A 144,179-nucleotide genomic window follows, 5' to 3' on the forward strand; every position below is an offset into this window, starting at 1 on the left:
CATTTCAAGTTAATTGCCGATTCCATCACTTCCTCGTTCAGAACCCTAGGCATCTGATCCACTCCTAACACACGATGGAAATATGCAATTACTTCTGATTTGACTGCCTCGTGTCCTTCGACAGCCTCTCCATCCTCCCTTGTAAGTGATAGAAGCTTATTTCTATTGTCTTCCATTTACTGATTTGTGAAAGTAGCTAGTATTCTGATCCCCCAAGCTAAGCCATTGTATCCTTGCCTTCTGTTTGAAAAAACTCTCTTCAGCCCTGACGGTAGAAGCGTATTTATGAACAGCATCCCTTTCTCGCATGCACAAAATTGGATTCTCATGCGCTGTATGCAGAGCCTGTTGAGCCTTATCCATTTCGTTTTTTGCATCTTTAACTCTATCTGAAATGTTGGAGAAGTGAGCCATATTGAAAAGTTTCAATTCCTGCTTTAGCTTTCTTAGTTTGCAACACAGCTGATACGTTGGACAACCCCCCGAATTCTGATCCCATACCTTCTTCACCAAGGGCATGAACTCGTCATGATCCATCCACATATCGAAGAATCTGAATGGTTTCTTTATGTTCTGATCATTGCCAATAACCTTTACCACCATAGGAAAATGGTCTGATATACCCGAAGGCAAAAATCTCGCTTCCAATAATAGGAAGTTCAGATTCCACTTCTCATTGACAAGCACTCTATCTAGTTTCCGCATAATCAGATTCTCAGGACATTGGTTCGACCAAGTATAATGCATACCTGAATACCGAAGATCATCTACTTTCGCTTCTTGAATACATGTATCCAATCTGTCCATAGAACCAGCCCACGTAGTAGACCCTCCTAACCTGTCCGACTGGTTGCGGATAGCATTAAAGTCACCCATAAGAATCCACGGGGTTGACTCCCATCCATCACTACGACTAACTATATCAGATCATAATGCCTCACGTAAGGAAGCATTATTGTCTCCATAAATAATTGAAGTATTGAAACTGATATTGGTAGCTAATATAGTGACAGAAACATGAATAGCCTGGTCTGACATTCCAAAAACATCCACCTTCACCGTATCAGCATTCCAACAAACCCAAATACGCCCACGACAAGAGAAATCATAATTATACAAGAAGGACCAAGAACGCAGAAGAAATTGAGAAACATTATCTTTATTCTTGTCTTTAACTCGAGTTTCAACCAGACCAAAAAGAGTTATCCTCTCTTGATGGATGAGCCGACGCAATTCTGAATGCTTTATAGGATCATTCAAACCTCTAATATTCCAACATCCAATAATCATAGGAAAATAGAGAGGAGTACAAACAGCAACACAAAGATTACCTTGACGTGCCTCCTGGAGAGGAGCCAGATTTCTTATTCTTCTTTGAAGAGGCTTTTGAACCCCTTTTCTTTTTCTCTAGAGAGTCTCTAGCCTTAATAGCTAACTGATTAACAGTTTCCCTTTCGGTGGAATTCAGGGTTTGAGGGGTTGTCAAGATCGTTGACGTTAACTCCTTATCGGTTTGTTCCCCATCTGTATCACCTCCCATTGCGTCCATATCTTGATCTAAAGCAGTACTTGCAGCCCCTTGCTCCTGTTTCATGTCTTCTCGAAAACTCTTCAAGACAAGAGGAGAGGAAGGATTTTCATCTTCATGACAAGCAGCATTGCGCACATCTGATGTCGCATGATCAATCATATTACAATCAGACATATGTATACCAGATGTTGAACAACCATTCTCATTACAATTACCCACTTTAGATGCCAAGGGAGCATTCTCCCCACTCACAGAACCCTTGTTTCGTTTACCAACTACCTGCCACTGAAACTGATTCTGCTTGTTATCCGCAGATTTAGAGTTCATAGCTCCTAGATTCCTCTTACCCTTTGCCACCACTTTAAGATTATCAATGTTATTAGTAGCACATAGCGCTGTGGTGTGTCCAAAGACATTGCAGTTACTGCACTTCGACGGTATCCATTCGTACTCAGCTGAAATTGTTATGAATAACCCATTTGGACAGCGAAGATCATATTCCTTAACCAACGTCTTCGAAGCATCTATCTCAACGCAAACTCTTGCGTAACTAAGCCTTTTACGCAACAATGTCGTATGATCCGCATGAAGGGGGACTCCAATAGCACTCGCTACACAGCTCAACCCCTTAATAGTCCAATACTCGAGAGGGACATTATACAGCCGAACCCATACCGGAACTCTGGCTAAATCATCTTTCAAAAATTGCATGTTCGGTTGCCAACGTTTAAGCACCAAAGGCCTGTTTGCCATGTGCTATGGGGCTCTTTCCAGCACATTAGTGGCATGATCGACATAATCAAAATTGAAGATGAAGAAACCATTATCCGAAGACAAAACTTATGATAGGTGTTATTGGGAAAATTAAGCACTAAACTATTGTTTTCAACTACTTGTCATCTCCAAACAGATGGACAAACTGACTTCGTGGCGTTATCCTTATACTTCTTGTTCACAAATCAATATTTTTTGGTTGCGGGTTTGTTTCCAATAGTGCTGGTGTCTAGATACGAGTTATCTTTGTGTCACACTCCTATAAAAATTGATTTACTTGGCTTTCCAAGAATTGGTGTCTTAGCGTGTGGGTTGCTTGACCATATGATCAAGAGGTTTGCATCACCTCGCCTTCCAAATAGCACACCTTTGAGCCCTATCTCATCCCTTTTAAGTGCGCTTTTGAGCTCTCGCCTTGTAGATTACGCATATTTGATGCGAACCTCGTGATCACATGGTCACGCAACCCACACGCAAAGACACCAATTCCTGGAAAGCCAAGTAAATCAGGTTTGATAGGAGTGTGACACAAAGATAACTTGTACCTAGGCACCGACACTATTGGAAATGGAGACCCCCACCCAACGAATATTGATTCGCGAACGAGAAGTATAAGGATGACACCACGAAGACAGTTGTTCTTCGATAAGTTGTTTTTCAGTTCTTTAGAGAACCATGGAAGGGAGATTATCGCACCAACACACACACACACACACACACACACACAAAGTGCGGCAAACAAGAAGTTTTATTAATTTGAATTGTCTAACTTACATGTCTGGCTATGCCTTTATTTATACTAACTCTAGATTTAAATAAACCCTAATGGACCCCCCTTAGGTGGACTTATATTAAGCCCACTTACAATTGACCCAAGTAAGTAATAATAAACCAAAGACTAAGAAGAAAATAATAAAAATCTGAAAATTACCATCCTAAATATGCCAGAATCAGATTTGTCACCATTAAGAAGTCCCAAATAGACTAGAAAATCTGATCTGAAGGTAGAATTTATTCTGAAGTCTTCTTTCCTTTTTGTAGCTAGGAATCCTTGTAAGAAAAGGATTCTGAAATAATTATGAATCCTTGCCACACTTGGAAACTATGTTGCAGCCCATTAAAGATCTTTGTAGAATTAGTAGATTTCCAAAATAAGCTGCCATATTCTTTTAGGAAAAGAATCCTAGCCAAATAGGAAGTCCACAAGTCAAAAGGAAATAAATAACAAAATTCGTATAGACTCTGTTGACCCATGTTTCGGTGCCTTCCCGAACTGCGATTGACCTGAAAGTTTAAACCAAGGTAGGAAAACATGTCAGAAGACTCCACGTAAACTTTCAGCTTGATCCAACGGTCAGATTGAGAATTATGATTGTTGCCGTAAAACTGGATAGTTGCACATTTTACTTCAAAATCTGAATTTGACCTTTCCTGGATCGTATCAATATTTGAACCCTATCTCATCCTTTTTAGTGTGCATTTGAGCCCTATCTCTTTTACAAAGTGCTTTTATCAGCATTGTTTCTTCTAAGTGCGCTTTTGAGCCCCCGCCTTCCAGATTGCATGCCTTTGAACCCTATCTCTTTTACATAGTGCTTTTAGCTTCTTTTTTTTTCTTTTGAGTGCGCATTTAAGCCATCGCCTTCTAGATAGCGTGCCTTTAAGCCTTATCTTATCATCTTTTGTGTATGTCTTTAAGCCCTCGTCCTCTAGATAACGCGTTTTTGAGCCTTATCTCTTTTACATGGTGCTTTTGGCACTATTTTCTTATGTGAGTGTCTTTGAGCCCTAGTGATGTGCATCATGGGAATTATAATAATCCATCTTGTAAAGCTAAATCTAATATGCAAGAGGATTCAGATGTTCCAATGACAAGAGCGAGAGCGAAACAACTACAAAGGGCCTTAACGAGTCAAATTGGAATGATTGAAGCTGCTTCGGAGTTAAAAATTAGCAATCAATTTGAAATTGGTTTAAAGATGTTTATTTGCCTACAATTGGAACTTGGAGATGGGAAAAGCCCTTAATGGTTCTTTTGATGCTGGGCTACTTGAATTTGGGTTGATATGCAAATAAGTGAAGGAATTGATGCTGTTTATGGTCAGAACAGCAAATGAATTTGAACCCGAATTTGAAGTCATCCATTGCATGTGAAAACAAGACTAATCTAGGTGGATTTTAAGTTCAGAACGTGTTCTTTCTAGATTGTCCAACCATGATTGCATTGGACTTTTGTGTAAGAAGATATGGTTGTTTTAAATTTGGTTTGTTTATGTTAGAAAGGTCAAAAAACGTGTGCTAGTTAATTTGTCTAGGTTAGTTTGTCAAAGTCTGTTTTTTGGGCTTGACTTCTGCCATGTTGAATTTTTCCTAACTTTGGAGGGATGTTGCAATTATAAATATAGTATTAAAATATGTAATAAAGGACTTTTGGCCAAGATTTGAAACTTAATTCACAGAATTAAGAGTTGTTCTTCCAAATTGATTTTGTGAAGAACCCTACCTGACTTATCACTCTGCAATCACAAAGAGTGTGGCGTCGAAATCCTAGATTGATCTTTGTGGCGTCCAGATTAACTTATCAAAGTATCATTCTAGTCTATCCTCCATCTTATTTACCTTGAAATCACTATAATCCAGCCTAAACACCAAAAGAAAGACAACACAACCAGACCCATCCTTCATCCATTTTCGTCAGATTCATTTTCGTTAGATTCACTATAATCCATTTTCGAATCGTTCACGGCACATCACCTAGGCTTCTAGATAGCGCACCTTTTAGCCCCATCTCTTTTACATAGTTCTTTTGTCACTATTTTCTTTCGAGAGCACCTTTAAGCCCTTGCCTTTCAAATAGCGTGCCTTTAAGCCCTATCTCTTTTACATTGTGCTTTTGGCACTATTTTCTTCTAAAAACACCTTTGAGCCATCGCCTTTCAGATAACATGTCTTTAGCCCTATCTCATTTCTTTTGAGAGCACATTTTAGATAGTACGCTTTCTAACCCATATCTCTTTTGAATAGTGCTTTTGATACTATCTGTAACATCCTCATATCCGGGATAAAACAACAATCTCATGTCAACCGAAAAACAGAGTAATTAATTATATATATATATATATATATATATATATTAAAGTCTATCGAAATTTCAACAGAGTCTCCCCTATACCGGAAGGTCCCAAGTTATCGACATATAACCTGTTTACACTTCTAATAACCCACTTCTCCTAACTCAATCACGATACAATCATCCTAGGTCTCAATCCCACAATCAACATCATTCATATCAACCATAATATTTATGATATACATTAATTAACAAATATCATTATGGATGGATAGAAGACATAAATACACATACATGGAACATGGTTATATGAACTACAGAGTTAAGTTCATCCAATCAAGTTTAAACATTAATTATACAAATTAAGTCATATAAATGTTTACATGTTTACAAAATGTAAGGTCATCCAACCTAGACTACATAACAAAAGGTGAATAAAAGCTAACATCTACTCCTAGCGTGCATATGATGGTCCTGAAATAAAATACATATTATTGAAATATGAATATCATGATAAGTATAGTAACACAAATTTTCAATAATTTAAAATGGTAGATGCATATTCTTATTCTATTCCTTTTCCCTTTTCGTTTCCGTGATCCCCTTACCCGGGACCCTAACATGCACTAAATGTATGTTAGCCGAAACACATATTACACTTCTCATAATTTCTTTGTCAGTGGTACTCTCATCACTTGGCAATTCCCATAAGGGTCGTTCACCTTGAACACACATACATTCGGGATACTATCCGAAATAACAACATCATTACACCAACTTCCATCATTTCACATAATATCCAACATTTGCAAATTCACATCTCACATTATTAACATATTAAATTCTTAAATTTAACTAGAAAGCTTAGGTGAAGATCACCTACCTGTAGTAGAAGCTCTACTCGTGCTCCCTTGCTGCTGCACCACGCCTGTGGTCTCTCCTGCAATCACAGGCTTATCTCATAAATTTTTCTCATTCAAGGATACGTTTTATAATAACCATATCAACAACTAATAGGTCTTTCTTTCAATCATTTCTTTCTTTATATTTTACATTTTTCTCATTACACCCATTAATATCGTCATTCTTTATCCAACCATAGTTATCATTTCTTTCTTTATATTTGAACTGTTACTGTTTAAATCTTGAATTGTTACTATCCAACTGTTACTGTATAGACCTTGAATTGTTACTATCCAGACCTTGAATTGTTATTGTCCAGACCTTGGACTGTTACTATCCAACCGTTACTGTCTAGACCTTGGATTGTTATTGTCCAACCATTACTATCTTGAACTGTTACCGTCTAGACATTGAACTATTACTGTCCAACCATTAGTGTCTAGATCTTGGACCATTACCGCTTGAATTGTTACTGTCTAGACATTAGACTGTTACTGTCCAACTGTTACTGTCTAGACCTTGGACTGTTACTGTCTTGAACTGTTACTATCTAGACATTGGATTGTTACTGTTTAGACACTAGACTGTTACTATTCAACCGTAATGTCTTAAACTGTTACTGTCCAGCCGTTACTGTCTTGACCTTGGACTATTACTGTCCACCGTTACTATCTTTAACTGTTACTGTCTAGACATTTGACTGTTACTGTCCAAGCGCTATTATTTGCAGAGGTCGCATTTCGATCGCTTCTCAAAATTTTAACTATATCCAGAGTTCTAGGACTCTGTTTCAAGTGAGGTTGGTCACATTGGAAATCTAAGACACGGGGCTACAAGTCCCTTGCAAAAAGGAGAACCTAGTTCTACCCCCAAGACAGTCAAAATTGCTCATCAACGAATCAGACCCACTGCCCTACAGGGTCTGTCATGACCCAGTTTCAGTTGGTGACCCATAACTGGAGTTTTATAGCTCCAAATTGAGCAAGAACAATTTTCATAGTTAGTCAACATTCAAAACTACAATTTCTACGCAGGAACCTGATCCTAATTCCTTAATTCTCCTACCCAAAATCTCTCTGAAAGTCAGGAGACAAAACTGTTCAGATTCGTCAACGTTTTCCATTTACATACAACATCCACAAACAATCTATTATAATAAGGAAATTCCATAAGGAAAAACCACGATTTCCTCCTTCTTTTTCTTTATATGGCTGACCATCCTTAACTTAATTACCCATACCTTTTCTTTGACAAATCATCATAATTTCGCATTCCTAATTATATACAACACATGAATTTACTTAATTTTAACAACTAATACTTTTCCCCCCAAATCAAGTAATCTATAATTCAACATCAAGGCATCAATTCATAATCGAATTTGAAATGACTTATAAGACCATGTTTAGAACACCTTACCCGATAAGAATCAAGTTTCGATCTTCAACCAGTCAAAGATTTTCAACTCTCTCTCTTTTTTTTCTCTAATGACAGTCGGCCCTCCCTCTTCTCTTCTTGTTCAAATTTTATTGTTAATCGCTTGCCCACAAGTGTTTATTATACCTATAAACCCTTAATCTTTGATGGGTTCTTGAAATTTTAGTGTTTCTCTCTTGATTGGCAAGAATGGATACAAAAACTCCCTCTTTCTTTCCTTATGGTTGCTACAGATTTTTGGTGAGGAGAGAAGTATTTATGCTCTATAATTTTTCTTATTTGAACTTAGGCCCTATTTCCTTTAAGTGTATTATTTTTGCCCCCCCCCCCCACATCTTTTTCTTCTTATAAATAAGTTATATGTCTTTTCATTTCTTATAATTCCACCCCATAACTTTTAGTTTAGTTTATTTTCTTCAATTTAATCCAACCCTCAACATTTCCGGGTTAATTTATAATGTCTCGAATTATTTCGCCCAGAAATTTATATCCAAAAATTTTTGAATACCTGTTTTTATTTAACCCTATGCATGAATTTCTTCACTTTTATTTCTCATTTAGTTAGTTTGCAATTTACGCAGCCTTTATTTTCCCGGGGTTTACACTATTAGTTTCTAAGTATGCCTTTGAACCCTCGCTTTTCAAATAGTGTGTTGGTTAACCCTTATCTCCTTTGAATAATGCTTTTGACACTATTAGTTTTTTTAGTATGCTTTTGATCCATTGCCTTTTAGCTAATGCGCTTTCTAGTCCCTATCTACTTTGAATAGTGCTTTTGATACTATTTGTTTCTAGGTGCGTCTTTGAGCTTTTGCTTTTCAGATAAGGCGTTGTTGCCCTATCTCCTTTGAATAATGTTTTGACACTATCAGATTTCGAGTGTTCCTTTGAGCCCTAGCCTTTCAAATAATGCTTTTTAGCCCTTATCTCATTTGACTTATGCTTTTAACACTATTAGTTTTTAAGTGCGCTTATGAGCCCTTTTTTTTTAGATAGTACGTTATTTAGCCCCTATCTCATTTGAATAAAGCTTTTGACATTATCACCTTTCATATGCGCTTTGTAAAGCTCTTGTTTTTAACACATTTTGTTAGATTTGTCTTTCTTGAAGATATTTTTGAATATCTCATCACTTTGAGAGGGACTAATCACTTCTTGTTTTAGTGAACCTGCATGCCCCTTTTGAAGTTTTTATTCTAAATATCTTTCGCATCCCTTTATCTTTTTTTCTTTACAAGCTTACTATATATACTCTCTTATGAAACTTTCTGTCGTAAGCATTGTAAAGAGGGGGGGAACTATCATAATCCGATTTATTTTACCTCATTTTATTAACAATTTTCAAAAACAATCCAAAAAATAGCAAAAAAACAATAAAAAAAAATCCAAAACAATATATTTTTGACATATTTTCAGCATTTTTAACGTGTTTCCAAAAGAATTCAAAAAAAAAAATTTCAATGCATTCAACTATTAACGCATTGATGTTGACATTACCTTTTCCAAAAAATAAAAATGCGTTCCACTATGCTCATTTCAAAATCATTATTTATTTTTCTCATCTAGTCAACATTGACGTTGTTTTTGTCAAAAAAATATCAAAATTAAAAATTAAAAAAAAATCAAAATATATGGACAAGGGGACTAAAAATGCAAAGGAAAAAAAATAAATGACCAAAGTAATTTTGAGTTGTTTGTTTAAGGACTTGAGGGGAAAAGAACAATATTTTTTTCTATAAATAAATAATTATATACACACCAAAAAAAAAAGAGAAATTGAAGGAGTCATTAATAAAAACAAAAAAAAACAAAAGAAATTAGTTTGAGAGGGCACACACAAAAATATCCTGACCCACACCCATAGAAAAAATAGTGTCCTCCACACTAGTTAAGCCTTTTGTTTTCTTCTCCGTTTCTTACACCAGCGAAACATCCATAACTGAACCATTCACTTCCCACCATAAAAAAATAGCCATGCACTGCCAGCTAGCTCCACCTCACTGGCAGCCATGGAAAGCAGCAGCTAAAGTAAACTCGGTCTTCTCTCTAGCAAAAAACTGTGACCCTCTTCAGCTCTCTTTCTCTTTCAAAGCAAATGTTTAGAAAAAGAACAACTCCGCAGCCATGGAAACCACCTTTCCAGTATCAGCAGCAAGCCATGGCCATTTCATCCTCCTTCATTGTCTCTCTCATTTTCTCAAGTAACAGTGGTCGCGTTGCAGCCTTAAGCAGCATGGTTTCAGTCATGAGCATCGGCCGCATCTCCTCTGTTACAGCCATGAGCAGCCATTGACTTAACTGTGACCAGTAGCAGAAGTTATAAGCCTCAACAACCTTGCTTCCTTATTTCTTCTCCCTTGAAGCATCTGCAGTAGCAGACATCTCTAGCCAGGGGAAGCGACAGCGCCAGTGACATCTACGACTTCTTTTCTGGTCACGACAGCCACAACAACCAAGCAATAATCTCGTCCTCTCGTTTGCACCAACACCGTGAGCACCACCTGTCAACAATGATATTTTCTTCCACAGCTTCCAACCTCTCCACACTGCAGCAAACACCTTCCCCAAGCTAGGTAAGCCTTCTTCTCCCATCTTCATTTTAATTACCCCTCTTGTACAAAAATATACGAATTATAATTCATGTATGGTTGTTGTTGCAAACTTGATCACTAGACAAGGCCAGAGATCGAGAGTTATGTGAGTTGGACCGAGCTCAACTCGTATGATCGGGCTAGGTCCAACCCTCTTTCATTTTATTTTATATAAAAAAAAGAGAATAAATTGTTGGGCTGTTTGTTGGCCCAACCAAACTGGTTTGAACTTGGGCTTCTAGCTTAACAAGCCAAGCTTTTAGACTAAGGGTATGTTTGTCAAACACATCTTAGTTGCCTTTTCTTTATTTTTCTTTGTCTTTATTTTAGTGTCTAGCCAAACATATCTTTAAAAAAATTTGAAAAAAAATCATGGATTATTTTTAAATTATTTATGGGTCCCTCGTATATTTTTCCAACTATTTAACTAAATATCAAAGCAATAATAAACTTATATTGTAAGATACTAACCCAATATTAAAAATATCCGCTTTTCTCTAAAATTTCAACAAATTCCAGAAATTCTAAAAAGTTTTCGTATTTCAAATATATATTTTGTTTTTCTTGCATTCTACTAAATTCTAAAAAAATTCTCATGCATATTTTATATATAAAAAAATGAATAAATGAGTATCATAACCAGTTTATGATTATCTATTAGAATTTAGCTAAAATTTCAAAAACACCACAAAAATTAATTTGTTTAATTAATATTTGTGTTATGAATTTTACAACATAATCCATACTCTCAGTATTAAATTAAATGAATTAATAGCAATAAATGTTAGGATTTAGATGTAGACTTTAATATTTAGGGTTATAAAATTACATTATAAAATATACCTTCAAGTATTAAAGAGTAAAAAATAGAACATAAATGCAATGTTAATTTTAGGGCTTTAGAACAGTTAGGATTTAACCTGATAAAGTACAGATTTCCTCATGAATGGAGATCTACTGATACGATCCAGGAAAGGTCAAATTCGGATTTTGACGTAAAAAGTGCACCTATCCAGTTTTACGGCAACAGTCATAATTCTCAATCCGACCGTTGGATCAAGCTGAAATTTTACGTGGAGTCTCTTGACATATTTTCCTACCTTGTTTTAAACTTTCAAGTCAATCAGAGTTCGGGAAGGCATCGAAACATAGGTCAACAGAGGCTGTACGAATTTTGTTATTTACTTCCGTTTGACTTGTGGACTTCCTATTTGGCTAGGATTCTTTTCCTAAAAGGATGTGGCAGCTTATTTTGGGAATCTCCTAATTCTCCAAAGATCTTTAATGGGCTGCAACATAGTTTCCATGTGTGGCAAGGATTCATAAATGTTTAGAATCTTTTTCTTACAAGGATTCCTTATTCATCCTAGCTACAAAAATGAAAGAAAACTTCAGAATAAATTCTACCTTCAGATCAGATTTCCTAGTCTATTTGAGACTTCTTAATGGTGACAAATCTGATTCTAGCATATTTAGGATGATAATTTTCGGATTTTTATTATTTTCTTCTTAGTCTTTGGGTTATTATTACTTATTTGGGTCAATTGTAAATGGGTTTAATATAAGTCCACCTAAGTGGGGTCCATGAGGGTTTATTTAAGTCTAGAGTTAGTATAAATAAAGGCATAACCAGACATGTAAGTTAGACAATTCAGATTAATAAAGCTTCTTGTTTGCCGCACTTTGTGTGTGTGTGTTGGTGAGATAATCTCCTTTCCATGGTTCTCTAAAGAACTGAAAAAGGACTTATCGAAGAACAACTGTCTTCGTGGCGTCATCCTTATACTTCTCGTTCGCGAATCAATATTCGTTGGGTGGGGGTTTTCCGTTTTCCAATAGTGCTGGTGCCTAGGTACAAGTTATCTTTGTGTCACACTCCTATCAAACTTGATTTACTTGGCTTTTTGGGAATTGGTGTCTTTGTGTGTGGGTTGCGTGACCATGTGATCACGAGGTTCGCATCATCTACCTTGAATCTAGAAAAGACCAATCAACAATGCAGTTTCCCATAAGTACGGTGCACTGGGGTGATACATCTTCTCCTTGCATAACCAACGCCCTTTCCCAGACTTTCACAAACCATTTGGTTTCCTAATGCGGACCTTTTGATCATGTGGTCAAGCAACCCACAACGAAGATGATACAACTCCCCAAAACCTAAGAAATCAGGTTTGATAGAAGTGTGACACAATGAAAACATTCATAGGGTGATGCATCAACAACAGATTTTTAAGTGTTTTAATCTTAGAGTTTTGGTTTCGAACCAAAACCTTTTTTTGACAAAATCATGTTGATTTAATGATAATCGAAGCAAATGGACCCCTGATTCTTAATCTATGCGTGATTTCGAACAATACGTTGCCTTTTGTTGTTTGACGTATGGTCTGGTTTGATGTGTATGTTATTGTTTTTAAATTTGAATATTCTTCATTGTTCTTTGTTTTTCTTGGTGTTTGATATGCTTTTGTAAGAAAATTTTATGTTTTTTGTGTTTTTTAGTTTTGATTTTATTTTGGTTTAAATCTCTATTTTTGGTTTGGTTTAGGGTTAAACCTTGGTTTTTTGTTCGGTCCATGGTTGATTCAATGTTTTTTAATCAATCTAGTCGGGTTAAAATCAGGTCATTTGGTAAAGGCTTGTTTGCTTTGCTAATATTTTTGTGAAAGGGTTCTGGACTAAGGGGTTATTTGGAAAACACAACCTTAGACCTATTTTGACTGTTTGGTTTTTGAATAAAATGAGTTTTGCCAAACATGACCTAAAAAAATTAAAAACAAAATTTGAGGACCAATCTAAAATTATTTGTGGGTAACTTGCACATTTTTTTCAACAATTTTATTTAATATTGGGACTATATACTTACATTATAAGATGCAGGCCTAGTATTTAAAACCTGCTTTTACCAAAATTTCAAAAAAACAAAAATAAAAAGAATTGAAAAAATCTTCTCATTTCAAAAAAATATATATATATATATATATATATATATATATATATATATATATATATATATATATAAACGAGTTTTGTTTGGTGTGCATACAACCAAGTCTCTCAAATAATAATAATAAAATCATATTTAAAAAAAAATAAAAATACATAGTAAGTTTTAGCACTTTTTTATATACATAAAAAATATCTTTGCATGTATTTTTGGATTTAATAACCAGTTTATTAAATACTTGAGAACTTGACCAATATTTTAATAATCCCCTTAAAAATTTTAATTCCTGAGAATTAATGGTCAATATTTTGATATAAAATGTTAAACTTACAAGTATGATTATATTTAAATACCAGAAGTTGGTCAAAAAATTCTTAAAAGTTTTCTGAATATTCACCAATTCTAATTGGGAGTATTTTGCACCACAATACATGAGTTGTGGATAACTCAAAGCCTTCCATTATAGTTGAACCTTGTCAGGAACTTACATGGAGTTTGCCTATAAGAATTTATCTGGGCATACGAGCGTTAATAAATTCAAAATGCTAGATTTTTTTTTAAGAGTAATTGTTTTGAGCCATAGACTGACCATCAGTTAGGAACCCATCAAAAGCTAGATTTTTTCATAAGATTAATTTTTTGAGCCATATACTGACCATCGGTTAGGAACCCATCAAAACCTTTAAACCACATGAAGACCATATAATACAACTTACCTCAGGTAAAGTACGCTAGAGGTACTAAAACCTTATCTAGCCACAACTAGTCCCTTACCCTAGAATTTCTAATAAGACCAGTATACCCGGGTCTCCTAGCAACCCAGAACCAAATAACTAGGTGCAGACTCCTTGACACCTACGACAGCACTCACATCGCGCGCTCACGTGTAACAGAATGACAACTCCACTAAAGACCTTTTATTTTGACCGTTTTGGAATAGACTTTGTGTGTTTTATGTTGTTTATTTGAATTGATGTGTTTAAACTTTTACATTTGGCTTTTGTTTTTCACTTTAGCATGTTTTATCTTGCTCATGCATAAATCTTAGATGTGGATGAATGTCTTCATGCTTCACTAGTTTATTTCATGATATATCGCTTTGGAATGCACACTTATAGAAATTTTAGGTTAGGTGGGGAAGTAGCAGCTTACTCTATGAGTTTCAATCAAGATTTAAGTTCGTGAAACCATCCAACTCTTTGCTAAGTGCTTGGACTAGCAGTGATTGTTATACGTACCCTCTCACTACCTACTAAGCCCCTATACCTTTATGAGGGTAATCATTGGGATAACAAGAGACCCTTTTGAGACTAGATAATACCTACCTTAATATCTCACATAAAAAGACATAGAACCTGCTTATAAGAAGTATGTTCCACAAATAAACATTGTTGCATTAACATATGCTTAACCTTAAAAAGCATCTTAAATTGCAGGACTTAATAATAACAAGGGCACCATTAAAGAGATGACCTATGTTGAATATGGGTTGAATTTTGAATCCTTACAGATGTTATAAAGGGTTTGGTTGAGACTGGATGATAATAGTAAATTGTCACCCATTATAAATGTGAGTTGCTCTAGAAACAACTTGAAGAAGCTCATCTTACACATGAAAAGTATCCACAAGAATGAGTTCTTAAAGAAATATGGGAGGTAAGTGGAAATCACGAAAGTGTCCATGCAAAATTCAGCAATTAAGGCCTTAATGTATTTTTGGGACCCCATGTACCAGTGCTTCACTTTTGGGAATGTAGACATGTGTCCTACTTTGAAAGAATATGGTTTACTGACTGAATTCCCTCGAAATCTGTACAAAGTCTACTTCCACCAAAGGCATGACAAAATGCTAATCGAATTGGTTGAATTGATCAAAGTTCCATATTTTCATAAGATATTGAAGAAAAGTGTTACTAGCCTAAAGTGGAAGATGATCAAAGAGGTATTTGAAAGAAGGAAAGAATGATCAGGTTAGTGTTATTTCCAAACCTCACTAGAATAATCAGTTTAGAGGTGGTTGCAGCTTTTATTGCATATGAAAATGCTCAAATAAATTCTACTAGCAGAAACTATCCTAACACTCAACCATTGTAAGAGAGGGTTAGTAAGGGATGAATGAGATGTGTGAACAATTGTTGTATATACGACTAATTACTCATATAGAAACTGAAAGGCTGATAGTTAACAACTTTTAATGGTTTAGTCAAGGACCATTGAGATAGTTAAATAAGAGGAATGAAAGGACCTGAGCTAGGAAAACTGAAAAGTAAAATTGCAAGGAATATTGCAAGGAAAAGTGAAGTGGAAAGCCTTATGGATGAGAGCAACAAATTGCTTGATGAGTTATGGGCAAAGACGATGGGTGCCTCTGATAGGAGTGGCCAAATATGTTAGTTATGCAGGTGCTTAGGTTGTGAGGTAACTTGGGGGTGTATAACATATGCCAAGGATGACCGGGTTATCCCAATTCTCTAGGTTATTCAAGGATCAATTTACTTTGGAAGTTATGAAAAACATCAAGCAAGACTAAAAGCTTCTGATATTGGTCAATAAGGAATTAGATGGTCTGAAAGATCCGGTTACTAGTGATAAGTATCCAATATGGAGAAATCTATCATTAGTCACCATCCCCATGACTTTTGAATTTGAAATCGAGAATTGACAACTAGAAAGAAAGAGAATTAACAACGAGAAAGAGTTGAGGGGACAACTAGAAAGACTCTAAATAGAGATGTGCATCGGAAAAGCCCTATGATATGATGCGGATCAGCCCAACACCAAGCTTAATCATGCCAAAGACCCATTTGAGGTACCAAGTAGGCTAATTACAAGAGCTAGGGCAAAAAAGCTTAAAGAGACATTGAATGGGCTTGTTCAGAACATATGGAGCAAGATGGACCTAGAATAGCTTGAGACGTCTAGGGAGCATGAAGGACAACCTCTAATTCATTTAATCCAAGTCCAAGAAGAGCTTAATTCGTGTGGATCAAAAGGTTGCTAGATCTGATTTCCTAAGCTAGGAAGGAAACTAAATTGGTAGGAATAAAAGAGAGATTTTCTTCATTAATTGTCCATGCAAATTAAGAAAACCAAGCACAACAAGGCAAGAAGACTTCAGAATTAATTTCACATTCAGATCAGATTTCCTAATCTATTTGGGACTTCTCAAGGGTGACAAATCTGATTCTAGCATATCTAGGATATTAATTTTGGATTTTTATTATTTTCTTCTTATTCTTTGGTTTATTATTACTTATTTGGGTCATTTGTAAGTGGGCCTCATATAAGTCCATATAAGGAGGGGTCCATTACGGTTTATTTCAGTTTAGATTTAGTATAAATAAAGCCATAACCAAATGTGTGAAAGCTACAAAGTTTTCATATTAATAAAGATCTTGTCCCACAACTTTGTTGTGTGAGTGGCAAGATATTTTTCCTTTCTTGGTTCTCTAAAGAACTGAAACGACTTATCGAAGAACAACTGACTTCGTGGCATCATCCTTATACTTCTCATCCTTAACATCATGATATCCCTCGAGTAGCAAATCCTCATTGAAGAGAAATTGAGAAATTTTGCAGAGCAAGAGCTGGAGGAAAAAATGACAAGAAAATCATGTCCTTAGAGAAGCAACTAGAAGGAGAAAAGGCAGCTAGAAACCAAACGATGAATATCACAAAGAGAAAAGACTTATATCTAAAGCTACAAGGTCTGAATCAAGGTTTTAAGTCAGTAGATGAATATCACAAAGAGATGGAAATAACAATGATTTGGGCTAATGTTGTTGAGGATAGAGAAGCCATCATGGCTAGATTTCTTAATGGGTTGAATTGGGAAATTGCCAATGTTGTTTAACTATAACACTATGTGGAGCTAAAGGACATGGTTTACATGGCTACAACTTAAAAGGAAGGGACATGTTCAACCTGCGTTTAATTCGGGTTCTTCATCATCTTGGAAGTTGAATTTAAGAAGGGTATTGTCCAGCCGAGGTCATTTGTTCCTTCCAAAGTCGAACCACCAAAGGCTTTGTTGATGTCCATACTGGTAAAATCTAAAACTCAACCTAAACGTATTCATGATATTAAATGTTTCAGGTGTCAGGGACATGGAAATTATGCTTCGGAGTGTCCAAACAAGAGAATTATGATGATTAGAGATAATGGTGATATCGAATCTAAAAGTGACAGATCCAATTATGAAGGCATGCCACCATTAGAGGATAATGATGGGCGAACACTTCAAGTTCAGATCAAAGAAGATGAAACTAATCAACAAAGGGAGAACATTTTCCATACGCGTTTCTATGTACAAAACAAGGTGTGTAGTTTAAATATAGATAGTGGAAGCTGTGTTAATGTTTTTAGTACCACCCTTGTTAATAAACTGATTTTGTGTATAGTATGTTAAACCATATAGATTGCAGTGGCTGAATAATAGTGGTGAAGTGAAAGTGACTAAACATGTGTGGTTCCATTTTCAATTGGAAAGTATGTTGATAAAGTTATGTGCGATGTGGTACTAATGCAAGCAAGTCACATCTTGTTGGGGAGACCATGACAATATAGGAAGACAATTCATGATGGGGTTAAAAATAGGTATACCATTGTAAAAGATGGTAAAACCATCACTGTTGTACCTCTTACACAAATTTTCCAAAAATCAAATTTTTCCTAGTTTATTTAAGACTTCTTAAGGGTGACAAATCTGATTCTAGCATATTTAGCATGATAATTTTCAGATTTTTATTATTTTCTTCTTAGTTTTTGGGTTATTATTACTTATTTGGGTCCATTGTAAGTGGGCTTTATATAAGTCCACCTAAGGGTAGTCCATTAGGGTTTTTTTAAGTCTAGAGTCAGTATAAATAAAGGCATAACCAAACATGTAAGGGTTACGCAATTCAGATTAATTAAACTTTTTGTTTGTCGCACTTGTTGTGTGTTGGTGGGATAATCTCCCTTCATTGGTTCTCTAAAGAACTGAAAATGACTTATCGAAGAACAACTGGCTTCGTGGCGTCATCCTTATACTTCTCATTCGTGAATCAATATTCGTTGGGTGGGGGTTTTCCGTTTCCAATAGTGTTTGTGCCTAGATACAAGTTATCTTAGTGTCACACTCCTATCAAACCTGATTTATTTGGCTTTCTGGGAATTGGTGCCTTTGCGTATGGGTTTTGTGACCACATGATCACGGGGTTTGCATCATCATAAGAACCTCAATCTAACCAAATGCATCCCTAGGTAAAAACCCATCATGAAAAACCCAAGGTTGAACTATCTACTGAATCGTATCAACAATAAATCTCAAACACACAACTAAATGCTTACTATATAAGAATCCAAGCCTCAACCTGAACCGTATTAGGATTGCTAGACTGGGATTTAAGGTTAGCCAAGTTAAAGACAAAGATTTTGGTTCTAGTTAAAAGGGATCACCAGATTGGGGTCTTAGATTGATCGAGCTGAAGACAAATTTTGGTTATGGTTAAATGGAATCTCCAGATTGGGATCGTAGGTAAGATAAAGAGTTTGGTTTCTAGTTCAAAGGAATCATCAAATTAGAATTTCAGGGTAGCCGAGCTGTGAAACCAAAGTTCTAATCTAAGATACAGGAGTTTAGGTCGACTGAATTGAAAACAAAAATCACCATGAAAGATTTCATTTCTGATTAGGATAACATTCTCCACAACTTAAATACTCACAAAAGGAGAAGGCTACAAAGGCATCTCTACACTCAAGATTTGAAAGTAACTTGCATGGACTTGCTCGAGTAAATTGGGAGGATGAACCAGCAAAAGAGACCACCTCAAAAATTATAACCCTCTGCAATGAAAAAGAGATTGTGAAGAAATGGGGGACCTATATTTTAAAAGGCATGCATTGTATATGGTTTAACCTCAACTTTGTCAATCAAGAGGAAAGGAGGTCAAATCTGCATGAGTGAATGAATGTCAAGAAATGACAAAGAAATATCATCCATATGGTGTGGATAACTAAGGTCATAAGATAAGGTACTCGTTTTAAGAGTGTTAGCAAGTATTTTGTTTTGAATTTTTTTATAGGAAAGTTTTGAAGAATGTTGATGACGATCTTAGTTTGAATTTCAAAATAGGCAGGTAACCCTTGAAAATAAACCACTTTCATGGAAACATAGACACTTGCTAAAGTTCTTTTTGAAATTTAAAAAAAGTAGGCCGCCCATGAAAATAGATTAGTTTTTTATTTTAAAAATGGACTCGTCGTCCGTGAAAATAAACTAATTTTAGGGGAGTATGAACGTTTGCTAAAGTTCCTTTTGGAATTTGAAAATGGCATGTCGCCTGTGAAAATAGACCAATTTCAAGGAAACATGGACGCTTGCTGAAATTCTTTTTGAAGTTTGAAAATGGTAGGGCGCCCATGAAAATAGACCAAATTTTGAATTTTAAAATGGATTAAAATCAAAATTTGACCTTGCCTGGATCGGGCTGAAATTTTACGTGGAGTCTCTTGATATATTTTCCTACCTTGGGTTAAAATTTCAAGTAAATCGGAGTTCGGAAAGGCACCATTAACAATGACAGTGGGGCCGCAAGGCTAAGGTGGGCTGATTATGAGAATTTTAAGGAAGACGTTGATGATTTTGGTGATGGTGGTCTTAAGGATGAGACCATAGGCCATTGGGAAGTTTTTCTATAGCCTAGAAACCGAAGGGATTTCATGTATTTTGATGAGGTGTTATAACAAAAGAAAATGCAGATTCAAAAGGAGAGGTGGTATCAAAGGGCGAGAAATAAAGAGATTAGTGTTCTAAAAAAAGAATCCAAGAGTCCAGGGAAGATGAAGCAAGAACTTGATGTGTTAACAACAACAGTCAATGCCCAACAAACTTTAGAAAGAGAGGAGAAAAAATGCTGCAATGATGATATACAAAATAGAACGGTTGCTACTTTCATCCAAAATTGTTGGCAAGAATAGAACTCCAAAGGCTTTAAAAAGAGGCTAAGGAATTATCCATTCAACTTGTTGGTGATTCGAGGACGAATCATCTTGAAGAGACAGGGAATGATATGATCCAGGCTAGGTCAAATTCAGATTTTGATGTAAAATGTACAACTATCTAATTTTACGGCAACAATCATAATTCTCAATCCAACCGTTGGATCGAGCTGAAAGTTTACGTGGAGTCTCCTGACATATAGTCCTATAAAGGCTACAATTTCAGTTGGATCGAAGTTTGGGAAGGCACCGCAATACTGGCCAACAAAGGCTGTATGAATTTTGTTATTTACTTCCTTTTGACTTGTGGACTTCCTATTTGACTAGGATTCTTTTCCTAAAAGGGCAGCTTGTTTTGAGAATCTTTGAGTTCTGCAAAGATCATTAATGGGCTGCAACATAGTTTCCAAGTGTGACAAGGATTCATAAATGTTTCAGAATCCTTTTCTTACAAGGATTCCTTATTCATCATAGCTACAACAAGGAAAGAAGACTTCAAAATAGTAATTTTTGGGACTATTTGGGACTTCTTAATGGTGACAAATCTGATTCTAGAATATTTAGAATAGTAATTTTTGGATTTTTTTTATTTTCTTCTTAGTCTTTGGGTTATTATTACTTATTTGGGTCAATTATAAGTGGGCCTCATATAAGTCCACCTAAGGGGGGTCCATTAGGGTTTATTTATTTAAGTCTAGAGTTAGTATAAATAAAGGCATAACCAGACATGTAAGCTAGACAATTCAGATTGATAAAACTTCTTGTTTGCCGCACTTCGTGTGTGTGTGTGTGTGTTGGTGAGATAATCTCTCTTCCATGGTTCTCTAAAGAACTGAAAATGACTTATCGAAGAACAACAGGCTTCGTGGCGTCATCCTTATACTTCTCATTCGCGAATCAATATTCGTTGGGTGGGTGATGCAGATCAGTCCAACACCAAGCGTAATCATGCCAACGACCCATTGGAGGTGCCAATTGGACCAATCACAAGAGCTAGGGCAAAGAAGCTTATAGAAGCATTGAATGAGCTTGTTCAGAACATATGAAGCAAAATGGACCTAGAAGGGCTTGGGAAATTTATGGAGCATGAAGGACAGCCTTTAATTCATCTAGTTCAGGTCCAAGAAGAGCCTAATTCGTGTGGAACAAGGGGTTGATGTGTCCGGCCCAATACTAGCCTTGTTAGGCTTGTTATTTTTCCTAATGCTACAAGGATAAAAAAATCAGCAATTTATTCTCCTAATTAAGTAAGGAAGTTGGCCATATCTTATTCCTAAAGAGGGGAGGACTATTTAATGTTTTTCCTAACTTAGGAAGGAAAGTAATTAAATCAGCAACAAAAGAGAAAATTTATTTTCTTATTTGTCCAAGCTAATCAAGGACATCAAAGGGGGCAACAACACAAATTTTTCAAAATCAGATTTTTCCTAGTTTATTTAAGACTTCTTAAGGGTGAAAAATTAAATGTATCTTATGGTATCAGACTTGTTATTATAAAACATGCTTAAGTTAAGGAGTTATTGATACTTCAAGTGCAAAATGATGATATAAAACCTTGATAAAAATGCTCTTTTAAGTACTAATCACCCCCCCAACTAGATTATTACTAGTCCCTAGTAATCAAAGCGTTAAAATAGAAAAATAATTTGCAAATTCCACAAAGCAAGGCATTCATCATTCAACTTCCATTAATCTATCCAGATAAACAAACTCTCATTAAATTTATATATCTGCTCAATACCTCTTAAACAAGATATTAATAAACCTTCCTTTTGTGCTTAATATATCAACACATAGTTATGGAGCTTCACTTGGAAGAAAACAAAATTTTTGTTCTAATGTTTAAGGTTAACTTCCTTGGGCGATTATTATCTTTTTCTTCTTTCTTTCTTTTTTTTTCTTTTTTTTAATATATACATATAACTTAAAACACAATACATCTTTAACCCATGTAATGAGCTTTCGGCTAATGACTCCCAGACCAGTTGGTCTTAGGGCATTAGGTGTTAAGACACCCCTACGAGCTTAGTAACTCGGGTTGCAGATATTGATACGTAGATAGTGCAATGTTTGATTCCCTTAATCTTTTCTCCTCAACCCATGTAACAAGCGTTGGGCCAATAGCTCCCAAGTCAGTTGACTTTAGGGTATTAGGTGTTAAAACACCCCTTCGGGCTTAATTGCTTAGGTTAGGGAGGATACGAAACCAAACTTATCTATGTTTTTATTATCATCATTTTTTTGTTTGTTTTTTTTTTTGCAAATTATATACTATTCCTTTCCCTTAGTTGTTACCTTTAACAAAAGAACATAAATAATGTAATAATCCAATGTGCAACCCACAATCATATGTTAAAGTGTGTGTGTGAAAATGAAGGTTTAAGAATACTTGTTAAATGAGTATATTAGCAGAATCAAGTGATAATAATGCGAGAGTTTGTAAACCTGAATATTTCAAGAAGTGTTATGATAGACCTTGATAAGAATGTTTACGAAGATGCGTCTCAAGAGTCAATAAAATTCCTCCTTACTCTGCCATCCTAATAACAGTTTTGTCAAATGGTTTTAATAATAGTAAAAACAGTTAGTAAGTTAATTTTTTTTATGTCAACTACTACCCTCTCCCCCCAACTAGAATGAGACATTGTCCTCAATGTCAACTAGAACGAGACATCACCTAAAACAGCGAACACTGACAAACCTGAAACACACTTAAACAAATATATGAAACATTTATGAATCCTTGCCACACATGGAAACTATGTTGCAGCCCATTAAAGATCTTTGGATGAAAAACTTAATTTTAGATATTTGATTATGTTGAATGCTTGAGATAACCATGCTTGTTTAAAAAAAAAAAACTTGTATTCATATGTGAATGAGACTTGTTTAGGATCAACATTACATTTTTGGATTCATTATTGTGTTGAACATTGCATGCTTTAATTTGGGATAGATAATATATTATAAAGCAAGATATAGCATACTTTTTTCTTAAGATTATTGAAGTACATCTTTCCTTGTAAAAGTTGTGTGAGTTGTGTGATTATGCATGAAAGATGAGTGTGATGCTTTACTTGTGATCATCCATTTTGATCTAGTCCTAAACAAGGTTTAAATAAATAGAGTAATCATTATTACACAAATGTGTACAAAGTTCTATCTACTCCAATGTTTTGAGTTGCTCAGTAACTAGGGGTATTCATCACAAATGTTTATCTTTACGTCAAACGGCAGCTTGAAATATGAGTATGCAAAGCACTTTAAGTTTGTGACTTTGTGAGTAACCGGGTGCATTCATCACAAATGTTTGTATTCGCGTCAAAAGGGAAGTGACCACTTAAAGAAAAAGAATAAATAATATCATAAAAAAAAAGAGAAAAAAAAAATATATATATATATACTTCTCTAGTTTGCTACATTGTTTGTAGTAGTGAGAAGGGAAGATTACAAGTTGAGTTTTCGCGTGAATCAATTATGTTGGTTGCATGATAAATACGATTGAATTTGGAATTTTGTATGGATGTTTGATTTAGAGAATGTGAGTGTGCTTATTTTTCTTTATTTGCTATTGTGTACACTAAGTTAAAGATACCAATGTTTGCATGATAGGTCCTTTAAGTGTGATGAGTCGAGCCTAATTATGTTATTATTATTCTTTTTATTTTAAAGGTTTAATGTTTTGTTTTGCTTGAGGACTAGCAAAATCTAAGTTGGGGGGTGTGATTATGCATCAAAAGTATCATTAAGTCTCTTATTTTACATATGTATTTATTGTTTTTATTTGGGTTTTTTATAATAATTGATGTGCTTTTTAGTAATGAAGTTTCTTTTAATGTTTCAATAGGTTTTTGGAGTTTAAATGAATTATTTCAGAAAATTCAACGTCAGAATTCAGAACAAAGAATTGAAGAGAAATTTAGTTGAAGATTGAAGCAAATCTTGGTTCAAATAAGTACTCCAAATTTGCCCCAAAAATCAATTTTATTCCAATTCTAGAAAAGAATATCATATGATCTATTTCAAGCCCAAACTTGCCTTATGTTGTGTGCAAACTTCAACCATCAAACACTCAAGGTTTTAATGTCAATCTTAACCCAAATAATAGGTACATTTGTATCCTTATTTGATGCTTAAATTCAGCCCTAAATCAGCCCCAAATCAGCCTCCAAATCAGCCCAAGCACAATCCATGATCTTACATGTCCACAGAACAAATAACATTTGATTTATTTTGGGTAATTCATTGACCCAAGAGGGCAAGCACATGAATGGAAAGCTGGAGGGGACATTGTCACATTATTTTGGGTAAAAAAGAAGTAAGAGACAGCTTACAAAGGAGGAAGAAAAACATGCACCAAAGTGTTCTCCAAGCTGGCCTGATTTGATTTTCCAGAACACCTTTTGGTGTTTTGCCCATAACTTTTGACTCAGATATCCAAATGAGCTGTTCTTTAATGATCTGGAAAGATAACAGAATGGCCTATAAATATGTCTCTAATAGCCATCTCCAAGAGAGGCTTATAGGAGGGTCGAATTGCTGTCCAAAGTTAGAGTCAGATTTGTGTCCGAATATTTACTGAAATTGTGTTGTGTTCTTCTTTATAGATTTCGGTTCTTTAGCTTGTAAAACTTATTATTTTAGTGTGATTCAAGTTATTTCATGTTTATTGAAGTGTTCTTATATATAATCATGGTTGGCTAATCTCTTTCTTGGATCCAAATCAAGGATGATGGTGATTGAGGTGAGTTCTTTAAGATATGAATGAATCTTAATGTTTAGCTTCTTATTTTCTTCATGAATGTTTTATTATTGCAAAGAAATTTTAGAAATCATTTAGGTAATGTTATAATCTTGAATTTTTATGCACAAACCTTAGTTTTGGTATAGAGATTGCTTGATTCAATGTCTTACTTAATATGAAAGTACTTGTTCATTCTTAAGCAATAATCAATCTTCATCTTTTTAAACTTCATTGTAATATCTTCCGATCTAATATCACCATCGTTGATATTAGGTTGAGTTATCTTATATATGTTGAAGGAATCACCAATACATCACCATTAAAATTGATTTGGACCAAGACTTACCTTTTCTTGTTATTTAAAATCTATTTACACTTTTTCATCTTTGAAAACAAATCCATCAATCATTTTCAACCAAGTTATTGTTAATTTAATTTCTCTTGAGTTTTTTTGTTACCTAACTTAATTTCCAGATCTAGCTCTCTGTGGATATGACCTCGATCTTACCGAGTTAATTGTTACATCGCACACTCGTGCACTTGCGAGTTAAAACAAGCCGAACATAAAAAGCGGTCAAGCAGTAATAGTAGTGATGATGGTGGTGGAGGTAAAAATAATTGTAATAATAATAATAATAATAACAACAATAATATTACTTATTATTAATGGTAAATATTTATAGCTATAATAATGATAATAATAATGATAGTAGTAACAATAATAGTAATAATAATAATAATTTATTATTTAATATTAGATTTGCTAGAAATTAAATAATTGGTGTAAATATTTCCACATCATCTTTGAATACAAAAAGAAGGATGGCCATAAAGATTTTGGTGTTCTTTTCGTTTCTTTCTTTTATTGTAATCTTGTACACGAGCTTTTCAGAAGGAAATTTTTACATACCACTGCAACGGTAAAAATTAGCTGAAGGAGAACCAGACAAGACTGCTAGTTTCTAAGAGGACTGTCAAGGGCAGTCACGTAATTTGTGCAAATTAAGACCATTGGTGTCTATCACACACCACATACGTCGAGATTGCATATTCATGAAAATAAATGTATTGATTCGTCATTTCCCATTATCCTCTCCCCGTCCCAGAGACTACTTTGTCCAAGTGGAGTTGTGAAAATGTAGCGAAAGATCAACTCATTGAAGTTATGTTCAAAAAACTTTCCCTGACAATACTTGTCTAATGATAAGGTTACACGTGCATAATGCACTAATAGCATTATTATCCATGTCAAGTTGCCTCGTCAAAACTATTTTTTTAATATAAAAACCCAAAACTTCAATGAGTTGTAGTATGAATAGAAAATAATCTTTAAACAACAAATATATATATATATATATATATATATATATATATATATATATATATATATATATATATATATATATAGCATCATGCTATAAGCTCATAAATTTTACGTCCACTTCCTAAAGTTGTAGTTCAACTAATACAATATTATCTTTTCTGGTTGACATACTTCACACTGAAATATAAAAGTATGCCTACAAGGCAAATATATATAGATTTTGGAGTAGCCTATAAAACATTTAATTGTAAACTAAACAATATTCTTACATTAATGATGAAATAAGTTCGACTCACAAAAAACTAGAAAAAGAAAAATTCAGAAGGTGAATTTTACATGGATAGAGAGTGTTTGAAGCATAGTTTTGAAATCCAGACCGGCCCGGCGGATCAACCCGGGACCCGGCCAACCCGGGCTTGGAACTGATCCGGGTCTAAGTAAAAACTCGTCGGGGAGTTGGCCCGGTGAAACCCGGTCGACCCGGAACCCAGACGACCCGGGTAAACTCGGCTGAGACCCGACCCTTTTTTAAAAAATATACATAAATGTGAAACTACGTCGCTTGCTGTTGCTTCTTGTACTCTCATCCAACACTTTCTTATCAACGAAGGATTCCTTGTCCTCTCTTCAAGCTCAACTAGAAGAGTTAGAAGACACTCAAGAAGCGGACAAATTTTCCAGTAGAGATGAGTGGATTCATTCTTTATTTACATAAGTAATTATAGCACTTCATCCTCAAACACACATTCTGAATATAAGAACAACACTGCATTTTCTCATGATTGTGTTCCTTAAGGGCTATGTTACGGTCGCTCAGCCGTTAGGTTCTCTAGTTAACAAATTGGATCAAAGACTAGTGGAACAGAGTATTCAGGTGGTTGTACCTTTGAAGAAGCAATGGATATAATCTTTGGTAAAGATTTAAGTTCTTCTGACTATGTTCCTGCTGGGAGATCTGGTACAGGCTATTGGAGTGAGACAGGTAACGTATGCCTTGGTGCTGCAAACAGTGGTTTGCTTAAAATTTATTCCATTGTTAGGTTGACATGGATCAGGAAAGGTTTACTTATGCGGAGAGCCAGAGACATAAACTGCCTAGTAAAGGGTGGTTGGCTGAATATATGGCAGAATTAGGCATAGACCTGTATTGAAGAACCATGATAGCAGTCAAGTCCAGTGGTAAGATGCCATCTAGTCTTCTAGGGGAGGCCTTGAAAATTTACGCAACTCGATGGCAACCTAACATATCAAGAGAAAAAAAATGTTAATTAGTCTCATAGATGGAAAGATGCCATCTCTCTTTAGTTTTTTTTTTTATTCTTTGCCTCTTTTTTTTGGTTTAACCCGGGTTGACCCGGATCAACCCATCTGACCCGTGCCCTAATTATTAGACCAGGTCAACTACCGGGTTGGGTTTCAAAACTATAGTTTGAAGTGAAAATAGGTTCTCAGTCCAATCCACAATTTCACCGATCAAGATCTGTCGTACACTGAGGTCTATAGGAATTGATGTTTCTTGTTAATGGATTTAGTGCTCGTTTAGTAACATGGTTGCGGGTGAGGTTCACCCGCAGCCTCGCTAATAAACGTTTGGTTAAGAAAATAAAAGTGTTTTCAACACGTAGGACCCACATGGCACCGCAGGTTTCGGAGAAGCAGCATTTTGTAGAGTCTGGGAGAAACCTCAACAGTGGAGCATGGCTCCACTGTAGCAGTGTTCACTAAAGTGAACAATTTTTTTTTATATTTCGAAAACCAGTGCGAGTGAATTAATTCACTCGCACTGTTCACATGAAAAGTTTAGTTTTTTTTTCTTCTAAAAAACTAGTGCAGTTAAGTGATTTCACTCGCACTATTCACGTGAACGTGAACAATATTATTTTTTTGTTTTTTTAAAAAATTAGTTTAAGGTGAATTAAATTTACTCGTATTGTAATCTCAATTTTATTCCTGATAATATTTTACCTAATTTTATTGCACGCTCAAAAAATCATGAAAACTGTAGTTCTTATCGAATGAATTTTGTACGTAATGAAATTGTAAATTTTTTTAAAAAAAATTGAGTTTTACTCCAAAAAATAGTATTTAATATTTTTTAATAACACTACATAATTTAGAAGGATATCGCATGATGACGTAGTATTTGTGGAATTTGATCGCAATTCCAATTATGTTCTTGCCGGGTCCGACCAAGTTAAAAAAAAATTCAGTTTTTATTTTTATTTTAATTGTGTTTTATTCAAAAAATTAGAAGGAGATCGCTTGATGACGTAACAAAAAATTCAGTTTTTGTTGTTGCGTGCTTAAGAAACCATGAAAAATATAGTCATTGTAATCATAGATTTCGTATGTGATGACATTGCATATAGTTTAATGGAATAATAAAAAATATTTGATATCAATATTATTTATTTCATGATGTAATAATAGTAGTTAAATCTACAATATTTAAATTTAAAATATTTTTTAATTATTTTATAACCTCAATTTGAAAATATTTTTTTAACCAAACACATTAAACTACTTTTTGTTCAACCTCAATTTCAACCACAGTTTTAACCAAACATATATTTTTCCAAACCAACCTCAACTAAAAGTACTTTTTATAAAACAACTTTTTTAAAACCACAACCACGACAGCAACCGCAATACGAAACACACCCGCCTGGAGGCTTCGGCTGCAGACTAGAGTCACTAGACTAGGCATGTCTGCCCCAGGACTGCTATACTTTATCTTTTCATTATAAAAAATCTAACGGTAGGGATTCTTGAGCTACAAAGATCTTACCCCTCTTGCGTTTATAAGAAATCCTTGAGCTACAAACTCATTGATTGTACTGCAATGCACAATTATTAAAAAAACAATTCCCGAACCGCCGGGCTAATGACCAATTATTGTTCCATGATGGAGAATATGTTGGCTGAAACTTGGAACCGCGACAATAAACAAAGCATTGACATGTGCTCTTCATTATTTCCAGTTGTGCTTTGACTAATCCTTGTCAACAACTGATCACTGTGATAATAAAAACACCCATTAATCCTAGAAACTAAAGGAAAAGTTTGTTCAAGTTGTTTTCAAGTTGTAGTAGGATTCTTTTAGTTTCTTTGTTGTGTTTTCTCCTCGCTTAACAAGAAAATAAAAAAAATAATAACTCCTAATATTTAAAGAAAATAAGTAATGTTCCCATACATAATAGGACGTCCAAAACAAATTAGAAATCCACAAAACAAATAAACCAAAATTCAGGAGGAGGGAGTACATCGAATAAGTTCAATCCACTCGAGGCATCTAGGAGGAGGCCAAATCCACTTCATACTAGCAATAATACAACTCAACCTCACATCCCTCCCCAAGTCAAAATCCATGATAATCTTGTCTCCAAAGAACTCGATCAAGGGGCCCAAATGGTGCCAATTATCAAACCAAAGTGAAATAGAAAAGATAACTTGTAGCTAGGCATCAACACTATTAAAAACAAAATCCCCCACCCAATGAATATTGATTCACGAACGAGAAGTATAAAAATGACGTCATGAAGTTAATCATTCTTCGATAAGTCATTTTTAATTCTTTAAAGAACCATGAAGGGGAAAATATCTCACGAACTCACACGATAAAGTGCGGCAAATAAGTTTTATTAATCTGAATTGCGTAGCCCTCCACGTCTGGTTATGACTCTATTTATACTTAATTTAGATTAAAATAAACCCTAATGGACCCCTTGGGCTCTTCTTATACTTGGATTAGATGAATTAGAGGTTGTCCTTCATTCTCCCTAGGCGTCCCGAGCTCCCCTCGGTTTATCTTGCTCCATATCTTGCTCCTCTAGGTCCTTCATGCTCTCTAGGTTGTCCTTCATGTTCGGAAAGAACATGCGATTTAAGTCAGAAGGATATGACAGCTTGTTTTAGAAATCTCCTAGTTCTACAAAGATCTTTAATGGGCTACAACATAGTTTTCAAGTTATGGCAAGGTTTCATAAATATTTCAGAATCCTTTTCTTACAAGGATTCCTTATTCATCCTAGCTACAACAAGGAAAGAAGACTTCAGAATTAATTCAACCTTCAGATCAAATTTCCTAGTCTATTTGGGATTTCTTAACGGTAACAAATCTGATTCTAGTATATTTAGGACAGCAATTTTTGGATTTTTATTATTTTATTATTTTCTTCTTAGTCTTTTGGTTATTATTCCTTATTTGGGTCAATTATAAGTGGGCCTCATATAAGTCCACCTAAGGGGCGCCCAATAGGGTTTATTTAAGTCTAGAGAGTATAAATAAATGCATATCCAGACATGTAGGTTACGCAATTTTTATATCAACAAACTTTTTTTGCCGCACTTGTTGTGTGTTGGTGGGATAATCTTCCTTCCTTGGTTCTCTAAAGAACTGAAAACGACTTATCGAAGAACAACTGGCTTCGTGGTGTCATCCTTATACTTCTCGTTCGCAAATCAATATTCGTTGGGTGGAGGTTTTCCGTTTCCAATTGTATTGGTGCCTAGATAAAAGTTATCTTTGTATTACACACATATCAAACCTGATTTACTTTGTTTTCCGGGAATTGGTGTCTTTGCGTGACCATGTGATCACGAGGTTCGTGACACGATCAAAGAGTTGATGTCTTATTACAAGTGCAGGAGTGTCAAAGTAATAAATAACCCAGCAAGACCAGGGTCAAACCACATGGAGATTAACTATATAAATTAATACTAATAATAATAATAATAATAAAGAGTCAAAGAGAATTGTGAGATGTGATATTAACGTAAGGATAAAAACAAAGATAAAACAATTGTCAAAGTTAGAGGATCCTCTAGTAGTATTAAAGATAAATAAAGTATAAACTCTTTATAAATTATCAACATGATCATATTAATCATCTTATTTACGTAACACCATACTTATAATTTTTTTTAGGTATTCATGACGCTAACTTATATTGACAACAAATCAAGTTCCTCTCATAACAACGATGTTGGCCGAAGACTATGAAGGATCAAGCATTTGATGTACCAAGTGTTATACAACACAAATCTTGATGCGAACCTCGTGATCACATGGTCACGCAACCCACACGGAAAGACACCAATTCCCGGAAAGCCAAGTAAATCAGGTTTGATAGGAGTGTGACACAAAGATAACTTGTACATAGGCACCAGCACTATTGGAAACGGAGACCCCCACCCAACGAATATTGATTCATGAACGAGAAGTATAAGGATGACGCCACGAAGACAGTTGTTCTTCGATAAGTCATTTTCGGTTCTTTAGAGAACCAAGGAAGGGAGATTATCCCACCAACACACAATAAGTGCAGCAAAGAAGTTTATTGATCTGAAAATTGCGTAACCTTACATGTTTGGTTATGCTGTTATTTATACTGACTCTAAACTTAAAGAAACCCTAATGGACCCCCCTTAGGTGGACTTATATGAAGCCCACTTACAATTGACCCAAATAAGTAATAATAACCCAAAAACTAAGAAGAAAATAATAAAAATAATAAAAATCCGAAAATTATCATGCTAAATATGCTAGAATCAGATTTGTCACCCTTAAGAAGTCTTAAATAAACTAGGAAAAATCTGATTTGGAAAATTTGTGTTGCCACCCCCACTTGATGTCCTTGATTAGCTTGGATTTCCTTGTTTAACTTGGACAAATAAGAAAATAAATTTTCTCATTTGTTGCTGATTTAATTACTTTCCTTCCTAAATTAGGAAAAACATTAAATAGTCCTCCGCTCTTTAGGAATAAGATATGGCCAACTTCCTTACTTAATTAGGAGAATAAATTGCTGACTTTTTATCCTTGTAGCATTAGGAAAAATAACAAGCCTAACAAGGCTGGTATGGGCCGGACACATCAACCCCTTGTTCCACATGAATTGGGCTCTTCTTGGACCGGAACTAGATGAATTAAAGGCTGTCCTTCATGCTCCTTAAATGTCCCAAGCCTCTCTAGGTCTATTTTGCTCCGTATGTTAAGCCCATTCAATGCTTCTTTAAGCTTCTTTGTCCTAGCTCTTGTGATTGGCCCAATTGGCACCTCTAATGGGTTGTTGGCATGATTACGTGTTGGGCTGATCCGCATCAAATCTAGATTAACCGTTTAATAAGCAAGGTATTAAGGATTGATAGGATAAAAAGATAAGACATGTTAATATCAAACTTTCATGGATATAAACATTGAAGTCCATGTTGAGTTTATATTATATAACACCATTAGTGAAACCTTTTCACATTGACATAATTAACTTAGCTAGACATTATGAAGAAGAAGAACATAAATAAATAAGATAAGAACATAGTTAACTAAGTATAGTAAAGGAAATGAAAAACATAAACAAGAAACTACTATAACATGAAATAAAATTTAAACACTACAAAAATACAAAGAAAGCAAGAACATGATCTTGATCTAAGAATCAAGATGCCTAAATGAATGGCAAATGCTTCCTTTTATAGGCTAAAATTTAGAACTATTTATTTGGTAATTGATTATTGATGTAGTGGCCAACTATTGATTTAATGGACTTGGTGGTCAGCAGCACTCAAGCATTTTGGCTTTGGATGAAATGACATTGATGCAATCATAATTTGGCAAAGTGTTCTTTATGAAAGTTGTTGGAAATAATCTCTGCTTTCCACCCACAACATTTCAGATTATTTGGATCACTACAGCTCGAGATATGGCTAAAATACTGAGTAGTGCTTCTGGTGGACGTGGTGGATAGCCCTCAAGCTCTTATCTGGGTGAAATGTCATTGCTAACATCAGAACTTGAGCAGGTGGTCCTCATTAAAGTTGTTGAAAATTGTCTTATCTTTCCACCCACCAAATGTTACGTCATTTTGCCTTCTATAACTCCCGTTGGAAATTCTGACTTCTCTTTTGTGGCCAAGCTTTGAATTTGAAAACGACAGATTTGGGTCTTCCACTCTCATGAAAGTTGTAGGCCTATGTCTTAACTTTCCAGAATAATAAACCAAACATCAATCCAAGATCCACAACCTGAGATATGATCAAATGACTAAATGATGTTCTACTTTGATCCAACATCTCTTCTCTAACCTTAGCCCTTTCTTTGTTTTTTTTGTTTTCAATAGTTAATCATATCAATCAATCCTTTGAAACCATAAATTAAAGTCATCTTATACTATCAGACTTGTTATTATAAAACATGCTTAAGTTAGGGAATTTAATGATACTGAAAGTATAATATGATGATATAAAGCCTTAATAATAATGCACTTTTAAGTACTAATCTGTTCGCATCATTTGGTATTAGAGCTTAGCTCCATCAATCAGGTTACATCCTTATAAAATTTTCGTTTCTTGTTGTTTCCGTAAAAATTCCTTAGTGTCCAATTTCTTCTTCTCCTCGAATTTGCGGCATATAAAAAAAAATTATTTCATTCTCTTGCTGTCCAAAATATATCAGTAGCATAAAAAAATAAGAGAAAAGGAAAGAAAAAATAAATCGTTCAAAAAGGCGTTTATTGATTTCTGCCGCAGAAAACTAAATAAGAGAAAATTAGATCAAATCAATTCTAAATGAGCTCAAATTTTATACTCGGATTACCGGGGTCCTAATCGCACCAAATATTAATTTTGGGGTCTATTGGATATTGTTCTCTTTGGTTTTCAATTTCAGGTCTAATCAGATTCATAACGTGTTTGCGTCAGTATATCAAACCTTATCATAAATTGCTCAAACTTTATATTCTGTATATTTGAATTTAAATCGCACTATATTTGAAATGGTAGCTTAATTGGACATCATTTACTTTTAGGTTCCAGATTCGAACTTAACTCGTCGTAAACGAGTATATTTTGCGTCAACTTTTGAAATTCACTTTCTTTCTATTATTTTCATTTATTGCAGTAGATTTTCAATATATCTAACATATTTGGGTGTTGTTTCATCACTTTGCATATTTCGTTTCTGTTTTTATTCGAGTCTTCAATTTCGTTCATATTTCTGATAGATTCGCTTACTACTCGCGAGACACTATCATCGTAGTTTTATTTTGCTTGTTTTCTGGTTTTTATTGCTTCTTGAGTCAAATATACATATTTGGATTGCACTGCTAAGTTGGTTCTTTTTGGTGTTGGTTTCAGTTCCGCAAGAACTGCAAGAAGGTGAGACGAGAGGTGTGAGGATATTAAGAGTGTTTGAGGGAAACACGAGCGACGTGAGGATTTTTTTTACCACTAACTAATTTTTGGAGGTACTATCATGTCAGATCAACACAACACACCACCTCCTCTTGAGGGAGATCTTAAGTTCCAAATGCAAGTCACGACGCAGATGATGGAGAGGATGAATTTTGTGATGGGGAAAGTGTGTAACAGACTTGATAGGGTGGAGAGACATGGTAATGAGCCAGGTACAAGCACCCAAGACGTGAGGAAGGTTGAGGATGAACTAAAAGCAAATAGTAGCGGTAGGGCCGAAAGTCCAAGGTGCGTTGATTGGAGGAAATTCAATATTAGTAAGGAAGAGAAACGGAGGTTACGAGTTTCAAATATTTATGCTCATAATGCTTTTGTGATGTTAGATAAAGAGCGCGAGCCTGAACGATTTGCAAAGGTTTATAAAGAAACAAATAAAGAATGTGAAGAATAGAGAACTTCAACTCAGCTTCAAAGGGATAACAAACGAAAGAGGATAGTAATGGTTATCTTTCAAAAATATACACGCAAGTGGATGGGAAGACATGCATATTTGAAATTATTATCGGCAACTACATTCATACAACGTTGTTACAGGTAATTGCGTGCAAGAAAAGAACTCCAACTGCTGAAACAAGAGGCTAAAGAATTTTCCATCAAACCTGTTGGTGATTCGAGGATGAATAATCTAAAGGAGAGAGGGAATCATACGATCTAACTAAGGTCAAATTCAGATTTTGGCGTAAAATTTCTTATTATCCAATTTTACGCTATCAATCATAACTCCAAATCCAACCATTGGATCGAGCTGAAATTTGACATGAAGATTCTGGAGTTATTGGTCTATGTTGGGTAACGTTTCAGTTGAATAGGAGTTTGAGAAGAACATGCGATAAAAGTCAGAACAGGCTGTACGGATTTTGTTATTTACTTCCTTTTGACTTACGGACTTCCTATTTGACGAGGATCCTTTTCTTACAAGGATGTGGTAGATTGTTTTGGGAATCTCCTAGTTCTACAAAGATCTTTAATGGCTTGAAACATAGTTTTCAAGTGCCGCAAGGATTCATAAATGTTTCAGAATCCTTTTCTTACAATGATTCCTTTATTCATCCTAGCTACAACAAGGAAAGAAGACTTCAGAATTAATTTTACCTTTAGATCAGATTTCCTAGTCCATTTAGGACTTTTTAATGGTAACAAATCTGATTCTAGCATATGGATAGTAATTTTCAGATTTTTATTATTTTCTTCTTAGTTTTTGGGTTATTATTACTTATTTGGGTCAATTGTAAGTGTGCCTCGTATAAGTCCACCTAAAGGGGGTCCATTAGGGTTTATTTAAGTCTAGAGTCAGTATAAATATAGGTCAGACAATTCAGATTAGTAAAACTTCTTGTTTGCCTTACTTGTTGTGTGTTGGTAGGATAATCTTCATTCCTTGTGATAAGATCCAGGCAAGGTCAAATTCAGATTTTGATGTAAAATGTGCAACTATGCAGTTTTACGGCAACAGTCATAATTCTCAATCCCACTGTTAGATCGGACTGAACTTTTATGTTTTTATATGGAGTCTCCATCCATGTTGTCCTACCTTGAGTTAAAATTTTAGGTCAATCGAAGTTTGGGAAGGCACCACAATACTGGTCAACAGAGGCTGTACAAATTTTGTTATTTATTTTCTTGTGACTTATGGACTTTCTATTTGGCTAGGATTGTTTTTCTAAAAGGATATGGCAGCTAGTTTTGGGAATCCCCTAGTTCTACAAAGATCTTTAATGGGCTGCAATACAGTTTCCAAGTGTGGTAAGGATTCATAAATATTTCAGAATCCTTTTCTTAGAAGGATTTCTTATTCATCCTAGCTACAACAAGGAAAAAAGACTTCAGAATTAATTCTACCTTTAGATCAGATTTCCTAGTCTATTTGAGACTTTTTAATGGTGACAAATCTGATTCTAGCATATTTAGTAATTCTCGGATTTTTATTATTTTCTTCTTAGTCTTTGGGTTATTATACTTATTTGGGTCAATTGTAAGTGGGCCTCATATGAGTCCACCTAAGGGGGGTCCATTAGGGTTTATTTAAGTCTAGAGTCAGTATAAATAAAGGCATAACCAAACATGAAGGGTTAGACAATTCAGATTAATAAAACTTCTTGTTTGTCGCACTTTGTGTGTGTGTCTCTGTGTGTGTGTGTGTGTGTGTGTGTGTGTGTTGATGAGATAATCTCCCTTCTATGGTTCTCTAAAGAACTGAAAATGACTTATCGAATAACAACTGGCTTCGTGGCGTCATCATTATACTTCTCATTCGTGAATCTATATTCGTTGGGTGAGGGTTTTCCGTTTACAATAGTGTTGGTGCCTAGGTATAAGTTGTCTTTGTGTCACCCTCCTATCAAACCTGATTTACTTGGCTTCCCGGGAATTGATGTCTTTGCATGTGGGTTGCGTGACCACGTGATCACGAGGTTCGCATCACCTTGGTTCTTTAAAGAACTGAAAACGACTTATCGAAGAACTGGCTTCGTGGCATCATCCTTATACTTCTCGTTCGCGAATCAATATTTGTTGGGTGGGGGTTTTTCGTTTCCAATAGTATTAGTGCCTAGGTACAAGTTATCTTTGTGTCACCCTCCTATCAAACCTGATTTACTTGGCTTTCCAGGAATTGATGTCTTTGCCTGTGGGTTGCGTGACCACGTGATCACGAGGTTCGCATCGTACCTCATCACTCGGGAGCACGTGGTCACGCAACCTGTGTTAAACAAAGTAAGATCAACAACATTAATGGTAGCACTAATACCATACTCCCTTGGAAGATCAATTTTGTATGCGTTGTCATTGATCCTCTCTAAAACTTGAAATAAACCATTACCACGAGGCTGTAATTTTATTTTCTTTGGTTAGGATATCGATTCTTATGCATATGCACCCAAATCCAATCACCTAGTTGGAAAACAACCTGTTTACGCCCTTTATTGGCTTGAGAAGCACTAATACAATACTCCCTTGGAAGATCAATTTTGTATGCGTTGTCATTGATCCTCTCTAAAACTTGAAATAAACCATTACCACGAGGCTGTAATTTTATTTTCTTTGGTTAGGATATCGATTCTTATGCATATGCACCCAAATCCAATCACCTAGTTGGAAAACAACCTGTTTACGCCCTTTATTGGCTTGAGAAGCATGCAACTTGTTCTTCTTCTCAATCTAAAACCGAACCTTCTAATGCCTTTGTTGGACCCTTTTTGCCTTCTTTTCACCATCTAAACTTACAATTTCTTCAATAGGATAAGGAATTAAGTCCATAGGAGTACTAGTATTAAACCCATAAACAATTTCAAAAGGAGAAATGTCGGTGGTAGAATGCACACTCTATTACAAGCAAACTCAACAAAAAGCAAAACATTCTCCTTAACTTTTCAGATTCTTTTAAATTACAACACACAACAATTGTGATAAAGTCTTATTCACTACCTTAATTTGTCCATCTGTATGAATGACAAGTTGTTGAAAATAAAAGCTTTGTTCCTAACTTTCCCCACAAAGTTTTTCAAAAGCAGCGAAAAAACTTAACTTCACGATTAGAAATTATACTCCTAGGAATGCCATGCAAATGATCTATTTCAAATGCTTTTGTAAAGTCAGGTAGAGATGAAACAAGTACAGAGCATAATTTCTCTTTCAGAAGAACAAAAGCCAATTCCTTTTCCTCCCCCTATTTAAACCAAATTGATTTATTAACAACTTCGTTCAAGGGTACAACTAATATACTGAAATCTTTCACAAAACACCTACAAAAACTAGCTAACCCATGAAAACTCCTTACCTCACTGATTTTGGTGGAGGCCAATCTCGGATGGCCTTAACTTTCTCCTCATCCATCTTGATACCTTATGCAGTTCCAACATAGCCAAAAAAACACAATTTTCTCCATGCAAAAGGTACATTTTTTAAGATTAGCATACAATTTCTCACTACGTAACACATTAAATACTTTACGCAAATGATCAAGATGCTCAGTTAAGTTCTTACTATAAATCAGAATGTCATCAAAATACACAACCACAAATACGAATGCATACAACATATGGTTCATTAAACACATAAACTGACTAGGTGCATTTGTAAGTCCAAACGACATTATTAATCATTCATACGAAACCATGTTTCGTTTTAAATGTTGTTTTCCACTCATCACCTTCTTTCATCCTAATATTAACGCGAACCTCGTGATCACGTGGTCACGAAACCCACAATCAAGATTGAGATCTGATCTCGGAAATCCGAAATAGGTCTGATAGGAGTGTGACACAATGGAAACCTGCCCCAAGGCACCAACACTATTGGATTGAGTGGAACGACGCCACGAAGCCAGTTAATCTTTGATAAGTCAGATTCCATTCGTTCAAAAACTGAAGAATGCAAGAATCACTCCCACACGTTAAAACTAAAAATTTCAGAAATAATGATCATCAAAGCTGTCAAAATTTGGCTTACATGAGTTTAAATAGTTCTTGAAAAATTAACCCTAATAGACCCCTTATGTGGACTTATATGAGGTCCACTCAAAACTGACCCAAAACCCTAAACTGAAATGCCCATAACTTAATCCAAACAAGCCTTGGATCCTAACTAAAAACAAAGTATTAATTAAGCCCAAACAAGCCTTGGGCTGTAGCTAACAAAATAAATAAAACCCCTAATATTAAATCCATGTTCTGCCATGAGAAGAAGAGAAGGAAGTAAAATATCACAGAACTAATTCAAGGCTTATTTGTAGCCTTCCATGCAGCCCCTTAATCCTAGAAACAAAAGCAAAAGGTAGCCACCCATGTTGTTTCCAAGTTGTAGTAGGATTCTTTTGATTCCTTTGTTGTCCTCACCTCATGGCCCAAATAAGGTTGTGTTGGACCCCTGTTGCATATGAATAAGATGTACTAGGGTCTCCTCTTGATAATCTAATGGACCTTTCAATTCTGACTTGGTTGAAACATTCAAAACCAATGCATTCAATGCCTTTGTCTTGGACCGAGTCATTGGATCATTTGGAACATGTAATGGGTCCTTGCTGGTGTTTCTGGGCTGGTCCACATCATCCCCTCTCTCCTCGAAAGGATTCGACCTCGAATCAAAATCTGTGTCAAACAACATAAGATCAGCAACATTAAAGGTAGCACTAACACCATACTCACCTGAAAGGTCAATTTTGTATGCACTGTCATTGATTCTCTCTAAAACGTGAAATGGACCATCACCACGAGGCTGTAATTTTGATTTCCTTTGGTTAGGAAATCATTCCTTACGCATGTGCACCCAAACCAGTTTGCGTCCTATATTTGCTTTAGAAGCGTAACGTCTGTTCTTTTTCTCTATTTGCAGTCGAACTCCCTCATGGAGTTGTCTCACCATCTTTGCCTTCTTTTCACCATCTAAACTTACCTTTTCTTCAAAAGGTAAAGGATTTAAGTCCATAGGAGTTAGTGGATTAAAATCATAAACAATTTCGAAAAGAGAAAAACCAGTGGTCGAATGCACAATTCTATTATGAGCAAACTCAACAAAAGGCAAACATTCTTCCCAACTTTTTAAATTCTTTTGAATTATAGCACACAAAAGTTAGGATAATGTTCTATTCACTACCTCAGTTTGTTCATTTGTTTGAGGATGACATGTTGTCGAAAATAAGAGTTTAGTTCCCAACTTTCCCCATAAGGTTTACCAAAAGTAGCTAAGGAACTCACGATCTGATATTATACTCTTTAGGAATGCCATGCAAACGTACAATGTCCCTAAAGAACAAGTCTGCGATATGAGATGCATCATCCGTTTTATTGCATGCAATGAAATGCGCCATTTTAGAAAACCTATCAACCACAATAGAGTCTCTACCTTTCTTTGACCTAGGTAAACCTAAAACAAATTTCATAGAGATATCTACCCAAGGTTCAGTAGGCACAGGTAATGGTGTATATAGTCCATGTGGTTGTATTCTAGATTTTGCCTTTCTACAAGCAATGCACTATTTACAAATTCGTTGCACATCTCTTTTCATCTTTGGCCAATAGAAATGCTCATGCAATACATCCAAGGTTTTCGCAACCCCAAAGTGACCCATTAAACCACCCCCATGTGCTTCATGAATAAGCAATTCACGCAAAGAACTAGCAGGAACACACAATCTATTCTCTTTGAACAAATAATCAAGATGATCAGCATACAATTTCTCACTACGCAACACACTAAGTACATTACGCAAATGATCAAGATGCTCAGTTAAGTGCTTGCTATAGATCAGAATGTCATCAAAATACACAACCACAAACTTACCTATGAATGCACGCAACACATGATTCATTAAACGCATAAACGTACTAGGTGCATTTGTAAGTCCAAACGACATTACTAACCATTCATACAAACCATGCTTAGTCTTAAATGCTGTTTTCCACTCATCACCTTCTTTCATTCTAATTTGATGGTACCCACTTTTCAAGTCGATTTTAGAGAAAATACAGGATCCATGTAACTCATCTAACATGTCATCAAGCCTAGGAATGGGGTGTCTATACTTTACCGTTATGTTGTTGATGGCTCGGCAATCAACACACATCCTCCATGTTCCATCCTTCTTAGGCACAAGTAGCACGGGTACAGCACACGGGCTCATACTCTCAGGAATGTAGCCCTTTTCCATCAGCTCATCAACTTGCCTTTGAAGCTCCTTCGTCTCCTCGGGATTGCTTCTATAGGCTGGTCGGTTAGGAATTGAAGCTCCGGGTACGAAATCAATCCGATGCTCTCTCCCCCTCAATGGTGGTAATCAGCTAGGAGTATCGTCGGGGAACACATCATCAAACTCCTGCAACAAAGCAATAGCAACACTAGGCACAATATGGTCAAGATCATTAGTATTAAAGTAAGCCTCTTTATACACAAGTAAAATCATTGGCTTGTTAGTGAAAAATGCAGATCTGACCTCACCCTCTCTAGCATAAAAATTGGGTTGTTTCTTTAGTTTTTCCACACAATTCTCATCACCCTTACTGACTTTCTTCACACCTCTTGTCTTACCTCCACTCTCAGCCAGATTTGGGTGTTTTTGAGTTGTGGTCGAATGGTTTGATTTGTTTGGAGTGTTGGCTGAATATTTGTTTGTGTTTGGATGAGTGGCCGAATGGGTTGTAGTGGTTTGAGTTCTAGCTGAATCTGATGGTCTTCTCTCCCCTTGTTCCTCACCTTGATTTTTTCTCCCCATCGCCTCATGCTCACCTTTTAGCTTTATTTGATCATCATACACCTGTTTGGGTGTAAGAGGTACAAGAGTGATGGTTTACCATCTTTTACAATGGTATACCAATTTTTAACCCCATCATGAATTGCCTTCCTATCATATTGCCATGGTCTCCCCAACAAGATGTGACTTGCTTGCATTGGTTTGACACAAATCGTCTCCTTATTAAGACTTTCATCTCCCCCCAAGTTTGAACGGGTCGCTCCACATTCCTCCTCCTACTGATTACAATTTGATTACACCAAATCAATGCATACTCTGATGCGAACCTCGTGATCATATGGTCACGCAACCCACGTGCAAAGACACGAATTCCCAGAAAGCCAAGTAAATCAGGTTTGATAGGAGTGTGACACAAAGATAACTTGTACCTAGGCACCAGCACTATTGGAAACGGAGATCCCCACCCAGCGAATATTGATTCGTGAACGAGAAGTATACGGATGACGCCACGAAGACAGTTGTTCTTCGATAAGTTGTTTTCAGTCCTTTAGAGAACCAAGGAAGGGAGATTATCCCAGCAGTACACAATAAGTGGAGCAAAGAGGTTTATTGATCTGAAAATTGCGTAACCTTACATGTCTGGTTATGCCCTTATTTATAATGACTTATATGATGCCCACTTACAATTAAACCCAAATAATATAAATAAACCCTAAACTAATAAGAAAATAATAATAACAATAATAAATCTGAATTTAATATCCTAAATATAATAGGATCAGATTTGTTGCCCTTTAGAAGTCCTATATAAGCTAGGAGAATCAAATCTGAAGGTAGAATTAATTCTGAAATCTTCTTTCTTTTTTTTTGTAGCTAGGATGAACAAGGAATCCTTGTAAGAAAAGGATTCTGAAACATTTATGAATCCTTGCCACACTTGGAAACTATGTTGCAGCCCATTAAAGATCTTTGTAGAATTAGAAGGTTCCTAAAATAAGCTGCCACATCCTTTTAGGAAAAGAATCCTAACCAAATAGGAAGTCCACAAGTCAAAAGCAAGTAAATAACAAAATTCATACAGGTGTTTCGATGTCTTCTCGAACTTTGATTGACCTGAAATTTTAAACCAAGGTACAACAACATGTCAGGAGACTCCATGTAAAAGTTCAGCTCGATCCAGGGTTGGATTGAGAATTATGACTGTTGCCGTAAAACTGGATAGTTGCATATTTTACGTCAAATCTGAATTTGACCTGTCATGGATCGTATCATTCCCTCTCTCTTCAAGATGATTCATTATGGAATCACCAACAAGTTGAATAGACAATTCCTTAGCCTCTTTTTAAAGCCTTTTGAGTTCTTTTCTTGCTAACAATCGTCGCCAATAACTTTGAATGAAAGTAGCGGCCGTTCTATTTCGTATATCATCATTGCAGCGTATTTTCTCCTCTCTTTCTGAAGCTTGCTGGACATTGACTGTTGCCGTTAACACATCAAGTTCTTGCTTCATCTCCCTTAGAAAACGGGATAGACTCTTGGATTCTTTTTTTAGAACACTAATCTCTTTATTTCTCTCCATTTGATACCACCTCTCCTTTTGAATCCTCCTTTTCTTTTGCCATAACACCTCATCAAAATACATGAAATCCCTTCAGTGTCTAGGCTGCCGAAAACCTTCCTGATGGCCTATGCTCTCATCCTTAAAATCATCATCAACAATATCATCAACGTCCACCTCAAAATCCTCATAATCTGCCCACCTTGGCCTTTTGGCCCCACTGTCATTGTTTGATTTTGGTTCAGCCCCAACCTTTCTCACGTTTTGGGTACATGTTCCAGCCACATTACCATGTTTTCCCACCTTCTCAAGTCTGTCACACATGTTCCCCATCACGGAATTCATGCTTTCCATCATCTTCGTCATGGCTTGCATTTGGAATTTAAGTTCTACATCGGGAGGGGGTGGTGTGTTGTTTTGCGCTGACATGATAGTAACTGCAAAAATTGGTTAGTGGTAAAACAATCTTAATATCCTCACATGCTCACACCTCTCGTCTCACCTTCTTGCAGTTCTTGCAGAACTCAAACCAATACCAAATAGAACCAACTTGGCAGCGCAATCTAAATATATATATATGACTCAAGAAGCAATAAAAACCAGAAAAACAAGCAAAACAAAACTGCGATGATAGTCTTGCGAGTAGCAAGCGAATCTATCCGAAATATGAACAAAATTGAAGACTCGAATAAAAACAGAAACGAAATATGCAAAGATGATGAAACAGCACCCAAATATATTGGATATGTTGAAAATATACTTCAAGAAATGAAAACAACACAAAGAAAGCGAATTTCAAAAGTTGACGCAAAACAGACTCGTTTACAACGAGTTAAGTCTGAATCTGAAACCTAAAGTGAATGATATCCAATTGAGTTAAAATTTCAGATATAGTGCAATATCAACCCAAATAGAAAGAATATGAATTTTGAGCAATTTACGATAAGGTTTGATATACTGACGCAAAAAGGGTAAGAATCAGACCTGATTAGACCCAAAAATGAAACCAAAGCAACCGATATCGAATTGACTCCAAACTTAATATGTGATGCGTTTAGGGCCCCATTAATAAGCGTATCAAATTTAAGCTAATTCTGAGTTGATTTGGTCCAATTTTCCCTTATTGCGGCAGAACCAATAAATGTCTCTTTGAACGATTTTTTTTTCTTTTTTTTTATGCTACTGATATATTTTGTACAGTAACTAATTGAAATAATTATTTTTTCTTTTTTTGATATGCTGCAAAATCAAGGAGAAGAAGAAATTGGACACTAAGGAATTTTTGCGGAAACAACAAGAAACAAAGATTTCAGAAGGATATAACCTGATTAATGGAACCAAGCTCTGATAGTGAATGATGCGAACCTCGTGATCACATGGTCACGCAACCCACACGCAAAGACACCAATTCCCGGAAAGCCAAGTAAATCAGGTTTGATAGGAGTGTGACACAAAGATAACTTGTACCTAGGCACCATCACTATTGAAAACGGAGACCCCCACCCAATGAATATTGATTCGCGAACAAGAAGTATAAGGATGACGCCACGAAGACAGTTGTTCTTCCAAAAGTCGTTTTCAGTCCTTTAGAGAACCAAGGAAGGGAGATTATCCCACCAGTACACAATAAGTGCAGCAAAGAAGTTTATTGATCTGAAACTTGTGTAACCTTACATGTCTGGTTATGCCCTTATTTATAGTGACTTATATGATGCCCACTTACAATTAAACCCAAATAATATAAATAAACCCTAAACTAAGAAGAAAATAATAATAACAATAATAAATCCGAATTTAATATCCTAAATATAATAGGATCAGATTTGTTGCCCTTTAGAAGTCTCTTATAAGCTAGGAGAATCAAATCTGAAGGTAGAATTAATTCTGAAATCTTCTTTCCTTTTTTTATAGCTAGGATGAACAAGGAATCCTTGTAAAAAATGGATTCTGAAACATTTATGAATACTTGCCACACTTGGAAACTATGTTGCAGTCCATTAAAGATCTTTGTAGAATTAGAAGATTCCCAAAATAAGCTACCATATCCTTTTAGCAAAAGAATCCTCGCCAAATTAGAAGTCCACAAGTCAAAAGGAAGTAAATAACAAAATTCGTAGAGCCTTTGTTGACCCGTGTTTCGATGCCTTTCTGAACTTTGATTGACCTACAATTTTAAACCAAGGTAGGAAAACATGTCATGAGACTCCACGTAAAATTTCAGCTTTATCCAGCGGTCGGATTGAGAATTATGAATGTTGTCGTAAAACTGGATTGTTGCATATTTTACATCGAAATATGAATTTGACCTTCCCTGGATAGTATCTTACTCCGTAAACTCAATTATCACCAATTTCACCTTCTTTTGTTCATAATAGCTATGGCAATAAAAAATCCAATCTACCTTTTTCTCCCACTCCAAATAAGCCTCGGGATCGTTTTTACCTTGAAAGTTGGGAATTTTCAATTTAATGGTGTCCAAGTCCCCATCCATATTTTCATAAGTGCCCATGCCACGAAAATTCACAGTCCTCCTAGCCCTGTTCGGTCCAGACCTGATTCCTCGGCCAGCAGATGCAAAATCATAGTCATCTTCACCCGCATTTGCGTTTTCGTCAACAAACTCGTCAAAATCAGATCTGACATTCCGTACGGCCATATGGACCTTATTTCCTCGGCGATCAGCCCCACCATTCTGTTGCTTTATTGAATTCACTTCATCTTTTAGATCCTTGTACGTTCTAGACAACAGCTCAAGGTGTTGGCCTATGGCTCGCAATTGGAAAGCTACGTCAGCATATTGTGTCGCTGATTCGTTGTTTTTAGACATTCTTTAAATCTGCAAAATTTGGTTAGTAGCACAAAATATATCCTCACACCTCTCGTGTATCACACAAAAAAATCAGGGCTTTTCACTCTAATAAGCTCACAATGCCTTTTACCTCACAACTTGCTTTCTTTTGGTTCTTTAGGAACTGAAATCCACAAATCAAAGTCAGTAGCCTTTGCAGCGCACTCTAATTATAATTTTCAGACTCAAGAATCAATAAATATACTGAAAACAAAGCAAAACAAAACTACGATTACGATTTTGCGAGTAGCAATGCAAATTCGTACGAATTGTGGACGAAATGAAGACACGAAATAAAACAGAAGAGAATATTAGCGAAAACAGTTACTTGACTCCTAGATAACCCAAATATAATAGAAAGAAAAGATTTGAACAAAACTAAATAGTAAGGATCATGTTTTGAAACTTGATGCAAATCTAACCTGTTACACAATTTTTACGTAACAGAATTGAAACCCAGACCAAACGATCTCGAAATGATCTCAAATTCAATATTTAGCATTACAATACTAAGCAAACAATAAAACTCAATTTATAGGTCGTTCCCTTATGTCTAGGTACCCAAATCCCTTGTATGATTAGTTTGCGGCAGAATTAAACCTCCAATAAGCCGATGTCAAAATAAGCCCAAATTTAATATATGGTGCATTCAATTAAATTCAGTTTGTATGCATTGTCATTGATTCTCTCTAAAACCTGGAATGGACCTTTACCATGAGGCTGTAATTTTGATTTCCTTTGGTTAGGAAATCGTTCCTTATGTATGTGTACCCAAACCAAATCACTGGGTTAGAAAACAACCTGTGTACGTCCCTTATTTGTTTTAGAAGCGTATAGTCTGTTCTTTTTCTCTATTTGGAGTCGAACTCTCTCATGGAGTTGTCTCACCATCTTTGCCTTCTTTTCACCATCTAAACTTATTTTTTCTTCAAAAGGTAAAGGAATTAAGTCCATAGGAGCAAGTGGATTGAACCCATACACAATTTTAAAGCGAGAAAGTCAATGGTCGAATGCATTGTTCTATTATAAGAAAACTCAACGGAAGGCAAACATTCTTCCTAACTTTTCAGATTCTTTTGAATTACAACTTGTAACAGTTGGGATATTGTTCTATTCACTACCTTAGTTTGCTATATGTTTGAGGATGACAAGTTGTTGAAAATAATAGTTTAGTTCCCAATTTTTCCTATAAAGTCTTCCAAAAATAGCTAAGGAACTTAACACCACGATCTGACACTATACTCCTCCACTCTCAGCTAGATTTGAGTGTTTTTGAGTAGTGGTCGAATTGTCTGATCTGTTTGGAGTGTTGACGGAATATTTGTTTGTGTTTGGATGGGTGGCCGAATCTTATGGTCTTTTCTCCCCTTGTTCCTCACCTTCATTTTCTCTTCTCATCGCCTCATGCTCACTTTATAGCTTTATTTGATCATCATACACCTGTTTGAGTGTAAGAGGTGCAAGAGTGATGGTTTTACTATCCTTTATAATAGTATACCTATTTTTAACCCCATTGTGAATTGCCTTCCTATCATATTGCCATGGTCTCCCTAACAAGATGTGACTTGCTTGCATTGGTACCACATCGCACATAACTTCATCAACATATTTCCCAATAAAAAATGGAACCACAAAACCTGTTTAGTCACTTTCACTTCACCACTATCATTGAGCCAATGCAATCTATATGGTTTAGCATGCTTAACAGTACACAAATTCAGTTTACTAACAAGGGTGGTACTACAAACATTAACATAGCTTCCACGATCTATAATTAAACTACACACCTTGCTTGGTATATAGCAACACGTATGGAAGATGTTCTCCCCTTGTTGATTAGTTTCATCTTCCTTGACGTGAACCGATAATGCTAACTCACCCCCATCACTATCCTTCAATGGTGGCATGCCTTCAAAATCAGATATGTTACTTTCAGATTTGATATCACCATTATCTCTAATCATCATGATTCTCTTGTTTGGACACTCCGAAGCATAATGCTAACTCATCCTGTTTAGTCCATATCCTTGACACCTGAAACATTTATTATGAGTATGTTTAAGTTGAGTTTCAGATTTACCTTTGGTACCAATAGGGACATCAACTTTAGCTTTTGGACAGTACCCTCTCTCCTTAGATTCGGCTTCTATGATGATGAAGAACCCGAATTAAAACCTCAAGAAACCGATATCAAAATAAGCCCAAATTTAATATATGATACGATCTCACCCCCAATACATAGAATATGAAGTTTCAATTGATTATAAGGTCGTTTGATTATGGTTCACTAAGAGTAGTGTTTTTGCGGCAGAATTGAACCATGAATTAAATTCTCAAGTAAACGATATCAAAATATGCCCAAATTTTATAAATATTGCGATCTCACCCCCAATAGACAGAATATGAAGTTTCAATTGATTATAAGGTGGTTTGTTTATGGTTCCCTAAGAGTTGTGTGTTTGCGGTAAAATTGAATCATCTTTCAAATTTCATCTAATCTCTCCTTTTTTTATACATGCTACTGATGTCAATACATACCTTGTTTCGGATGTGACATCAAGTGTGAAATATGTTTTTTCATTGTTGATCTACATCATCTTCTTTGATTTGCATGTTCAGCGTCTGCCTTATAACCAAGGCCTCCCCCTTATCACTACAATCCACCAAGGTGATTGTCAGCATAACTCTTCGCTTTGGACACCGAGATGCAACGTGGCCCTTTTCTAAACACTTAAAACATTTAATATCTCATCATGAGTAGGTTGAGATTCAGATTTACCTGTCACATCCGTATGAGCATCCTTTTTGCCCCTTAGGTGGTTCGGACTTTGCATAAGGCTTTGGTTGGACATGCCCCTCTCTCTTCAGATTCGGCTTCCATGTTGAGGAAGATGAAGCCAAATTGGTCTGAAAACATGCACTACCCCTTCTCTTTATTTGCCTCTCCACCTTCATTGCCATATGGACCATGTCCTCTGATACGGTTCAGCCTTGTGATACGACCCAAGCAAGGTCAGATTCTGATTTTGGCGTAAGAGTTTTTACCGTTAAGTTTTACGCTATTGAGCATAACTTCAAATCCAACTGTTGGATCGAGCTGAAACTTAACCATAAGATTCCAGAGGTATTTGTCTATATTGGGGCACATTTTCATATGAATCCACATTCGGAAAGGACTTGTGATATAGGTCAGAATAGGCTTACGAATTATGTTATTTACTTCTTTTTCACTAGTGGACTTCCTATTTGGCAAGGATCCTTTTCCTCCAAGGATGTGGGAGCTTGTTTAGGGAATTTCCTAGTTCCACAAGGATCTTTAATAAGCTGCAATATAATCTCCAAGTGTGGCAAGGATTCATTAATGTTTCAGAATCGTTTTCTTATAAGGATTTCTTATCCATCCTAGCTACCCAAGGAAAGAAGGGCTGGTGGTATTTAATGACAAATCAGTTATTTTTATTATTTTCTTTCATGTTTTGGCTTATAGAACTTTGTTCTGATCCAAGGCTTGTTTGGATCAGGTTATGGGCTTTACAGTTTAGGGTTTTTTGGTTAGTTTTGTATGTGGGTCAGTTCAGCCCACAAAGGTAGATCCATTAGGGTTACTTTTAAGAACTATTTAAATACATTCTGCAGCCTTTGATGATTATTACTTCTTGCATTCTTCAGTTCTTGAACGAACTGAATATGACTTATCGAAGATTAACTGGCTTCGTGGTGTCATTCTACTCATTCCAAGCCTTGGGACATGTTTCCATTGTGTCACACTCCTATCACACCTATTTCGGCTTTTCGAGATCAGATCTCAATTGTGATTGAGGGTTGCGTGACCACGTGATCACAAGGTTCGCATCATCCTTCAATTCCACACAATGTTGTAATTCTACAACATTCGCATAATAGCTTCCTTATCCTCAATCATATTGGCTCGAATCATTGCAATCTCCATCTCCTTAAAGTACTCATCCACGGACCTAGAACCCTGATTCAAACCCTGCAATTTCAGATACAAATCTTTATAATAGTAGTTAGGCACAAATCGCCTTCTCATCAACACTTTCATCCCCTCCCATGACGCTACCAGCCTCTCTCCACTCGTCCTTCTACAAATCACATTCTGATCCCACCAAATCAGTGTATAATCCGTGAATTCGATGACTACCAATTTCACTTTCTTCGCCTCTGAATAGTTATGGCACTCAAAAATCCAATCCACCTTTTTCTCCCACTCCAAATGATGCAAACCTCGTGATCATGTGGTCACGCAAAGACATCAATTCCCGGAAAGCCAAGTAAATCAAGTTTGATAGGAGTGTGACACAAGGATAACTTGTATCTAGGCACCAGCACTATTGAAAACGGAAAACCCACACCCAACAAGTATTGATTCATGAACGAGAAGTATAGGGATGTCGCCACAAAGCCAATTGTTATTCGATAAGTTGTTTTCAGTTCTTTAGAGAACCATGGAAGGGAGATTATCTCACCAACACACACACACACACAAAGTGCGGCAAATAAGAAGTTTTATTAATCTGAATTGCGTAACTTACATGTCTGGTTATGCCTTTATTTATACTAACTCTAGACTTAAATAAACCCTAATGGACTCCCCTTAGGTGGACTTATATTAAGCCCACTTACAATTGACCCAAATAAGTAATAATAACCCAAAGACTAAGAAGAAAATAATAAAAATCCGAAAATTACCATTCTAAATATGCTAGAATCAGATTTGTCACCATTAAAAAGTCCCAAATAGAATAGGAAATCTGATCTGAAGGTAGAATTTATTCTGAAGTCTCCTTTTCGTTTTGTAGCTAGGATGAATAAGGAATCCTTGTAAGAAAAGGATTCTGAAATAATTATGAATCCTTGCCACACTTGGAACTATGTTGCAGCCCATTAAAGATCTTTGTAGAATTAGTAGATTTCCAAAATAAGCTACCACATCCTTTTAGGAAAAGAATCCTAGCCAAATAGGAAGTCCACAAGTTAAAAGAAAGTAAATAACAAAATTCGTACAACCTCTGTTGACCCATATCAATCAAGGAAGGGATTACGCTTGGTTAGGCTGATCCATATCAATCAAGGAAGGGATCTTGGCATGATTACGCTTGGTTAGGCTGATCCATATCAATCAAGGAAGGGAGATTATCCCACCAACACACAACAAGTGCGACATACAAGAAGTTCTATTAATCTAAATTGTGTAGCCCCTACATGTTTGATTATGTCTTTATTTATACTGACTCTAGATTTAAAGAAACCCTAATGGACCTCCCTTAGGTAGACTTATATGAAGCCCACTTACAATTTACCCAAATAAGTAATAATAACCCAAAGACTAAGAAGAAAATAATAAAAAAAAATAAAAATCCAAAAATTACCATCCTAAATATGCTAGAATCAGATTTGTCACCCTTAAGAACTCCCAAATAAACTAGGAGAAATCTGATTTGGAAAATTTGTGTTGCTGTCCTCTTTGATGTCCTTGATTAGCTTGGATTTCCTTGTTTAATTTGGACAAATAAAAAAACAAATTTCCTCCTTTGTTGCTGATTTAATTACTTTCCTTCCTAGGTTAGGAAAATCATTAAATAATCCTCTCCTCTTTAGGAACAAGATTTGGCGAACTTCCTTACTTAATTAGGAGAATAGATTGCTGATTTTCCATCCTTTTAACATTAGGAAAAACAAGCCTAACAAGGCTTGTTTGGGGCCGGACACATTAGCCCCTTGTTCCACACGAATTGGGATCCTCTTGGACCTCAATTAGATGAATTAGAGGTTGTCCTTCATGCTCCTTAGATGTCCCAAGCTCCTCTAGGTCCATCTTGCTCTATATGTTATGTAGAAACCCATTTAAGGCTTCTTTAAGCTTCTTTACCCTAGCTCTTGTAATTGGCCTAATTGGCATCTCCAAAGGGTCATTAGCATGATTACGCTGGTGTTGTGCTGATCCTCATCACCATATAACAAAACCTTCCTTCCTTCATCTTCACATCAGATTGTTAGTTTGTTTGGGTTAGGAAGCTAAGGCAGATCAAAACAGGATTATGTTTCATCTTGTTACTATCTCTAATCATATCAGTAGCATATAAAAAAGAAAGAAAGAGATTTGATGAAATTTGAAGGATGATTACATTCTACCATACAAAAACAAAAGAATCAATTGAAACTTAAACTTTTGTATACTGGGGGTGAGATCGCAGCACATATTAAATTTGGGCTTATTTTGATATCGTTTACTTGAGATTTTAATTTGAGGTTCAATTCTGTCGTAGAAATACAACTTTTAGTGAACCATTACCAAAACACCTAAGAATCAATTGAAACTTCATATTCTGTCTACTGGGGGTGTGATTAGTACTTAAAAGTGCATTTTTATCAAGGTTTTATATCATCATTTTGCACTTGAAGTATCAATAACTCCTTAACTAAAGCATGTTTTATAATAACATATCTAATAATATAAGATACCTTTAATTTATGGTAAATGTTCATCTTAAATGCAGGCCTATCACATAAATGAAAGAATTGATTGATGAGTTGAAGTACTGAAATTGAAAGGACAAAGAGATGGGCAAATTTAGAAAAGAGATGATTGGTGCAGTCCAAACTTGAACACTGTTCGGTAATCGGGTCATATCTGGAGTTGTAGATCTTGGATTTAGGTCCATTTTATATGGATGGAAAGATAAGACATAGGCCTACAACTTTCATGTGGAGCCCAAGATTTAAAAAGGCCGTTTTCAAGTCCAAATTGCAGCAACAACAAAGAAGTCCGAATCTGTCCTGCAGCCCAGACACTGTTTAGTGTTCAGCCCATATCTCGAGTTCTAGAAGTCCAAATGATCTCCAATTTTTACCCTGGAAAGATGAGACAATTCTCTAGAACTTTCATGATTGAAGTTTGTTCAGATTATGACGTCATCAATGACGTTTTTGGCAGACAAGAAGATAAGGATTGTCACCAAGTCAAGATGTGGCCACCCACTCATCAATTAGTCAACAAATCAATAGTTCCGAATTTTGGCCTATAAAAGGAGGCATTTGCCATGTATTTAGGCATCTTGGTGTTCAGATCAAGATCATGCTCTTGTTCTCTCTTTATATTTTGTAATGCTTAAGTTTTGCTTATATTAATTTCTTGCTTATGTTTTTCATTTCCTTTCCTTGTTTATTTATGTTTCTTTCTTTCATTATGTGTTGCTAAGTTAATTATGTCAAGGTGAAAAGGGTACACTAATGGTGTAAGAATAAGTATAATATAAACTTAACATGGACCTTAATGTTGGATACTAATATGCTTTATATTTGTTATCTTGTTCACTTTTAATACTTTGCTTGTTAAATGGTTAATCTAGATTTATGTTGTATAACACTTGGTACAACAAATACTTGGCACTTTCATAGCCCATACTGTATGGTATAACCGACACCTGAGCTATGAAAGGAACTTGATTTGTTGTTAACATAAGTTATAATCATGAATGCCTGACAACATTTACAAGTATTAGCTTTATTCGAATAAGATAACTAATGTAATCATGTTAACAATTTGTAATCCGATTGGAACCTCCTTTGTGTGTGGTTTCCAGTTGAGTAATAAAAAGAGTTTATACTATACTTGTTTGAAATACCATTAGTGGATCCTCTAGCCTTGACATTTGTTGTTATCCTTGTTTAATCCTTACATCAATATCACATCTCAAAGTTCTCATCAACTTCTTCTTCATCATCTTTATTATTATCATTATTAATAGTATTATTGGTATTATTATTACTACTACTACTACTACTATTACTATTATTATTATTGTTATTGTTATTGTTATTATTGTTACTATTGTTGTTGTTGTTGTTATCTATAATTTATACAATTAACCTCCCTGTGGTTCGACCCCGGTCTTGCCGGGTTATTTATTACTTCGACACTCCTGCACTTGGGAGAAGACATCAATCTTTTGGTCGTGTCAAGTTTTTGGCGCCGTTGCCGGGGAGGTAAATTCTTGTACAAATTATAGTGTTTATTTTATTTTCTCTTTTTACTTTTCTTGTATTTAACTTTTTTTCTTTTGTGTTGTTTCTTTTTCTATTGTTTTTCTTTTCTTTCTTTTATTCTCTTCCTGCACGTGCATGAGAGTGTGGTCACGTACATTAAGTGGTAGACTTTGTAGGGTATCCTCATCATTTTCAGAAAATATGGCCGAAGAAGATAACCAATCGCTTCACAATGAGAATAATAAGAATATTCGGGTTAGAACACTTAGAGACCACATGAATCCCACAAGAACAAGTGCACCCTCATGCATAGTTTTTCCTCCTGATGCATCTCATTTTAATTTTAAGACAGGCATTATTCAACTTTTACCATATTTTCATGGCTTAGATTTAGAAAATCCATACTTGCATTTAAGGGAATTTGAGGAGGTTTGCAACACATATAATGACTCAAATTGTAGCATGAACACCATTAGATTGAAGCTTTTTCCTTTTTCATTAAAAGATAAAGCTAAAACATGGCTACAAAATTTGAGACCTGGATCCATTCGTGCTTGGGATGAAATGCAACAACATTTTTTAAAGAAGTTTTTTCCATCTCACAGAACAAACTCTTTCAAAAGACAAATCATTACTTTCTCTCAAAAACCAGGAGAAACATTTTATCAATGTTGGGATAGGTATCGAGACTTGCTTAATACTTGCCCCCATCATGGTTTTGAAACATGGAGATTAGTTTCACATTTTTATGAAGGGTTAACTCCTAGAGATAGGCAAATGGTTGAATTGATGTGCAATGGAACTTTTGAGGATAAAGACCCTAATGAAGCCATGGAGTACCTAGATTTGCTCGCTGAAAATGCACAAAATTGGGACACTAGAGGCACTTATGAGGCACCAAGTAAAACCCAACCTCATACATTTAGTGGAGGTATGCACAACCTTAGGAAAGATCATGACCTCCAAGCCAAGTTTGCATCTTTAGCTAAAAAAGTCGAAGCACTAGAATTGAAAAAAAGTGGTCAATTAAAATCTGTTCAAGACATTGCGTGTCAAATTTGTGAAACCAACGAACATTCAACTAATGACTGTCCAACCTTGCCTTCTTTTAAAGAATGTCTCCATGAACAAGCCCATGCATTAAACAGTTTCCAAAGGCCCAACCATAACCCATATTCGCAAACATATAACCCTGGTTGGAAAAATCATCCAAATTTCAGTTGGAAGAGTGAGAACAATAATGCTCAAACTTCACAGCCACCGTTTCAAGCACACCATAATTTCCAAAATTCTCATGGATATGCACCTCCTTATGCTCCACCTCCTAGAAGAAATCTTGAGGAAACATTGCATGCATTTATGGAAAAGCAAGAGGCAATTAACACTCAACTTGCTCAAAGCATGACAGATTTTAAAGATACTCTTGCAAAGTTCACAACTGCTTTCAGTTTCCAAGAGAAAGGTAAGTTTCCATCTCAACCACAACAAAATCCCAAGGGGCAGTACCATGCAAATGCAAGTAGTTCGGGAAGCCAACATATGGATCACGTAAAATCAGTCATCACTCTTCGCAGTGGTAAGGTTATTGAAAAACCCATTCTTGAACCTTGTGAGAATGATGATGAGTCAATCTTTGAGGGTAAGGAAGGGGTTGAATCTGATCATTGCAAGGAAAAGACTGATTCTCCGCCAGCACTTCCATTTCCTCATGCCATGACCAAACAAAGGAAAGTTAATCACAACTCTGAAATCTTTGAAACTTTCAAACAGGTAAGGATCAATATACCTTTGCTGGATGCTATTAAACAGGTTCCTTCTTATGCTAAATTTTTGAAAGATCTATGCACTGTGAAGAGAAAACTGAATGTGAAAAAGAAAGCCTTTTTAGCCGAACAAGTAAGTTCTATTCTTCAAAACAATAATGCTTTGAAATATAAAGACCCTGGTTGTCCTACAATTTCTTGCTTTATTGGAGAACATAAAATTGAAAGAGCCTTACTTGATCTTGGAGCTAGTGTGAATTTACTTCCATATTCAGTTTTTCAAAGTCTCAATCTAGGTGAGTTAAAACCAACTTCTGTGACTCTTTTACTTGCCGATAGATCTGTAAAAGTGCCTAGAGGAATAGTTGAAGATGTGTTAGTACAAGTCGATAAATTCATTTACCCTGTGGATTTTATTGTCTTGGATACACAACCTGTTGAAGCATGTAATTCATTTCCTGTTATTTTAGGACGTCCATTTCTTGCAACTTCTAATGCATTGATTAATTGTAGGAATGGATTGATGAAGCTATCATTTGGAAACATGACATTGGAGATGAATATTTTCAACATTTGCAAACAACCTGGAGATGATAATGATTTACAAGAAGTAGATTCTATTGAAGAATTAGTTTATGATCAACTTGAATCTACTTTGAGTAAAATTGAATTGGATGAATCTGAAGATTTGCAAATGATGTATTCTCAGGAAGAAATCACGGATGAAAAAGGCACCGAAAATATTAATGCGGATCTTTTGTCAAGAGTGACAACAGATTCGACATCCGACATCACAACAATCGATGATTACTTTCCTGATGAATCCTTACTTTCTCTTAGTTCAATGCCTTTGTTTGCTAAAAATATCAATTTTCTTGCTACAGGAGATTTGCCAACTCACTGGAGTACCGAAGACAAAGGTAAGTTTTTGAACGAAGTGAAGAAATTTTATTGGGATGACCCTTACTTATTCGAATATTGTCCTGATCAAATATTTCAAAGATGCATTCCTGACAATGAGGTAAGTAATGTCATTAAACTTTGTCATTCTGAAGCATGTGGGAGTCATTTCTCATCAAAAAAGACAGCTGCGAAAATTTTACAAAATGGATTTTATTGGCCCACCATGTTCAAGGACACACATGCATTCTGCAAAACTTGTGAAAATTGTCAAAAAGTTGATACTGGTCAAAAAGTTTTGCTTTATAATTCTCGACTCCATTTATTTCCTGGAAAGCTAAGATCAAGATGGAGCGGTCCATTTATTGAGAAACATGTGTATCCTTATGGGGCCTTTGATATTGAGAATCCAAAGAATGACAATGTTTCTAAGGGAAATGGACATCGTTTGAAAGCTTACTTTGATAATTTTCCTAGTGAAAATGAATCCATTGGTTTGAATGATCCTGTAGATAAAGGTTGATTATTTTGTTTTTCTCACATTGTTTTTGTGTTTTCTTTTTGGTGTGAATTTTGTTTTGTTAGTCTCTCTCACCCCGGTCAAATGGCGGATAACGGTACTCCGTGATTTCAGTCGGTTCTTTCAGTTTCCCATAATAACTGATATCTGTATATATTTGTGCAATTCCTTGCTCTTTCTCTCTTCTTTGAATCTCTTCTCCAATTCTCATTTGAAAATGGACACCACTCTTGAAAAATTGAAAAAGTACTTTCCCGCTTTGCCTCAGAATGCGATTACAAAAATTTACCATGCTAGGTGTGCAAGATTGAGGTTGTTAATGAATCATGGAATTCCTGAGGATATTCGCTGGCTGATTGAAGCAAAGGTCCGATTATCAGGTGAGTCCTCCAATTCTTTCATTTCACACATGCCTGGAACAGGTAAAAGCACTTTTGCAAAGAAACGTCGTGCAAAACGACTGAAAGTCTGTCACAGATGTGCCAGATGGACTTGTAATGCAACATGTCGTTCTTTAGGAATGGTATCTATAAACCGTGAAGATAAAATACAATTCATTAAGGATGGCCTGAGTAAGGGGTCTTTAGATAATCTTCTATTAACCCTTGAGACGCATCCTAGTGGAGATGTGCATCGTGTTATTCATGATTTATGGCCACAATTCCATAAAGAACATGATCGACTTAGTCTTGGGAATCTGACTAAAAAAAGACCCTGTTTGCCAGTTTTTAAGAAAACTGGATGGGAAGCCTATCCCCGACCCATAGAGGGCGTTTAAGCCGTTCTTGGACGTAAAACCAAGGGAAGATGTGAGCCACAATCACAACTACCTGTACATACACATGCTTTTCAAAATAAATAAATAAATAAATACATAAAGAGAGAGAGAGAGTGTGAGACTCCAGCTGGCCTATATCTAGGTGATATGATTGCATTTTCAAATCCTCATCTATAAAATCTTCTCTTCCTTCCCCTCATTTCTACTCAACCCTTACATTAGACAGATATAGAAGTGTGTAGAAATGGCAGGTCCCTCAAGTTATCACATAAAAAATATTTGCGTTTTCGGTGGATCCAGTCCTGGGAAGGAAATAGTTTTTTTGGAAGCAGCAAATCATCTTGGTCAGGTACTAGCTGAGAAAAAGATTCATTTAGTGTATGGGGGAGGCAGCCTTGGGTTAATGGGGGGTGTGGCAATAGCTGCATTTTTAGGAGGTAGTCAAGTTTTGGGGGTCGTCCCCGAAGCTTTAACAAAAGGGGACATCATTGGAAGAACAATTGGAGAGGAACTACAGGTCTCCACAATGTCTGATCGATTGAATGCAATGTTTAACCATGCTGATGCCTTCATTGCCTTACCAGGTGGTTTGGGCACATTGGAAGAGATCTTTCATATTTCCTCTTGGGCCCAACTTCACATTCACCATAAACCTATAGGTTTGCTCAATGTTAATGGTTTTTATGATAATTTGTTGTCTTTTCTTGATCAAGCTGTGGAACAGGAATTTCTAACATCTTCGGCACGACAAATCATAATCTCTGCTGCTACTGCTGAACAATTGATCGACAAACTACAATCTTTCACCCCTGTAATTGATCCTTCCATGAGTCGCATAAATTGGTCAACTACAGAAAGCCGTAAAAAGCTTAGATTGGATTTGAGCCTTCGTTTGTGAATCCTTGTGTCTTTTGGTTTTATTATTAGCATATTATTTTGTTTTGTTATTTCTTATATTTGTTTAAGTATGTTTCAGGTTTGTCAGTGTTCGTTGTTTCAGGTGATGTCTTCTATACTCTATCTTTCTACCTTAGGACATTGAGGACAATGTCTCGTTTTGGTTGGGGGGAGAGGGTAGTAGTATTTAAAAAAAAAAAAAAAACCATTTGGCTAAACTGTTCTTACTAGGATGGCAGAGTAAGGGGGAATTTTATTGACTCTTGAGACGCATCTTAGTAAACATTTTCTAATGGTCATTTGCAATATTCATAACAAGGCCTATTAGAATACTTCTTGAAATATTCAGGTTTACAAACTCTCGCATTCTTATCACATGATTCTGCTCATATACTCATTTAACAAGTATTCTTAAACCTTCATTTTCACACACACACTTTAACATATGATTGTGGGTTGCACATTGGATTATTACATTATTTATGTTCTTTTGTTAAAGGTAACAACTAAGGGATAGGGATAATCTATGCTTTTCATTTCAAAAAAAAAACAAAAAAACAAAAAAACAAAAAAAAAAAATTATGATAATAAAAACGTAGATAAGTTTGATTTCGAAGCCTCCCTAACCTAAGCAATTAAGCCCGAAGGGGTGTTTTAACACCTAATACCCTAAAGTCAACTGACTTGGGAGCTATTGGCCCAAAACTTGTTACATGGGTTAAGGAGAAAAGCTTAAGGGAATCAAACATTGCACTATCTACGTATCAGTATCTGCAACCCGAGTTATTAAGCTCGTAGGGGTGTCTCAACACCTAATGCCCTAAGATCAACTGGTCTGGGAGTCATTAGCTGAAAGCTCGTTACATGGGTTAAAGATGCATTGTGTTTTAAGTATATGTATATATATTGAAAAAAAAAGAAGAAGATAATAATCCCAACCCAAGGAAGTTAACCTTAAACATTAGAACAGAATATTGTTTTCTTCCAATAAAAGCCCCATCATCTATGTTTCCATATATTGAGCACATTAAAATGAAGGTTTATTAATATTTTGTTTAAGAGGTATTGAGCAGATATATTTAAAGAGAGTTTGTTTATCTGGATAGATTAATAGAAGTTGAATGATGAATGCCTTGCTTTGTGGAATTTGCAAATTGTTTTTCTATTTTAACGCTTTGATTACTAGGGACTAGTAATAAGCTGGTTGGGGGGTGTGATTAGTACTTAAAAGTGCATTTTTATCAAGGTTTTATATCATCATTTTGCACTTGAAGTATCAATAACTCCTTAACTAAAGCATGTTTTATAATAACATATCTAATAATATAAGATACCTTTAATTTATGGTAAATGTTCATCTTAAATGCAGGCCTATCACATAAATGAAAGAATTTATTGATGAGTTGAAGTACTGAAATTGAAAGGACAAAGAGATGGGCAAATTTAGAAAAGAGATGATTGGTGCAGTCCAAACTTGAACACTGTTCGGTAATCGGGTCATATCTGGAGTTGTAGATCTTGGATTTAGGTCCATTTTATATGGATGGAAAGCTAAGACATAGGCCTACAACCTTCATGTGGAGCCCAAGATTTAAAAAGGCCGTTTTCAAGTCCAAATTGCAGCAACAACAAAGAAGTCCGAATCTGTCCTGCAGCCCAGACACTGTTTAGTGTTCAGCCCATATCTCGAGTTCTAGAAGTCCAAATGATCTCCAATTTTTACCCTGGAAAGATGAGACAATTCTCTAGAACTTTTATGATTGAAGTTTGTTCAGATTATGACGTCATCAATGACGTTTTTGGCAGACAAGAAGATAAGGATTGTCACCAAGTCAAGATGTGGCCACCCACTCATCAATTAGTCAACAAATCAATAGTTCCGAATTTTGGCCTATAAAAGGAGGCATTTGCCATGTATTTAGGCATCTTGGTGTTCAGATCAAGATCATGCTCTTGTTCTCTCTTTATATTTTGTAATGCTTAAGTTTTGCTTATATTAATTTCTTGCTTATGTTTTTCATTTCCTTTCCTTGTTTATTTATGTTTCTTTCTTTCATTATGTGTTGCTAAGTTAATTATGTCAAGGTGAAAAGGGTACACTAATGGTGTAAGAATAAGTATAATATAAACTTAACATGGACCTTAATGTTGGATACTAACATGCTTTATATTTGTTATCTTGTTCACTTTTAATACTTTGCTTGTTAAATGGTTAATCTAGATTTATGTTGTATAACACTTGGTACAACAAATACTTGGCACTTTCATAGCCCATACTGTATGGTATAACCGACACCTGAGCTATGAAAGGAACTTGATTTGTTGTTAACATAAGTTATAATCATGAATGCCTGACAACATTTACAAGTATTAGCTTTATTCGAATAAGATAACTAATGTAATCATGTTAACAATTTGTAATCCGATTGGAACCTCCTTTGTGTGTGGTTTCCAGTTGAGTAATAAAAAGAGTTTATACTATACTTGTTTGAAATACCATTAGTGGATCCTCTAGCCTTGACATTTGTTGTTATCCTTGTTTAATCCTTACATCAATATCACATCTCAAAGTTCTCATCAACTTCTTCTTCATCATCTTTATTATTATCATTATTAATATTATTATTGGTATTATTATTATTACTACTACTACTACTATTACTATTATTATTATTGTTATTGTTATTGTTATTGTTATTATTGTTACTATTGTTGTTGTTGTTGTTATCTATAATTTATACAATTAACCTCCCTGTGGTTCGACCCCGGTCTTGCCGGGTTATTTATTACTTCGACACTCCTGCACTTGGGAGAAGACATCAATCTTTTGGTCGTGTCAGGGTGATATTGCACCATATATTAAATTTGGTCTCATTTTGAGATTGTTTGGTTGAGATTTTAATCTGAGGTTCAATTCTACCGTAAATTGATCATACAAGGGGTTTAGGTACCTAGACATACAAGAACGACCTATAAACTAATATTTGTTTTTTGTTTGGTATAAGAATACTAAATATTGCATTTGAGGTAATTTTGAGATTGATTGGTCTAGGTTTCAATTCTGTTACGAAAAAATTGCGTAAGAGGTCCGATTTGAGTCAAGTTCCAAAACATGATCCTACTGTTTGTTTTTGTCCAAATATTTTGGTTTCTATTATAATTGGCTTATTTAGGAGTCAAGTAATTGTTTTCGCTAATTTTAGCTTCTGTTTCTATTTTGTGTCTTCATCTTGTCCACAATTCGTACGAATTTGCATTGTTACTCATGAAGTTGTAATCGTAGTTTTTTTTCTTTGTTTTTAGTATATTTATTAATTCTTGAGTCCGAGAATTATAATTGGATTGCGCTACAAAGGCTACTAACTTTGATTTGTTGATTTCAGATCCTAAAGAACTAAAGAAATCAAGTTGTGAGGTAAAAGGCATAGTGGATTAGAGTGAAAAATCACGATTTTTGTGTGAAACATGAGAGGTGTGAGGATATATTTTGTGTTACTAACCAAATTTTATAGATTGAAAGAATGTTTGAAAACTACAAATCAGCAACACAAAACGCTGACATTGCTTACCACTTGAGAGCCATGGGCTAGTAACTCGAGCTCTTGTCTAGGACGTACAAAGATCTAAAAGTTGAGGTGAATTTGATAAAGCAACAGAATAGTATGTCTGATCGCCAAGGAAATACAATCCGTAGGGCCGTTTAGAATGTTAGATCTGAATTTAAGGAGTTTATTGATGAAAATGTAGATGAGGGTGAAGATGACTATGATTTTGCATCTTCTAGCCAAGGAATCAGATCTGAACTAAATAGGGCTAGGAGGAATGTGAATTTCTATGGCAGGGGGAATTATGAAAATGTGGATGGAAACTTGGACTCTATTAAACTTATAATTCATAACTTTCAAGGTAAAAATGATCTCGATGCTTATTTGGAGTGGGAGAAAAGTGAAATTGATAGTCATTGAATTAACAGATTACGCATTGATTTGGTGGGATTAGAATGTGATTGGTAGGAGGAGGAATGAAGAAAGGCCAATAACATTGTGGGAGGAGATGAAAAGTTTTGATGAGGAGACGATTTAGGCCTAACTATTATTATAGGGATTTGTATATGAAATTACAAAGTCTGAATCAAGATTCTAAGTCAGTAGATGAATATTACAATAAAATGGAAATCACGATGATTCGGGGCAACATAATTGAGGATATAAAGGCCATGATGGCGTGATTTTTTAATGGGCTGAATAAGGAGATTATAAATGTGATGGAATTACAACATTACGTAGAGTTAAAGGATATGGTCCATATGGCAACCAAGTTGGAAAGACAAATAAAGAGAAGGGGCAGCATACGTTTTCAGACCAATTCAACTTCATCTTCATCAGTATGGAGGCTGAATCAGAGAAAAGATGGGGCTACCCAACCAAAGTCTTTTGTCCCTACAAAAGTCGAACCACTTAATGCTAAGTTGATAAGTGTAGAAGATTATTCTATAACCTTCAAGCTTCGATGGAAAAGGAGGAACAATGCCAAACTGATGAAAAATGAAAAAGGGCAGCAGTTGTTATCATTAAAAAAATATATACGCAAGTTGATGGCAAGACATGCTTATTTAAAATTATTATCGGCTGCTACTTTCATACAATGTTGTTGGATGCAAGTGCGTGTAAGAAAAGAACTCCAAAGGCTTCAAAGAGAGGCTAATGAATTGTTCGTTAAAACTATTGGTGATTCAAGGACGAATTATCTTAAAGAGAGGGAATGATACGATCCAAGAAAGGTCAGATTTAGATTTTGGTGTAAAATTTTCTATCGTCTAGTTTTACGCTATTGAGCATAACTCCAAATCTAATCATTGGATCGAACTGAAACTTTACCAAAAGATTCTAGAGGTATTTACTTCCAGGTGAATTAGAGTTCAGGAAGAACATGTGATATAGGTCAGAACATACTATATGAATTTTGTTATTTACTTTCTTTTGACTTGTGGACTTCCTATTTGGCAAGGATCATTTTCCTACAAGGATGTGACAGCTTGTTTTGGGAATCTCCTAGTTCTAAAAAGATCTTTAATCATTTTCCTACAAGGATTCCCTATCCATCCTAGTTACACAAGGAAAGAAGAGCTGGTGGTATTTAATGACATCTTGATTTCAAGAATCTTTGGGCAGATAAAGACTTATGACTTATGGGCTTTATCTTTATTTTTGTTAGCTAAGCCCAAGGCTTGTTTGGGCTTAATTAATACTTTGTTTTCAGCGAGGATCCAAGGCTTATTTGGATCAGGTTAAGGGCTTTTCAGTTTAGGTTTTTGGACCAGCTTTGTAAGTGGGCCAAATCAGTCCACTAGGGTACATCCATTAGGTTTAATTTTTCAAGAACTATTTAAACTCATGTAACCTAAATTTCAGCAGCCATTGAGAGTGATTCTTACATTCTTCATTTCTTGAATGAACTGAATCTGACTTATCAAAGATTAACTGGCTTCGTGGTGTTATTCTACTTTATTCCAATAGTATTGGTGCCTTGGGGAAGGTTTCCATTGTGTCACACTCCTATCAGACCTATTTTGGCTTTCTAGGATCAAATCTCAATCTTGATTGTGGATTGCGTGAAGACTTTATAGGAAAAGTTGAGAACTAAACTCTTATTTTTGACAACTTGTCATCCTCAAACAGATGGACAAACTGAGGTAGTGAATAAAACTTTAGCCCAACTTTTGCATGTTGTTATTCAAAAGAATCTGAAAAGTTGCGAAGAATATTTGCTTTTTGTTAAGTTTGCTTATAATAGAACTGTACATTCGACCTTTGACTTTTCTCCTTTTGAATTTTTTATAGGTTTAATTTACTAACTCTTATGAACTTAAATTCTTTACATTTTGAAGAAAAGATAAGTTTAGATGGTGAGATAACTTTATGAGGGAGTTTGATTGCTGATGCGAACCTCGTGATCACATGGTCACGCAACCCACACGCAAAGACACCAATTCTCAGAAAGCCAAGTAAATCAGGTTTGATAGGAGTGTGACACAAAGATAACTTGTACCTAGGCACAAGAACTATTGGAAATGGAAACCCCCACCCAACAAATATTGATTCGGGAACGAGAAGTATAGGGATGACACCACGAAGCTAGTTGTTCTTCGATAAGTCGTTTTCAGTTCTTTAGAGAACCTTGGAAGGGAGATTATCTCACCAACACACACACACAAAATGCGGCAAACAAGAAGTTTTATTAATCTGAATTGTCTGATAGGAACACATAAAAGAATTGTACAAGGATGATTGTGCTTTTGCTAATGTTTACAATGCTTGCGAAACTTCAGCTTTTGAAAAGTTTTATAGACTTGATGGATATTTGTTTAAAGAGAGTCGTTTGTGTGTTCCATTAAGTTCTATGCGTGAATTGCTTGTACGTGAAGCACATGAACGCGGTTTGATGGGGCATTTTGGTGTTGTTAAGACTTTGGATGTGTTGCATAAGCATTTTTATTGGCCTAAAATGAAAAACGATGTGCAACGCATATGTGATAAATGCATAACTTGTAGGAAAGCAAAGTCTAGGACTTAACCACATGGCTCGTATACCCCTTTGCCTGTACCGAAAGAACCATGGGTAGACATTTCGATGGACTTCGTCTTAGGTTTACCTAGGTCAAAACGGGGTAGGGATTCCATCTTTGTAGTTGTTGTTAGGTTTTCAAAGATGGCACACTTCATTCCATGTCATAAAACTGATGATGCAACTAACATTGCTGATTTGTTCTTTAGGGAGATAGTACGGCTTCACGGGGTCCCTAAGAGCATTGTTTCTGATAGAGATGTTAAGTTCCTTAGCTATTTTTGGAAGGTGTTATGGGGCAAATTGGGTACAAATTGTTGTTTTCAACTACTTGTCACCCCCAAACAGATGGACAAATCGAAGTAGTTAATAGGACCTTAACACAACTTTTGCGTGCTGTCATTCAAAAGAACTTAAAGAATTGGGAAGATTGTTTGCCATTTATAGAGTTTGCATATAATTATAGTGTGCACTCTACTATTAAATTTTCACCATTTGAAATTGTGTATGAATTTAACCCTTTAACTCCAATGGATTTAACCCTTTAACTCCAATGGATTTGATTCCTTTGCCAATTGATGAAAGGGTTAGTTTGGATGGTAATCGTTAAGCACAGGTGGTGAAAACACTTCATGAGAGTATGCGGCAACAAATTGAAAAGAGGAATCATGTGTATGCGACCAAAGCCAATAAGGGGCGCATTTATCTTTCAGCCCGACGATTGGGTTTGGGTGCATATGCGCAAGGAGAGATTTCCGGCCCATAGGAAATCAAAGCTACAACCACGAGGAGATGGGCCATTTCAGATCCTTGAGAGGATCAATGACAATGCTTATAAAGTTGATTTGCCAGGTGAGTATGGTCTTAGTGCTACCTTTAATGTTTCTGATCTTACTCTGTTTGATGCAAGTGATGATTCGAGGTCGAATCCTTTTGAAGAGAGAGGGGATGATGCGGATCAGCCCTACACCAAGCGTAATCATGCCAACGATCCATTGGAGGTGCTAATTGGGCCAATCACAAGAGCTTAAAGAAGCATTGAATGGGTTTGTTCAGAACGAATGAAGCAAAATGGACCTAGAGAGGCTTTGGACATTTAAGGAGCATGAAGGGCAGCCTTTAATTCATCTAGTTCAGGTCCAAGAAGAGCCCAATTCGTGTGGAACAAGGGGTTGATGTGTCCGGCCCAATACCAGCCTTGTTAGGCTTGTTATTTTTCCTAATGCTACAAGGATAAAAAGTCAGCAATTTATTCTCCTAATTAAGTAAGGAAGTTGGCCATATCTTATTCCTAAAGAGGGGAGGACAATTTAATGCTTTTCCTAACTTATGAAAGAAAGTAATTAAATCAGCAACAAAGAAGGAAATTTATTTTCTTATTTGTCCAAGTTAAACGAGGAAATCCAAGCTAATTAAGGACATCAAGGGGGCAGCAACACAAATTTTTCAAATCAGATTTTTCCTAGTTTATTTAAGACTTCTTAAGGGTGACAAATCTGATTCAACATATTTAACATGATAAATTTGGATTTTTTATTATTTTTACTATTTTCTTCTTAGTGTTTGGGTTATTATTACTTATTTGGGTCAATTGTAAGTGGGCTTCATATAAGTCCACCTAAGGGGGGTCCATTAGGGTTTCTTTAAGTCTAGAGTCAGTATAAATAACGGCATAACCAAACATGTAAGGTTACGCAATTTTCAGATCAATAAACTTCTTTGCTGCACTTATTGTGTGTTGGTGGGATAATCTCCCTTCCTTGGTTCTATAAAGAACCGAAAATGACTTATCAAAGAACAATTGTCTTTGTAGCGTCATCCTTATACTTCTCGTTCGCGAATCAATATTCGTTGGGGAGGGGTCTCCGTTTCCAATAGTGCTGGTGCCTAGGTACAAGTTATCTTTGTGTCACACTCTTATCAAACCTGATTTACTTTGCTTTCCGGGAATTGGTGTCTTTGCGTGTGGGTTGCGTGACCATGTGATCACGAGGTTCGCATCAATTGCAAATAGAGAAAAAGAATAGATTGTACACTTCTAAAGCAAATAAGGAGCGTAAACATGTTGTTTTCCAACCCGGTGATTGGGTTTGGGTGTGCATGCATGGAACGATTTCCTAACCAAAAGAAATCAAAATTACAGCTTTATGGTGAAGGTCCATTTCAAGTCTTAGAGAGGATCAATGACAACGCATACAAAATTGATCTTCTAGGTGAGTATGGTGTTAGTGCTACCTTTAATGTTGCTGATCTTACTTTGTTTGCACAGGTTTTGATTTGAGGTCGAATCCTTTCGAAAAGAGAGGGGATGGTGTAGACAAGCCTAGAAACACCAGCAAGGACCCATTACAAGTTTCAAATGGTCCAATGACTCGGTCCAAGAAAAAGGCATTGAATGCATTGGTTTTGAAGGTTTCGACCAAGTCAAATTTGAAGGGTCCATTGGTGTATCAAGAGGAGGCCCTACTATATCTTTTCCATGTGCAAGAGGGGCCTAATCCAACCTTATTTGGGCCATGAGGTGAGGACAACAAAAGAAACAAAAAAAATCCTACTACAACTTGGAAACAACATGGGTGACTAACTTTTCCTTTTGTTTCTAAGATTAATGGGCTGCATGGAAGGCTATAAATAAGCCTTGAATCATTTCTGTAATATTTTATTTCCTTCTCTTCTTCTCATGATGGCAGAACGTGGATTTAATATTATGGGCTTTTATTTTATTTTGTTAGCTACAACTTAAGGCTTGTTTGAGCTTAATTAATACGTTGTTCTCAGCTAGAATCCAAGGCTTGTTTGAATGTTATGGGATTTTTTGTTTAAGGTTTTTGGGTCAATTTTGTAAGTGGGCCAAATCAGTACACTAGGGCAGATCCATTAGGGTTAATTTTTCAAGAACTATTTAAACTAATGTAATCTAAATTTCAGCAGTCATTGATGAATATTACTTCTGAATTTTTCAGTTTTAACATGTAAGAGTGATTCTTGCATTCTTCAGTTCTTGAACGAACTATAAAAAATTAATTGGCTTTTTGGTGTCATTCTACTTCATTCCAATAGTGTTGATGTCTTAGGACAGGTTTCCATTGTGTCACACTTCTATTAGACCTATTTCAGCTTTCCAGGATCAGATCTCAATCTTGATTATGGGTTGCATGACCACGTGATCATGAGGTTCGCATTAAAAAGCTTTTTCATAATTACCATTGTCAAGAGAGGCCCCTCCTAGGTGCTGTTTGAAAGTTGATCTAATGAAGGCTTATGATTCAGTAAGGTAGGACTTCTTATTAGCAATCCTTAGGATGGTTGGTTTTCCTTCAAGTATGGTTAATTGGATTCGTGAATGTATTTCCCTACTAGATTTTCAGTATCCATAAATGGAGAGCTCCATGGTTTCTTTGTTGGTACTAGAGGGTTAAGGCAAGGAGATCCAATGTCTCCTTACTTGTTTGTTCTTGTCATGGAAGTATTTTTGGGTCTGATGGGCAATCTGGTTCAAAATAATGACTTTAAGCTTCATTAGCATTGTGAAAGGATACATCTCACTCATTTGTGCTTCGTAGATGATTTAATGATCTTTTGTTAAGCTGAGGTGGGTATGGTTTCAGTCATTAAATCGTGTCTTGATCAATTTCAAATGCTCTCTGGACTGATACCAAATCAAGATAAGAGTTGCATGTTCATTTGTGGTGTAGAGTCCGGAAATAAAGAATCGCTTCTTGATGTTTTCGGTTATAACGAAAGTAAACTTCCAATCAAATGCCTTGGCGTTCCTCTCATTACTACAAAGCTTACATCTTCAGATTGTGTTCTCCTTGTAGACCGTATTATAGAAAGGCTAGGAGTTGGATGCATCACACTCTTTCTTATGCGGGTAGACTTCAGCTTATCAAGTCCATCCTTTTCTCTATTCAAGTGTATTGGTCGTCTTTATTCAACCTTTCTAAGGACGTTGTTTTGAAGATTACCTCATTGCTCAGATCTTTATTAGGAAAAGGTTGTGAACTTGCTTCAGGTGGTGTTAAGATGGCTTGGGAAAACATTTGCTTACCAAAGGAAGAAGGTGGTTTAGGTGTTAAGAACATTCAGGTTTTGAATCGGGCTACTATGGTGAAACACATTTGGGCTATTTGTACAAATCTGAGGCATTCAATTTGGTCATCTTGGATCCACTCTTACTTGTTTCGGGGTAGGAATATTTAGGAGGTGCCTTGTCCTGGGAGGTATTCTTGGAGTTGGTAAATGGTCCTTGGTCTTTCGGAATTTGGTTCGTAAATTTATCTCAGTTCGTGTTGGTGATGGTCAGTCTACTTTCCTATGGTTTGATAAGTAGCACCTTGTAGGCCCGTTGGTGGAGTTCTTTGGGGATAGGATCATTATAGATTCTGGTTTAGGTCGGGATGCGAGACTAAGTTCTATTATTGTTGGTCAAGAGTGGATTTGGTCGACTGTTAGGTCACTTGAGTGGATTGAGCTGATTCGTTGTACTTTAGATTCTCTCCTCCCTAATGATAGGTGGTAGGATGTTGTGTGTTTGAAAGATGCTTCGTAGGGTGTATTCTCCATTCATTATGTTTGGAATTCTATCCACCCCCGTTTGGAACAAGGTTGAGTGGCGGGCACTTGTTTGGCATAAATAGGCGATCCCATGATTTTCCTTCATCTTATGGCTTGTTATCCATAAGGCATTGTTGACTGAAGATAGGCTTATGTCCTTCGGTCTCATTCAGGTGTCTACTATGTGGGGATGATTGTGAGGATATTGACCACTTGTTTTTTTATTGCACTTTCTCCTACCGTATCTGGTATGATCTTTATTCCATATGCTACATCCCATTTAGAAGTCAATCATGAAATAACACCATCTCATGGGCTCTCTAATTGGGGTGTATTTGTGATTATCAGATTGATGTTAGCCACAACAATTTACTACATTTAAAGGGAGAGGAATGCTCGACTTCAAGGAGAGACTCCTCATAACCCTACTGCGATTTATATGGATATTGTTAACTGTATTGTATCTAAATTTAATTTCCTTCATAATATGGCCAATACGGATACTAATAGAAGACTTTATGACACGAACCTCGTGATCACGCAACCCACAATCAAGATTGAGATCTGATCCCGGAAAGCCGAAATAGGTCTGATAGGAGTGTGACACAATGGAAACGTGCCCCAAGGCACCAACACTATTGGATTGAGTAGAATAACGCCACGAAGCCAGTTAATCTTCGATAAATCAGATTCAGTTCGTTCAAAAACTGAAGAATGCAAGAATCACTCTCACACGTTAAAACTGAAAAATTCAGAAGTAATTATCATCCAAGCTGCCAAAATTTTGGCTTACATGAGTTTAAATAGTTCTTGAAAAGTTAACCCTAATGGACCCCTTATGTGGACTTAAATGAGGTCCACTCAAAACTGACCCAAAACCCTAAACTAAAAAACCCATAACTTAATCCAAACAAGCCTTGGATCCTAACTGAAAAAAAATATTAATTAAGCCCAAATAAGCCTTGGGCTGTAGCTAATAAAATAAAACAAAGCCCATAATATTAAATCCATGTTCTGTCATGACAAGAAGAGAAGGAAGTAAAATATTATAGAACTGATTCAAGGCTTATTTATAGTCTTCCATGCAGCCCCTTAATCTTAGAAACAAAAGGAAAAGGTAGCCACCCATGTTGTTTCCATGTTGTAGAAGGATTCTTTTGTTTCCTTTGCTGTCCTCACCTCATGGCCCAAATAAGGTTGTGTTGGACCCCTCTTGCACATTGATAAGATGTACTAGGGTCTCCTCTTGATACTCTAATGGACCTTTCAATTCTGAATTGGTTGAAACATTCAAAACCAATGCATTCAATGCCTCTTTCAATGCCTTTGTCTTGGACCGAGTCATTGGACCATTTGGAACATGTAATGGGTCCTTGCTGGTGTTTCTGGGCTGGTCCACATCATCCCCTCTCTCCTCGAAAGGATTCGACCTCGAATCAAAATCTGTGTCAAACAACGTAGGATCAGCAACATTAAAGGTAGCACTAACACCATACTCACCTGGAAGGTCAATTTTGTATGCGTTGTCATTGATTCTCTCTAAAACCTGAAATGGACCATCACCACGAGGCTGTAATTTTGATTTCCTTTGGTTAGGAAATCGTTCCTTAAGCATGTGCACCCAAACCCAATTACTGGTTTGGAAAACAACCAGTTTACGTCTCTTATTTGCTTTAGAAGCGTAAAGTATGTTCTTTTTCTCTATTTGCAGGCGAACTCCCTCATGGAGTTGTCTCACCATCTTTGCCTTCTTTTCACCATCTAAACTTACCTTTTCTTCAAAAGGCAATGGAATTAAGTCCATAGGAGTCAGTGGATTAAAACCATAAACAATTTTAAATAGAGAAAAACCAGTGGTCGAATGCACAGTCCTATTATAAGCAAAAAGGCAAACATTCTTCCCAACTCTTTAAATTCTTTTGAATTATAGCACGCAAAAGTTGGGATAATGTTCTATTCACTACCTCAGTTTGTCCATCTGTTTGAGGATGACATGTTGTCGAAAATAAGAGTTTAGTTCCCAACATTCCCCATAAGGTCTTCCAAAAGTAGCTAAGGAACTTAACATCACGATCTGACACTATACTCTTAGGAATGCCATGCAAACGTACAGTCTCCCTAAAAAACAAGTCTGCGATATGAGATGCATCATCCGTTTTATTGCATGCAATGAAATGCGCCATTTTAGAAAACCTATCAACCACAACAAAAATAGAGTCTCTACCTTTCTTTGACCTAGGTAAACCTAAAACAAAGTCCATAGAGATATCTACCCAATGTTCAGTAGGCACAGGTAATGGTGTATATAGTCCATGCAGTTGTACTCTAGATTTTGCCTTTCTACAAGCAATGCACTGTTCACAAATTCGTTGCACATCTCTTTTCATCTTTGGCCAATAAAAATGCTCATGCAATACATCCAAGGTTTTCGCAACCCCAAAGTGACCCATTAAACCACCCCCATATGCTTCACGAACAAGCAATTCATGCAAAGAACTAGCAGGAACACACAATCTATTCTCTTTGAACAAATAACCATCCATCAAATAAAACTTACCAAAAGCCGATTGTCCACATGCATTATAAATCTCGGCAAAGTCAGAATCATTATCATACAATTCCTTCACATATTCAAAGCCTAGCAATCTAGTATTCATTGTGTGTAAAAGAACATACCTGCGCGAAAGTGCATCAGCTACGATGTTCTCTTTGCCTTGCTTAAACTTGATTACGTAAGGAAAAGTTTCAATGAATTCAACCCATTTTGCATGCCTCCTATTCAACCCACAGCCAAGAAACACAATTTTCTCCATGCAAAAGGCACACTTTTTAAGATTAGCATACAATTTCTCATTACGCATCACACTAAGTACATTACGCAAATGAACAAGATGCTCAGTTAAGTTCTTGCTATAGATCAGAATGTCATCAAAATACACAACCACAAACTTACCTATGAATGCACGCAACACATGATTCATTAAATGCATAAACATACTAGGTGCATTTGTAAGTCCAAACGACATTACTAACCATTCATACAAACCATGCTTAGTCTTAAATGTTGTTTTCCACTCATCACCTTCTTTCATTTTAATTTGATGGTACCCACTTTTCAAGTCGATTTTAGAGAAAATATAGGATTCATATAACTCATTTAACATGTCATCAAGCCTAGGAATGGGGTGTCTATACTTTACCGTTATGTTGTTGATGGCTCGGCAATCAACACACATCCTCCATGTTCCATCCTTCTTAGGCACAAGTAGCACGGGTACAACACACGGGCTCATACTCTCAGGAATGTAACCCTTTTCCATCAGCTCATCAACTTGCCTTTCAAGCTCCTTCGTCTCCTCGAGATTGCTTCTATAGGCTGGTCGGTTAGGAATTGAAGCTCCGGGTACGAAATCAATCTGATGCTCTTTCCCCCTCAATGGTGGTAATCCGCTAGGAGTATCGTCGGGGAACACATCATCAAACTCCTACAACAAAGCAATAGCAACACTAGGCACAATATGATTAAGATCATTAGTATTAAAGTAAGCCTCTTTGTACACAAGTAAAATCATTGGTTTGTTAGTGAAAAATACAGATCTGACCTCACCCTCTCTAGCATAAAAATTGGGTTGTTTCTTTAGTTTTTCCACACAATTCTCATCACCCTTACTGACTTTCTTCACTCCTCTTGTCTTACTACCTCCACTCTCAGCCAGATTTGGGTGTTTTTGAGTTGTGGTCAAATGGTTTGATTTGTTTGGAGTGTTGGCTGAATATTTGTTTGTGTTTGGATGGGTGGCCGAAAGGGTTGTAGTGGTTTGAGTTCTAGCCGAATCTGATGCTCTTCTCTCCCCTTGTTCCTCACCCCTCTCCCCATTGCCTCATGCTCACTTTTTAGCTTTATTTGATCATCATACACCTGTTTGGGTGTAAGAGGTACAAGAGTGATGGTTTTACCATCTTTTACCTTCTTTTGTTTCCTTTGTTGTCCTCACCTCATGGCCCAAATAAGGTTGTGTTGGACCCCTCTTGCACATGGATAAGATGTGCTAGGGTCTCCTCTTGATACTCTAATGGACCTTTGAATTCTGACTTGGTTGAAACATTCAAAATCAATGCATTCAATGCCTCTTTCAATGCCTTTGTCTTGGACCGAGTCATTGGACCATTTGGAACATGTAATGGGTCCTTGCTGGTGTTTCTGGGCTGGTCCACATCATGAAATCTGTGTTAATGATTGTAGTACCACCTTTGTTAGTAAATTGAATTTGGATGCTATTAGGATCTGAAAAAAACCGGAGGTTCTTTGTATTCCTCGGAAACCCCCACCCACATCACCATTCAATATTTCTTGGCCCACTATTGGCCAAACTACTTGGGCGCTAGGCCCAATGTGAGTAGGATCGCTTAGCCATGCTTCACACAGGGAGAGAAAATTCGGCCAGAACCCAAAACACCATTATAACCCATTTGGCCACGCATCCAAACACAAACAAATATTTGGCCAACACTCCAGACAAATCAGATCACCATTCGGCCACTACTAAAAAACACCCAAATATAGTCGAGAGTGGAGGTATGACAAGAGGGGTAAAGAAAGTCAGGAAGGGTGATGAGAATTGTGTGAAAAAACTAAAGAAACAACCTAATTTTTATGTTAGAAAGGGTGAGGTCAAATCTGTATTTTTTACTAACAAGCCAATCATTTTACTTGTGTACAAAGAGGTTTACTTTGATACTAACAATCTTGAACATGTTGTGCCTAGTGTTACTATTTCTTTGTTGTGAGAGTTTGATGATTTGTTTCCCGATGATATTCCTAGAGGATTACCACTATTAAAGGGGATAGAACATTAGATAGATTTCGTACCCGAAGCTTCAATTCCTAATTGACTAGTCTATTGAAGCAATCCTGAGAAGACGAAGGAGCTTCAAAGGCAAGTTGATGAGCTGATGGAAAATGGATACATTCGTGAAAGTATGAGTCCTTATGCTAAACCCGTGCTACTTGTGCCTAAAAAGGATGGAACAAGGAAGATGTGTGTTGATTGTTGAGCCATCAACAACATAATGGTAAAGTATAGACATCTCATTCTCATGCTTAATTATATGTTAGATGAGTTACATAGATCTTGTATTTTCTCTAAAATTGACTTGAAAAGTGGGTACCATCAGATTAAGATGAAATAAGGTGATAAGTGGAAAACAACATTTAAGACTAAGTATTGTTTTGAAGATCTCAGATTCATGGGTTCTAGATTTACTTGGACTAATCGGCATTGTAACAACACTATTTTGAAGAAGTTGGATCGGGTTCTTGTTAATGTCTAATGAAATTGCAATTTTACAGGTTCAGAAACATGCTTTCTTCCCTTTGGTATCTCAGATCACTCTATTATGTTAGTGAAGATGGTGAGTTAGCTAAAAAGGAAGATTTCATTCAAGTTCTTTGATTTTGGGGCTGATTATCCTCTTCTTCTTCCCTTGATTACCGAGGCTTGAGGTAAGGAGGTCACGGGCACTCCTATGTTTATTTTGTGTAACAAGTTGAAATATGTCAAAGGGTTATTGAAGACTTTAATAAGAAGTACTTTGCTAAGATTTCGGATAGGGTGTTAGTGGCTAAGAGGGCGATGAAAGAGGCTCGATGTATAATGCAAACAATTCCTTCAGATTTAAAGATCCATAGAACCAGGCCTATTCTAGTGAAGAAGTATGTGATGCTTGCTGAAGCTGAGGAGAGGTTCCTGAGGCAAAAGTCACGGTTATAATGGTTGAATCTAGGGTATAAGAATTCAAAATTCTTCTTCAATTCAATGAAAGGTCATCACAGCCGCAATAAGATCCTCTATATTCATGATGAAAATGGGTTGTGTTTTACAGATTCTACAGAGGTTAAGGATACTATTATGAGTTACTTTGAGAAGCGTTTGGGAGGTTCTAATTCTGATTCATTTCTTAATTCTTCTATTATTTATGGAGCTCTCCCTCGAAGATTATCTCCCTCTTAAAGTATGATCCTTAGCAGTCCTATTATTGATGAAGAAATTTAGAAGATCCTCTTCTCTCATAAGGAAAATAAAGCTCCTGATCCGGATGGTTTTAGTATAGGTTTCTTCAAGAAACCTTGGAGTATTGTGCTTGGTTACTTTTTAGGTAAGCAGGTTTGTTCGTCTTTGCCCCTTTATAGGGTTTAAACCCTTTGTTGTATTTTGCTATTTTTTGGTTAATATACTTACCTTATAAAAAAAGCATTTAAGACTAAGCATGATTTGTATGAATGGTTGGTAATGTTTTTTGGACCTACAAATGCACCTAATACATTTATGCGTTTAATGAATCATGTACAGTGTACATTCATAAGTAAGTTTGTGGCTGTGTTTTTTTATGACATTCTGATCTATAGCAAGAACTTAACTAAGCATCTTGATCATTTGCGTAATGTATTTCATGTGTTGCGTAGTGAGAAATTGAATGTCAATCTTAAAAAAGTGTACCTTTTGCATGGAGAAAATTGTGTTTCTTGGCTTTGTTATAACTGTAGAGGGTATCAAGATGGATGAGGAGAAAGTTAAGGTCATCTGGGATTGGCCTGTACCAAAATCGATAAGTGAGGTAAGGAGTTTTTATGTTATAGGTGTTTTGTGAAAGATTTCAGTACATTAGCTGATGTGGATTAGCCCACAAACACCTGCAATGACCCATTACATTTTCCAAATGGACCAATGACTTGATCCAAGACAAAGGCATTAAAAGAGGCTTTGAATGCATTGATTTTAAAGGTTTCAACCAAGTCAGATTTGAAGGGTCCATTGAAGTATCAAGAGGAGGTCTTATTACATGTTATCTATGTGCAAGAGGGCCCCAATCCGGTTGTTTGGGCCATGAGGTTTTGGTAACAAGGCTAGCAATTTTCCAAATTTTCAGCCAGCCTTATGTTGATGATGTTTCTATGTGTTTTGTGAATTCCTAATTTGTTACGAACTTCCTATTATGTATGAGAACATTAAATATTTCTTTTAAATATTAAAATTTATTATTTTGTTTATTTCCTTAGGTGAGGAGAAAACAAAAAAAACAAAATAAAAAAATCCTACTGCAACTTGGAAACAACATGGGCGACTACCTTTTTCTTTAGTTTCTAGGATTAATAGGTTGCATGGAAGACTATAAATAAGCCTTGAATCAGTTCACTAATATTTCCTCTCCCCTCTTCTTCTCACGGCAGAACATGGATTTAATATTATGAGCTTTATTTTATTTTGTTAGTTACAACTCAAAGCTTGTTTGAGCTTAATTAATACTTTATTTTCAGCTAGGATCCAAGGCTTATTTAGATCAGGTTATGGGCTTTTTAGTTTAAGGTTTTTGGGCCAATTTTGTAAGTGGGTCAAATCAGTCCACTAGGATAGATCCATTAGGATTAATTTTTCAAGAACTATTTAATCTCATCTAACCTAAATTTCAGCAGCCATTGATGAATAATACTTCTGAATTTTTTTAATTTTAACGTGTGTAAGTGATTCTTGCATTCTTCATTTCTTGAACTGATACGATCCGGGCAACGAAAAAACAATATGATTCGGATTCTAATGTAATATGCGCAATTGTCCAGTTTCACAACAATAGTCATAATTCCCAATCCGACCATTGGATTGGGCTGAAATTTTATGTGGTGTCACCTGTCATGTTGTCCTACCTTGGGTTAACATTTAGTTCAATCGAAGTTCGGAAAAGCATCGCAATACTGGTCAACATAGACTGTATGAATTTTGATATTTACTTTCTTTTGACTTGTGGACTTCCTATTTGGCTAGGATTCTTTTCCTACAAGGATGTGGCAGCTGGTTTTGAGAATTTCTTAGTCTTACAAAGATATTTAATAGGCAAGAACATAGTTTTCATGTGTGGTATGGACTCCATATTAATGTAGAATCCTTAATATAGTAGGAATCTATCATTAAATAAGTTTCCAAGTCAGCTAAGAATACTTTGCAAACAAAGAAACAAAAGAGGAGACAATTCAGATTAATAAAACTTCTTGTTTGTTGCACTTGTTGTGTGTTGGTGGGATAAATCTCCCTTCCTGGGTTCTCTAAAGAACTAAAAAATGACTTATCAAAGAACAACTGACTTCGTGGTGTCATCCTTATACTTCTCATTCGCAAATCAATATTCGTTGGGTGGGGGTTTCCGTTTCCAATAGTGTTGGTGCCTAGGTAAAGTTATCTTTGTGTCACACTTCTATCAAACCTGATTTACTTGGCTTTTCGGGAATTGGTGTCTTTGTGGTAGGTTGCTTGACCGCGTAATTAAGAGGTTCATGAACGAACTAAATCTTACTTATCGAAGATTAACTAGCTTCGTGTCGTCATTCAACTTCATTCCAATAGTGTTGGTGCCTTGAGGCAGGTTTTCATTATGTCACACTTCTGTTATTTTTGTTTTCTTAGTGTTCCTTTAAGTTTTTTGGGATACGATAAGTATATAACAAAAAAAAATACAAAGGGACAAAACCCCACTAAGAACAAGAAAGCGGATAGACCCCGCTAACCCCAAAAGAACAAAACAAAAAAAATGTAATAAAGTCTAATAAAACATACCCTCAAAAACAGAAGAAGACTCAATTTGAGCACAAGACACCATCAGAAAATCTCCAAGCAATATAAAGTGATGTGGACAAGCCCATAAACACCAGTAAGGACCCATTACATGTTCCAAATGGTCCAATGACTCGATCCAAGACAAAGGCATTGAAAGAGGCATTTAATGCATTAGTTTTGAATGTTTCAACCAAGTCAGAATTGAAAGGTCCAAATGGTCCAACCTCTTTGTACACAAGTAAAATGATTGGCTTGTTAGTAAAAATTACAGATTTGACCTCACCCTTTCTAGCATAAAAATTAGTTTGTTTCTTTAGTTTTTTCACACAATTCTCATCACCCTTCTTGACTTCACCCCTCTTGTCATACCTCCACTCTCGACTATATTTGGGTGTTTTTTAGTAGTGGCTGAATGGTGGTCTGATTTGTCTGGAGTGTTGGCCAAATATTTGTTTTTGTTTGGATGTGTGGCCAAATGGGTTATAGTGGTGTTTTGGGTTCTGGCCGAATCTTCTCTCCCTTTGTACCTCACAATTATGAAGCATGGCTAAGCGATCCTACTCACATTGGGCCTAGCGCCCAAGTAGTTTGGCCAATAGTGGGCCAAGAAATATTGAATGGTGATGTGGGTGGGGGTTTCCGAGGAATACAAAGAACCTCCGGTTTTTTTCAGATCCTAATAGCATCCAAATTCAATTTACTAACAAAGGTGGTACTACAATCATTAACACAGATTTCATGATGTGGACCAGCCCAGAAACACCAGCAAGGACCCATTACATGTTCCAAATGGTCCAATGACTCGGTCCAAGACAAAGGCATTGAAAGAGGCATTGAATGCATTGCTTTTGAATGTTTCAACCAAGTCAGAATTCAAAGGTCCATTAGAGTATCAAGAGGAGACCCTAGTACATCTTATCCATGTGCAAGAGGGGTCCAACACAACCTTATTTGGGCCATGAGGTGAGGACAACAAAGGAAACAAAAGAATCCTTCTACAACTTGGAAACAACATGGGTGGCTACCTTTTCCTTTTGTTTCTAGGATTAAGGGGTTGCATGGAAGGCTATAAATAAGCCTTGAATCAGTTCTATAATATGTTACTTCCTTCTCTTCTTCTCATGACAGAACATGGATTTAATATTATGGGCTTTGTTTTATTTTGTTAGCTACAACCCAAGGCTTGTTTGGGCTTAATTAATACTTTGTTTTCAGTTAAGATCCAAGGCTTGTTTGGATTAAGTTATGGGCTTTTTAGTTTAGGGTTTTGGGTCAGTTTTGAGTGGACCTCATTTAAGTCCAGATAAGGTGTTCATTAGGGTTAACTTTTCAAGAACTATTTAAACTCATGTAAGCTAAAATTTCAGCAGCTTTGATGATAATTACTTCTGAATTTTTCAGTTTTAACGTGTGAGAGTGATTCTTGCATTCTTCTGTTCTTGAACGAACTGAATCTGATTTATCAAAGATTAACCGGCTTCGTGGCGTCATTCTACTCAATCCAATAGTGTTGGTGCCTTGGGGCAGGTTTCCATTGTGTCACATTCCTATCAGACCTATTTCGGCTTTCCGGGATCAGATCTCAATCTTGATTGTGGGTTGTGTGACCACGTGATCACGAGGTTCGAGTCAGTTGGTATTAGAGCTAGGCTCCGAAACAAGGTCATATCCTTCTGTTATTTTTGTTTTTTTAGTGTTCCTTTAAGTTTTTCAGTGTTTGCGTCCATCTTCTTGTTCTTCGTGTCTGCGTCATCTAAGCAAAAAAAAAAAAGGTTATATTTCATCTTGTTACTGTCTCTAATCATATCAGTATATTAAAAAGAATGCGAGATAGGGATTAGTTAAAATTTGAAGGATCATTCAATTTTTGCCGCACAATCACAACTCTTGGTAAACCATAAGCAAACCACCTCGGAATCAATTGAAACTTCATATTCAGTCTATTGGGGGTGAGATCGCATCATATGTCAAATTTGGGCTTATTCTGATATTGTTTGCTTGAGGTTTTAATTCGAGGCTCAATTCTGCCGCAGAAACACTACTCTTTGTGAACCATAAGCAAAACACCTTAGAATAAATTGAAACTTCATATTCTATGTATTGGGGATGCGATCGCACCATATATTAAATTTGAGCTTATTTTGATTTCAGCTTCTGGAGGTTTTAATTGGGGGTTCAATTCTGCCCCAAACTGATCATATAAGGGGTTTGGGTACCTAGACATAAAATAACGACTTATAAAAATTGATATTTGTTGTTTTTTTAGTATTATAATGCTAAATATTGAATTTAGGTCATTTAGAGATCGTTTGGTCTGGGTTTCAATTCTGTTACGTAAAAATTGCATAACAGGTTAGATTTGCGTCAAGTTTCAAAATGTGATCCTTACTGTTTAGTTTTGTCCAAATCTTTTTGTTTCTATTATATTTGGGATATCTAGGAGTCAAGTAACTGTTTTCGCTAATATTCGCTTTTGTTTTATTTCGTGTCTTCGTTTCGTCCACAATTCGTACGAATTTGCATTGCTACTCGTAAAATCATAATCGTAGTTTTGTTTGCTTTGTTTTCAGTATATTTATTGATTCTTGAGTCTGAAAATTATAATTATAGTGCGCTGCGAAGGCTACTGACTTTGATTTGTTGATTTCAGTTCCTAAAGAACTAAAAGAAAGCAAGTTGTGAGGTAAAAGGCGTAGTGAGAATCAGATGCCTAGGGTTCTGAACGAGGAAGTGATGGAATCGGCAATTAACTTGAAACTGTCTTCAACGCAACAGCATGTACTCGCACAAGATGTAACAAGGGAGGAGATTAAGCATGCTATGTTTAGTTTGAAGAACAACAAAGCCCCTGGTCCGGATGGCTTCAACGCAGGTTTCTTTAAAAGAATGTGGCACATAGTTGGGGAAGATGTAATCAACGCTGTTAGATCCTTCTTTCAGACTCGTAGAATGCTTAAAGAAATGAATGCTACATCCATTTCCCTTATTCCTAAAGTTGTTAATCCTACAAGGTTGACAGATTTTCGTCCTATATCTTGCTGCAATACAGTGTACAAATGCATCGCTAAGATTCTAGCTAGGAGAATCAAAGTTGTTTTGCCATCCTTAGTTGGTCCATATCAGACTGCTTTTATCTCAGGACGGAGAATCAGTGATAACATTCTTTTGTCTCAGGAACTAATGAAAGGCTATCATAAATCTACGGGACCTGCTCGTTGTGCTATGAGAGTTGATCTGATGAAGGCTTATGACTCGGTGCGGTGGGATTTTGTTGACGCTATGTTAATAAAAATGGGATTCCCTAGAACAGTCATTGATTGGATCATGGTTTGTGTTACATCATGTCAATTCTCTATCAACGTCAATGGTGAGCTTGCAGGTTACTTTCAAGGGGGAAGAGGGCTGAGACAAGGGGATCCATTGTCCCCATATTTGTTTGTCCTATGTATGGAAATCCTTTCGGGGCTATTCTGCAAGATGAGTGCCAACCAAGAATTCAAGTTCCACTGGAGATGCAAGAAGGACAAAATTTCTCATCTTTGTTTTGCTGATGACTTGATGATTTTTAGCAACGGGGATGTAAACTCAATTCGTATGATCAGAACTGTGCTCACAAAGTTTCAAGATCTATCAGGTCTGTATCCAAATCCAAACAAAAGTGACATCTTCTTGAGCGGTGTGTTAAATGCTGAGAGGGAACAACGATAGCAGCAGTTGGGGTCATTCCATTCATCAAGAGCAGAGGAATCCAGAAACAGGAGCAGGAGAGCTTGCTATAGTTCTCTATAGAGAACTATTACCAAAGCATGGGAAAGATGCACAAACAAAAGAAGAAAGTCTAAATAGCTAGATAATCTCCCAGCCTTTAGTCAGGGGCAAGCTAGTTCTTTAGCAAAATCAGTAGTCTTTCTTCCCCTTTGCATTTCAGATATGCAAAATCAAACCACTACGAGCCCATTCTTTGAACCAGAAAGATTGGATATCAGGCATTTCCATTATTAGTAAGCCTTTGTTTGAAGTTTGAAAGATGTTGATTACTTTTGCCGCTTCGTAAGTGAGATTTCACCACCTTATCAGACGAAGTTGTTAGACCATTGCTCTAGCCAGACCGGGAGAAACTTTTAATTGGGGGTAGTGGCCCCAGACGAGGGATAGATGGGCAACTAGGTAATATAGAAGGTCGACCCAACCGAATCTGTTCGATTCCATCAATCACTCCGTTGGGACGGGAACATGTATCCCTCCCAACCAAAAATCTTTTTGTCTAAATCAGCTTTCGGCCTATCGATTTAACCGGGAGCTGCTGTTGAGCACTCTTTCCATCAATTATTCATATTCTTGTGTTTAGAGAGGGGGAGCTCCCTATGAAATATTTGGGAGTACCTCTTCTCTCGTCCAGACTAAAGGCTATTTATTGTAAGGGCCTCGTGGATCGAATCACCTCTAAAGTTCGACATTGGACTTGTAGAACACTCTCGTATGCAGGACGGGTACAATTGATTAATTCAGTCTTATTTTCCATACAGGTCTATTGGGCATCTCTCTTTCTCTTACCTGGGCAAGTAATTAAAAATGTGGAGCAAATTATGAAATCCTTTCTTTGGTCAGGTTCAGATATGAGAACTACTGGGGCTAAAGTGGCTTGGGATCAGGTATGTCTTCCAAAAAAGGAGGGGGGGCTAGGAATAAAAAGGATAACAGAATGGAACAAGATTGCTTTGTTGAAACACATTTGGAACCTGTGCAATGACTCAGATGGCTCAATATGGTCTACTTGGATCAGATCCAATCTATTGCGAGGTAGGAATTTCTGGACAATCAAGACGCCACAGAATTGCTCTTGGGCTTGGGGAAAGATTCTAAAGCTCAGATCCTTAGCATGGCCGAAGATGAAGTACATCATAGGAGATGGAATGACAACCTCTCTATGGTTTGATAATTGGGCATCCTCACAGCCCACTCGCGGATTCTTACGGGGAAAGATTCATCTATGATTCAGGTATGGCCAAGAACGCGAAGGTGAATGTGCTAATTCAGAACTCAGAATGGAAAACTCCTACCACCCAAGCTATTGGCTGGCACCCCATTATAGAAGCTATTCCTTCCAATTCTAATCCTAAGACGGGGCAAAAGGATGAGATAGTTTGGTTGGATTCGCCAAATCACAGATTCTCGGTCAAAGTAGCTTGGGAACAACTAAGACGTCATCGTCAGATGGTTGAATGGCATGACATTGTGTGGTTCAAGAATGCTATTCCAAGACATTCACTTCTTCTATGGATGGCTGTCCAACAGAAACTCACAACTCAAGATAAACTTCATCGGTTTGGTATACATGGTCCCAATAGATGCTCACTCTGTCTCCGCAACAATGAGGATCACAACCACTTGTTCTTTGAATGCTCCTATACTAAAGCGATCTGGTGGGATGTTTGTGACAGATGCGACATTCCAAGAATGACAAAAGGCTGGGATGAATGGATTCGATGGGCCACTGTATCTTGGCATGGCAAGAGTTTCGTCAATTTTTCTCGTAAACTGAGTTTCGCAGCTATAGTGTATCATGTATGGCAAGAACGGAATGCAAATCGAATCGAATGCATCATTCGTGATAAGCTTGATTTGATGAGGAATGTCGTACCAACAAATGAAAACAAAAGGATCCAACGAGCTTGGAGGGTGAATACCATAGATTCTTAATTTGTTAGTTAGCTGGTTGTTTTGGTTTCCCTAACGAATCTAGTGAGGTTTTAGTTTTATGGTCGGTGGCTAGCCTGTAGCCATCTATTGTTTTATGTTTCTGTTATCATTGTAAATCTGGGGTATGCCCCTTATAATGTTTGTATCTTCTTCTTTTAATACATACGTCAACTTACCAAAAAAAATAAAAGGCGTAGTGAGCTTATTAGAGTGAAAAGCCTTGATTTTTTTTTGTGTGATACATGAGAGGTGTGAGGATATATTTTGTGCTACTAACCAAATTTTGCAGATTCAAAGAATGTCTGAAAACAACGAATCAGCTACACAAAACGCTGCTGACGTAGCTTTCCAATTGCGAGCCATAGGCCAACAACTTGAGTTGTTGTCTAGAACGTACAAGGATATGAAAGATGAGGTGAATTCAATAAAGCAATAGAATAGTGGGGCTGATCGGCGAGGAAATACGGTCCGTATGGCCATACGGAATGTCAGATCTGATTTTGAAGAGTTTGTTGACGAAAACGCAGATGCGGGTGAAGATGACTATGATTTTGCATCTGCTAGCCAAGGAATCATGTCTGGATCGAACATGGCTAGGAGGAATGTGAATTTTCATGGCATGGGCACTTATCAAGATATGGATGAGGACTTAGACACCATTAAACTGAAAATTCCTAACTTTCAAGGTAAAAACGATCCCGAGGCTTATTTGGAGTGGGAGAAAAAGCTTTGTAGATTGGATTTTTGATTGCCATAGCTATTCTGAACAAAAGAAGGTGAAATTGGTGATAATTGAGTTTACAGAGTATGCATTGATTTGGTGGGATCAAATTGTAATCAGTAGGAGGAGGAATGGGGAGCGACCCGTTCAGACTTGGGGGGAGATGAAAGTCTTAATGAGGAGACAATTTATGCCAATCCACTATTACAGAGACTTATATCTGAAGCTCCAAGGTCTGAATCAAGGTTATAAGACAGTAGATGAATATCACAAAGAGATGGAGATAGCAATGATTCGGGTCAATGTTGTTGAGGATAGAGAAGCCACCATGGCTAGATTTCTTAATGGGTTAAATCGGGACATTTCCAATGTGGTTGAGCTACAACACTATGTGGAGCTAGAGGACATGGTTCACATGGCTACGAAGGTGGAGAGACAACTTCGGAAGGGACATGCTCGGCCAACGTTTAATTCGGGCTCTTCATCATCTTGGAAGCCGAATCTAAAGAGAGAGGGTACTGTCCGGCCAAAATCCTTTGTTCCTTCTAGAACTGAACCACCAAAGGCTAAAGTTGATGTTCCTACTGATGCCAAAGGTAAATCTGAAACTCAGCCTAAACGTACCCGTGATGTTAAATGTTTCAGGTGTTAATGACATGGACATTATGCTTCAGAGTGTCCAAACAAGAGAATCATGATGATTAGAGATAATGGTGATATGGAATCTGAAAGTCACAGATCTAATTGTGAAGGCATGCCACCATTGGAGGATAGTGATGGGGATGAGTTAGCATTACTAGTTAGGGAGTCCTTGGTTATAAGACGAACACTTCAGGTTCAGGTAAAGGAAGATGAAATTAATCAACAAAGGGAGAACATCTTCCATACGCGTTGTTATGTACAAAGCAAGGTGTGTGGTTTAATTATAGATAGTGGAAGCTGTGTTAATGTTTGTAGTACCACCCTTGTTAGTAAACTGAATTTGTGTACTGTTAAGCATGCTAAACCATATAGATTGCAATGGCTGAATGATAGTGGTGAAGTGAAAGTGACTAAACAGGTTGTGGTTCCATTTTCGATTAGGAAATATGTTGATGAAGTTCTGTGCAACGTGGTACCAATGCAAGCAAGTCACATCTTTTTGGGGAGGCCATGGCAATATGATAGGAAGACAATTCATGATGGGGTTAAAAATAGGTATACCATTGTAAAAGATGGTAAAACCATCACTCTTGTACCTCTTACACCCAAACAGGTGTATGATGATCAAATAAAGCTAAAAAGTGAGCATGAGGCGATGGGGAGAGAAAATCAAGGTGAGGAACAAGGGGAGAGAAGACCATCAGATTCGGCTAGAACTCAAACCACTACAACCCATTCGGCCACCCATCCAAACACAAACAAATATTCAGCCAACACTCCAAACAAATCAAACCATTCGACCACAACTCAAAAACACCCAAATCTGGCCGAGAGTGGAGGTAAGACAAGAGGAGTGAAGAAAGTCAGTAAGGGTGATGAGAATTGTGTGGAAAAACTAAAGAAACAACCCAATTTTTATGCTAGAGAGGGTGAGGTCAGATCTGCATTTTTCACTAACAAGCCAATGATTTTACTTGTGTACAAAGAGGCTTACTTTAATACTAATGATCTTGATCATATTGTGCCTAGTGTTGCTATTGCTTTGTTGCAGGAGTTTGATGAATTGTTCCCCGACGATACTCCTAGCGGATTACCACCATTGAGGGGGAAAGAGCATCGGATTGATTTCGTACCCGGAGCTTCAATTCCTAACCGACCAGCCTATAGAAGCAATCCCGAGGAGACGAAGGAGCTTCAAAGGCAAGTTGATGAGCTGATGGAAAAGGGCTACATTCGTGAGAGTATGAGCCCGTGTGCTGTACCCGTGCTACTTGTGCCTAAGAAGGATGGAACATGGAGGATGTGTGTTGATTGCCGAGCCATCAACAACATAACAGTAAAATATAGACACCCTATTCCTAGGCTTGATGACATGTTAGATGAGTTACATGAATCCTGTATTTTCTCTAAAATAGACTTGAAAAGTGAGTACCATCAAATTAGAATGAAAGAAGGTGATAAGTGGAAAATAACATTTAAGACTAAGCATGATTTATATGAATGGTTAGTAATGTCGTTTGGACTTACAAATGCACCTAGTACGTTTATGCGTTTAATGAATCATGTGTTGCGTGCATTCATAGGTAAGTTTGTGGTTGTGTATTTTGATGACATTCTGATCTATAGCAAGAACTTAACTAAGCATCTTGATCATTTGCGTAACTTAGTGTGTTGCGTAATGAGAAATTGTATGCTAATCTTATAAAGTGTGCCTTTTGCATGGAGAAAATTGTGTTTCTTGGCTATGTTGTAACTGCACAGGGTATCAAGATGGATGAGGAGAAAGTTAAGGCCATCCGGGATTGGCCTACACCCAAATCGGTAAGTGAGGTAAGGAATTTTCATGGGTTAGCTAGTTTTTATAGGCGTTTTGTGAAAGATTTCAGTACAATAGCTGCACCCTTGAATGAAGTTGTTAAAAAGTCAGTTGGGTTTAAATGGGGGGAGGAACAAGAATTGGCTTTTATTCTTTTAAAAGATAAATTATGTTCTGCACCTGTTTTGGCTTTACCTGACTTTACGAAAGCATTTGAAATAGAATGAGATGCATCTGGAATGGGAATAGGTGTTGTTTTGATGCAGGATCGGAGACCTATTGCATATTTTAGTGAGAATTTAAGTGAAGCGACCTTGAACTATCCCACTTAAGACAAAGAACTCTATGAATTGGTAAGAGCACTTGAGACATGACAACATTACTTGTGGCCAAAAGAGTTCGTAATCCATTCGGATCATGAGTCCTTGAAACATCTGAAAGGACAAGGTAAGTTGAATAGGAGGCATGCAAAATGGGTTGAATTCATTGAAACTTTTCCTTACGTAATCAAGTATAAGCAAGGCAAAGAGAACATCGTAGCTGATGCACTTTCGCGCAGGTATGTTCTTTTACATACAATGAATACTAGATTGCTAGGCTTTGAATATGTGAAGGAATTGTGTGATAATGATTCTGACTTTGCCGAGATTTATAATGCATGTGGACAATCGGCTTTTGGTAAGTTTTATTTGATGGATGGTTATTTGTTCAAAGAGAATAGATTGTGTGTTCCTGCTAGTTCTTTGCGTGAATTGCTTGTTCGTGAAGCACATGGGGGTGGTTTAATGGGTCACTTTGGGGTTGCGAAAACCTTGGATGTATTGCATGAGCATTTTTATTGGCCAAAGATGAAAAGAGATGTGCAACGAATTTGTGAACAGTGCATTGCTTGTAGAAAGGCAAAATCTAGAGTACAACCGCATGGACTATATACACCATTACCTGTGCCTACTGAACGTTGGGTAGATATCTCTATGGACTTTGTTTTAGGTTTACCTAGGTCAAAGAAAGGTAGAGACTCTATTTTTGTTGTGGTTGATAGGTTTTCTAAAATGGCGCATTTCATTGCATGCAATAAAACGGATGATGCATCTCATATCGCAGACTTGTTTTTTAGGGAGACTGTACGTTTGCATGGCATTCCTAAGAGTATAGTGTCAGATCGTGATGTTAAGTTCCTTAGCTACTTTTGGAAGACCTTATGGGGAATGTTGGGAACTAAACTCTTATTTTCGACAACATGTCATCCTCAAACAGATGGACAAACTGAGGAAGTGAATAGAACATTATCCCAACTTGTGCGTGTTATAATTCAAAAGAATTTAAAGAGTTGGGAAGAATGTTTGCCTTTTGTTGAGTTTGCTTATAATAGGACTGTGCATTCGACAACTGGTTTTTCTCCATTTAAAATTGTTTATGGTTTTAATCCACTGACTCCTATGGACTTAATTCCATTGCCTTTTGAAGAAAAGGTAAGTTTAGATGGTGAAAAGAAGGCAAAGATGGTGAGACAACTCCATGAGGGAGTTCGCCTGCAAAAAGAGAAAAAGAACATACTTTACGCTTCTAAAGCAAATAAGAGACGTAAACTGGTTGTTTTCCAACCCGGTAATTGGGTTTGGGTGCACATGCATAAGGAACGATTTCCTAACCAAAGGAAATCAAAATTACAGCCTCGTGGTGATGGTCCATTTCAAGTTTTAGAGAGAATCAATGACAACACATACAAAATTGACCTTCCAGGTGAGTATGGTGTTAGTGCTACCTTTAATGTTGATGATCCTACGTTGTTTGACACAGATTTTGATTCGAGGTCGAATCCTTTCGAGGAGAGAGGGGATGATGTGGACTAGCCCAGAAACACCAGCAAGGACCCATTACATGTTCCAAATGGTCCAATGACTCGGTCCAAGACAAAGGCATTGAAAGAGGCATTGAATGCATTGGTTTTGAATGTTTCAACCAAGTCAGAATTGAAAGGTCCATTAGAGTATCAAGAGGAGACCCTAGTACATCTTATGAATGTGCAAGAGGGGTCCAACACAACCTTATTTGGGCCATGAGGTGAGGACAGCAAAGGAAACAAAAGAATCCTTCTACAACTTGGAAACAACATGGGTGGCTACCTTTTCCTTTTGTTTCTAGGATTAAGGGGTTGTATGGAAGGCTATAAATAAGCCTTGAATCAGTTCTATAATATTTTACTTCCTTCTCTTCTTGTCATGACAGAACATGGATTTAATATTATGGGCTTTGTTTTATTTTGTTAGCTACAGCCCAAGGCTTATTTGGGCTTAATTAATATTTTTTTTCAGTTAGGATCCAAAGCTTGTTTGGATTAAGTTATGGGCCTTTTAGTTTAGGGTTTTGGGTCAGTTTTGAGTGGACCTCATTTAAGTCTACATAAGGGGTCCATTAGGGTTAACTTTTCAAGAACTATTTAAACTCATGTAAGCCAAAATTTCAGCAGCTTGGATGATAATTACTTCTGAATTTTTCAGTTTTAACGTGTGAGAGTGATTCTTGCATTCTTCAGTTCTTGAACGAACTGAATCTGATTTATCGAAGATTAACTGACTTCGTGGCGTCATTCTACTCAATCCAATAGTGTTGGTGCCTTGGGGCAAGTTTCCATTGTGTCACACTCCTATCAGACCTATTTCTGCTTTCCGGGATCAGATCTCAATCTTGATTGTGGGTTGCGTGATCACGAGGTTCGCATCATTTCATTATCTAAAATTTGAAAAATTAGCAGCCTTGTTGTTGAAACCTCATAGCTCAAATAAGGTTGGATTGGACCCCTCTTGCACATGGATAAGATGTACTAAGACCTCCTCTTGATACTTCAATGGACCCTTCAAATTTGACTTGGCGGCCTTTAAAACTAATATATTCAATACATTTTTCTTGGATTGAGTCATTGGCCCATTTGGAACATGTAATGGGTCCTTACTAGTGTTTATAGGCTTACCCATATCATGAACACCAAGAACCCATTACACGTTCCAAATGGGCCAAGGCTTGAAAACAAAGACATTGAAGAAAGCATTGAATGAGCTGGTTATGCAAGTTTCGGCCAAGGCTGAACTTAGGGATCTTTTGGAGCATCAAGAGGAGGCCTTAGTACATTTAATCTATGTGTAAGAGGGGCTCAATCCACCCTTATTTGGTCCATGAGGTTTCGATAACAAGGCTGCCAATTTTGTATCAATTTCGGCCAGCCTTGTTATATGATGTTTCCATGTGTTTTGTGGATTCCTAACTAGTTTTGGATCCTATTATGTGTGGGAACATTAATTATTTCCTATAAATATTAGAATTTATTATTTTTATTTTATTTCCTCATCATGTGAGGAGAAAACACAGCAAATGAAACAAAGGAATCCAAGCTGACTTAGAAAACACGTAATGGCCGACATTGTCTCCTTGTTTTGTAAGGAGAATAATTCAGCAACTTAATTGTGTTTCCTAGTATTGGAAGGATACCAAGAGGTGGCAAAGTGGAACATTAAAGGCAACATCCTTTTTATTCTAAAAGAAGGATAAATACGAGGCTCATATTAGAATCCTATTCTAACTTGGAAATCAAAGGGGCGACAACTTCTCCTTTAGTTCTTAGGATTATTGGGCAATATTATAACCTATAAATAAGTCTTGTATCAGACTTATAATGTTTTCTTTTCTTCTTCTCTTTTCACTGCAGATAAAGACTTACAACTTATGGGCTTTCCTTTTATTTTGTTAGCTCAGCCCAAGGATTATTTGGGCTTAATTAATACTTTATTTTCAGCTAGAATCCAAGGTTTATTTGGATCAGGGTTTGAACTTACTAGTAAAGGTTTTGGGTCAGTTTTTGTATGTGAGTTAATTCAACCCCCAGGGTAGATCCATTAGGGTTAATTTTTAAAACTATTTAAACACATGTAAGCTTAAATTTCAAAACCTTTGATGAATAAAGTTCTAAACTTTTTAGTTTTAACATGTGAAAGAGCTTTTTATATTTTTTGGTTCTTGAATGAACTGAATCTGACTTATTAAAAATTAACTGGCTTTGTGGCATTATTCGACTTCATTCCATTAGTGTTGGTATCTTGAGGCAAGTTTTCATTGTGTCACACTCCTATCAGACCTTTTCGACTTTCCGGGTTCATATTTCAATCTTGATTGTGGGTTGTGTCACCACGTGATTAAGAGGTTCGCATAAGTTAGTATCAGAGAAAGGCTCCAAGAACAAGTCATATCCTTCTAAAATTTTTGTTTTACTAGTGTTCGTTAAGTTTTTTCAGTGTTTGTGTCAATCTTCTTCTTCTTCATCATCTTTTTCCTTCTTTTTTTTGTGTTTGTGATATACTAGTAAAAAATAATATTTCATTTTCTTATTGTCTCTAAACATATCAGTAGCATAAAAGTTCAAAAAAGAAGAATAAAATAAGAAAGACGTTATTCAAAGCTTGTTGCAATTCTTCCCTAGAAACATAACTCTTAGAGAACCCTAAGCAAACCACCTCAGAATTAATTAAAATTTCATTTACTTCTTACTGGTTGTGAAATTGCATTATATATTAAATTTGGTTTTATTTCAATAACGTTTACTTGAGGTTTCAATTTAGGGTTTAATTTTGCCTCAAATTGATCATACACGGGTTTTGATATCTAGGCATCATAGAACAACCTATAAACTGAGATATGTTGTTTGTTGGGCATCATGATACTACATATTGAATTCCAGGTCATTCTAATATCGTTAGGTCTTAGTTTTGATTTTTGATGCAACCATATTATTTGATAGTTTCACCCATATTTAACTAGTGTTTTGCTAATTTTTTATATATAAAATGGCTGTATATTCTTTGTTTTATGTTTTGAAGGCACTTTTGGATGAAAGATGCAAAAAGGAGTAAATTGGAGATAATTGGCAGATTTGACCTTCAGTCGATGTTTTGTGTAGAGCGTGAGCTTTAGAGGTTGAAATGAAGTGATTCCAGTGGCATTAAAAATCTATCATCCATACCTTTCTGGACATCTAAGGCAAGAAAATAAAATAAGAAAGAGCATGGAAATCGCAGCCTTCAAAGTCAAATCTCGCAATCTGCCAGTGTTGACCTTCGGCCATTCCAACTTGAATATCTGGAGCTACAGAAGTCCAATTAATGCAAACTCAATTTTTTTGGATTCCTGACTCAAAGACCTATAAACTCTCCCAATTTCATCCAAAAACGATGTCATATGATGGAGATATGAGTTTTCAAAGATGACAACTAAATTCTGCCAACAAACAAGTTTCGTGAAGAAACAAGTCCAAATTACGTTCCGAAGCATCTAAACCGATATCCAAGTTTTTATTTTAGCAATTTAGCTCCTCTAAGTCAAAGCTTGAAGATTTCATGCAAGGCTATTTCTCTTTTTTTAGGAAAATAGTTATTGAAGTACTTAAATGTAAACATTCTACTTAAGGGAGGACTATTTTCTAAAATAGAGACTAGGGTTTCCTAGGATATAAAAAGAATGAGAGAAGAGAAAGGGGGCAGTAGCCAGAAGTGAAGAAACACAAACTCTCCTCTCTACAAACCATAAATAATGCTTTCTTCTATCTTTAAGAGTAGTTGTTTCATAGATATGCAAGGCTAAGCTCGTTTTCTTGGTTGCAAGGACACAACAAACCTTCGGATTTCAAGAACCGTGAGATTTATTCTTCCTTTTATTTTCAGTTTATATTATGAATGAGTATGATTGTTTTCCTATGCATATTTTCTATGATTGTTGTTGATAATTGCTAGAGAGGACTCTAAGAGCGTGTTTGGCAGTGTGGTTGCGAGTGCTTTTCAAATAACTTTTCGTGCCAAAATGCATGTCAATGATGTTTTTTCATTTTTTAAAAATCATTTTTAACATCAACACATCAAAACAATCCAAAACGTACAAACCATATTAAATTTTAGTAAAAAAAAAAATTAATTTTTTTGGGAACGCAGCCGCAGCCGCGTTCCCAAACGTTCCCTAAGTTATTATTGTGAACAATCTATTGCTAAGTTTGATATCAAAACCGGAGTTGTGATATATAAACTTGTGAAGCAACTAAGCTTGATAATTGTGGCAGAACTACGTTATTAAACTTAGGGAGAACACTCAAACAAAGGAGCACAAGCTGCAGACAGCTTGGTTGTCAAGAGATCAATCAATTTATCTAGTTCTTAGGGCTGCCATTGAACTAAATCATTAATGCAAACATTGTGATTGTTTGTTGGTTAGGGTAGTTATACGGCGGATCCGTTAATTAACCAACGTTAGGAAAAGATAAAAAATTCAGAATATAAATTGAAGTTTCATTTCAAGGGTCGGTTCTAATTTCCGTTGGTGGATGTGTGCTTGCGACCAAGGTTTGTTTTCTTGATAAATTTTGGTTTCAATTGATTTTGTTTGCTAGTTTAATTTCTTTCATAGTTTAGATCATCACAAATCAAAACCCCCCAATTGCATAACGTATAGCATAAAAATCTGAACTAAATCTTCCTTGTGGGATCGACCCCTTACTTGCTTTATACTATCTTGTAGTGTTTGAAGCTAGGGTAATTAATTTGTGCGACCGCAACATCGCAACAATTTTGGTGCTTTAAAATTGTGTAACGGGTCAGATTTGTGTCAAGTTCCAAAAAGTGTTTATCTATTGTTTGTTTTAACCAAATCAGTTTGTGATACGATCCAAGCAATGTCAGATTTGGATTTTGGCATAAAATTTCTATCATCCAGCTTTACGTTATTAAACATAACTCCAAATTAAACCGTTGGATCAAGTTGAAACTTTACCAGAAGATTTCAGAGGTATTTTTCTATGATGGTGTAAAATTTCAGGTGAATCAAAGTTTAGAAAGGACTTGCGATATAGGTTAGAATATGGTGTACAAATTTTTTTATTTACTTTGTTTTGACTTATAGACTTTCTATTTGGCAAGGATTCTTTTCCTACAAAGATATGTGAGCTTGTTTTGGGAATTTCCTAGTTCTATAAGGTTCTTTAATGGGCTGCAACATAATTTCCAGGTGTGGGCAATGATTCATTAATGTTCCAAAATCCTTTTTTACAAGGATTCCTTATTCATCCTAGCTACACAAGAAAAGAAGAGCTGATGGTATTTAAATAAGCCTTATATCAGACTTGTATTATTTGATTTTCTTCTTCTCTTCTCACAACGGCATAGAGGATTAACTTATGAGTTTTATTTTTATTATTTCAGTTATAGTCCAAGGCTTGTTTGGAACGAATTAATACTTTGTTTTCAACTAGGATCCAAGGCATGTTTGGATTAGGGTTTAGACTTACTAGTATAGGTTTTCAGTCAGTTTTGTAAGTGGGTCAAATCTGACTTGTTTTCATGCATCCAAATCCTAAAAGTTTTATAAGCATACTTTTTTTAAAAAATAAAAATGCATCTTTCTCATGTTTTGAAATGCAAAAATGGATATCGTAACTAGTTTATGATTATCCGTTAAGGTTTGGCCAAAATATCAAAAATCATTCATCAATCATTTTATTCACTTTATATTTAAAGTGTTAGGGTTTAACTGCAGACTTTAATATTTTGGGGTGTAAAACAGTAGAGTACACCCTCAGGTATTAAAGATGCAAAATAAATACGATGCTTAAATTTGAACTTTAGAACGTTAGGATTTAGCCCAATAAGGTAGAGACTTTCTCACAAAGGAAGATTTGTCTTAGACATTAGAAAAAGACCAACGAATAGAAACTTGACCTAGAAAAACAATCAAACAATAATGCAGCTTATCTTAGGTAGGGTGCTCTAAGGATGATGTGTCTTCCCTTAGCACAACCAGTCCCTTACACTCTTCAAACCATAAGTTTCCTAGTAACCATAATACTAGATGGTGACTCCTGAAACTTAATCATAATTTTATAATTATACCTCAAACCCTTTCCTTTTCCAATCATACCCTCTTAGGAGGCACTTCAAGGCACCATTTCAACGTCGCCCCGCAACACTAAACAGGCTACACCATATAAGCTTTAATGGTTGAATGAATGTGGAAAAATTAGGGTGACTAAACAAGTTTTAATCTCATTCTCAGTAGGGAGATATAAGGATGATGTTTTATATGATATTGTTCCTATACATGTTGCAAATCTATTGTTGGAGAGACTTTGGCAATTTGATAGGAAAGCTAAACATGATGATTTTAAAAATAGGTATAACTAGAAAAAGGATGGAAAAACATACACGTTTGTATCATTGTCACTTAGATAATTGTATAAAGATCGGTTGAAGCTAAAGAAAATAAAAGAAGCTAAATATGCCTTGTTACAAAATAATAGCAAGGATGTGAGGTTGAGTGAAAATAAGGTGAGTCATGAGTGTGAAACACTAAAGTGTAAAGTTTTGGCCATTAAAGAAAATTTTGAAGTCTTTGGTTAAAATAAGAAACATAAGATGAAGGTTGAGTGTGGAGAGAAAATGAGCGGAGAAAATAAAGAAAGGGTGAGAAAAGAAGAGTGTGTAGGAAAAGTGGGGAAAACCCTTAATTTTTATGAAAAACAAAACGATCTTACAGATACTTATTTTTCTGATATGCCTATAATTTTGCTCTTGTATAAGAAAACATACTTTAACACTAATAAACTTGATTCATGTATTCCTAGTGTTTGTGTTTCTTTGTTACAAGAATTTGAAGATGTATTTCCCGATGAAATTCCAAGTGGATTGCCACTTATAAGAGGAATAGAACATCAAATTAACCTAATACTAGGTTCAGTTATTCCTAATAGACCAGCCTATAGAAGTAATCCTAAAGAAACAAAAGAGCTTCAAAGATAAGTGGAGGAGTTAATGTCAAAGGGGTACATTCGAGAGAGCATGAGTTTATGTGTTGTTCTCGTATTTTAAGTACCTAAAAAAGATGGTGCTTGGAGAATATGTGTTGATTGTAGAGCAATCAATAGTCTAACCATATCCATTAGGGATATTCTATTAGACTTAGGATTCTTTCTAGTATAAATACTCTTTTATATAAACTTTTTAAGGTTAAACTATTTTTAATAAACAAATTGACATTCTTTTTCTATCTTTTATATGGTCGAGTGATTCGTATACTAAGTTCTTGATTGAACTTGCAAACTCTTTAAAGGATTGATCAACTTCATTGTGATTGTATATTACTCATTGGCGTCTTGTTATAAGCGTAGGGTGGGGGTGATCGTTATGTATAAATTTGGTTCTCCAAGGAAGGTTCTTGTTAGGTCAAGTTACAAACAATTTAAATTTGATTTTAATGTATCTTTGGAGGTGAGAAACCATAAATTTTGGTGAAATGGGTTTTTTTCCTAAATTTTACGCTTTCGACATCATACCAGCTAACCTTAGGTACGTTTTAGGGACCCCTAATATGCATTTGCATGCCTGAGCAAAAACCATAACTTTTGTAGAAATAGGTCTTTTAGAAATTTTGTGCTTAGACGTCCTACCAGCCAACCTTAGGCACCTTTTGAGGCTTTTCGATATGTTTTTGCATGCTAGTATAAAAACTATAACTCTTATGGAAATAGTTTTTTTTTTTTGTAATTTTACGCTTATGATGTCGTGTCAGCCAACCTTAGGCACCTTTTAGGGCCTCCTTGTATGTTCATGTATGCTCGCATGAAAACCATAACTTTTGCAAAAATAGGTTTTTCCATAATTTTGTGCTTTTGACGCCCTATCGACCAACCTTAGGCATCTTTTGGGGCCTCCCGTTATGTTTTGCATAAAAGTACAAAAACCATAACTTTTATGGATGTTTTTTTCATAATTTTACACTTTCAATGACCTTTTGGTTGACCTTAGGCACCTTGTGGGGGCCTTTTGATATGTTTTTACATACTCGTGCAAAAAACATAGGTCGTTCAGAAATGGTAATTTTTTGTAGTTCGGTGCTTTCGACAACCTAACAGACAAACTTAGGCAACTTCTTAGCCTCTTGGTATGTTTTTACATACCCGTTCCAGAACCATAATTGATAAGGACCAGCCCACCAACGCAAAGGATCCACTAAACGTGTCAATTGAACAAACACAAGGTTAAGAGCCAAGAAGTTAAAGGAAACATTGAATGGGCTTGTTCAAAATATTTAGGCCAAGGCTGACATCAATAAAGCTATAACACATATGGGTCAGCCTATAATCAACCTAATTTAAGTGCAAGGAGAGCATTATTCTTCCATGATATGGATTTAGGGTTGGCACATAGTGTCAACCTTGTTTGAATAATTAATCCTAACAATACAAGGATATTTTGGCAAAATATTTTGGGGTTTTCCATATTGTACAAGGAAACTAAAAGGCAGTAGCTATTATAAAGATTTTCATGCTTATTTGGGAGATTTAAATTTGGTTTTGGGCTGATTTTTTTAGTTATATAATTTTACGCTAACAAACAAAATATTTGATTTGATTGTTAGATCGGGCTTAAATCTTACGAAAAGTTTCCAAAGATCTTGTTTTTATTTATGATTAAAATTCTAGGTAAATATCACTTTGGGAAGGTCTTGAAATAAGGTCTAGAATGTACTATGCAGATTTTGAATTAGTTTTCTAGTTGATTTGAGATTCCTTTTTTTGTATTTTATTTAGAACTCTTTTATACTTTTTCATAATTATTTAGGATATTTTTTATCCATTATTGTTGTGAACCTTATAGATATAAAGATCTAGAAACCCACAATGAAGTAGATAAACAACCTAAGAAAACTAAAATTCAGGTTTGGATAGAAAAACCTTGACCTAGAGATAAACCACGTATCTAAGAATCAATTGATGTGGACCTCTTGATCATGTCAATCAACCCCCAACAAAGTTGAAATACAACATGGAAAGCTAAAAACCAGGTTTAATAGAACTTGGGCCCAGAGATAACTCTATGCCTATAAACCAAAGGTATTGGAATAAACTTGAACCCATAGATAACTTTGTACTTAAGAACTTGAAGTATGTAAATGACATCACAATGCTAGTTAACCTTCGATAAGTTGGATGTACAATCTTTGTCCCTACAAAGAAATGATGTTTTACCATAAAAAATCAAAAGGAAGAAACTCATGTTTATTGTCATCAAGCTGCTGAAATTTGCAGCTTCAAAAATATTATATAGTCTCCTCTAAATAACCCTATTGGACTCCTTTTAGGTTGCAAGCCAATAGACCTAAATTAGAAATCAAGTTAAATAATTAAATAAACTCCTAAATAATTTCTCATGAGTCAAAACAAATCCAAATTAAAAATAATTGTTCAACATAAAATAAATAAAATATATTGATTAAAACAAAATCTTTATGTTAGGATTCCTCCATGTAGCCGAAATCTCTAACCACATTCGTAACCCTTGTACCCAAGCCCATGCATAAGTTTATGGCCTAAATAAACCTCATTTTAATTTCCCTTTTCTATCCAAAATTAACCCGCTATATGTGTAACATCCCCATATCTGGGATAAAACAACAATTTCATGTTCACTGATAAACAAAGTAATTACACACACACACATGATGTTCATATAAAGATTTACCAAAATTTTCACTAAAATTTCGGCAGAATCTCCCCTATATTGGGAGGTCTCAAGTTATCGACATACAACATGTTTACACTTCTAATAACCCGCATCTCCTAACTCAATTCAACCCAATCATCCAGGGTCTCAATCCCACAAAACATCATTATTCATATCAACAACAATTATCATTATGGATGGATAAAAGATATAAACATGCGTACATGGAACATGATTATATGAACTACAGAATTAAATTCATCTAATCAAGTTTAAACATTAATTATACAAATTAAGTTATACAAATGTTTCCATGTTTACAAAATATAAGGTCATCCTCCCTAGACTACATAATAAAAGGTGAATAAAAGCTAAAATCTACTCCTGCCTCGCATACGATGGACCTGAAACAAAATATATATTATTGAAACATGAATATCGCAATAAGTACACCAATACCAATATCCAATAATTTGAAAAGATAAATATGTATTCTTGTTTCGTTCATTTCTCCCTTTCTGTTTCCATTAGAACTCCTTTTTATTCATCTACTAAAAACTATTTCCTCTCTCATTAGCAACTTCCATTCAAGATTTCATTAAAACCAACAGCAACTATTTCACCCAACGCATTACTAATACCGTTTTCATTGGTATCATCATCATCCCATTGGCATCAGCATATGGAGATCCCTGACCCGGGATCCTAACATACACCCAATGTATGCTAGTAAAAATCACGGTGATCCCCTTACTCGGGATCCTAATATACACTAAATGTATGCTAGTCAAAATCACGGCGATCCCCTCATCCGGAATCCTAACATACACTAAATGCATGCTAGTAAAACACTCTATGAGAGTGTACAACAACAAATAAAGAAGAAAATTCATGTTTATGTATCCAAAACAAATAAGAGGTGTAAACAGGTTGTCTTTCAACTAGGTGGTGTGCATAAGGAGAGGTTTGGGTGCATATGTACAAGAAGAGGTTTCTAGCCCATCAAAAATAAAAATTGCATCCGTGAAGAGTTGGGCCATTTTAAATCCTTGAGAGAATCAATGACAATGCATACAAAATTGATCTACCAGAGGAGTATGGTGTTAATGCTACTTTTGATATTTTAATCTATCTTTATTTGACGTAGGTGACAATTCAAGATTTTATCCTTTTATGGAGAGAGAGGATGAGATAAACAAGCCCACCACACAAAGGATCCACTAGAGGTGCCAATTAAGTCAATCACAAAGTCAAGGGCCAAAAAGTTAAAGGAGACACTAAATAGGCTTCTTCAATATATTTAGGCTAAAACGAACTTCAAAGAGGCCATAACACATAGACATCAGCCCAATATCAACCCAATCCAAGTGTAAAAAGGGCCTAATTCTTCCACAACATGAGTTGGCATCATGATGACAACCTTGTTTGAATAATTAATCCTAACATTACAAGGATATTTTGATAAAATATTTTGGGAGTTTTCATCATGTACAAGGAAACTAAGGGGCAACAACTATTACAAAATGATGCGAACCTCGTGATCACGTGGTCACGCAACCAGCACGCAAAGACACCAATTCCCGGAAAGCCAAGTAAATCAGGTTTGATAGGAGTGTGACACAAAGATAACTTGTACCTAAGCACCAGCACTATTAGAAACGGAGACCCCCACCCAACGAATATTGATTCGCGAACGAGAAGTATAAGGATGATGCCACGAAGACAGTTGTTCTTCGATAAGTCATTTTTCAGTTCTTTAGAGAACCATGGAAGGGAGATTATCTCACCAACACACAAAGTGCGACAAACAAGAAGTTTTATTAGTCTGAATTGTCTAACCTTACATGTCTGGTTATGCCCTTATTTATAGTGACTCCAAACTAAAATAAACCCTAATGGACCCCTTATGTGGACTTATATGATGACCACTTACAATTAAACCCAAATAATATAAATAAACCTTAAACTAAGAAGAAAATAATAATAACAATAATAAATCCGAATTTAATATCCTAAATATAATAGGATCAGATTTGTTGCCCTTTAGAAGTCCCATATAAGTTAGGAGAATCAAATCTGAAGGTAGAATTAATTCTGAAATCTTCTTTCCTTTTTTTGTAGCTAGGATGAATATGGAATCCTTGTAAGAAAAGGATTCTAAAACATTTATGAATCATTGCCACACTTGGAAATTATGTTGTAGCCCATTAAAAATATTTGTAGAAATAGGAGATTCCCAAAATAAGCTGCCACATCCTTTTAGGAAAAGAATCCTAGCCAAATAGGAAGTCCACAAGTCAAACGGAAGTAAATAACAAAATTCGTACAGCCTCTGTTGACCTATGTTTCGATGCCTTCCCAAACTCCGATTGACCTGAAATTTTAAACCAAGGTAGGCAACAATGTCAAGAGACTCCACGTAAAATTTCAGCTTGATCCAACGGTCGGATTGAGAATTATGACTGTTGCCGTAAAACTAGATAGGTGCACTTTTTACGTCAAAATCCGAATTTAACCTTTCCTGGATCGTATCATTCCCTCTCTCTTCAAGATGATTCATCCTCAAATCACCAATATGTTGAATGGAAAATTCCTTAGCCTCTTTGTGAAGCCTTTGGAGTTCTTTTCTTGCTAATAATCGTCGCCAACAACTTTGGATGAAAGTAGCAGCCGTTCTATTTCGTATATCATCATTGGAGCGTATTTTCTCCTCTCTTTTTGAAGCTTGCTGGGCATTGACTGATGCCGTTAACACATCAAGTTCTTGCTTCATCTCCCCTAGAATACGGGATAGACTATTGGATTCTTTTTTTAGAACACTAATCTCTTTATTTCTCTCCATTTGATACCACATCTCCTTTTGAATCCTCCTTTTCTTTTGCCATAACACCTCATCAGAATACATGAAATCCCTTTGGTTTTTAGGCTGCCGAAAACCTTCCCGGTGGCCTATGATCTCATCCTTAAAACCGTCATCACCAATATCATCAACATCCTCCTTAAAATCCTCATAATCAGCCCACCTTGGCCTTTCAACCCCACTGCCATTGTTAGATTTGTGTTGAGCCCCAACTTTTCTCACGTCTTGGGTACATGTTCCAGCCACATTACCATGTTTTCCCACCTTCTCAAGTCTGTCACACACGTTCCCCATCATAAAATTCATTCTTTCCATCATCTTCGTCATGGCATACATTTGGAATTTAAGTTCTACATCGGGAGGGGGTGGTGTGTTGTTTTGCGCTGACATGATAGTACCTGCAAAAATTGGTTAGTGGTAAAAAAAATCCTCACATCCCTCGTGTTTCGCTCAAACACTCTTAATATCCTCACATGCTCACACCTCTCGTCTCACCTTCTTGCGGTTCTTGCAGAACTCAAACCAATACCAAATATAACCAACTTGGCAGCGCAATCCAAATATGTATATATGACTCAAGAAGCAATAAAAACTAGAAAACAAGCAAAACAAAACTGCGATGATAGTCTCGCGAGTAGCAAGTGAATCTATCCGAAATATGAACAAAACTGAAGACTCGAATAAAAACAGAAACAAAATATGCAAAGATGATGAAACAGCACCCAAATATGTTGGATATGTTGAAAATATATTGCAAGAAATGAAAACAACAGAAAGAAAGTGAATTTCAAAAGTTGACGCAAAACAGACTCGTTTACGACGAGTTAAGTCTGAATCTAGAACCTAAAGTGAATGATATCCAATTGAGCTAAAATTTCAGATATAGTGCGATATCAATCCAAATAGAAAGAATATGAATTTTGAGCAATTTGCGATAAGGTTTGATATACTGACGCAAAAAGGGTAAGAATCAGACCTGATTAGACCCGAAATTGAAAACCAAAGGAAACGATATCCAATTGATCCCAAACTTAATATGTGATGCGATTAGGGCCCCATTAATAAGCGTATCAAATTTGAGCTAATTCTGAGTTTATTTGGTCCAATTTTCCCTTATTTAGTTCTCTGCAGCAGAAACCAATAAACGTCTCTTTGAACGATTTTTTCTTTTTCTTTTTTTTTATGCTACTGATATATTTTGGACAGTAACCAAACAAAATAACTATTTTTTTGTTTTTTGATATGCTGTAAAATCAAGGAGAAGAAGAAATTGGACACTAAGGAATTTTTGCAGAAACAACAAGAAACGAAAATTTCAAAAGGATATAACCTGATTAATGGAGCCAAACTCTGATACAAATGATGCGAACCTCGTGATCACATGGTCATGGAACCCATACGTAAAGACACCAATTCCCGGAAAGCCAAGTAAATCAGGTTTGATAGGAGTGTGACATAAAGATAACTTGTACCTAGGCACTAGCACTATTGGAAACGGAGACCCCCACCCAACGAATATTGATTCACGAATGAGAAGTATAAGGATGACGCCACGAAGACAGTTGTTCTTCGATAAGTCATTTTTCAGTTCTTTAGAGAACCATGGAAGGGAGATTATCTCACCAACACACACACACACACACACACAAAGTGCGGCAAACAAGAAGTTTTATTAATCTGAATTGTCTAACCTTACATGTCTGGATATGCCATTATTTATAGTGAATCCAAACTAAAATAAACCCTAATGAACCCCTTATGTGGACTTATATGATGCCCACTTACAATTAAACCCAAATAATATAAATAAACCCTAAACTAAGAAGAAAATAATAATAACAATAATAAATCCGAATTTAATATCCTAAATATAATAGGATCAGATTTGTTGCCCTTTAGAAGTCCCATATAAGCTAGGAGAATCAAATCTAAAGGTAGAATTAATTCTGAAATCTTCTTTCCTTTTTTTGTAGCTAGGATGAATAAGGAATCCTTGTAAGAAAAGGATTCTAAAACATTTATGAATCATTGCCACACTTGAAAACTATGTTGCAGCCCATTAAAGATCTTTGTAGAAATAGAGATTCTCAAAATAAGCTACTACATCCTTTTAGGAAAAGAATCCTAGTCAAATAGAAAGTCCACAAGTTAAAAGGAAGTAAATAACAAAATTCATACAGCCTTTGTTGACCCATGTTTCGATGCCTTCCCGAACTTTGATTGAACTGAAATTTTAACCCAAGGTAGGAAAACATGTCAGGAGACTCCATGTAAAATTTCAGCCCGATCCAACGGTCGGATTGAGAGTTATGATTGTTGTCATAAAACTGGATAATTGCACATTTAACATCAAAATCCGAATTTGACCTTTCCTGGATCGTATCAGTGTCTCCTTTAACTTCTTGGCCCTTGTTGACCTTGTGATTGGATTAATTGGCACCTCTTGTGGATCCTTTGTGTGGTGGGCTTGTTTATCTCATCCTCTCTCTCCTTAAAAGGATACAATCTTGAACTGTCACCTACGTCAAATGAAGATATATTAAAATATCAAAAGTAGCATTAACAACATACTCCCCTGGTAGATCAATTTTGTATGCATTGTCATTGATTCACTAAGGATAATATGTTTTAGGTTGGCTTTTTGGCTCAAGTGGTTAAAATTCCTAATGCCTTTATCATCTTCATGTATATATGTAATGTGAATGTAATCTCAACACGATATGAAGCAAGTTCTAGAGATACATATCATTGAAAGAAGACACAATTAAAGAATATAATGTTGAAAGCTCAAAAGCTTGCATTGGTATAAAGTCAACATGACATATTCTCAAAGTCAATCCCTAAACCAATTAAACCTTAAAACTTGCATGCACACTCCTTCATTCGATTTATATCTTCATCTATCTCAATTAATTCTCATATATAATACTCATATTCTCATAAACCAATAGGAATTCAAAAGATCAAACATAGAATTTTTTTTTTTTAGAATAACAAAGAAAATCAAAATAAGAAAACCAACATTCTCCCAATACCCCCATACGTAAAACACGACATTATCCTCAATGTTGATATAAAAGAAAAGGAATATAGGAGAATGACAAAAAAAAAGTAAAATGCAAAAAAAAAAAGATAAGGGAAAAAAAAAAGCAAATCTGTTTTTTTTTTTTTTTGCTGGTTTGCCTCCCAGTAAGCGCTTTTATTTTATGTCATTGGCTCGACATGTTGCATGCTCATTCTTCATAGATTGGTTCAGTTAACTCCACAGAAGCAGTGAGTTCTGTCGTCCAACCTTCATAGAAAAGGTTTCAAGCGATGCCCATTGATCTTGAGTACTTTGTTGGTTTCTAAACTTGTAATTTCAACTGCACCATAAGGAAAAACATTAGAAACAACAAAGGGTCCAATCCAACGAGAGCGCGATTTTCCAGGAAAAAGTTTCAAACGCGAATGATAAAGAAGGACTTTGTCTCCAACATTAAACTCTTTTCTTGTAATCATTCGGTCATGGAGACTCTTAGTCTTTTCTTTGTAAATCCTTGCATTCTCATAAGCATCATTTTGTATTTCTTCCAACGTAATTCCAATCTTTTTTGGCACCAAAAGGATAGACGCCACCCATTCACTGTCCATGATGGGGTGAATGACTCCTGCATCATGGGAAACAGTTTGCAAAGCTTGCAAAGCCAATACTGATTCATGCACGTTTTGGGGAAAACATATATACCTCTCCATCTCTTCTATCTTGGTAAAATCATAGACATGGCTCAAAGCTACGCTTAATCCATCCTCGTTATCAAAATCACAAACTTGTTGCACACACTTATCAACTTGGTCATAACATGTGATAGAATAAACATTGCTATAAGGATATGTCATTGCATCATGAAAATTAAATTCAATTTTTTCATCTCCTACCTCCATAGACAAAGTATCCTTACCACAATCAATTTTTGTATTAGCAGTTTTCAAGAATGGTCTCCCAAACAATATAGGAGTGTTGTTTGATGAATCACAAGAATCATGTTCCATATCAAGAATATAAAAGTCGCATGAAGTGACCAAACTATCAATCTTGACTAGGACATCTTCTATCACACCAAGTGGGTAAACAAAACTACGATCCGCAAGTTGTATTACAATGCTAGTTTTATTCAAAGGCTCAAGACTAAGAGAATCATAAACATGTTTAGGCATAACACTAATGGATGCACCTAAATCGCACAAGGCCCTTTTAAAACTAGCATTACCAATAACACATGTGATAGTGAACGCACCTGGGTCTTTTTGCTTCAAATGCATATTCTTTTGAACAATAGCATATACAACTTCACCCATACTTAATGACCTTTTAGTTTGAAAGCTCTCTTGGTAGTACACAACTCTTTCAAGAATTTGGCATACTTGAGAATTTGTTTGATAGCATCAAGCAAAGGAATGTTGAGTTCTACTTTCTTGAAAACCTCTAAAATCTCTTTTTCTTTGTCCTCTTTCTTTGACTTAGAAGAACTCACAGGAAAGGGTGGAATTGTTTTAAAACTGGAATTCATTGAATGAGGAGTTACCTTTGGAGTGTTGGTTGGTGTTTCAGTTTGTAGAGGAGGAGGATGTTCCTTCTTTGTACTTAATTCGGTTTCTATCTCTTCTTCTTCCTCCATCTCAATTTGTTTCGACCTTTTCTCTTCAAGTTCTTTCCCACTTCGCAGCATGATCACACAACATTCTTTATTGGATTCAATGCTTGGAAGGGCAATTTTCCATTCATTTGTGCTTCCAATTTCCCCACACTTGAAGCTACTTGCCCCATTTGATTCTCCAAGTTGTGAATACTTGACTTTGTTTCCTGTTGAAAAGACATGACATTTTGTTGCAAGGTCACAGTGTTAGAAGCCAAAGTTTTCATCATCTCACGAAGATCATCACTGGATGACGACCCCATAACATTGGAGTTTGTGAATGGAGGGGGTTGTCTTGCTTGATAATTCTGTTGGGGCTGAAATCCATGGGGATGGAACTGTCGGCCTTGATTGCCTTGTTGAGGTGGGTTCCCATAACATAAGTTTGGATGATCTCTCCATCCGGGATTGTACGTGTTGGAAAAGGGATCATATTTACGCTGGGACTGTCCGTTGAATCCTCCATCAACTGCATGAACCTGTTCAATGCAATCTTCTTGCATTGTTGGGCAAATATCTGAGGTATGTCCTTGTAAGGAACATATGCTACAAACTTTCACCTGTTGTACATTTCCATAAGCCAAAGAACACACAAGAGAAGTAAGATCATTAACTTTATTGTCAAGGTTAGAAATACTTACCTCATTTACTCGTTTGTTTGCGAAGTCTCCACGCGTGCCAAATTGTTTCGAGTTGGCTGCCATGTTTGAGATCAATTGGCGTGCAGCCTCGGGTGTTTTATCTACCAATGCCCCTCCACTTGCAGCATCAATGATACTATGGTCAGTAGGCATCAATCCTTCATAGAAATATTAAATGAGCAGCTGATCGGGCATTTGATGATGAGGACATTTAATGCACAGTTGCTTAAATCTTTCCCAATACTCGGAAAATGTCTCTCCATGAGATTGTCGAATCCCACATATTTCTTTCCTTATGTTGGCAATTCGAGATGCTGGGAAATACTTTTCAAGGAAAATCTTCTTCATGGCATTCCAAGTTCCAATGGAACCTGGGAGAATAGAGAAAAACCATGTCTTTGCTACCCCTTTTAAAGAGAAAGGGAAAGCTTTCAACTTAACCTGTTCTTCATCAACTATGTTCGATTTCATGCCAACACAAACCATATGGAACTCCTTGAGATGAGTATGAGGATCTTCTCCTACAAGACCATTAAATGTTGGTAGCAAATGTATAAAACCAGATTTGAGCTCAAAGTTTACATTATTGTCGATGTTTATGCACAATGGCTGATTTTCCACGTTAGGAGCAGCAAGCTCCTTGAAGTGTTTGTTGTCGTGCAACAACCATGGTGTTGAGGTGAGCTTCCTTTCGTAACCTGTGTAAAGTTTTTTCTATTTTGAGATCCAACTACACTTGACTTTGATTAGTAGAACGGGTTACTAGCATAAATCATCAAGAAAACTCAAAAGAAACCAACCACACAAGAGATCCAAAACAATGCAAATTGTACGAAAATCCTATGCTAGAAAACTAAAACTGCCTAAAAACCCTAGTAAACAGTGGAAGTTGGCCTCGATAGGGTGGGGCTAGTGGGAATTCACTAGTCCTGTTTAGAACGTCGTTTCCCTTCAGGAAACAAAAGGCCGATACCTAATTCCACCAAAACATCTGTTTTAAACAGTACCGCAGCAAACAAAAATTATGTTTCTCTTTTTTTTTCTGAAAAATAAATAACAATCACAACAAATAAAAATAATAGCACAAGAATCAACTAAAATTACTTCCCCGGCAACGGCGCCAAAATTTGTTGCGATGTCGTGGTCGCACAAATTAATTACCCTAACTTCAAACACAACACGCAAGATAGTATAGAGCAAGCAAGGGGTCGATCCCACAAGGAAAATTCAAGTCAGATTTTTATGCTAGATGATATGCAATTTGGGGGGGGTTTGAACGTTATCTAGGCTAAAGCAAAAGAAAACAGAAAACTATCAAACAAAATTTAATAAAATCAGAAAATTATTAAGAGAACAAACCTTGGTTATAAGCACACATCCACCTACAGAAATTAAAACTGATCATGGAAACGAAACATCAATTTATATTCTGAATATTTATCTCTTCTTAACATTGGTTAATTAACGGATCCGCCGTATAACTAACCCTAACCATCAAACAACCACAGTGTCCGCACTAGTAATTTAATTCAATGGCAGCCTTAAGAACTAGATAAGTTGATTAATCAAGAAAACATAACAACTGTCTGCAGTCTATGTTTGATTTGATTGAATGTTCTCTCTAAGATTAATAACGTAGATCCGCCACAATTATTAAACTCAGTTGCTTCACAAGTTCATATACCACAACTCTGGTTTTGATATCAAACTTAGCAATAGATTGTCTACAATAATAACTTAGAGTCCGCTCTAGCAATTAAATAAACAATCATATGAAAAATAAGCATAGGAGAACAAACATATTCATCATATAAACTGAAAAGAAAAGGTAAAATAAATCTCACAGTTCTTGAAATCCAAAGGTTTCCGTGTCCTTGCAACCAAGAAAAAGTATTTAGCCTTGCATGTTTGTTGAACAACTAATCAAAAAGAAGGAAGAATGCATAATTTCGAGTTTCTTAGAGGAGAGGGGCGTTTTTCTCCTCTTGGCTGGCTGCCCCTTCTCTTCTCTCATTCTTTTTATATCCTAGGAAACCCCAGTCTCTATTTTACAAAATAGTCCTCCCTTAAGTAGACTGTTTACATTTAAGTACTTCAATAACTATTTTCCTAAAAAAGGAGAAATATCCTTGCATGAAATCTCCAAGCTTTGACTTAGAGGAGCTAAATTGCTAAAATAAAAACTTGGATATCGCTTTAGATGCTTTGGAACGTAATTTGGACTCGTTTCTTCACGAAACCTGTTTGTTGGCAGAATTTAGTTGTCATCTTTGAAAAATCATATCCCCTCATATGACATCATTTTTTGCTTAACTTTGGAGCGTTTATAGGCCTTTGAGTCAGGAATCCAAAACAATTGATTTTGCATCAATTGGATTTCTGTAGCTCAAGATATTCAAGTCGGAATGACCAAAGGTCAACACTGGCAGATTGCGAGATTTGACTTTGAAGGCTGCGATTTCCATGCTCTTCCTTATTTTATTTTCTTGCCTTAGATGTCCAGAAAGGTATGGATGTTAGCTTTTTAATGCCATTGGAATCACTTCATTTCAACCTCTAGAGCTCACGCTCTGCACAAAACATCGACTGAAGGTCAAATCTGCCAATTATCTCCAATTTACTCCTTTTTGCATCTTTCATCCAAAAGTGCCTTCAAAACATAAAACAAAGAATATCAAGGCATTTTATATATAAAACATAGGCAAAACACTAGTTAAATGTGGGTGAAACTATCGAATAATATGGTTGCATCATTTACCTAGGCAAACCAAATACGAAGTTCATGGAAATATCTACCAATGGTTTCTTAGGTACAGGCAAAGAAGTATATAAATCATGTGGTTGGAATTTAGACTTTTCTTTCCCATATGTAATGCATATATCACATATGCATTGCATATTTGTTTTCATTTTAGACCAATAAAAATATTCATGCAACACATCCAAAGTATTAGCAACACCAAAATGGCCCATTAAAGCACCCTCATGTGTTTCACATATAAGCAATTCATGCATAAAACTCAATGGCACATACAAATGATTCTCTTTGAGCAAATATTGATCAAATCTATAAATTTGCCAAAAGATGAATATCACATGCATTAAAAACATTAACAAAACCACCATCATTCACATACAATTCCTTTTACATATTTAAATCCTAGCATCCTAGCATTCAAAGTAGATAAAAGAACATACCTTCATGACAACGCATTAGCCACTATGTTTTTTTTTTTTTTGTCTTGCTTGTATTTGATCACATACAAAAAAGTCTCAATAAACTCCACCTATTTAGTATGTCATTGATTCAACTTACCCCATCCTTTCAGGTGTTTTAAAGACTCATAATAAGAATGAATGATGAATTCCTTAGGCCAAATATAGTGCTACCACGTATCCAACATCCTCATCAATTGATATGCATCATGATTCTAACATGGAAGAGGCTAATTCTAATGTGTATGGGCATTCAGATAGTCCAATAGCGAGAGCTCAGACAAAACAACTATAAAGTGCCTTAACAAGTTAGATTAGTGTGACTGAAGTGAGTTTGGAGGCTTGTTAACTGAATGAAAATCGTTCAAATTTGTTTGTTTGTTTTCAAATAAGACTTGGGTCATGATTTGGGAGTTTAGAGAGTTTGGGTTTATTGTCAGCCCATAGGCCAATATGTGTTTGAATTTTCACCATCTTATTGCATTGGAAAATAAGCCTATATTATATATTCAAAATATCATCTTTCCAGATTGTCCAACCATGCATGTATTGGAGTTGTGCGTGAGAAGTTATGGTTGTTTTAATTTTTATGTCTATGTATGAGTTTTAATTTTCTAAACAAAGTAATTTATTTAGGTCTTAATTATATCATTTTGGTATTTCTAATACTTGGAGGGTTGTTCCAAGTATATAATGATGTTTCAAACCAAGTATTAAGAACTTTTGTAAATAATATAAAACTTTTCAACTTCTCATTTAGAAAGATTTCTTCCTTGTTCTTCCATTTTCAGAATTAGTTGAAGAACAAATAAGACTTATCACTTTTAATCACAGAGTGTGGTGTCTTTATCTTAATTGGAATTCTTTTGTGACGTTTCCAACTGATCAAAGAGTTTCATTCAAAATTCATGTAATTTTCAGTCTAAACACCATAAGAAAAACCATATAACCAAACCTACCTTCCTTCATCTTCATATCAGATTGCTAGTTTGTTTAGGTTAAGAACCCAAGGCATATCATTCAAGCTTAAAAGAGAAACAAGGTGGTGGTTGTGTCAATGTAGCTAACACTATTCTTGTTAAGAAATTAATTTAAGTATTGTAAAGCATCATAAACCTTATAAATTGCAATGGTTGAATGAATATAGTGAAGTAAAAGTAACCAAGAAGGTCTTGATTTTCTTTTTTATTTGGAGCTATATTGATAAGGTGTGGAAAAATTAAAAAAACAACTAGATTTTTATGCAAGAGAGGGTAAGACTAAATCTGTTTTTCATGTTAACAAGCCAATAGTTGTACTTGTATATAAGAAGATTTATTTAATGCTAACAATCTCGATTTTGTTGTTCCTAATATGATTGTTTCCTTATTGGTGGAATTTGATGATATCTTTCTGGAAGATATTTCTAGTGGTTTATCATCATTAAGAGAAATAAAACATTAAATAAATCTCGTACTCAGAGTTACAATTTCTAACCGAATAGCCTACCAAAGTAATCCTTAAGAAATAAAAAAAAAAAACTTTAAAGACAAGTAAAAGAATTAATAACTAAAAAGTACATTCACGAGAGCTTGAGTCCATATATTGTTTTGATTTTACTTATGCCTAAAAATTATAAAACTTAAAATATTTATGTTAATTATCTGTCATCAATAATATAATGATAAAGCATAAATATCCTACCCAAAGCTTAATCAAACCACGATAGAAAAGGCATTTATGCCCATAAATTGGATAACTTCAATTAGTGATATCAATCAACTTAAATGCCCGTAAATTGGATAACTTCAATCAACTGTCAGCGTTTAGAACATGAAATAAACATCATATCAGTTCTATCAATTCATGGACTAAAAAGGTGTTATCCACCAGAGGTATGTACCGACAGTCACCATGATATCATTGGGCTTGCAGGAATCCTCCCATGAGAATAAATCTATGCGCAAGTGCCATCTCAAACATCATCACTTCACATGCACATCAAAACACATTCTATAGAGCACCTCATCATATACAGATCAGCATGTTCACAAAGACGCAAGAACACACAATTCAGTCATACCCATCATCAGTACCTGGATTCCTGCATTGTTGCCTGTTCTCCAAGCTTCTGTAACTTCTGGATATCATCTTTTCCAACACTACCACCAAGGGAAATGGGCGATGAAATATTAGCTGCCGCTTTGTCCTTCAGTTCCTCAATCTCCCTCTGCCGATTCGTTAAATAAATAAAAATCAGCCCTTTCCATCCAAGAAAAATACTGCTAAAATCACAGCCAATCCTTTCCAACTTCCTTTTTTTTATTATTTGTTTTCCTGCAATTTATCAGGAGCCAAACACACTTAAATTAAATAAATAAATATGTTCAAAATCGACAAATAAAAAGTAAGTAGCACTAGTATTTGAAGCAGAAAGGTTGCCTTAAGCATGGTTATTAAACCCGAACCGGCTCGAGATTGGTTGACTCGGTAGCTTGACCGATCCAAGTAAGGTGAAAAACCGGCAAGAGCAAAAAAACGGTCAAACCCAGTTGACCCACCAGGTCGACCCGTGACTCGAGCAACCAAGAAAACCCGGTAAAAACCTTGTTTTTTTTAAAATATGTTTTTTTTTTCTAACCAGATACCCCTCTTTTTTCATATTTTTTAATTGGTTATTAATTCTTTTTAAAGTTCACTATATAAATACTAGAAAAATATTTTATTTTTTCAATATAGAATTTGAAGTCTTTTAGTATAGTCTATATTCATAAGAAAAAAAGTTATTTTTTTAATGTGAGATTTAAAGTTTTTTAATATATATATTTTATGTTTATATGAAAAAAAAATTATGTTTTTTTAATATGGGATAAAAAAATCTTTTTGGTTTAAATACTTTAACGTGGGATAACATAATATCTTTTTATTGTGAGATAATTTAGTATCTTTTCAATATAGAATAAAAAAATCTTTTGAAATAATTTTTTAAACTTTATTATTTATAATATGTATTCACATGAATTATTTTTTAATTTTTTCATATAAAATATTAAAACTTTAAATATTTTTTTTATTTTTTTAAATTAATTTAAATTAACCCAAATTAATTCATATAACTTAAAATTCAGTTTTTTAACCGATTAACTCTCAAATCAGGTGTGATAACCATGGCAAAAAGAGCTTCGTTTTCTTTCTCCAAATCGTGAACTCTCTTCTCGTAATCCAGGTTCTGTTGTGGTTGGTTATCGTCGTCTTTAGACGGTGGAGAGGAATTGGCGTGTTGCTTGATCGCTTCGATCCGCGATTTCCCTTCTTCGTTTTAAGTGCCGATTTTTGGATCGAATCGATGTAATTGGATCTCTTCCTCCCTGACTCATTTTCAAGTGAAGCTGTGAAAGAATTTTTTTCTTCTTTTTATTTGAATTTGGTTTGGTTTCCCTCTTCCGTTTATTGAGTATAGCACTCTCACTCACTCTCACTAATCACACAATACCCGACTTTCAAAATATTTTTTACCACGATTGGTTATTTTTACCGTTGCAAACCAATTATTTACTCTCGTTTCCAAAAGGATGGACTTTTCAGTTATTTGCATTATTACGAGGCTGGCCTGACGGTTTCAGGAGTATTTAATAACATAATGTAAATCATATTCTTTTAAATTTTAAAATTTTTAATTTATTTAAAATAAAAAAAATTATATTTTCAAATCGTTTTAATATGTTGATGTTAAAATTAATTTTTAAAAAATAAAAAAAAATTCATTTTAATACATTTTTAAACGAAAAACATTTTAAACCGTCATCACTACCATAATTTCAAAAACACTAAAAGAATTTGATGAGTTAAGATTTTAATTAGGTTTCAAATAAATAAAATTTGAGCTTGTAATTAACTTGAGAAGACCTAAATAATCTTGTGTAACTTAAGTGAAACATAATTTTTTTTAATAAATCAAAAAATTAAAAAAATTAATTTATGAATACTTAACCTCACATATTTTTTTTATAGCCTACATCTATATGAATTAGCTATGTATATAGCCTACATCCATATAAATTATTTTTTTAATTTTTAGACATGGTATATATATATATATATATTAAAACCTCAAACATTATTATTTTTAATTTTTTCAATAAACCTGGGTCAACTCGTGTGATCCGAGACTCGGGCTCTTGACTAGATCAACTTCTAAATTAAGTTTAATAACTATAATTATTTGAAATAATTGAAGTATATTCATTACATAGGATTATGTAAAAATCCCTTGAACCTAAAATAAATAAATAAAATTTATATATGTTTAGAGTTGTATGAAACATGAGAACTTTTTATGGATTTATGAAAATACATACATTGAATAAAAAGCATAAGAAACAAAATTAGGATTCTTGATATTATGTACCGAATTTTGAATGATTTAGATTAAAAGATCTTTTAGTATTAAATCCGTTTAAAACAAACAAACAAATAAATTTAAAACATAATCAGAAAACTCCTTGTTTTTTAAAACATAAAAAAATAAAAAACCAACAATGAGGTGTCAAAAATATCAAAATGCTTTTGAAAAATTATAACAAATAGTTGTTGGTTTTGCTTTTTCAACGAAGAAAAGCGTCAAAACAAACAAATTTTATATTTTTTTTTTTGAAAATTTGAAAACAGAAACAGGTGCCATAATTTTTATAATTTTTAAAATCTGACAGAGATTTTGTCCATTTACTTGAATTTCATGGTTTAAAATTCAATGAGCATCATCAAATATTTAAAAGAAAAGATGTAGGATTGTAGTGCAATATTTTTTAAAATGTTTTTTATATAAAAATAATATTTTTTATTTTTAAAAATAAAAAAATACGGTTGACGGTGTCTTGATCTCCTATTTGTTTTTTTTTTTATATTAAATTTCATGCTTACTATTCAATGGGCCACAGAATCCATCCGTATCAATATCAATAGAGTTCGTACAAAACAATTAGGAATCTAGCACCACATTGGAGAGACAGATATGACGAAGTCCTAATCTAACTGTACTGTTTGATTTCTAGAAAGAAATCAACTACACAATCTTCCTGCACAACCGAGCAAACAGTCGAGTACCAACTGATCATGCTCAGAGTTACATCACATCTCCAACTCCATTTTCCCAAACAAATCCAGCCAAAAAAGAAAATAAGCTTAATGGTTAGTGTAATGGCTCTTTGGTGGAGGTAATGGTATACAAGCTGAAGTTAGCGGCCATAGTTCTCTTTCTCATCAGATTTTCTTTTCGGGCGGGCGGGGCTGCTTCTTGTAGGAAGCACAACAGCCTCCTTATTTGCTGATTCTTCTGCTTGATCAGCATTCCTCTCTCTCAAAAGGATGCCACCATTTGGTGCAGCTGATTGCATAGCCCTCGGCAGCTTCAAAGGAATTTCTGCCTCAATTACACTACTATCTGCTTCACTTACACCATTTGATGCAGCTGATCCCACAGCCTTTTGGGGAGCGGCTTCAGTGTTTTCTGATTTTGTGCTGGGTGGGGGAACAGGAACAAGCTGAATTACTGATTTCCGCCATTTCTTTCTCTGGTTTGCCTTTGGTGCATTGGATTTGGCCTGAAGGTTATATGAATTAAAACTCATTAGAGAAAAGAGAAAAAAGACAAGGACCTGAGTTAATCAAGATTGAGACTTGATCATGAACTTGACCTAAAAAGAAAAGGCAATTTGCATCAATGTATTTGCAGAACTAAGAATCACTACTTGATTACTCCAAAACGAACATACCACTGTATTGCCTATGTCTGATAGAGGCTTCCTTCTAACCACACTATCGTCATTTGTTTCCACAGGCTTCTCAACTAGGGCACTTTGTAGCAGCATTGCACCCTGAGAAACAAGGACCTGATTCTTCTCTGTTTCATTAGATCCAAGTGTCGAATCATTTATCTCGATAGCTCCTCTATTAGAACATTTATTTGGCATACAGCCACATGATATCCCACAAAAACCCCCAGATGCTCGGCATTGGCACTTGGATGTCTTGCATAAAGAGTATTTACTACAAGCACAACATGCTTGAACAGTAGTGGCTGCCTCACCAGAACAATCTGATTTGCAGTTTTCTTGATCATGGATATCTCCTGTACTTGAACGGCCTTTGGTTTTGGAATTTCTTTTCTTTCCTCGCCGTTTCCCTGACATTACCCATTCATCATCTGTCGCCTCTTTCTCTGATTGTACCCATTCATCATCTGTCATATTATTATCTGAATGTTCTGATTCAGATGTATCCATATCATCCAATATGATGGGGGTGCTCTGTTGCGCCTGAATAAACAAAAACAAACAAATAAAAAGGTTTATGAGGTTAGGGAATAGCTAACAATTCATTTATAAGACAATCCAGTAATACAAGCTTATATCTGTAAATATACCTGTCTATGCATGTCACGCTTATATTCTTCAGAACCGGCCTCACTTTTGATGGAGTATTTTTTCAAGGCTGAACTCTGTTAATTAAAATCATTCAATATTCAACAAATTGAGAATGTCAGTTCAACAAATAGAACTAGGAAGTTGGAAGACAATTTTGGAGTTAGAAACATTTAGCAAATTTCTAAAATCCAAAGTGCTAGATTCAAACAAGATACAATGGATAACGTAAACCACAACAATATTTGTTGACCTCTAATTGTCTTCAAACAAGATACAATGGATAACGTAAACTACAACAATATTTGATGACCTGCAATTGTCTTCAACTTACACTACATATGAATGCATACTAAAGACAGTAAGCAAAGCTGATATTGAGAAATTTAATCCACTTCTCTATTTGAATCTGTCTTTGTGCAACTGTCTTTGTGCAACTCTAAACCAGGTTAAAAGAAAAGGTAATAACTAACCTCTGACTTCACTTGATGAATAAGTTCTGTCTTCTGGATTTCAAGATGCCTCGCTAGACTACTAAGTTTCACCACTTTTTCCTTCAGATCTCTTATTTCCGTATCCTTTTCTCTACAGGCAACTTCTTTATCTCGCAACAAGCACCTAGAAAAGTAGGAAAATTTCAGATAAATCTATTGCAGACAACATGTAACACCAAGGTGAAAAGAAACTAGCCAGTCCAAATAATGGACTTCTCTGGTAAAAAAAATTTACCTAGTGGAGGATGCTATATTGAACAGATAATTCATCACATTTTTTGCATCAGCAAGTGACCGAACATGATTCCAACGTCCCCTTCCACTAAAGCCCCGTTCACGCTCTTCTGCTTCAGACAATTGTGATGCCATGGAAACCAAGGTGCTAGAAGAAGCAGCAAGCATGTTTTCAAGAGCAAAAATCCTCGAATTTCTAGCTCCAGGAGACATTGTTGGGGGGCAAATACTGCATTATTAAAGCAAAGAATCTAATTGTTAGCTGCCTGAAAATGATTATATTAACACAAGGTCATAAGGAGCCATTAAGGAAAGTCAAGAAGGAAAAAAAGGAATCACCTTGAATTAGTTTGTTTTAGTATCTCTCCTTCTTCCTTTAACTTTGCCATTTCATTGGCCATTCTAGCTCTCCTGAAATAACAAGAAGATTACTTGAATTAGCTATTGTCGAAACGGCATTAAAAGACAGCCTCAAAGATGCCTTTCATTTGGATAATGCATAGAAAAATAATCAAGGTAACAAATCAAGTACATCCTCTCACTACATGCTGATGAAGATACAGATATTTTTCACAGAAAATAAATAAACGGAACAGCATTTGAAGATTTTTACAAAATATGCATGAAGTCAAGATGCAAAATCACTACTCACACTTGCATTTGATGCTCGTACTCAGAACGTACTTCATGTACCCGTAATGTGACTTCAAGTTCATGCTCAATTGCCTGCATTAGGGCCTTCGCATTGCATATAGATTATGTTAGAACCAAATCTTAGAAAAACAACTAAACAACTAACCAAAGCGTATTTATTTATGTACATTCAAAATGCATAATTCTTTGTCTCAAGACTAACAGTAGTACCTGAACTCCAGGGCCATTGCCATTTCCAACACCTGTACAGGATAGAAAATTTTCAACAAAATATTATATATAGAAAACAAAAAAGAAGGCAGGAAGTAGTAAATCTACCAACCGAAAGTTTCACGTGACATCTTTCTTGATTCTAAAAGCTCTTTTAGCCTTTTTGTAGCCATGGCAGCTTCTTCTGTCTTTCTTTGTAGGACCTGTTTTGAAATACCAAAACTGAGTATAACACTTGTGTAAATTAGATATAGCTTTCTGAGTGCACAGCAATTACCATTTTCTGCCTCTGATTCAAAGCTAACAACTTGTGCATCTCGTACTCATTTCTCCTACCCTCTTTCTTAAGCTGGAAATGAATAAAAAATGCATTCCAAAGAGAATCAGTTTTCACAACATCAATAATCTACGTAGGCATGCAAGCAATCATCAAAGATCTATATAAATACAATTTCCTTTAACAATAACATTTCCTAGGAAAAGAAAATAAAAGGATGTCTAATCGTTATAAAGGAAAATCTTTTTGTATAGTTGCCTTTTTACACCTTCGATAAATACAATCCCCTTTTATAAGAAAATGATTTTATCTAAAGCTTTTTTAAGATCATACATTAAACATTTATAGGACAGACAATATCTTTCTTTATTGTACCTGAAGAACTTCCTTTTCCCTTGATGCCTTCCATAACCTGAATTGCTCAGACTCTTGTTTGATCTTATGTTGAAGTTGAACCTGGAAACAAATAGGTGGCATGGATATTGTAACTCAAAGAGCTGACTTAACATAAACTAAAAACAAACCTTCTGTCTATCACAGTCGCACCTTTTGAGTCTTAATTCTCTGAATCTCCTCATTTAGTCGTCTTGCAGCCTCATCACTCTTTTGTTTTTGTCTCAATAATTGAGCTTGAGCATCTTGTTTCTTCTTCAACTCCGCAACCTGCAAAGCAGAATATGAAACCAAGAATAATTGCAATTGACAGGTATAGGTCTGTGCAAACTCACCTGTGCCTCAAGGACTGTCAACTTTTGAAGATAGTCTTCCTTTAATTTTTTAGCACCGTCATCAGAAGTAGATGATATATTGGCAAGATTGTATCTCAATTCCTCAATCTCTTTCTGTGCATTGACAACAAAGATGGAGATAGGTATACAAGCATGACCCTGAAACACTTAAAACATAGCATGTGAACATATAAGCACTGACCTGCAAAAGCCTCTTTTCTTGTTCTAAGTCCTGAACTTTTTTATCATAATGCTGCTTAAGAACTGAAGTATCCACACTTGTAAAACGCTTCATTTCAGCCTTCAAAAATTTAAAGAAGAAAAAATGAAGGACAATGGTCAAAATGCCAACAAATTTTATAATAAAAATAAGAAACTGCTGCTCCTAGACAGTCAAAACATCACATGCACTACTGTTCCTACATTTAATTTAAGCCAGAACTAGCATGGGTTTAACGTTTCTATGAGGTTGATCATTAACGATACTTTTGTGGTCCAAAATCTTCTTCCATCTCATGAATTGACAGCTCCTTTATTGAGCAGAAAACAGCAGTAGCCAAAAAAATATTTAGCTGTACATCTAATGACAACACAAGAATGAAAAGGAACGGTTATAATAAAAATTAGGAGTTGAGCTGGCTGGTTTTACCTCCTTTTGTTCTAGTTTTCTGTCCAATTCTTTCAGCTCCCTGTCCAATTTTTCTTGCAGAGAAGAATGCTCTTGCTCTTTTTCCTCGTCTTCAATTTCATCTGCATTTGAATCAAAAGAAAATATTTTCAACAATTAGATATATAGCTACATCTCATACGTGAAATAAAATGCAAAGTTGACTGCCAAAACCAGAAACGACAAATAAAAGGATGTTGAGCATCAACAGTTATCAAAGGCATAAATTCACTGATCAATGATGTTGTGTGACCTACCCATAAAGCTGCCAGACAAAAAAGGGCATGGTTTTGGCGCAAATGAGACCAGCATTATCAACATTTAAAATCAGACATTCATCAACCAAACAACAATTTTACTAAGTTATTCGAAGGGAGTGTCTTCATTTCATGAAGCAGGAAAATGGAGAAAAGGCTTTTTCAAGAATATAAAATAAGAAAACTAACAAATGCACTACAAAATGAGTTAAAGTTTCTTATACGTTACCTGAAATGTCAGCTGCTTTTGTGTCAGAATTGGATGAAAGCTCATTTAGAGATTGGAGTAAAGCATCTTTTGAGCGGAACCTTTCATCATCCGAGTCGAGATAATCAACAAATTGATTACGCTTTGAGGAGGACAAGTTTTTCAAATGCAACAACTCTCCTTCTAACTCTTGAATTTTTGACACATACATTTTGACCAATTCATAATCCTGAGAGTGCTTTTAAAACTGTGTCAGGGAAAGATTTTTATATGTCAAAAGTGACAATAATCTGCAACAATCAATTCACCCACCTGATTTATACTGGAGTCAATCTCATCCCAGGATTTACCATTTCGAGCTGATTCAATTTGCATTATCAATTTGTCTTTTTCAACCTGAATTATTGACTCAATTGTAATCAAAGAAAAAAAATCACAAAGAGCATAATAATTACAGAAACACAAAAACTTAATAACCTGAGCATCAACAGCACGTTGATTCAAATGTTCACAGGTGAGTCGTCTCTCTTGAAGTTCCCGTTGTAATTCAGCATTACTCACTTCAAGCAATGACACTTTGTGTTTGAGAATCTAAGAAAACACATATCATTAAATAACGGAATTTAAAAGATAAGGAGCAGATGGTGGTATTTATCAAAACCGTACCTGAAGCTTGTCGAATGGAATGGTTGCATCACCACGATAAAATAATAGTTCAGCCTGTAATTGCTCAATTTGGCCTCTCATTTGCTGCATTTGAGCAGCCATTGGATCACGATTGACCTAAGAACAAGGTAGAAAAATGCTGAGCATGAAAAGATAGCCATGACAAAACAAAGCACAACAAACAAGTGAAGAAGGAAAACTTACCACTGCTTTGTTCTGAATATTACGAGCACGATTTGCATACTTCAATGTATTCAAGGTCTCCTCCGCATTTGTGTCAGCAGGGCTAACACATGCTATAATAAATACGACAAACTGTTGAAGGCAGAAATCTAAAATGCAAAAATAAACTCTAAGCATTGTGATACATAAAGGTGATAAATGACATACCAATCATCACTGTTTTGCTGTTTCCTCCCAAAGAATCCTAGAAATTCAAATTCCAAAGACAGTAATAAGAAAGCTTCTATCAAGAGTAGATGTCATACTTTAAACTAAAAGTAATCACAATGTAGAGCATCCATTCACCACAATCAATGAAATATCCCTCTTGAAAAATTGAAAGCCATCCATCATATACCACTTTTGTTTATGTTTATGTGCTTTTTCAGAAATAAATGATTCATCCACATGATTCAGAAATCATTTGGATCATGAAATAGTTACAAGTTTTTGTGTAAGGATTAGAGGCTTAATTAAAACTAACAAGATGGCAAAGGAAAGGAAGGCACCTGTAACAAGCGTGTCAACTTGCTATCGCGATAAGGAACATGGCCCCCTTCTTTCTTTTTTTTCTCATCCCCCAGTGCACTTATCACATTTCCAAGGGCCAGCAAACCCTTATTAATATGGATGCCTAAAACATGGAAAACTCGTAAAATTGTAACAGGATAAACAAAATAAAACAAACATTGCAAGCTACAATAGCACGAATCATGCCCATTGAATCATATCAGGAATTATTAAATTTAAAGGCTCTCGCATTATAACGAAAAACATTGGAACTACCTTCTTTGAAACGCATGCCATCTGCACCTGTTCTTTTCGCACGTTCTGATCCAGCAAGGTCAACCAAATGAAGTTTTGCACATAATATGTCATCACCGATATCATCATTATTTACTCCAATTGGACAGGAAGAAATTTTCTTTTGCTCCATGGTAATTGTAAATATAGCATGCGAGCGACTGGGAAATAATGAAACACGTGTTTTACACTGTGAATTTTAGATGAGAAAATTCATAAAGAAAAGGGAAAATTAGCTAAAAATTGCATTAAAAATGTTCAGTTGTTTAGTTGGATTGGACAAAATGAAATATTCAAGTGAAAAAAGAGAGAGAGTCAGCAAATGCTTATTCATCAACCAATTTCAAACCATGAGTTCTTTGAAACCAAAATTATGTCAGAACAAACACAAAAACTAAGTTAGAGTAAGTGACATGGTGAAATCCACACCTAGATTGACTGTTCATGTTAGTACTGCCAGTTGCACGAGATAAAGACCCTCGCGACAAATAAGATGCCATCTCCTCTTTATTTCTAACTTCTGCTTCAGTAACACCAGCAAGTGTGATCCCTCCATTTGCTGTTTCTCTTATCTGAATTGGAACTCTAGAAGGCACTGCAGGCTTTGCCGCATTCACCCATTCACCTTTAGAGAAAGCTGCCGAATTGGGGTCGAGCAAATCGAACACCTCTTCCTTAAATATCTGTTCATTTAGCATCAGAAAATAAGCACATGGTTCTACAACAAGTATTCAAAGAATTATCGCATTGAAGTATATAATTTTACCTCGATGAATGAAACCCGTATCAAAAACTCTGACGATTCATTAGCAGCCTCCACTCTCTTAAATATACTATCCATTACTTTTGGTATAATTCCACTATTACTTCCTTCTCCAGAGTAATTGGTCCCCATTGTATATGTTTTCCCCGAACCAGTCTAATTTTTAACAAACATGTTAAGAATCATACACATAATACACAGACTGTAGCAAACAAGAAGAAATACATCGAAGTTAAACCTGGCCATAGGCAAGGACGGTGGCATTGTAGCCATTTAAAAGTGCCTCAACCAGTGGAGCAACGCAATCATTGAAAATCTCTGAAGAAGGTGACGCGGTACTCCCGTATACATAATCATAAGTGAACGAATGCGAGCCGATTTGAACCTGATTCATCATCATCATCATCCGAACAATGAATTTGACAAAATAATTTAATAACCTTTTTCTTGTCAATTTTTATTTATATTTATATTTATAAATGAAATCTAAATGTAAAGAAATTAAAACTGAAAGAGAGAAAGGCTGATTCAATACCTGCGGCTCTCCAGGAACAACGGTGATGATGTCTGTACAACCAATTAGAAGCTCTGGTGTGATCAACGGCCGAATATTAACGGCAACTCTCACGCACTCCGAACTCTCCATCCCTTGTTTTTTTTTTCAAAATCGATCCAGGTAGAAAAACCTAAAATAGATCCAAATTTGAAAACCTAAGTCAGATTAAAATACAAAAATAAGAGAAAGTGAGAGACAGATTTAAATCAACGCTAACGTTTCCGGTAACGCATTAATTGATGAAACAGGGATCTGAGATCTGTGAGCTGCCTGAGGGAGATGAATTTTTTAAATTTGATTTTTCTGAGAAAGGAGACAGTGATTTTGAATTTTTTTGGGGTTGTTGAGGCTTAGATAATTAGAGAGAAAGACATGGGAGGAAGGACGGGAGAAGAGGGGGAGGTGGGTTTTTTGAAATGGTGTTGGGGAACGGAATTGATTAAAATTATTGAAGTGGAATTAAGGGAAAGGCGCTTCAAGTCCGAATTCAAATGTTTGGTGGGGTCAGTCACGTGAGGGAGATGTGGTGAGTGACAACGGTACAATGCGGTCTTTCGACTTGGATTTCAAAGCATCTGATCCGGACAGCCTGATCCGGGGTATCCGTGGGTTATTTCTGCTTTGTGATTTTCACTCTTTTTTTTCCTTTTTTTTTTTTTCTCTTAGGATCACTTGTATAAATCGCTCCAATATAAATCGAAGCTTTTTTCTATAAAAAAAGCATCCTTGTTTTAAAAAACATACACATCAATATCAACTCAAAATTAAAAAAATACAACTAAGAATAACTTTCTTTTTAAGAACTGTTTGTTTGCTGGAAAATAGTTTTTTTTTGAAAAGTGAATTCCGGGGAAAGTGAATTCTGGGAAAGTATTTTTCGATGTTTGGTAGTGTAATGAAAAATAAGTTGGAAAACATTTTTCAGTGTTTGGTTATGTTATGGAAAATGAGCTGGAAAATAACTTATTAATGTTTTATTTTTTTCAAGTTTATTAAAATAATGAAATTAAAAAGTTGAATGGGAATGAAATTGAAAAAAAATATAATTTCATAAATTATCTCAGATAAAATAAATAATAATCAAAATAATAGAGATTAAATAAAAAATAAAAAAAATTAAAAGATGAAGAAATTAAAATAATAATAATTAACATTTCATAAATTATTTCAAATAAAATAAGTAACAATCAAAAGAATGAGGACCAAATTTGATAGATAAAAAATTTCAATAAAAAAATGATAAGGAAAAAGCAAATAGCAATTATAAAAATAAGGACCAAAGTTAATATAAAAATTAAATTTTAAGAGATGAAATTAAAAAATAAATATTCAAAACAAAATATATATAGCAATCAAAAGTTTGAGGATCAAATTTGATATAATCAGCAAATAATGACATTTCTAAATTTTTCACAACTTCCGGAAAGTGTTTTCTGCTCAAATTTTCCAGGAAAACACTTTCTTGAAAACCAAGCCAAATCTTCCTTTGACTGGAAAGTGTTTTCCGTTGACCAACTTTTCTAATGACAAACAAACACACGAAAGTTTGGAAAGTGTTTTCCCGGAAACCACTTTCCGGAAAACAAACACAGCCAAAAGGGAAAACACTTTCCTGGAAACCAAGTCAAATTTTCCTTTGACTGGAAAGTATTTTCCGTTGACCGGAAAGTGTTTTCTGTTGACCACCTTTCCTAATGGCAAACAAATATAGGAAAATTTGAAAAGTGGTTTCCCAGAAACTACTTTCTGGGAAACAAACATGGCCTAAAAGAATGAGAGAATAACTAATTTGCATATAGTATAACACACTTTTTATTCATCAAGTCAAATAAGTAACTTAATGTTTTGCTATTATCATGTTTTTTAGTCATGAAATCAACATTGTATAGGTAGATGACTAGATTATTGTTTTACTCTACTATGCAAGTCAAATCTTTTTTTTTCTAACCTTAAAAAAATTATAAAAATATTAGAAAGTAAAAATTTGATGCATACTGAATATAACACTTTTAAATTATTAAAATAGTATATATTAGACAATATATTTTTTTATAAAAAGAACTATCGAGACAATAACATATTGGTTCAACCTGAGCCAACTATGGTTAACCCATGATTCGAGTCATGAGACCATAATAACCACATGGAACCTAAATCAAACCAAAATAGGGAGCTTATTTCTTATCAACCAAATATTGAAGGTCAAAAATATATAAAAAATAATAATTAAAAAGACCCAAAAAAGTTATATTTAAGTAAACAAAAATATCATGAAGTAAGAATTAAATGCTTATATTTAAGCAATAGGTTTAATTTAAATCAAAACCAAAATTTCTTTTTTAAAAAAGTTAAAGTTAACAAAGAACAACAAATAAAAAGACTCGACATAACCCTGGTCATTTTCAAAATTAGTAAAAAATCCTATAGAAAGCAAATAAAAAAATTAATGAACCCTAACCTTCAATTAAATCAAATGTAGAATGATGAAATTGTAAAAAATTGATCTTAAAAAAAGAAAAAATAATAAATGAAACCGAACAAATCTCTTAAACCAGGGTTAATCTCTCAAATTTGCAACCCATTAAATCATAGACCCGAGCTCTATCAAGAAGTTTCATTCAATGTTGAATGATGCAATCAGAAAAAAATATAAATTTTAAAAAAAATCAAAGTAAAAAAATATTAATAAAAAATGAAGGAGGCAAAATCATTAAAAAAATTCAATTTTTAAAATGATCTTAAGTAAAATAAATAGTAATAAAAAAGACCAAATCTGCATATTAAAAAATTAAAAAATGATGAAATTCAAAGAATCTTAATTCTATAAAATAATTTAAATAAAAAAATATCAATTAAAAGAACATGGACCAAATTTGAAGGAAGGGTTGTAATGAAGTTTGGGAAGTCAGCCATTGGAACTTAGGAGGAGAGAGAAAAGAAAACCAATGTCAGACTGGAGGGAATTACACCATTGGTGTTATTTAGAGAGGTAGGCCTTACCATGACGAATCGAAAAAACACCAAAAAAGGTCATTTATGGTCATCATAAGTCGTTGCACATGTTGCTTAAACATTGCAAAGCAGCTTACTCGTTGGCGCATTCAATGCACGATGATATTTCACATTAAGTTCCATGAGAGTGTCAACCGAAGTAGTGTTGGTGAGGCCGGCTAACTGAACTAGTTCCTGACTATACTTGTGCTGATGTAGGAAGAGACCGTGAGGCTGATGATGCACTTCTAAGCCCAAGAAATAGGTGAGCTGGCCAAGGTCTTTCATGTGGAATGTAGAATGCAACAAAGTCTGAATCGCAGAGATTGCCTCCAAGTCAGAGCCAGTGATGACAATATCGTCCACATAAACAAGGAGGACAACGATACCCATGGATGTTTTTTATAGAAAGAGAGAGGAGTCATATTGACTTTGAGTGAAGGAGAAACCCAGCAACGTGGATTGAAACTTGTCAAACCATACTCTCGATGCTTGCTTCAAACCATACAAAGAACGTTTCAGTTTGCAAACATCATTAGATGGGGAAATGGACATACCATAAAGAAGTTTCAGGTAAACATCTTCCTTGAGATCACTATGAAGGAAGGCGTTCTTGACATCCATTTGATGTAAGGGCCAGGATTGAGATGCAGTAAGGGCGAGTATAGTTCGGACAGTGGTCATTTTGGCGACTGGTGCGAAGGGCTCATCATAGTCGAGACCATATTCCTATTTGTTTCCAAGTGCCACTAACCAAGCCTTGTGGACCCATCAGAATGATGCTTGATAGAAAACACAAATTTACTACCAAGGAGATTCACAGATGAGGGACATGGAACAACATCTCAGGTTTGGTTTTCTTCAAGTGCGAGAAGTTCAGTTTTGATAGTTTTTCACTAACACTTATGCTTCATTACCTGTTTATAAGATAAAGGAAGAAAAGTAGAAGACAAGGTGGTTGTGAAGGAAGAGGGAGGAGAGTAATGATACCTATCGGGGGGTCTACGAACCCGAGTACTTTGTCGATGAGAGGGAGTTGCAGTTGCTGGAACAGGAGCAGCAGTCGGGGAAGGAACTTGAGGGGGCTTGGGAGGGTCTGGAGGCTAGTGGGAAGTAGCAGATGAGCGTTTTTGATATACTAGGAGAGGCTTAGAAGGGACTGGAGCTGCAAAAGAGTTAGTAAACATAGGCAAAACAGAAAATGAAGAAGGAACATGATCCTGATGCATGGAAAAGAAATATTGGTTTTTTAGAAAGATCACATTTCTAGAAATTCGAATGCGACACAGATTTGGGTCATAGCAAAGAAAAACCTTTTTGGTGTACTGAATATCCTAGGAAAGCACATTGAATTGACTGAGCCGTGAGTTTTGTGTGTTCATGTGCAGGAAGATGAACATAATAGACACAACCAAAGGCACGGAGGTTGGAATAAGGTGGAGGATGACCAAACAACCTGATGAAAAGAGTGTCGTGGTTCAATGTGGGGGAAGATAATATATTGATGAGGTGGACAACAGTGGAGAGAGCTTCACACCAAAAACGAGAAGGTGTAGACGACTCTAACAAGAAAGTACGAACAACATAAAAAAGATGATGATTCTTTCTTTCAGCCATCTTATTTTGTTGAGGTGTTGAAGGGCAAAACCGTTGAGAAATGATGTCATGATGCTGTAAGAAGTCCTGAAACAAATGAGACATATACTCACCCTTGTCGCACGCGTGTTTGCGTCGCTGGCGAAAACATCCACCCTTAAAATTTTATATAATGTGGCAAATGTGGGGAAACAAGGAATTCTTGTCTTTTGGTGGAAAAATGGAGTGGGAGTCGCCACCTAGTATTTTGGTCACTAGGAACCTTAACTGGTCTCAGAGATCGAGTACGGAGACTGGTTGCGTAAAGGGAAGGTATTAACACCCCAAATACGCCCTACCTAAGGTACGCTGCATTGTTTAATTGTCTGATAAAATATAAGGTCTTGTCGTGTTTTCTAGTTATTGGTCCGTCTATGATTTAAGAAAAGTCCTCATCAGTAAGGAGATCCTTATCTTATCGGGTAATTCTAACGTCAACAAAAGAATTTAATATCCGGAATACGTCTTACGTATAAGATCATAACCCTAGATATTAAAAGAAAACAAAATATTTTTTTTTGAATTTTTGAAATGTTGGCCTAGTTCTCGCGACTTTAATAAACTGGTTATTAAAGCCAAAATGCATGCCAAAATCATATTTTTGAAATTTTCTTTGTTGTATTCAAATACAATATTTTCTTTGTTGTATTCAAATACAATATGATTTTTATTTTTATTTTTGAGAGACTTGGCCGTATGCATGAAAATAAAACATTTTTTTTAGCGCCGCTTGGTTTCTTTTGATTCAGCCATTGAATTTCTTGCAGCTTGTAATCAAATCCTTGCCAAAATTATAATTGTGTCCCTTAATTTTAGCGCCTTTTCTGGTTTGGTCCTTGGTTTCGGATTGTTTCAATTAAGTCCCTAATTGGCCAATCAAACTTCAATAATTATGCAATTAAACCCCTGATTTAGCAAATTAATTCTTCAAAATTATAATTGGACCCTAGAACTTTAATTTCATCCAATAAAAAACTAAATTGACTTAAAAATCAATTTTTCTTACAATCCAACCCTCCATAAATTCAATTAAACCTTAGATAAAATTTAATTGAGTCTATAAACATCTAATTTTGGACTTTTCTACCTCAACTTGAATTTTCTTTGCCAACAAGGCTCTCATTAGTCAAAAATATAACATCGAATTTCAATTCTTGTATTTCTAAACCTCCTCAACCAATTCTAACCTTTCTTCGACATTCCAGCATTCTTTTCTTGCTTCTATTATTTTTTGATTTCTTCTGAATATATTTCTTCTTCTTTTTTTGTATTTTCTCATCTTCAAGATAATATGATCTATTTCCTTGTCTCCCCAGTGGAGTCGCCATTCTGTCACACGTGTGCGGCGTCGCGGCGAAAACATCCACCCTCAAAATCTTATCTTATAATGTGGCAAATGGGGGAGACAAGGAATTCTTGTCTTTTTATTAGTGGAAAAATGGAATGGGAGTCGCCACCTAGTATTTTGGTCACTGGAAACCCTAACTGGTTTTAGAGATCGGGTACGGGGACTGGTTGCGTAAAGGGAAGGTATTAGCACCCCAAATACGCCCTACCTAAGGTAAGCTGCATTGTTTTATTGTCTGATAAAATCTAAGGTCTTGTCGTGTTTTCTAGTTGTTGGTCCGTCTATGGTTTAAGAAAAATCCTCCTCGGTAAGGAGATCCTTATCTTATCGGGTAATTCTGACGTCAACCAAAGAATTTAATATCTGGAATACGTCTTACTTATAAGGTCATAACCCCAGATATTAAAAGAAAACAAAATAATTTTTTTGGAATTTTTGAAATATTGGCCTAGTTCTCGTGACTTTAATAAACTGGTTATTAAAGCCAAAATGCATACTAATACATATTTTTGAAATTTTCTTTGTTATATGAAAATACAATATGATTTTTTTTCTTTTATTTTTGAGAGACTTGACCGTATGCATGAAAACAAAACACTTTTTATTTTTTTAATTTTTTTTTAATGTCTTGACGAAAACCGGGTATTTTAATACCGGATTTGTATCTTTACAGTATAAAAATGCAAACCAATATTGATCAAAATGAAGTAAAAAATTTGTGGAAAATCACATATTTTTTGAAAAAAAAATTTCGGGCTGGGCCCAGCTCGGCCCATGTGGCTGGGCTGGACCCAGTAGGTTTTCTACCCACAAGCGTGCGTGAACAATTCACGCACGCCTGCTACAGTCGCGATGTAATTAATCTTCCAGTGCACAGTGTTTGTGCATTTTCTGCAAAGTTGGAGAAGTTTACGTGGAAGCAAGACGAAGGCAACAACAACTTTGGACCTCTATCTTCACCTTTTCATTTGTTTTTCTTCTGGTTCCTCTGGTTCTTCATGTTTTTTTCTGTTTCTGTTTTCCGTTCTTCTTGTGGTTCCTTTCCTTTCATCTTTGTCTTCTCCTTCCTCCCGGTATTCTTTGTTTTTTTTTCGTTCCCCTCCCCTTTTCTGTTTCTCTCCTCCCTATCCTCTGCTTCCTTACGCTCTCCCTCTGTCTATCTCTCTTTTTGTTCTTTTCAAAAGATTTCCCACCCTCTGTTTCTTTCTCCCTATGCTGCCCAGTTCTCCTTCCTTCTCGTTCTTTTTTCTATGTTTTCTCCCTGCTCCCTTCTTCTCCCCCTCCTGCTTGGTCCCTCCTCTGGCTTTTATAGCCAGAGGATGCATGCGTTATGGCAGGCATATGGTAACGGCTGGTGTGCATTATGGTGGTGAGGAAATCAGCCGCGAGACATGCCCTTGATTGCAGCTCCACCGCTCCTGTTTTTTACCGCAGAAACCGTTGCTTGAAGACAGTGAGCAGTGTGCAGTAATTCTTAATGCAACGGCGCCGTTTCAATTTCAAAATGGTATTTCTGATTTGGTCCGTGGATGTTTTTACTATTTTGTAATCAAGCCCCCCGGAACAGTTGTAATTGGATCCTTTGATTTTAGCGCCTTTTTCGGTTTGGTCCTTGGTTTCGGATTGTTTCAATTAAGTCCGTAATTGGCCATCAAACTTCAATAACTATGCAATTAAGCCCCTGATTTGGCCAAATCAACTCTTTAAAATTATAATTGGACCTCAAAACTTTAATTTCATCCAATAAAAGCCTAAATTGACTTAAAAATATATTTTTCTTGCAATCACACCCTCCATAAATTCAATTAAACCTTAGATAAAATTTAATTGAGTCCATAAACATCTGATTTTAGACTTTTTTTTCTCAACTTGAATTTTCTTTGTCAACAGGGCTCTTATAATGTCAAATTTCAATTCTTGTATTTCTGAACTTCTTCAACCAATTCCTACCCATTTTATGGGAGTTCCAGCATCTTTTTCTCACTCCTATTTTTTTCTTTCCGAATATATTTTTTGATATGTATTTTTTTGTATTTTTTTTATTTTTTGTGGGGAACCCAAAAATGGGTAACAACAGATGCCCCATCTTTACAATGCTTACGAAGCAAAACATCATCAATGTCTTGCATAGTAAGCTTGTAAAGAAAAAGGAAAAGAAAAAGAAAATGATCATATTATCTTGGGTAACCTGCCCCTTTTGAAGAAAATTGATCTACTTTCATGGGCGACCTGCCCACACACACTCACTAGTCTATTTTCACGGGCGACCTGCCCACACATTCACATTGGTCTATTTTCATGGGCGACCTGCCCTCACACTCACATTGGTCTATTTTCAAGGGCGACCTGCCCACTCATGTTCATCCTGGTCTATTTTCATGGGCGACCTGCCCTCACACTCACATTGGTCTATTTTCACGGACGACCTGCCCACACATGTTCATCCTGGTCTATTTTCAGGGGCGACCTGCCCTCACACTCACATTGGTCTATTTTCATGGGCGACCTGCCCACTCATGTTCATCCTGGTCTATTTTCATGGGCGACCTGCCCTCACAGTCACATTAGTCTATTTTCACGGGCGACCTGCCCACACATGTTCATCTTGGCCTATTTTCAGGGGCGACCGGCCCACACACTCACACTGGTCTATTTTCATGGGCGACCTGCCCTCACACTCACATTGGTCTATTTTCATGGGTGACCTGCCCACTCATGTTCATCCTGGTCTATTTTCATGGGCAACCTGCCCTCACACTCACATTGGTCTATTTTCACGGGCGACCTGCCCATACATGTTCATCCTGGCCTATTTTCAGGGGCGACCGGCCCACACACTCACACGGTCTATTTTCATGAGCGACCTACCCATAAATGTTCATCCTGTTGGCAAGGTTTGAACTTGCTTCTTGCTTCTTTCTTCTTCTTCTTCTTTTTGAAAATTTCCTAATGGTAGGGTTCTTCTCATTTTTCTTTCCGTTCCAAGGTCACAACAGTGATTCTCTTTTATTATCAGCTCAATGATTCTTTTTTTTTTCTCTTTTTCTTTCAATCTTGCTGGACTCTTTTTTTCTTTTTTCTTTTTGAGGATTTTCCTGTAACGAATAAAAATATGTGTGCAATGCTTTGATGTTAGATGACATGCATGCATCCTTACCTGATTTGAAATATAGGTCCCCCCTCTTTGATGTTCCATCGTCATAGGGTGCCTTTGTTTGCCAACCAAAGCCTTCTTTGCTCTTCCCATGTACTGGCCCGTTCATGTGCTAGTCATCCACTCCACTGTAAATGTAGCGCCTAAACTAGGCTGTCTTTGATGATTATTGGTTTCACTGTTTATCAAGCTTGACAATGCCCCCCCAAGTGTGGTGTTGCTTAATTCATCATGAAGGAGCTTAACAAATCCTTCCTCTCCTGGATTCTCTCGAGAATTGTTTTTTGATTAGCTGTGTGAATCCTACCAGCACTCATCAAGAGGTTTTCTAGTGTCGACCTCATCTTAGATTGTTAATCTGATTATCTTTCTTTGAACTCCATTGTCCTCAGTTCACCGATTCATCATTTAATCATTTTTTTATTGCCCCCTAGCTGATCTGAATACTACTTGTTTTTCCTTTTCAGGGTCCACTGTATTGCCCCCGGCTGCTCAACTTTTTTCAAAAAGTGTCGAGAAGTATTGATGTCACTTCTGTCAAGGATTTTGCAAACTCGATCGATGCTCTTCTTGCTTGACAATCTTTCTTGTTTGGGAATCAACTCTCATATTTCAAAGATCATGTCTATTTAAAGTCAAATTATTGAAATGAAATTAGAGAGATGCCATTTTTTGAAATTCACTTCTTTGGTCAAAGGCCAACACACGTCATTCAATACATGTAGTTCTTTGATTATCTTGTATTTTGAAAACAGAAATTGACCCGTCGAAAGATTAAAATGGCTTTTTCCATGGTTCTTTGTGTTAATTTTAATCTATGATATTGGGTATATCTTTTGATAGTCTATGATGAGGTGACCTTTTTGTGAATTTTAAAAACAAAATGCTAAAGTCAGAACTCAGGCTTTATCAAGAAAGGTTGTTTCTTTTTTTTAGCACTTATTTTATTAGCATGCATAATAACAAGTAACTTAATCCATGAAGCCACGACTCTTATGGAAAAACTCTTCAAGCTTTGAGAGCGCCATTTATCGGTTCAAATTGCTTACTTGATTAAAAAGGGCTTTTAAAAACGTGTAATGTAGGCTATGGTTTCTGGCTATGAAAGAAAGGAATTTTACAGGCTCAAAAGGTGTTTGAGGGCTTCAAAAACCTAGGATCAACATCAATTATTCATCATTTCTCTTTCTCTTGTTGTCTTTGTAGAGAAAACGACATATGTCATAATGCAAATCCAACTTTTTCTTTGATAAATAACCAATCTCAATCATCTGATAACATCAGGAGTTTTATCATGGATGCCAAAAGTCATGTTTGTAGCCCAGAATATTTTTTTTTGGTATCGACTTTCAACATTTGTTGTGAAACTTCTTGTCTTTCCTAAACTTAATAGACATTCTCCTTCCTTTATCTTTGACCTGCCTTTAAGTGTAGGCAATTTTCTTCTTCTTCCTTTTTTTTTTAATGGCTTTCACATAGCCTTTCTCACAGTTTTTTTTGTTTTTTTAAACACGCTCCCAGTCTAGGTCTTCTTTCTTTTAGCTCTCTCTCAAATGTTGGACTTTTGTTCTAAGCCTTCCCTTTCACTTTTGTCTTCTCTTATTTGCCCCCAGGGTGTGATCCTCGTCAGGGTTTCTTTTGAAAAGAATATTCTATCAGGCTCAAAATGGGATTGCAAATGATATATTTCCAGTATTGTGAAAGGATAAAACAAAGATGGCCTTTTCTCATTTCAAGCAAGGACGGTGTGAACCGATAAATTTTGACCTTGTCCAATGTAATGATTTGGACTTGCAAGAACCTTGATTCGCGAGTCCATAACTACTGAATCCATTACATATCATTATGCATACTGCTAAAACTTAGCTACATGGTGGGTGATTCAGTTTCATGTGTGAGCTCAAAATTTGTTTGGTCACCCTATATCATTTTAACAAGCATCGAGTCATTTCTGAAATCAAAATACTTTTAATCTTTCTAGGTTGATTAGCCTTAATTGCATGTTGAAGTTTGATCAAAATATTTTGTCGAAAATTAAATGCTAAACATCTCCTGACTTCAGAACAACAAAGACACAAATAAAAGACATGTTTCGTTAAAGAATGAGATGTGATCCCAAAACAAAATGCAAAATGGCAAAATTCCATAACAATATAATTGAAAATTCATCGCTATTCTTGGACTAGCTTTTCTAACAAGCATTTTCGATCACTTGTCATTCTGAAGATGTTCGGGGACAATATAGCCAATGACATCACCTTTCACAAACTCAACTTGCCTCTTGCTCATCCACCTCCAGAGTCATCTCTCATCATTGTTCTGGAATTCATGGCAGAACTTTCAATCTTTCCCCTCTTCATAGCTTGTTCAATTCTTTCAGCAATCCTCACAACTTCATGAAAATGTTGAGCTGAGCTTCCTACTAAATGCTCATAATAAGGGGATTGAAAGGTGTTGGCAAACAACATCACCATTTCTGTATCTATCAGTGGAGGTTGAACATATGTTGCCTTATCTCGCCATCTTTGCGCGTATGCCCTCACAGACTCTTGGTTTTCTTTCTCCATAGCCATTAGGATGGTTCTGTCATGAGCAATTTCCAGATTAAATTTATACTGCTTCAAGAAGGCGTGTACCAGGTCTTTCCATGTCTTGATCTTAATATTGTCTAGTCTCATGTACCAGCTCAGAGCAGATCCGGTGAGACTATCTTGGAAAAAGTATATCAGCATCCTATCATCATAAATCACCTCGGCCATTTTATTACAGTAAGATCGAAGGTGAGTGTTTGGACATTTCAATCCAGTGCATTTGACGAACTCTGATATCCTAAAGTTCTTTGGTACTATGATGTTTGGTACCAAACACACTTCAGCTGCTCGCATGGGATCAAACCAATCATTACCCTCAGCTGCTCTTAATCTTTCTTCCAAAGCAGACAACTTGTTGTAGTTCACAAAATCAGTGGATCTATTGCTAGGGGGTCCATCTGCTGTTAAATCCACGGTGATGAGAGCTTGACTTGACGGGATAGGGGCGATAGGCATAAAATGTTGTTTTGCTGTTGAATATGCCCCCAAGTTTTGAGATGTACCTGGGACGTGGATTGATGGTGTTTTCACAGGAGGTTGTGCAAAAATCCCTTTTCCATTTTTGGAGCTCAACACTTGTTCAAGCAGATCTGTAAGTGTAGCTACTTCATCTTTGATGCTCTCAATTTCATTTTGATAATGGGCCTCCAATTGAGCTCTTTCTTCATTTTCCATCTTTCAGGTGTAGCAAATCTTGGGTGGGGGACCTATATTTCAACCTGGCGGTATGTATGATAAATGTATGAGTATGTTTCTTATATGATGAGCTCGCCCTTCCAGAGTTGACACATGGTCGTAACCCTAAGAATTTTGATTTTTGCGCCACAACGAAAATTCTCTAAGTAACGGCCATTGTGTCAACCACAAGTCTTGAGTTCAAGATGCTTTAGGAAGGATTTACTTTGATGCAAAACAAAAACTAAAACACACAACCTAAGAACAAGTTATATTCATTAAGTGAGACAAAAGGTTGGTTGACTATCTAGTCTCAAAAGGGTCTCATATCTGCCCAGTGACGATCTTCGTAAAGACAGTGTGGGGGCGTTGCAAGGAACAGTTAAGGCACATATGCCCACCATTACCAAGCAGGCACTCAGATATGAGTTGGGTGTTTCACGCATCTGAATCCTGACCAATAGTCATAGGGCAGATCGTTAATTCCCCACCTAACTTAGAAGCTTGTGTGTGCTTTCCAAAAATTAAAGTATGTGATGCATGAGGCAGTTCTATACAATGCATAAACATATATGTACATAAATTAAAGCATGTAAAATAAATAAATAAATAAAATAAGCTTAGTAACAGAAAACACGCAAACCAAACGAAACACAATTATCAGACAAAAACAAAGCTTAGTCCACAAGGTCCCTAGTGGAGTCGTCATTTTGTCGCACGTGTGTCTGCGTCGCTGGCGAAAACATCCACCCTTAAAATTTTATATAATGTGGCAAATGTGGGGAAATAAGGAATTCTTGTCTTTTAGTAGAAAAATAGAGTGGGAGTTGCCACCTAGTATTTTGGTCACTAGGAACCCTAACTGGTCTCAGAGATCGAGTACGGAGACTGGTTGCGTAAAGGGAAGGTATTAACACCCCAAACATGCCCTACCTAAGGTAGGCTGCATTGTTTAATTGTCTGATAAAATATAAGGTCTTGTCGTGTTTTCTAGTTATTGGTCCGTCTATGATTTAAGAAAAGTCCTCCTCGGTAAGGAGATCCTTATCTTATCGGGTAATTCTAACGTCAACAAAAAAATTTAATATCCGGAATACGTCTTACGTATAAGATCATAACCCTAGATATTAAAAGAAAACAAAATATTTTTTTTTTGAATTTTTGAAATGTTGGCCTAGTTCTCGCGACTTTAATAAACTGGTTATTAAAGCCAAAATGCACGCCAAAAACATATTTTTGAAATTTTCTTTGTTGTATTCAAATACAATATTTTCTTTGTTGTATTCAAATACAATATGATTTTTATTTTTATTTTTGAGAGATTTGGCCGTATGCATGAAAATAAAACATTTTTTTTTAATTTTTTTTAATGTCTTGACAAAAACTGGGTATTTTAATACTGGATTTGTATCTTTACAATATAAAAATACAAATCGGTATTGATCAAAATGCAGTAAAAAAAATTGCGGAAAATCACATTTTTTTTTAAATTTTTTTTTGAAGAATTTAATTTTTTTGGGCTGGGCCCAGCCCGGCCCATGTGGCGGGGCTGGACCCAGCAAGCCTGGCCGGCCAGTGACCCAGCCGACTGATAGTTCATGCATGCATGAATTTGTTTCACGCATGCATGAACAGTGCGAAGGTAATTAAATTACCTTCGCACAATGTATATGCCCATTTGTAGATTTAAGAGAATATGAAGACGAACGCACCTGATTTCTAGAAGAATTGAAGATGATGACAATTCTGGTCTTGCGTTCTTTTTATTATTCTGGACTTTCTCTCTGGGTTTCTTCCTTTGCTTCTGTTTCTTTGGTTTTATTCCCCTGCCTCTGGTTCCAAAGGTCAAGGGACAGCAACGATGGAGGCTGGTTGCTGTTGGTTTTTTTCTTGCTTCTTGTTCGGCTGTTCCTCTGTTATCGTCTCCCTGTGCTGCCCAGTTCTCCTTCCTCTCTCCCTCTGTTTCTTTTTATTCCCCCTGTTCTCTTTCTCTCCCTCTCTGTCTCGTCTTTCTCCTTTCCGTCTTCTTCTGCGTTCGGTTTTTCTTCTGGCTTTTATAGCTGGAGGATGAGAATGTTTTTGGTAAGCCGGCGTGCATCACGATGGTGAGGGTTGTCAGCCGTGATACGCTCCCTTCTTGATTTGGAAACGGCTCCATTATCGCTGCCAACGTCTCCTTCCTTAATTATCAAAGAACACCAGTTGTTGCAGACGATGACATGGTGAAACGGCGCCGCTTGGTTTCTTTTGATTCAGCCATTGAATTTCTTGCAGCTTTGTAATCAAATCCTTGCCAAAATTATAATTGTGCCCCTTAATTTTAGCGCCTTTTCTGGTTTGGTCCTTGGTTTCGGATTGTTTCAATTAAGTCCCTAATTGGCCAATCAAACTTCAATAATTATGCAATTAAACCCCTGATTTGAGCAAATTAATTCTTCAAAATTATAATTGGACCCTAGAACTTTAATTTCATCCAATAAAAAACTAAATTGACTTAAAAATCAATTTTTCTTACAATCCAACCCTCCATAAATTCAATTAAACCTTAGATAAAATTTAATTGAGTCTATAAACATCTGATTTTGGACTTTTCTTCCTCAACTTGAATTTTCTTTGTCAACAAGGCTCTCATTAGTAAAAAATATAACATCGAATTTCAATTCTTGTATTTCTAAACCTCCTCAACCAATTCTAACCTTTCTTCGACATTCCAGCATTCTTTTCTTGTTTCTATTATTTTTTGATTTCTTCTGAATATATTTCTTTTCTTTTTTTGTATTTTGTCATTTTTTGTGTGGGAACCCAAAAATGGGTAACAACAACCCTCATTGTCATAATGAAGGATTTTGATTTGGGCTGAAATTGGGTCTGGATATGTACATGAAAAATCTTAAAAACAGGAAATACTTCATCTTTAGAATGAAGGAAATAAATCCATGTGAAACGGCTATAGTCATCAATAAAAGTGACAAAGTATTTGTAATTAGCACGAGAAGTGATTGGTGCCATACCCCATACATCACTATATATCAAATCAAAAGGTTGGACTACGTGTAGTGTGTATTCATAGGAAAGGGCAGAGTTTTACTTTTGCCAAGCCTGTAAGAATTGCAATCAAACTGAACAACACTAAGAGATGGTGAATCTTTATTTCCAAGAAAATCATATTTCAATAAATCATGAAGAACATTAGAGTTTGGATGTCCGAGACGTTTATGCCACACTCGGTAATCAACATGAGCAGAATTACAAGTGACAAAGGGCAAAGAAAAAAGAGACAAAGGAAATTGAAGAGGGAAAAGACATCCCACTTTAGGCCCCTTCGCGATCATCCTCTCTGACTATTGATCCTGCACAACACAACCAGATTTGGAAAATTCCAATTTACAATCATTTTCAACCAACTGACCGACAGACACAAGATTGGTGGTAAGACCAGGTGATACAAAAACATCAGTGAGAGAGGAAGAAACATCACCAGTGGTCGTGATAGGTAAATGACTGCCATCAGCAGTATGAATTTTAAGATTTCCAAAATATTCGTTGACATTGGTAAGAGAAGTAACATTGTTTGTCATATGATTGGAAGCCGTGAAATCAAAATACCAAGGAGATGATGTAGAAAGATTTTTACCTGAGAGTCCCAAAGCTGAAAATGCAGAAATGATCATTTGTTGAATCATGGCAGGAGTCACGGATTGGACAGGAGTAGGAGCACTTTGTGTCAGAGGTGAAGAGCCAACTGAGACAGTATATGTTGTCTCTATTTTCTTGGGAGGTCGAGTAGGGCATTCTTTGATGATATGGCCATCTTTTTTGCAGTAGTTGCAGAATTTTCGGGGACATTTTGCAGCATAATAGCCAAATCCCTTACAATAAAAGCACTGAATAGTGCTCATATCCCTGCCTCTTGGCTTACCTTGTGTTGCATAGGCACAAGAATAGATGTAGATCATCGTTGTTCTTCGCGAAGGAGGTCACTGAGGCATGTATCCAAGGAGGAACAAATTCTCGGTTCATCAAGTTGGATCTGGTGCCTTTAAATTTAGGTCTCAGTTTCATTAGAAACTGATCCCGTTGAGTAGTTTCATGAACAAATTAAACAGAGCTAAGACCTTCGGATGGTAAGCCATCATAAACTATATTAGTGTATTCAGTCCAAAGATTAATGAATCTAGAATAAAAATCAGAGATAGAAAGACTATCCTGTTGAAGAGTGCCCAATTCATGTTCAAGCTGAAACTAACGAGCAGTGTTTTGTTGGCTGTAGATTTTCTTCAGGTAAGTCCACATCTGAGCTGCAATCTGAGAGGATCAAAGATTCAAGATGATGTTAGGTTCGACAGATCCTAAGATCCAAGCCATAACTTGAGCGTCCTTGACTTCCCACTTGGTGTGCTGGTCTATGTCTTTGATTTTGTCAAGAGCTGGGTTACTTCCATCAACACACCCCATAACTCCTTACCTTTGACAAAAATCCTAAAATGAAACGCCCAAGCAGAGTAGTTCTTGCCATTAAAATGAATCATAGAAACATCAGACTTATCTGAAGACATGAGGTCAAGAGAACTTTGATCAAGAATAACCGAGACTAAGAAACTTGATAACAAATAATAATTTAGAGTTGTAGCTCTGATACCATGACAGTTTAAGTCTTTTGAATAAAATTATGTGTCTTTTCATTGAGAATTGCCCATTATATAGGCAAAATTTACAAGCTAAGAAAGGAAAGAATACAACAGGAAATTATACAGGCTGATACAGGAAATAATACAAGCTAGTCTTCAGCCCTTAAAAACAGCTAACCTACAGCTAGTATTGACACGATCAAAAGATTGATGTCTTATCCCAAGTGCAGGAGTGTCAAAGTAATAAATAACCCGGCAAGACTGGGGTCGAACCACAGGAAGGTGAACTATATAAATTATAAATAATATATATAATTTAACAAAGAGTTAAAGAGATCTTTGAGATATGATAATGATAAAAAGATTAATGTGAGGATTAAACAATGATAAAAACAATTGTCAAGGTTAGAGGATCCACAAATGGTATTTCAAATAAGTATAATATAAACTCTTTTTATTATTCAACTGGAAACCACACATAAAGGAGGTTCCAATCAGATTACAATTTATTAACATTATTATATTAATTATCTTATTTGAGTAATGCCAATACTTGTAAATGTTGTCAGGTATTCATGGTGATAACTTTTGTTAACAACAAATCAAGTTCCTTTCATAGCACAGGTGTCAGTTATACCATACAGTTGGGCTATGAAAGTGCCAAGTATTTGTTATACCAAGGGTTGTTCAACACAAATCTAGATTAACCATTTAACAAGTAAGGTGAGTGAGTAAGATAATAAATACAAAACATGTTAGTATCAAACATTAAAGTCCATGTTGAGTTTATACTATATTTATTCTTACACCATTAGTGTAACCTTTTCACCTTGACATAATAAACTTAGCTGAACATTATGAATAAGAGAAACATAGATAAACAAGATAAGAACATAATTATATAAGTATAGTAAAGGAAATGAAAAGCATAAACAAGAGATTAAAGAAAATATAACATGGAATAAAACTTGAACATTACAAAATATAAAGAAAGAGAGTGATCTTGATCTGAACACCAAGATGCCTAAATGCATGGTAAATGCCTCCTTTTATAGGTCGAAATTCGAAACTATTGATTTGATGACTAATTGTTTAGTGGGTGGCCACCTCTTGACTTGGTAACAATCCTTATCTTCTTGTCTGTAGAAAACATCATTGCTAACATCAGAATTTGAATAGATAGTCTTCATGAAAGTTCTGAGAAATTGTCTCAGCTTTGTAACAAAACAAGAATGAGGTCATTTGTACTTCTAGAACTCAAGATATGGGCTAAACACTGAATAGTGTCTGAGCTGCAGGACAGATTCTGACTTCTCTATTGTTGCTACAATTTGAACTTGAAAACGGTCCTTTTGAATCTTGGACTCCTCATGAAAGTTTTAGGCCTATGTCTTATCTTTCCATCCATATAAACCAGACCTAAATCCAAGTTCTACAACTCCGGTTATGATCCAATAACCAAATGGTATTCCAATTTGAATTCAACCAATATTTCTTTTCTAAGCTTAGCCCAGGTCTTCTCAATTTCAGTAGTTAAACTCATCAATCAATCCTTTGTTTATGTGATAGGCCTGCATTTAAAATGAATATTTACCATAAATTAAAGGTATCTTATATTATCAGACTTGTTATTATAAAACATGATCTAGTTAAGGAGTTATTGATACTTCAAGTGCAAAATGATGATATAAAACATTGATAAAAATGCACTTTTAAGTACTAATCAAGTATATCCCAATAAAAAAAAGAATAAATAGGCAAAGAATTCTTGCCATTAAATGTGTAGGTATTTCTTTTGATGGTCTGTTCATATTCTTTTCATCGAAATTAAACTCGTTTTCCAAATCATTAATGTCATATTCTTTTTTATCCCGTGGACTCTCACACATTCTCACACATCCTTTGAGACGCTTGAATCTAGTCTTGTACATTGAGGGCAAACTTGATTTCCTTCTCTACGCTCATACTCGTAACAGGTTCTACAAATAGGGAAGTGCCCACTCATTGCAGGCCACAAAAAGCTCTCCATCCACTCTTTCTAACGATCTCGGCTTCAACAAAAACTAACAAGAAAAATGTGAAATGGAGATAAGATCAGTTGAAGGAGAAGAAAAAAAAGTAGGGAAAAAGAAATAGATGCTTAATTCAAAAGAAAAGGGAGGCAAACTTTTTTTTATAATAATGAAATCTATGTTTTTTTTCATCAAGAAATGAAAATGCAAGGAAATGAAGAATTATCCACATGCATCACTCTAAGAAAATAAGATTCCACCAATACAGGCTTCAAATCAAACCAAAAATCACCAAAACCAACCCCCAAGTTCACAGAGACTAACTTCCAACAACAAAAAGCAACCCATCCCTTTTCAAAGTAAATTTAACCAAAAATCATCAAATAGATCACAATTAAAAAAAAGATCCAGTTTGAGAACTATCTTAGTGGCTAAAATAACAGAAGCAAGCCAATTGAAAAGGTAAAGCAATAATTGACGAGCAAGGACAATAATCACTTGAATCGATAAGTTAGGGCACGACTGAGTCAATTAATTAATAAGCAAGGATAATCGATGGACAACTGCTTCTTGTTCTTCTTAGCAAACCACGAAGAAGCTATTTGCATGAAGCTGATAGCTTCTCCCAGCCGAAAGAATTTCATCTTCATATTGTTATCTCAAAATAATTCAATCCAATAAAAACAACTAATGATCTTGAGGGCATCCTTTGAACTTACCAGCATGTCGCCAGTGAAAACAACTAGTTGTTTCTAGGTGTGTTTCATACTGCTATGTTTGGTGGTCTAGGAGAAGATCAACTTCGGATTTTGGTGAAGAGATGGTTAGTGGTTGGTTGTGGAATGGCGGAAAGAAAGAGATTAAGAGAGGCTACGAATCCACTACAATATTTATATTTCAAATGAAAACGTAAACGTAAACTTAATGCTAAAATTACAATTTTACTAATTTTAGTACCAAATTTATGTTTTCAATATCATTTTATATACTAATTAAGTCATGATTTTAATAATTTTATCACCACCAAGATTTCAATTTTTATCCATAAATATCAACACATATACTTTTAAGAAAATAATCTAATATTAAATTCAAATCTTAGTGGTTATAAGATTGTTAAAATCTTACGCGTGCATGTATGTGTGAAATTTTACTAGTTAAATCATAATTTTAATAATTTTATCACTACTAAAATTTAAATTTTTATTTATAAATATCAACACAAATACTTTTAAGAAAAGTATCTAATAATGTGAAGGGTGGTATTCTTCATATTTTGTTAATCACATCTTATATTAATTTATTACAAATGTTTTTAAATGACTACATTACATTTTATCTTTATTATAACTATGAAGTGTTTTTTCAACCAAATCTTATTTTATTGAAATATTGCTTTTTAATTATTAAAATTCAAATTCAAATAAAAAACAATATATATTTAGAAGTATGAGAATTTCATTTGATTTTTCATTTAATC

At 35.8% G+C, this 144,179-nt stretch overlaps 1 protein-coding gene, 1 long non-coding RNA gene and 1 pseudogene across 2 annotated transcripts; 1 reads left to right on the top strand and 2 right to left on the bottom strand.

Annotated features, from left to right (window-relative positions):
* Positions 1-27,196: 27,196 nt before the first annotated feature.
* LOC127905361 (uncharacterized) lies at positions 27,197-90,750 on the top strand (annotated as a pseudogene).
* Positions 90,751-115,433: 24,683 nt separating this feature from the next.
* LOC18099721 (kinesin-like protein KIN-4C) lies at positions 115,434-124,097 on the bottom strand. Its single transcript, XM_006383747.3, has 28 exons — positions 123,883-124,097; positions 123,645-123,795; positions 123,348-123,494; positions 123,113-123,265; positions 122,776-123,029; positions 122,329-122,507; positions 122,052-122,176; positions 121,711-121,747; positions 121,525-121,616; positions 121,321-121,437; positions 121,132-121,245; positions 120,967-121,050; positions 120,676-120,883; positions 120,172-120,272; positions 119,725-119,823; positions 119,523-119,636; positions 119,341-119,457; positions 119,170-119,250; positions 118,795-118,866; positions 118,630-118,720; positions 118,518-118,549; positions 118,306-118,391; positions 117,993-118,064; positions 117,655-117,882; positions 117,399-117,543; positions 116,928-117,002; positions 116,278-116,820; positions 115,434-116,106 (listed from the first exon to the last, which is right to left on the bottom strand). The coding sequence occupies exons 2-28, from the start codon at positions 123,753-123,755 to the stop codon at positions 115,741-115,743; spliced, it is 3,843 nt and encodes a 1,280-aa protein (XP_006383809.3). The 5' UTR covers positions 123,756-123,795; positions 123,883-124,097; the 3' UTR covers positions 115,434-115,740.
* An 18,379-nt stretch (positions 124,098-142,476) lies between these two features.
* LOC18099722 (uncharacterized) lies at positions 142,477-143,555 on the bottom strand. The gene is made up of 2 exons (XR_002981646.2): positions 143,419-143,555; positions 142,477-142,750 (listed from the first exon to the last, which is right to left on the bottom strand). It is a non-coding gene; the product is annotated as an uncharacterized LOC18099722 (long non-coding RNA).
* Positions 143,556-144,179: the final 624 nt, after the last annotated feature.

This window comes from Populus trichocarpa, chromosome 5 (genome assembly GCF_000002775.5).
Source record: "Populus trichocarpa isolate Nisqually-1 chromosome 5, P.trichocarpa_v4.1, whole genome shotgun sequence".
NCBI classification, from domain to species: domain Eukaryota; kingdom Viridiplantae; phylum Streptophyta; class Magnoliopsida; order Malpighiales; family Salicaceae; genus Populus; species Populus trichocarpa.

Bases quoted from the DNA above. Each gene is read 5' to 3' on its own strand.
- LOC18099721 (XM_006383747.3), bottom strand. From the start codon at position 123,755: ATGGAGAGTTCGGAGTGCGTGAGAGTTGCCGTTAATATTCGGCCGTTG. The intron at 123,266-123,347 runs GTTTAACTTCGA...GTTAAAAATTAG, and splicing joins CCGTCCTTGCCTATGGCCAG to ACTGGTTCGGGGAAAACATA. The intron at 122,177-122,328 runs GTAGTTCCAATG...TCCATGTTTTAG, and splicing joins TGGCATGCGTTTCAAAGAAG to GCATCCATATTAATAAGGGT.